This window comes from Scleropages formosus, chromosome 14 (assembly GCF_900964775.1).
Source record: "Scleropages formosus chromosome 14, fSclFor1.1, whole genome shotgun sequence".
Taxonomy (NCBI): Eukaryota; Metazoa; Chordata; class Actinopteri; order Osteoglossiformes; family Osteoglossidae; genus Scleropages; species Scleropages formosus.
Genome location: NC_041819.1, coordinates 28006022 through 28148862, shown reverse-complemented (window position 1 = coordinate 28148862; position 142841 = coordinate 28006022). Strand labels below are relative to the sequence as shown.

General features: G+C 44.9%; 7 protein-coding genes across 16 annotated transcripts in view; 6 read left to right on the top strand and 1 right to left on the bottom strand.

The window, feature by feature from the left end:
• LOC114912211 (myb-like protein X) overlaps positions 1 to 6019 on the top strand; it is a 9877-nt gene extending 3858 nt beyond the window's left edge. Inside the window, exons 6-17 of one of the 5 annotated variants that reach the window (XM_029257986.1) lie at positions 1 to 78; positions 173 to 340; positions 776 to 955; positions 1446 to 1625; positions 2281 to 2463; positions 2794 to 2922; positions 3155 to 3298; positions 3669 to 3806; positions 3922 to 4137; positions 4328 to 4486; positions 5316 to 5417; positions 5733 to 6019. The exon at positions 1 to 78 is cut by the window's left edge and continues 84 nt beyond it. In XM_029257986.1, the coding sequence (XP_029113819.1) occupies positions 1 to 78; positions 173 to 340; positions 776 to 955; positions 1446 to 1625; positions 2281 to 2463; positions 2794 to 2922; positions 3155 to 3298; positions 3669 to 3806; positions 3922 to 4137; positions 4328 to 4486; positions 5316 to 5417; positions 5733 to 5788 (1733 nt within the window). In that variant the 3' untranslated portion in view covers positions 5789 to 6019. Of the gene's footprint in view, positions 79 to 172; positions 341 to 775; positions 956 to 1445; positions 1626 to 2253; positions 2464 to 2793; positions 2923 to 3154; positions 3299 to 3668; positions 3807 to 3921; positions 4138 to 4327; positions 4487 to 5315; positions 5443 to 5732 lie in introns of those variants that run through there. The other 4 variants (XM_029257984.1, XM_029257987.1, XM_029257985.1 and 1 more) reach the window with 4 other exon arrangements.
• Positions 6020 to 11968: 5949 nt separating this feature from the next.
• LOC114912212 (uncharacterized) lies at positions 11969 to 15072 on the top strand. The gene is made up of 5 exons (XM_029257989.1): positions 11969 to 12139; positions 12441 to 12557; positions 13440 to 13502; positions 14027 to 14191; positions 14627 to 15072. The coding sequence occupies exons 1-5, from the start codon at positions 11974 to 11976 to the stop codon at positions 14953 to 14955; spliced, it is 840 nt and encodes a 279-aa protein (XP_029113822.1). The 5' UTR covers positions 11969 to 11973; the 3' UTR covers positions 14956 to 15072.
• A 10066-nt stretch (positions 15073 to 25138) lies between these two features.
• On the top strand, positions 25139 to 42448 carry LOC108926878 (uncharacterized). Of its 2 annotated transcripts, XM_018739849.2 has the most exons (13): positions 25139 to 25229; positions 25834 to 26115; positions 28544 to 28786; positions 29032 to 29148; positions 29472 to 29549; positions 30333 to 30404; positions 34229 to 34405; positions 35451 to 35687; positions 36166 to 36300; positions 36951 to 37106; positions 37335 to 37466; positions 37765 to 37836; positions 39948 to 40303. In XM_018739849.2, the coding sequence occupies exons 1-13, from the start codon at positions 25169 to 25171 to the stop codon at positions 40151 to 40153; spliced, it is 1968 nt and encodes a 655-aa protein (XP_018595365.2). In that variant the 5' UTR covers positions 25139 to 25168; the 3' UTR covers positions 40154 to 40303. The 2 variants fall into 2 exon arrangements, with proteins under 2 accessions (XP_018595365.2, XP_018595366.2); XM_018739850.2 differs by lacking the exons at positions 37335 to 37466; positions 37765 to 37836; positions 39948 to 40303 and adding exons at positions 41210 to 41341; positions 41596 to 42448.
• A 9203-nt stretch (positions 42449 to 51651) lies between these two features.
• LOC114912171 (uncharacterized) lies at positions 51652 to 53957 on the top strand. The gene is made up of 2 exons (XM_029257707.1): positions 51652 to 52363; positions 53785 to 53957. The coding sequence occupies exons 1-2, from the start codon at positions 51707 to 51709 to the stop codon at positions 53899 to 53901; spliced, it is 774 nt and encodes a 257-aa protein (XP_029113540.1). The 5' UTR covers positions 51652 to 51706; the 3' UTR covers positions 53902 to 53957.
• A 7064-nt stretch (positions 53958 to 61021) lies between these two features.
• Positions 61022 to 115632, top strand: LOC108936734 (uncharacterized). 3 transcript variants are annotated; one of them, XM_029258207.1, is made up of 7 exons: positions 61022 to 61263; positions 71024 to 71311; positions 73570 to 73857; positions 75611 to 75904; positions 76628 to 76870; positions 77126 to 77236; positions 77932 to 78418. In XM_029258207.1, the coding sequence occupies exons 1-6, from the start codon at positions 61170 to 61172 to the stop codon at positions 77209 to 77211; spliced, it is 1293 nt and encodes a 430-aa protein (XP_029114040.1). In that variant the 5' UTR covers positions 61022 to 61169; the 3' UTR covers positions 77212 to 77236; positions 77932 to 78418. The 3 variants fall into 3 exon arrangements, 2 of the variants coding, with proteins under 2 accessions (XP_029114040.1, XP_029114041.1); XM_029258208.1 differs by lacking the exon at positions 73570 to 73857; XR_003798164.1 differs by lacking the exons at positions 61022 to 61263; positions 71024 to 71311; positions 73570 to 73857; ... (1 more) ...; positions 77126 to 77236; positions 77932 to 78418 and adding an exon at positions 115602 to 115632 and having other exon boundaries at positions 76787 to 76870.
• LOC108926848 (uncharacterized) lies at positions 94601 to 97964 on the top strand. Its single transcript, XM_029258209.1, has 5 exons — positions 94601 to 94769; positions 95285 to 95505; positions 95807 to 96100; positions 96946 to 97188; positions 97429 to 97964. The coding sequence occupies exons 2-5, from the start codon at positions 95436 to 95438 to the stop codon at positions 97509 to 97511; spliced, it is 690 nt and encodes a 229-aa protein (XP_029114042.1). The 5' UTR covers positions 94601 to 94769; positions 95285 to 95435; the 3' UTR covers positions 97512 to 97964.
• A 5087-nt stretch (positions 115633 to 120719) lies between the features above and the next one.
• LOC108926847 (sterile alpha motif domain-containing protein 9-like) lies at positions 120720 to 129628 on the bottom strand. Of its 3 annotated transcripts, XR_003798139.1 has the most exons (4): positions 129552 to 129628; positions 128072 to 128290; positions 122412 to 127321; positions 120720 to 120780 (listed from the first exon to the last, which is right to left on the bottom strand). XR_003798139.1 is itself a non-coding variant. In XM_029257901.1 (3 exons), exon 3 carries the CDS (start codon positions 127298 to 127300, stop codon positions 122474 to 122476), a length of 4827 nt encoding a protein of 1608 aa, XP_029113734.1. In that variant the 5' UTR covers positions 127301 to 127321; positions 128072 to 128290; positions 129552 to 129628; the 3' UTR covers positions 122384 to 122473. The 3 variants fall into 3 exon arrangements, 1 of the variants encoding a protein (XP_029113734.1); XR_001965498.2 differs by lacking the exon at positions 128072 to 128290; XM_029257901.1 differs by lacking the exon at positions 120720 to 120780 and having other exon boundaries at positions 122384 to 127321.
• Between the last annotated feature and the right edge of the window lie 13213 nt (positions 129629 to 142841).

The window sequence follows — 142841 nt, the reverse complement described above, 5'->3', positions numbered from 1 at the left end:
AGTGTGAAAGTGCAGAGAATGAGAATGAAGGAGAGAAAGAGACTGAAGTGGAAGAAAAGGTGGAGAACAGAGCATCAGGTACTGTGATGATGTCATTGCTCAGGTGTGTACAGGTCAAACATAATAAATAAATAATAAATAAATTTAATTAACATACTGTACTGTTTTTCAGAATTAGACACTGGAGATGGAAGAACGGTTTCAGAAGAGGACAAGAGGAGCTCAAAGACACAGGATGAGAACAAGAGTTTGGAGCAGAATGAGCTGAAAGCAGATTCTCCTGAGAAGGAAGGAGAAAAAGTGACGGAAGTGGAAGGAAAGCAAGAGAACAGAGTGTCAGGTACAGTGATGATGTCATTGTTCAGGTGTGTACAGATCACACAGGTAACGATGTGATTGGTTACAGTGAGTGTCTCTTAGGTCTGTTAACAAGACCTAACAAGACCTGATGGTGGTTGGTAGCGTAACACTTATAGCTGCTGCCTTTGGCCCTGAAGGTTGCAGGTTTGAGTCCCACCTCTAGCTGTAGTACCCTTGACCAAGGTATTTACCCTGAATAGCTCCAGTAAAGTTACCCTGCTATATAAATGGGTAAATTATTGTAAGTAACTTAACACTGTATGTCACTTTGGAGAAAAGTGTGAGATGAATGTAAACCAGAGGCTGGATAAGTGACAACATCCCATGTAAAAAGTTCACAGCCCAATAAAGACTCACAGCAGTGTCCATGTGTTGTGTCACTACAAATTATAACTGAAAAATAATGTGTTTACAGACACAAACACATGTTTGATGGCCCAAACTACACCAATGGATGAGAGTAAGAGACTAGAAGACAGTGAAGCAGCAGCAGCGTCTGAAGAGAAGGAAGGCAAAAAAGGGAAGAACAGTAAGAAGGAGAAGAAGGACAAGAGGTCAAGAAGTACCGAGAAGAAGGAGCCAACGTACAAGACAGGTAAACATGGTCCAGTTACTGTTCTGAGTGCTCAACCTGTTAACAGTGAGCAACACTGGGACACACACTTGTTGATCTGTGATCCTTTAGCAGCTGGTGGCCTCTTTCCACCCGTCTTTCAATTTCATAATAACAGGTTACAGTGGAAAATATAGAAGCACAAGTGACAGCGTTTCCATGACTGAACGCTGAGGGAGGAGACAGCGGGGCAGCAGCACGTCATTGTTCAGTGTCTCCGCTCCACCAGTAGGGGCAGCACTGTTCACATAAACAATAACGCTACTTTTCTGTAGTGCAGAATTTCTGTCACTGACCCTTCATTCACATATTATATCACTCAGAAACCCCCTGTACATCTACAGTCTGAATGAAGAAGTTAGAGACTTGAGTGAATGACAGTCCAACCACATATAACACAGTGACTGAGATGCATCAATTCAACAGTACGGTGATCATCCATAATACTGGCATCTTGCTGTGTGTCCTACAGAACTGGGAATTAAAGAATCGAAAAGGAGCCCCAAAGACCTGGACCTTAGTGTGAGCAGCACAAATAAACAAAAGGAAAACATTGAGATGTTTAGACAGAAAGGCTCAAAAACAACAGCTAATGAGAAGGATGAAGTTAGAAACATGGATGGGGAAGAACAGCAGGAAACCAGAGCAGCAGGTACTGTGATGATGTCACTTTTCAGATGTGCTAGAGCTCAGACAGACGATATTCCTCTCGATCCTTCTGATTCTTTTAGGTCATTTAATAGTGTCAGTACTCAGAGCAACAGTTTTATTATGAGAAAATCACGTTTGATGTGCAACTCTTTGAAACTCCAAAGCACAAATTAATTATGTATATTCCCATAGTAGTAATGATTTTACTGCTGGCTTATTGTTCCTCTGCAATTTCTGACTTTTGTTAAGAGAACAAAGCCCACAGTACAGTGTTAATTCTATACCACAGTGTTAGTGTCAGTTTCATGGTACCAAGTTAGTGTCACTTACAGGTGATTAGTCTGAACAACACAACATACTGTATACATGTTCAGTCTGAACAGAAAAATCGGAGTCCTTATCTTTGTATAGCACCCTGAAAGTATGTAGTTAATTCAATATATACCCATGATGCCATTTTCTTACATTGCATCCTACAAGATTTAAAATCAGAATGTGCATTCACAGAAAGAAACTCCAAAACTGAATCAATCAATCGTAATAAGATACAGGAGCACGGTAATGCAATGCATGTTGTTCAGTAATACCACAAAAACCCATAATGCACTTCTTCCTTTCCATCCTACAAGGCTTAAAAGCAAAAAATGTCTTTCCAGAAACAAACCCGGAGCTGGGGAGTCGAAATCAGCCGGTGGATGGTAATAAGATACAGGAACACGGTAAATCAGGAGCAGATGGAAATGAGGAGGAAGGTGGAAAAGGACAGAAAGAGAAACAGGAAAAGAGAGCAGAAGATCCTACGAAGGACTCAGTGATGGAGAGAAGTGAACCTGCTCCAGGTACCGTTCTTAGTGCTCACAGCGAGTGTCTCTGTGCTCCTCACATACTGTCAGTGTTCAAGTGAACAACAGGTTCGGACAGAAATCACCTGCAGCCTCGATGTGCAACACGGTCTTCTGAGAAAATCACCGGTTGGACACGGAACTCTATGAAACACACAACCGTCTCATAGTTAAATTTTCATAGTGACTGTGATATGTTTTTTTAAAAAAAACATTGTCCAGCCTTAGGAAAACAGTGAGTGTGATGAATCAATCTGAAGGGTACAGTAAAGATCTCTAATACATTTTAAATTCTACAAAATAAAGACTTAAAATGTGTGTTCACAGACACAAACACTGAGATGTGCAGTCAAGATAAATCGATGGTGGGATCCATTAATACAACAACAGGGGCTAAAGAGAATGAAGCCACAAAAATGACGGCTGTGGATAAAACGGAGGGAAAAGGATCAGCAAGTACTGTGATGATGTCATTGCATTATTATTAATGAACAATTGTTGTTACATTGTGTCCCTAAGTGCTATACAAGAAAATGTGAGTACTTGTTTAAATGATGAATATATTAATAAATGAAATTTAGTGTAATAAACTGCTATGAATGGGTGCTCAGCACAGCTCAGGAGATTTAAAAGTCCATGGAAAACTTCACTTGCAAAATTAATACTTAACGTCTGCTTATGTTTGCAGAAATGAACACAGATTCATCCAACCAAAATGATTCACACGTTGGTGGTCAGACAGTGGGACGCAGTGACAAACAGAAAGAGAAACAGGAAAAGGGAGCAGAAGATCCCGAAAAGGAGCCAATGAGGAAGAGAAAAGGATCAGCAGGTACTGTGATGATGTCACTTCTCAGGTGGGATGGAGATCATTCACACAAAGTTCTCTCAGGCCATGTGATGCTGTCAGTGTTCACACTAAGAGTTTCATTCTGAGGGAATCACAGACTGGACCTGCAACTTAAAAACTCAAATGCTTTTATGAATTAAATCATCATACTAGTTACACTGTTGGTTATTTTTGTGTCACTCCTATGGTAAAATCATCACAATGGAGAAATCAGAGACCTCTGAATGAAACATTAACCTTAAATGACCCAGGGAGTGTGATACATGTAGTTAATAGTGCAATGAAAACACATGATGTACTTTTCTTGCTTTGTATCCTACAAAATAAAGACTTAAAATCCATGTTTTTGCAGTAATAAACACAGATTCATGCAGCCAGAACAGATCTGAAGGTGACAGCAATAGAGAGGGAAACATTGTCTCATCGGCAGAGACCAGTGAGAAGAAAGCAGAATCATTAATGGATAAAATACAGGAGAACAGAGTAACAGGTACTGTGATGATGTCATTGCTCAGAGAATAATAGCTCGCGATCTTTGTTCAGGTGGGTTACAGATCAAACAGGTAAATGAATTAATTCAATTAACGTACTGTACTATCATATAGAATTAAATGCTGAAGAGAGAAGAACAGTTTCAGAAGAAAACAAGAGGGGTGGAAATAGGCAGAAGGACGACAGTAAGAGTTTGGAGCAGAATGAGCAAAAACTAATAGATGATGAGACAGAAAGTGAAACAACGATGGATGTGGAAACTGAGCAGAAGAAAAGAGTTTCAAGTACTGTGATGATGTCACTGCTCAGGTGGGGTTCACAGCAAACAGGTAACATTCTGATTGGTCACAGTGAGTGTCTCTTATCCATGTGTGATGAGTCAAGACTAATTCATCTGAAAAAGTCCTGTTGTTGATCAAAACAAAATACACCAAAAGTTGTTTAACATGAAATAAAACAAATATATAAATTAAATATATTTCATTGAAAGCATTTCATTTTGTGCCGTGTGTGTTACAGATTTACAGCGGACCAGAAAAACAGCGAGCAGCGAAGAAAGAAGTGGTGACGTGTTCCACCCTCATGGAGGGAAGGATGAGAACATGGACTGGACACCTACAGCTGATGAGAAGGAAGGTGCCGGAAACAGGGATGTGGAAATGGAGAAGAGAGGATCAGGTACTGTGATGATGTCGTTGTTCAGGTGGGCTGGAGGACGGACAGGTAACGACCTGATTGTCACCGCGAGTCTCCGGACTCCTGTGACGCTGTCAGGGTTCAAATGAAAAGGCGGTTTGCAAGAAATTAACTGCAGACTGGATGCGTCACTGTGACGGGTTGTGTGTTTGTGGACTCCAGTGTAACACACACTGACTCAGTGAGGGTTCCCTCCTGTCTGCATGAAAACAGAGTCCAGTGTTCAAATAAACAACCAACACCAGGGGTGCGCAGTGCAGAATAAATGACGTGAACATAATTTTACTCTGATTTTAATCTCACAGGTATAAACCATGTAGGAATGGAGCAAAGGACATTGCATTATAAATAACAATATGCTGTACTGTGAACATGTGCACACAGTAAACACCAAATAAAGACACTGAAATACACTGTGTTTGTACAGTACTTTTTAACTAAATAATGAATCACTAATTACGTAAATGACTAATGGATACACTGACTTGGCTGAATAAAGGTTTGCAAATTGCATTAAGTTTTATATTTTTTTATACAAAAAATCATGCTAAATTAGTGTAAGCAACTCAGTGTACAAAGTGCGCACTGTGAGTCACCTTGAAGAAAAGTGTCAGATCAATAATGTTTATTAATAATCATCTGAAATAAAAAAAAGTGTGTTGTCAGTGTTTCCAGCTTAGTTACTCAGGCAGATAGGTGTGTGTGTGTGTGTGTGTGTGTGTGTGTGTGTGTGTGTGTGTGTGTGTGTGTAAACAAGGTCAGTGGATAATATATATTTTAATTACTGGTTTCTATTTCTATCCCTCCACAGACTCTCACATAAAAAGAAAGAGATCTGCAGAACCCAGGAGTGACAGGTTCCCCACTCATAAAAAGCACTGTGGCCAGATCCTCACAGCTGATGAGGAGGAAGGTGGAGAACACATGGATGTGGAAATGTATTAAGTGTCTTCATAGAGATCTGTACAAGAAAATATCAGTAGTTTTTCATTCTTTTATTTATTGAAGAATACGCTACTATATATTTATATATTCTGGAGAAATGTCTAATTGTATGTTCGGAGGTTCAGCGTCGTATGAAGGTGCCGGCCTTCTGAAGATACAACTTTTTTTCATTCACTTTTTTAGATACTGAAATATTAAACTTGACAGATCCATAAATAGAGTGATTTGTGAGTCCAGTCCCTCACGTGTACCTGTGTCTCTGTGTGACTCACGGTTCCAACAGCCTGCAGCAAATTGAGAAGAAGTAGGAGAAACGGGAGGAGGAAAGACAACGGATAGAGAGAAAAGAGGACGAGAACAGACCTCTGCAAAGAGGAGGACGAGGAGGAGGAACAGAAGAACGTGGAGAAGCAGACAGATCTTAGATGGAGAAGCAGGAGTAGATTGTAGAAGGACAACAGTGACATGGAGAAGGAGCACCTGGAGACCCCTGAAAGGACATGTGTCACAGAGGACTTTGTCAGTGACCGCAGTACTAACTGGCATCTTGTTCTACCATTAATATCACACACACACACACTGTGCATCTGTGTGTGTGTGTGTGTGTGTGTGTGTGTGTGTGTGTGTGTGTGTGTGTGTGTGTGTGTGTGAGAGACAGCATCTTGACAGAAGATGAGTCAGTCCAAGGTAAGGAGCTCAGGTACCTCAGGTAACTGTATGAGGTCCAGTTAATATCTGTTAGAGCAGCAGGGGAGGAGAAATAAAACTGTGAATTAAAGTCATCAGTGGAATGAAAAACTACTGTATTTAGTTTTTTTGTACACTGGCAATTTTTATGTGTCCATTCTGTTTGTGGTTTGTTTTATTCTGTACTTCTGTAAATATTTCTGTGGAAAGATTTTTATATCTTTTTGTGTCCTTTAAAAATAATCACTGTGCTCATGATGTGCTGTTTTTATAACACCATGAATCTTTTTTTTTTTTTTTTTTTACTGTGGTACAAGAAACATACCACTGTATGTTCACTGCTGTTGAACCTTTTTCAGTTTTTGACATTTCAAAATGTTCTTTCTGAGAAACTTTACAGTCTGTATTGTTGGTGTTACATATTTTATATTATACTGTATTCTTGGTATTATCATTATATAGTATTGTTTTTAATATGGATAATACCTACATTGTCACAATAAATACTTGTCAAAATGAGCTGCATGACTTTGCTGCCCCAAAATACATACAGACAATAACAATGGAGTAGTAATTTTTCTTATAATATATTTCTTTAGTTTTATAAACAGCACAGGGTCACAGTTACATAGAGAGAAATTGTAAATATGTCCCCATTCATAGAGTGAGGGCTCAAGGTGAAAAGGTGACAATTTACCACAGGTATGATAATGTCACACATTTTAATAACTTCCAGAAGGGTCTCCAGATATTCCGGAATCCATTTAGATTAAGTTTCTCGGACTGTGGTGTAAACCCCAGTCCACCGAACTGCTATTTTACCACATTCCCAGAATGAATGTGTGTGAGCGCCTGGAGAGGATGAGTGCTGAAAACACAGCTGAGAAGAAGATCCTGTGAAGGTCACCTGCAGGGAGGGACATTCTGTCAATGAACTTGAAATTTTGCTCCTGATGTCGCAGCCTGCGGTTGGGCCGTAGCACCACGTTTCACACTGACCACCACCAGGAAGAAGCTCCCAAAGTCCTTTAAGTGCAGGGCGGTGGTTTACTTTATGGAGCGTTTATTGAGTGACCCATGAAGGGTCTGTCCAGGGGCCGAGTGTCGCCTTGTGCCCCGTGTTGCTGGGTTGGGCTCCGGTTCGCTGGGACAAGCGGTTGTTTACGATGGATGGATGGATGGATGGATGGATGGATGGAGGGAGTAGCTCAACTATTACAATATTGTGTAAAAAAAAAAGGTTTATTAAAACTGTTATGATTATGATACATGAAAGCCTGAAGAGGTTATAAATATGAGGTATAAATTAAGAGCATAGGAGGATCAATAAGCACTGTAGTAATATTTACCATGCAGATCTAGCAGTTGAAGACATTAAATATATTTGTTGTAGCAATGCTCACCGTTTAAAATATGACAGGTGGTGATCCACTGGCAGAAAGAAGAGGTTTCACAGCAGCCATGGATCCTCATCAGTGACTTGAAAACTGCGAATAACATTTTACAATTTTCATCCACTTTAAAAACTGGAAGAAAACAAATATTTTGGTAACACTGCTATTAAAATCAATATTTAGAGGTACAGAGAATGTTCAAGAGTTTAAAAAATAAAAAAAAAGCCAACCCTGCTGGTGACACTCTTGTGTTGTGTGTGTTTTACTTTTTTTTCTTTTCAACTGTTGTTTTACAGAATAAATGGAGTTAAAAATCCTCACGCACTTGTTTCCTGCCTGGTCACGCAACGGACCTCACCCACCCTAACGCGCCACACAGTTCTTTCGCTGATACACTGGTCAAGATATGTGTACCTTGATGTGCAGAGAGAAATTATAATGATATAATAAATTAAAGTACACACACACACTTTCTGAACTGCCTGTCCCGTACGGGGTCACGGAGAACCAGAGCCTAACCCGGCAACTCAGGGCATAAGGGCCAAGGGGGAGGGGACACACGCAGGACAGGATGCCAGTTCATCGCAGGCACCCCAAGCGGGACTCGAACCCCAGACCCACCGGAGAGCAGGACCCGGTCCAACCCACTGCACCACCGCGCCTCCCTAAATTAAAATATTCTAAGAAATTTAAAAAAAGAACATTGAGGTGTCAGTGATTAGTAGAGGGAGCAGCTGAAGGGACATTAGATGAAATATGCTCAGCATGAGGCCGTTCCTGCGCCGGAACCTGTTGGGAACCTGTATTTACACCTGGGACCTGAGAGAGGAAATACCAGAGTGACACCGATGGGCCCTTTTCCAGGATCCCATAATGCACCGCAGGGCCCACGTACTCTGAGCGGGTAGGAGGGACAACCATGGTACGGCAGGGTACTAACCCTGGTAAAACCGCTGTGTGACACAGCTACTGTACGTTTGTTACCGTCTGTGTAGAATGAGAGGCGCGGAGTTTCGCTTCCTCACACTGACCGAGCTCCAGAGAGGGTCGCCGTGTCCGGTGTCGTCTCAACGTCCCATTTCACAGGCAGTGTTACGCGTTTTACCATGGTTTTCTGCCTTTCTTCTGAAACTGTGAACAGGTTTTGTTTCCTTCAATGTGAATTTAATAGAATATTTTCCACGCGTTAAAAAAATAAAGGGAAATAAATAGAAGTGCAAAGCAGGTTTCTTCGTTATTGTTCGAACACAAATAATTTGCTCCTGGGCTGTAATGCTGACAATCATGTCAAACCGGTTCTTATGAGATAGCATACCACAGCGTACACTACTGAAAAAGCGTCACTTTAAACGTGTCAGTAAATGTGAAGCAACGAAATTCCCAACTCGTTTCACTTTCAGATTCCAACACCCAGAAGACGACCATGGAAGAGCAGCTCTTTAAATACATTCATACCCTCTTTATTCTGACCCCACTGGTGTTTGGTGAGTGTTTCCATCCTTGTATCACTGAGTGTCTGGTGTGTCTTTTCATACAAATACATGAAACTGAAGAGAAAACAGTGAAAACCAGGTTACGCGGAAAAGTCGGTGACAATGTCGGTAATGTCAATAGAAATATTAATTGTTATGACGTGTAACATTAGTGTTTTTATACAGCCCAACTGGCTCTTCAAACAAGTTATTGGAAAATACAGCGTCACCGAGTATCTTCTGACTGACCTGATAAATCACGTTTCGTGCAGGGATGTACAGTGCCGTGTACTGCGGTGTAAACAGGGTGTTTTACTCCTTCCTCTGTGCTCTTACTGACATGTTCACCCTGATCATGTGCTGTAGGCACTGACACTCACATATTCAGTGAAATCAAACAGTGACTCAACACCGGACGCTGTGCACCGCAAAACTGCTTTGCGTGTTTGGGAAAACAAGTGACGCCTGCATTGCAGGTGAGATGTACCGCAGACCAAAGGAAGGGGTCTCGCTGACACCAGCCCTCAAAGGCCCTTTCGAAGAGCTCCTCTGGAAGTACAACGAGAACAAGGTGGCGGAGTATCGAGCAGGAGACGGAATCAACGTGTTCGGTCAGTTCAAGGGGAGGGCGACCCTGAACACGAAAACAGGACAATTAATGGTGAGAGACCTTCGGAAAGCAGATTCCGGACGCTACACGGCGGAGGTGCTCATGTCCGGGACAATGCAGGACTCTTCGTTTGACGTCAAGGTTATTGGTGAGTACGGTAGTGCCTCCTGGCCCCTTCCTCATCCTAAATGACATTTTCGTTCACACTATTGTATTTACTAAACATCTGCTTGTTTTGGGTCCTATTGTTTAGTTGTACCAATTATTATTATGGTTCCACCACCAGTTATTATGCGTTGTATGTGATGGTTTGCGTCTCGCTCTTTTTCTTCGCCCCCTTTGCGTGTGTCTCCAGCACAGGGTGCTACATAACTTTAAATAAATAAATTGCACTGAAATAGTGTGTTCAGCTTCTGGAGCAGGGTGTGTGACACTTGAAACATCGCACTTCTCAACACATAGAGCTGGACTTTGGCTCGGTGAGGTTGAGCGCCTTTCTCGAGGTTATCGAGCTTTTCGGTAGTTGCTCCCGCAGCCCCAAGGATACAAATGAGCTCCATCCAGCAGCGCACAACGCTCCAGGGTGTGTTTTTAATACGGATAATATCTAGTCAGGGTGGAGCTGAAGGTGAATTGTCTTCACTGCGCAACGAGGATGTTGAGAAGATTCATTGACAAGAACTCAGTTCTGTGCCACTGGGGACGGGCTGTTGTGAGAACCAAACCCCCACGTCACGCTCCAGTGGCACCGAACTGAGCCACACCACTGATAGTCCACGTGGAGACATATGACATGAAAATTAATTTTAACACTGAGGTAAAACAATCAGGGGGTGCGGTGGCGCAGTGGGTTGGACCGCAGTCCTCCTCTCCGGTGGGTCTGGGGTTCGAGTCCCACTTGGGGTGCCTTGCGACGGACTGGTGTCCCGTCCCGGGTGTGTCCCCTCCCCCTCTGGCCTTACGCCCTGTGTTACCGGGTAGGCTCCGGTTCCCCGTGACCCCATCTGGGACAAGCGGTTCTGAAAATGTGTGTGTGTGTGTGTAAAACAATCACAGTTGTAAGTCCAGCTGTTCAGGTGAGTCAAGTGAGGCTTCTTGCCCATAGTTGTGTGTGTGTGCTCCAGAAAAGAGCTCTGACAAAACACACTTTGACATGAATTTCCAGTGCAATGTGATGTAACTGAAGGACCGCTGGAACTACAGGTGCATCAGTCACAAAAACTGCACTATAATTATTTCGTGTGTCACCAGTGTCAAAAACAATGGCAGCATGTGGCAAACAGTGACAAAGTGCATCGACAAAGAGGAGCAGTGGTCACAAGTCAAAGGTCACTGACAGGGACAGACAGACACTTCACAGGGTCATTACTAAACGCCCCAAAAGTATAGGCTCAAAAATTACCAGAGTACTGAATCAGTACCTCCGTGACCCAGTGCCGACAAAAACTGAACACAGAGCTGGAATTTAGAGCACCGCGTTCACCTTTTGGACATCACTTGTGTCCAAGGCCAACGCAAAAAAACCGGCTGCTGTTAGAGCACGAATCCTGGACCCCAGAGCAATGGAAAACAGTAATATGATATATTACATATTATATAACAGTAATATAATATAATATTGACGGCTGGACCCAAGTGCAGTAATATGGCCTCATGAGTCGTCTTTCACCCTATTTCCTACACCTGGAGGGCTTATATTCCGAGAAAGCCAGAAGATGCCTTCAGCTCACCATGTCTGTGACCAAATGTTAAGCAAGGATCTGTAGCAGTTTGGAAGCCATCGGCTGGAGGTTGTTAGGTCTCATGACTGGTCTACGTGGACGTGTAACGGCCGAGGGATTTGAGATCATTTTGCAGGACCAGGTGCACCCTATGGTCCAAACACTGTTCCCTCACGATGTTCCCGCATCCCAAGATGATAATGTTACCATGAACAGTTGGATGATTTCAGAACTTTCATAGCCTTCATGAGAAGTTCAGAAACACAGAGTGCACAATCGATCTCCACCTCCTTCACTCTTCAAAGAATTAGAAGCTTTTTTCCTTGGATAATGGTGACAAATCACAATGTACCCAGGTCAGCACTTGTGTGACAGCATTCCAACAAGGACTAAAACCATTCTGCTGACAAAGGTGGGATAATACTTATTAAGTCCTTGAAATCCATACTTTGTTAAGTGTTTTTGTTATTGTGTCCACCCTCTGTACAACAGCAGTTTCGCTCTGTGATTTGAACTGTAACCCCCCCAGTGTCTGACTGTTCACCTGTGCGTATCCTGTTTAGACGCTGTGACCAGACCAACAGTGCAGTGTGAGCAGAGGGATTCTGTAGGGATTCTTCGTTGTCACAGCGAAGGAGAGATGGGACAGTATCGGTGGGAGGGGCCTAATGATTTGTTAAGGAACTGGACCGATCAGCCAATAGAGCTACAGGTCAGCAGCTCTGACTCCGCCTACACCTGTGTGGTGAAGAACCCTGTGAGTGAGGAGAGCAGCGAGACCTTTCCTGCCGAACACTGCTTTAAAGGTGAGCATCTCACCTGTGTGTTGCTACAGAGACCCAGCGGTGCGGGCGGTCGAATCAACGTCCATGATGAGTGTACCTGCCAGGTGTGTGTGCGCACAGGAAAATATTCACACGTGAGGATGTAATCGGAGCAGCGTACGTCCAGCACATGTACAAAACTGGGGTCGCTCTCCATGTGGCAGCATTAGATCCTGTTCAATACTGTACATTATTGTACTTTGTGAGCCCACACCTTGCTGGGCACTTCCAGGTGTTCAGTACCTGCAGGTGGAACAATAACGCTTCATCTTCATATTCTTAGGGCTCTTTGCTCACCATGGTGCTGTTGCTGCCGTTGTCATTCTTGTGTCCGTCGTTCTCTCCGTTTCCGGTTTCCTCATTGGAGCCCATTGCATGCGCCGCAACAGCAGGAGGAACGGTACGTCTCCGGAAATGTACATGTATACCTGTACCTACACTTTTTTTACAGTAACGGGTTCTTCCCATGTTATGGTGGAAGATACGAGCGCTCTGGTCATACCTGTACTTGTCGTAAGACTTACCTGTGACACACCAGGGTGTGCTGAGTTCACGCTGTGAGCTGGAGTGGGATGGCAAGGGGTCGTCTTACAGAGCATTTTATCGGTGTTACAGCCACTAATAGCTGTTAAACAAACAAAATATTTTGAAAAGATAATGAACTGAAGGAAAATGGATTTTCAGCTTCATTACAGTACAAATCAGGGACAATGAAAATCCATCAAACATTAACACAAACAGGAAGTAACTGATGTCAAACTAAACTCACAAAACAATAAAATTGGGTTTTTAATGTAATGTATAAAAATTTAAACTCTGAAACTGGCTCTTAACTCCAACTGTCAGACTGTGGATTTAATTCCCCCCCCCACTCACTCTTTAAAGAGTCTTTATGTGCCTTCACTGACTGTATCTGTGGGGGGAGGGGTGCAAGTAAATCAGAACACACACACACACTTTCTGAACCGCTTGTCCCATTCGGGGTCGCGGGGAGCCAGAGCCAAACCGGCAACATAGGGCATAAGGCTGGAGGAGGAGGGGACACACCCAGGACAGGACGCCAGTCCGTCACAAGGCACTCCAAGCGGGACTCGAACCCCAGACCCACCAGAGAGCAGGACCTGGTCTAACCCACTGTGCCACCACACCCCCTAAATCAGAACATTTTCCCTAAAAATAAATATAAAGCAGTAAAATATAAAAGAACAAAAAGTTAAATTTCATCTCTTTTTTCCCTGCTGAGAAAAAGTAAAGTAAAACAAAGTCCGTCCTGCACACCCAGGTCTGCGATGTGATCATGTAGGAAAGAAGGACGAGGAAACTGGACTGCTGCAGCATTATGAAGGTAATACCGTGGTCTTACTGGTCAGGTGAGGAGCACGTTCTATAGGTAAAGCTCTGGGTAGTCACAGCGAGTGGACGGATGGTGTTGTGGTCAGGCTTTACGGGGGGTGGGGAGGTAAAGATTATTGGTTCAAATCTCATCTACTGCTCTAATCCCCTTGATTGATGCACTTACCCTGCTTTGGTATAGCAAAAATTACTCTACTATAACTAGGTGTATTACTGTTGTTGGATGAGTTTAAATGATACAGATGTTGTGTGAAACATGCTCATTTGTCAACTCAGCTCCTATAGTAACTTTTATTTAATTTCTGTTCATTTTTGTGTCTCTGTTCTTAGTTTACGTTTCCTCTATAAGTCCACATTATTCCCTGAAGTTCTTAATTTTTAATGTTCATAAATGATATTTATAAACCTCTAAGAATGAAAACCCAGTCTAATGTTTCACAGTATATGTTCTACATAAAGTTTAGAACCATAAAAACTCAAATATTTTTTGTTTCCTACAAAATTTATACTTGAAAGAAAAAATAAATGTAGTTACAGAAAAAAACAGAGAGTTGTGCAGTCAAAATCCATCGGAGGACGACGGCAAGACGGTGGGACACATTGACTCACCTGCAGAGACTCAGGAGAAGGAAGGAGAAAAAGTGGCGGAAGTGGAAGAAAAGGTGGAGAACAGAGTATCAGGTACCGTGATGATGTCATTGTTCAGGTGTGTTACACATCAAACAGGTGACATTGTGACTGGTCACAGTCAGTGTCTCTTCGGTCAGTTAACACTTTTGTACCAGTAATACTGCAGTTAGTGCTGTAGTGGTTATAACTGCTGCCTTTGGTCCTGAAGGTTGCAGGTTTGAGTCCCACCTCCAGCTGTAGTACCCTTGACCAAGGTATTTACCCTGAATATCTCCAGTAAAGTCACCCTGCTGTATAAATGGGTAAATTATTGTAAGTAACTTAACACTGTAAGTCACTTTGGAGAAAAGTGTGAGATGAATGTAAACCAGAGGCTGGATAAGTGACAACATCCCGTGTGAAAAGTTCACAGCCCAATAAAGACTCACAGCAGTGTCCATGTGTTGTGTCACTATGAATTATAACTGAAAAATAATGTGTTTACAGACACAAACACATGTTTGATGGCCCAAAATACACCAATGGATGAGAGTAAGGGACTAGAAGACAGTGAAGCAGCAGCAGCAGCAGCGTCTGAAGAGAAGGAAGGTAAAAAAGGGAAGAACAAGAAGTCAAGAGGAATTTTTGCTATAAGGAAGCCGAAGAAGAGAAATGAATCTGCTCCAGGTACAGTGAGTGTCTCTGTGCTCCTCACATACTGTCAGCGTTCAGGGTTTGGACAGAAAACACCTGCAGCCTCGATGTGCAACACCGTGAAACTCACCCGTGTGTGTAAATATATATCTTGGCTCTTATTACTCATCTTCATCGTTTAATTTCTTATTTCACTTCAGCAGGATTTGTGTTGAATCTTTATCCTTGTTTGCACAACACAGTGTTGGATTTGATGGCGTTACTCAATAGGAATGTAAATGAGCGCGAAATTGAGATATTAATGACGGCGTGAAATATTAACATGAGGTAAAGGTGCCACCGATGCATCACAGGAGAACAAAATGCACAGTACGGTAGGGTGTTAGTTCAGCGTCACACTGTGTGTCTCAGGTCTCATGGGACCAAGTAAACCATGGGACCATGGGACCACCAAGACACTTACAGGCAGTCAGAGCAACAAACTGTCTGTGTTTGCAGTAATAAACACGAGTTCATGCGACCAAACCGCATCAGAGGACGACAAAAAGACAGAGGGACACATGGACTCACCAGCAGAGGTCATTAAGAAGGAAGGAGGAAAAGTGGCAGATGAAAAGCAGGAGAACAGAGTACCAGGTACAGCGATGATGTCATTGTTCAGGTGGGGTACAGATCACACAGGTAACGTTCTCATTGGTCACTTAGTGTGATAATGAAAATGTTCAGGCCAAAAAGTGTTTCATTCGGCGGTATGAAAGTGACCTTTAAAATTCTTTGAGACTCAAAAACATTTTCTTAATGTAATTAATATATTAGTTCCTCTGTGATAATTTCCAGATTTTTGTTTTCAATTCATGCTGTTACTTTGGGCAACATGCTATACCTTGGAGCCAAGAACTATTTTTTCTTTTTCCTCACCTCTCTCACCTTTGGTCTTTTTCCCCATAGTCATCTTTACATTTACATTTATTCACACACACACTTTCAGAACCGCTTGTCCCATATGGGGTCACGGGGAACCGGAGCCTAACCCGGCAACTCAGGGCGTAAGGCCGGAGGGGGAAGGGGACACACCCAGGATGGGACGCCAGTCCGCCGCAAGGCACCCCAAGCGGGACTCGAACCCCAGACCCACCGGAGAGCAGGACCCGGTCCAACCCCCTGCGCCACCGCGCTCCCCCTACATTTATTCATTCATGACATTTTTTCCAAAGCAACAAACATTTCATAGAAAATAGTGTGTGTTCATTACATCAGCAGACACATGAGTCTTATGTACAGTTAGTTTCAACTATTTTTTCCATTTATTTAGCTGACACTTTTCACCGAAGTGACTTACAATGGGAGTCCCTCTACAATGATTTATCCATTTGTACAGCTGGGTTATTTCACAGGACCAATTAAGGGTAAGTACCCAGCTGAAGGATGCTATTGCTGGGATTCAAATCTAGAACTTTCAGAGGCAAAGGCAGTTATTCTAACCACTATACTACTAGCTCTCCCCATGACCCATCTTCATCACACAAGTAGCTGCATTACAGTTTATCCGAATATCAACGATTCCTAATCACCTTCCTAGTATTTTTTTTTCTGAGATACATATAAACATTTACGTTACATTAGAGGAGTAGCTGTGTAAAGGTTTATCCAAGCATGAACATAAAGTTACAGTGAATTAGCATTTATACCTTACATGAACTTAAGAGGTAATGGGAGAAGTGATTCTGGAAGAGGAGAGTTTTCAGACCCTTTTTAAATGTGAACAGAGATTCAGCAGTTCCGAGTGACAGAGGGAGGTCGTTCCACCGCGACAGAGCCAGAACCGAGAGCCTCCGTGCTTTACCTTTCGTACGCGGGACACCAAGCGAGCAGAAGTAGAGGAGTGTAGCAGTCTGGTTGGGGTGTAGCGGTTGATCAAGACTTGTAGATAAGATCTGGTTAATACTCAAACAGCTGAACCAAACTGAATTAAACTGAATTAAATGTTAATTCTTTAGTACACGGGAATGGCAGGTCTGTCATGTAATACTGAGATGTTTACCAGTTTGGACGTGAATGTGGAAAGAAAGCCCAGAGTGCAATGTTCCGTATCACACCGCCTGTGTTCACCTCATGGTACCAGGTTAGTGACCATTATGTGCGGTCAGTGTAATGAACATATCCTATACTGTATAATGTGAATGTGGAAAAGGCACAACTGTACAACTAGTGTTGTCACCCAGAGAGCGCAGTGTTCACTGTTAATAACTCCATCGCTAGTCACTGTTTTCTTTTGCTCATGTCTTCTTCAGATTCCACACAGATGTCAGCAGATACAAGCTTTGTTGAGGACAGACCAGCCAACAAGAGCAATGAGGGCAAGGGCATGAAGCAGAATATCCCGGAAGAAAGAGGTGAGATGGAAGGTGTGGAAGTAAAAGCGGAAAAGGGAGGCGCAGGTATGGTGATGGTATCATTGTTCAGGTGGGGTTCAGATCAAAGAGGTGACATTGTGACGGGTCACACCGGGTGTGTTTTGGGTCTGTTAACAACATTTTTGTATGGATAGAACCAGAGGCTGGATAAGTGACAACATCCCGTGTGAAAAGTTCACAGCCCAATAAAGACTCACAGCAGTGTCCATGTGTTGTGTCACTATGAATTATAACTGAAAAATAATGTGTTTACAGACACAAACACATGTTTGATGGCCCAAAATACACCAATGGATGAGAGTAAGGGACTAGAAGACAGTGAAGCAGCAGCAGCAGCAGCGTCTGAAGAGAAGGAAGGTAAAAAAGGGAAGAACAAGAAGTCAAGAGGAATTTTTGCTATAAGGAAGCCGAAGAAGAGAAATGAATCTGCTCCAGGTACAGTGAGTGTCTCTGTGCTCCTCACATACTGTCAGCGTTCAGGGTTTGGACAGAAAACACCTGCAGCCTCGATGTGCAACACCGTGAAACTCACCCGTGTGTGTAAATATATATCTTGGCTCTTATTACTCATCTTCATCGTTTAATTTCTTATTTCACTTCAGCAGGATTTGTGTTGAATCTTTATCCTTGTTTGCACAACACAGTGTTGGATTTGATGGCGTTACTCAATAGGAATGTAAATGAGCGCGAAATTGAGATATTAATGACGGCGTGAAATATTAACATGAGGTAAAGGTGCCACCGATGCATCACAGGAGAACAAAATGCACAGTACGGTAGGGTGTTAGTTCAGCGTCACACTGTGTGTCTCAGGTCTCATGGGACCAAGTTAGTGACACTTACAGGCAGTCAGAGCAACAAACTGTCTGTGTTTGCAGTAATAAACATGAGTTCATGCGGCCAAAACACATCAGAGGACGACAAAAAGACAGAGGGACACATGGACTCACCAGCAGAGGTCATTAAGAAGGAAGGAGGAAAAGTGGCAGATGAAAAGCAGGAGAGCAAAGTTTCAGGTAGAGTGATGATGTCGTTGTTCAGGTGAGGTACAGATCACACAGGTAACGTTCTCATTGGATGCGGAGAGTTTCTCATTTTTCCCTTTTCTTCGCCTGCAAGTTTGTGTTTTTCTCTCCTCAGCTGCCAGTTGACTTAGTTGCTCTTACTGTAGGTGCAAACAATCAATTGTCTTGTTTTTGTTCTTAAATCCCTTTTGTGCCACTTGTGCCCAGCCGTTCAGCGCTCTTCATCAGTTGGCTGGGACAAGTACTCTAGAAAAATGAACCGAGTGGAACCGAGTGGAATTGAATATCGCAGACCTCTGAGTGTCGGTTTAACAGTGAAAACAGAGTCGATAACACCGAAAACCCACAATGTTCTCCTTGCCTTATTCCGTACAGAATTATAATGTAACAATACTGTGTTCACAGAAACAAGCACAGATCGGCTGTCCCATAATAATTCAATGGGTGAGAATAAAAGACCTGAAGACAATGAATCAACAACAGCCCCGAATGAGAAGGAAGGAAAAAAGATGAAGAAAAATAAGAAGAAAGAGAAAAAAAGCAAAAAGTAGAAAGTTAACATGGAGGAAAATGAAAAATCAGCCAGGTAACATTCGGAAATGCTGTTTACACACGGTTTCTCATCTGTAACCCCACAAAAATTCAATAAACAATTACAGAGTTTTAAACAAGCATTAAACAATTCAATGGATAAAACATTAAAATTAGAGTAAATAGTACCTACATTTAGTGTGTGTGTGTGTGTGTGTGTGTGTGCATGAAGGCAGAACCATTTCTTGATTTTTAATTTCCTTTTATTTTACAATTTTATTATTTTCTTATGCTGTTAATGTTAGTAAGACCTGTATGAAGTAAGAATGAAACTCAAGAAGGAAAGAACTGTTTAAAGCAAAATGTGAAATGATGCCACACTCTTTCGGACTGAAGGTGATACAGACCAAGGGGGAGGAGCTCCGGTACCGAAATAGTCTCTAAGATCCAATTAATGCCAGTAGAGACACAAAGTCGATTGTTACATTGTTTTGTAGATCTTCTTTAACGTATTTAATTTTGCACCTGTATGACAAGCATGTGTTTGTCTGTCTGCGGGATTTTGTTCACTATAATAAATATGGACACTTGTCCAGGGGAAAGACGCGTCTCTCGCCGCTGCCTCAAAATATGCACAGAGAGCAAAATGGACCTTTTCCTGCACACACACGGTTCCTGGACATGGATATTAAAATATGTACAATTACACCTGGTGTTACAGAAATCTGACTTACAAGTTTTTGGAGATACAAATATTTAAGTTTATTTATTTTAAAAGCACGTTATTTGTGTCTGTGTTTGTATGGTTGTGTAGTGTTCAGGGTTTTGGTTGATTTAAATAATTCCTATTACTATTATTATTATGAGGGGTGTGGTGGCGCAGTGGGTTGGACCGCAGTCCTGCTCTTCGCTGGGTCTGGGGTTCGTGTCCCACTTGGGGTGCCTTGCGAGGGACTGGCGTCCCGTCCTGGGTGTGTCCCCTCCCCCTCCGGCCTTACGCCCTGAGTTGCCGGGTTCGGCTCCCGTTCACCCCGACCCCGTATGGGACAAGCGGTTCTGGAAATGTGTGTGTGTATTATTATTAGTATTATTATATCGCTTGTATATTTTTTTAATATTTTTCATTTTTCACCAAAACAAAGAAGGTTTATTTGCTAACATCTAAAGCACTTTAAATTTCTTTAAACTTTTTCCAGGTTAAATTAAATTAAAAAACTATCAGCACAAAGTACTTAAACAAAATGAATGAATAAAATGAAAAACAAGGACTTGAGGATAAACCTAATTGTTTAAGACACAAGTCAACTTCAAATAGCTTAAAACACATCATAAAACATGTAACAAATCAAATGAAATTAAACCACGGCTTTTGGATAATGATGATATAACTATTATAAATACACACACACACACATTTTCAGAACCGCTCGTCCCTTACGGGGTCACGGGGAACCGGAGCCTACCCGGTAACACAGGGCGTAAGGCTGGAGGGGGAGGGGGACACACCCAGGACAGGACGCCAGTCTGCCGCAAGGCACCCCAAGCGGGACTTGAACCCCAGACCCACCGAAGAGCAGGACTGCGGTCCAACCCACTGCGCCACCGCACCCCCCTATTATAAATATTATAGACGTTATAACCCTTCATTCACGGACACCAACAGTTTTGCTAGAAGTTCGAGTTACTTTGTCTCACCAAACTCATTGTTCTTGTTTTGGGCCTTGAAGAGAAACACAAGTTTCGCCCCATTTCCTCTTCCACTCCTGGTCCTAAGTTTACACTGGATAAGTGGACAAGTGGACAAGTCCATGTGTGCGAAAGACACACTGTGCGTCCGCACAGGATCCAGTGGCAGAAAGAAGAGGTTTCACAGCAGCCATGGATCCTCATCAGTGACTTGAACACTGTGAATAACTACACATTTTACAATTTTCAACGCGCCACACAGTTCTTTCGCTGATACACTGGTCAAGATATGTGTACCTTGATGTGCAGAGAGAAATTATAATGATATAACAAATTAAAATATTCTAAGAAATTAAAAAATACAACATTGAGGTGTCAGTGATTAGTAGAGGGAGCAGCTGAAGGAACATTAGATGAAATATGTTCAGCATGAGGCCGTTCCTGCGCCGGAACCTGTTGGGAACCTGTATTTACACCTGGGACCTGAGAGAGGAAATACCAGAGTGACACCGATGGGCCCTTTTCCAGGATCCCATAATGCACCGCAGGGCCCACGTACTCTGAGCGGGTAGGAGGGACAACCATGGTACGGCAGGGTACTAACCCTGGTAAAACCGCTGTGTGACACAGCTACTGTACGTTTGTTACCGTCTGTGTAGAATGAGAGGCGCGGAGTTTCGCTTCCTCACACTGACCGAGCTCCAGAGAGGGTCGCCGTGTCCGGTGTCGTCTCAACGTCCCATTTCACAGTGCAGCGTTACACGTCTTACCGTGGTTCTCTGCTCGTGACAAACAGCAGAAAACAAAGCGAGCGAAAGGGGTTCGGAATACGAGCCATGAAGAGGAACGTGTGGCGGGGGGAAAACATGGCAACAGTAACACACACATTTTCAGAACCGCTTGTCCCTTACGGGGTCACGGAGCCTACCCGGCAACACAGGGTGTAAGGGGACACACCCAGGACAGGACACCCGTCTGCCACAAAGCATCCCAAGCGGGACTCGAACCCCAGACCCACTGGAGAGCAGGACTGTGGTCCAACCCACTGCACCACCGCACCCCTTGTAACAGTAACAATGTAGAGTAAAGTGAGTCCACCTCATACTGAGAGCAAAGAGCACATTGTAATAAACAGGAGATACACTGTAGCTCTTTCACAAAAACACAGAGACACTAGAGTGACGTCTCGTGTCGCTCAGTTACCGGTTGGTTACTGGTTCGTTACCAGTCGGTTCGTGCGCTAACGGGCTGTCAGACAGACACTACAGACAACTGGTGTAACTAACTAAAAGCTCCATCTATTTACTAAACGGAAGTCCCCTTTTGTCTGTTTTTTCCACAAAAAAAAGGAGAAAAAGGAAAAATCTGAGAGTTGCGAGGGAAAGGTCCATATGGTGCAGCTCTATTATTATTATTATTATTATTATTTGATGTTTTTGCAAAAAACAGTGCAATGACACTAAAGAAAAATCTGGTCACTTTACCATGAGTTTTAGGCACTTTTTAGACACTTTCACACGCAGAAACTGAAGGAAAAAGTGGAGTTTTAACAGACTGGAGCTGAACTCGAGTTCCTGCTGGAATGTGAACTGAAAGATGAGGAAGGACCAACAGAACAAGTCTGATCATGATCAAATATTTACTTTCACAAACCTGTTGAACTGCGTATCTCATCGTGTGTCTGCTGTTCGGACGACCTTGAACAAGGAGACAGGAGAACTAAGAGCGAGGAACCTGGAGAAGACAGATTCTGGACAGTATAAGGCAGAGGCCCTGGTGGCCAGGAGACTCCAGTACTCTGAGTTTGATGTGAGTAAAATACTGTGCTGAGCTGTGGAAAGAGGGCTGCAGTTCACAGGAGACACTTTACTCTGAAATGAAGGGAAACACCATTAATGCCGCACAATAGTACATATTCTGTACGTGTCCTTATATATTACAGCCTCACAGAAACCCCAGCGGTGCTAAAGGCACTGAACTGAACAACTTCACTTTCAGACCGTGTTCAACTGCAATTTCCCAAGCTAGGATTTTAACTGTTAGGTTGCAAATCGTCCTTCACTACCGCGTCCCCTGGTAGCCAGACCTGTAATAATTCACCTGTGTGTATCCCGTGTAGATGCTGTAACTTCACCAAAAGTGGAGTGTGAGCAGAAGAATCGTGCCGGAATTCTCCACTGTCAAGGGTTAGGGTTAGGGTTAGGGTGACTAAGTGACTAAGAAGAGGGGCAGGACTTGAGCTCAGGAGGGTCTCGTGTAAAACCCCATTGTACTGTCAGCAGCCCTGCAGCGCTCTCATCCACACACACCTGACAGCACACTGTCCAACACACAGGAGACACAGAGAGAGGAGGGGAGGGAGGAGGACGATGGACAGGAGCAGGAGGAAGAAGAGGAGAACAGGAGTCCTGAGAGCAGGGAGGAGGAAAGCAAGGAGGACGAGCAGTGAGTGGAGAACAGGCTGAGAGGAAGGAAGGAAAAGAGACGGAGGACAAAGTCGACACCAGACTGATGACGGACACGTGGAAAAGGAGGATAAAAAGGAGACACCAAGAATGTTGTAGTAACGTGTTGTGTACCAGAGTAAAACAGAGTCAGTTTCCAACATCCTCATTTTGTGACCGCAGTTCCTGCTTTTTCTGTCTTGAGGAGTTTGACCTGTTGCAGATGAACTCGTTCGGCTGCCTCCTCAGTTCTGACTTACTGAGTCGATGGTGTTTTAACATCCTTCTGTATCCAAACGTCTCGAAAGATGTTCATTTTCATCACTTTTCCGAACAGACCGTGATTCATCGCCCAAACTATCGCTCAAATTTAAGTCTTTTTCATGTGTACAGTTTATAGACATCATTTTGTCACGTCTTTATTTTCATATTTTCATTTTTCTATTATGTGCTGTTGTCTAATTACAAAATATAAATTAAATATTAATAATTGCTTTTATTTCTTTTTTGTATTCTTTCTGTTGCATTATTTCCGTTCCAATTTTTCAATTAATACTAGTTGAAATTCTTTGCTCAAAGTAGCTGTTCACTCCAGGTCATGTGCATGTGTGATAGTGGTGATATACTGATTATTTATTTTACTTTCTTTCTTTTTTAAGTTTTATGTTAAAAGCAGTGGATGGTTTTGGGTTCGCTGAGATTACAGCTCGTCCAGTGTCCAGTAGTCAGTACTGCACTCGCTTACAGTCATATTATATTAACAGTAACTTGATGTAATGAGATTTTAAGCGTTAAATATAGCTTAAAAATGTAATGAGACGGTGATGAATGTTTGCAGTGGTCTCCGTGAAGAGAGAGCAGCTGAAGGTAAATTCAATTAAATGTTCAATATGAGGCAGGTACTGCACTGGAAACTGCTGAAATATGACAGGTGAGAACGTGTATTTACACCTGGGGCCAGAGAGTTAAAATACCACAGTGACACAGGTGGGGCTTTTTACTATCCCATAATGCACTGCAGGGCCCATGTACTGTGAGCTGATAAGAGAGGAACCGCGGTACATTGCGGTACTAAACCTGATCAACAGGTTCCCAGAAGCAGTTTTGCGACATGTTTCATAGACGGAGAAAATAAGGTGATCGTTTTGGTTGAAAACCAAGAATGTGGTGTACTGTGGCTGAGCGGAGTGTCGACAGGAGAGAGGAGTGGAGGGACAGACATGGAGTAACAGCATGTCAGCTGTTGGGGGACAAAACATAGTAAAAATCACCATTGTTATTATTAATGTTTTGACTTTTTTATATTTGTTGCACACCACCTTATTAACAATTATTGTCATTGTTGGTGTCAGTGCCGGAGGATGTGGGTTCTATCCCCACTCGGCCTGTGTGGAGTTTGCATGTTCTCCCCTTGTCTGCGTGGGTTTCCTCCGGGTGCTCTGGTTTCCTATCACAGTCCAAAGACATGCTGTTCAGGTTCCCCCACACTGTGTGAGTGACAGAGAGAGTGTGTTCTACTGATGTATAGATGATTGACGCAGTGTAAGTAGTGTATCTAGCAGTGTAAGTCACCACAGTGAATAAGGTGTGTGAGTTCATTGAAGTCGTTTTGGAGAAAAGTGTCTGATAAATGTAAAAATTGTTCACTGTAAGACGTCTTGGAGTGTATTTATAGTTTGAAAAAATAATAATCCCTGTTATAGACCCCATTCCTCGTTCCTTTTTGTAACTGTCCTCACTGCATCCACGCCGCTGCTCTACATGACTGAGCTCCGGTCTGCAGAGTCCCTGGACAGAGAAACACAGAAAGTACTCCTGTTTCTACCTGTACTCCACAGTACTAAGCACAGTATTGTACAAATGTGGTACCGTCGCTAAATTACACTCGAGGACAAAACAGAAGAAAAACTTTCACTTAATAGGACTGTTATTATCACTCATAATACTATTAATACTCACTATTATCACTTATTATCACGTATACTTTTTAAACAGGATTAAACACAGCCACATTGATGGATCTCAAAACTGAGCTGAAAACATGACTTCACTTCTCAGCTGAAACTTCTGATCCAATGTGATAAAAGTATGCAAATAAACATGAAACACAAAGAGGTGAAATAAACACTTGAAATATGACACTTGACTCTGTTATAGAGAATATATGAATTTACTACTTTCTCCCCGATGGGGTCCAGATGGGCTCTTTTCCTTTAAATCTGTGGTTTGAGATAAATATCAACCAAAGTCCAAACTGCTTTCACTTTCATTTGTTTTGGGATTCCGAGAATAAGGATGGAGGGAAAACTCTCCATAAACTTCCATATCCTCCTTATTCTGGCGGATTTAACAACAGGTGAGTCCCGAACTGGGCAAGAAAGTGTTTTTACTCTGCTCTGTGATGTGTTTCCATGTAAATACTTGTGATTTCAGAGGAAAGAGAGTCACCTTGTTTCACTGACAGGTCTCTGGCACTGAGCTGCCATTCACTGTTTTGTTTAGTTCTTACACATGATCTTGATCAAATACAGTGTATTTGTGAAACTACATGAACACAGGAGTTTCTTTAAATGGAATTAAACTGTATTAGTTTGACAGCTGCAATGTGAATGTGAGCTGTGTTCAGTGATCCCTGTTACAGCTCACCTGGACTACATAAAGCACAGAGAGAAAGTATTAAAGTCATAAACACCACATCAAAATGTGTTTATTACTGAAACCAGTGTCCTCGGTACAAGGTTCGAAGTCACTGTGTTCACACAGCAAAGCGACTGCGCTCTGTGTTTCAAAGACATCTTACATTGACATTTATATTTACGTGTATTCATTTATCAGACACTTCTCGAAAGCGACGTTCTTCTCATAGAAAATACAATGCGTGTTTTATCGTACGCATATGAACCTACACGTGTTTTTTTATTATTCATTTATTTATTACACTGTGGACATTTCCATTGCAGGTCTGATCTACAAGGCACAAAATGATGAAGTTACACTGAAGCCAACAGTTACAGGTCTTTTCACTGAGATCCTGTGGAAACATAATGGTGACAAGGCAGTGGAGTTCATCACACCTTATCCAATAAGGGAGTTCGATAAATTCCTGGGACGGACGACCCTGAATACGCAAACAGGAGAATTAATAATCAGAAACCTGGAGAAGACAGATTCTGGACAGTATAAGGCAGAGGCCCTGGTGGCCAGGAGACTCCAGTACTCTGAGTTTGATGTGAAAGTCATCGGTGAGTAAAATACTGTGTTGAGCTGTGGAAAGAGGGTGCAGATCAGGTGAAGCAGCTAGTGAATGGAGTTGTAAATAAACAGCATTGGACTGAGCACCTGTATTAACCAGCAGAGCCAATAGATGTAGGAGTAAAGAACTCCCTAACAGGATGGCAGTGTGGGGCCGCATGAAGTCAACTCATTCCCACAGTGTTTACAGCTCAAGTCTGGTGTTATTGAGTACAGATTTTCATGTTGCTGAACAATGACCCTGATGGGATGCGGTGGTGCGGCGGGTTTGCCCAGTGCCCGCTCTGGGGTGGGTCCGGGCCTCGGCTCCTGCTTGCGGCGCCTTGTGAGAGACTGGCGTCCCATCCAGGGTGTCTCCCCTCCCCCTTCGACCCTTCGTCCTGTGTTGTCGGGTTAGGCTTCGGCTCGCCGCGACCCCACTCGGGACAAGCGCTTTTTTGCCATTGGTTGGTTGGTTGAACAGTGAACCTGTTCATGAGATTAATCAATAAACAACTGGAATTTCCTAAGACTTTGGAGAGATCATATTTTTATTTTCAGGCATTTTAAGTTAAGTTTAATTTCAGTTTGTAAATATACACTGATCAGCCACAACATTAAAACCACTGACAGGTGAAGTGAATAACATTGATTATCTCGTTACAGTGGTACCTGTCAAGGGGTGGAATATATTAGGCGGCAAGTGAACAATCAGTTCTTGAATTTGATGTGTTGGAAGCAGGAAAATGGTCAAGTGTAAGGATCGGGCAACTCTGACAAAGGCCAAATTGTGATGGCAACACAACTGGGTCAGAGCATCTCCAAAACAGCAGGTCTTGTGGGGTGTTCCTGGTATGCAGTGGTTAGTACCTAACAAAAGCGGTCCAAGGAAGGACAACCGGTGAACCGGCGACAAGGTCATGGGTGCCCAAGACTCACTGATGCAAATGGGGAGTGAAGGCTAGTCCATATGGACCGATCCCACAGAAGAGCCACTGTAGCACAAATTGCTGAGAAGCGTAATGCTGGACATGATAGAAAGGTGTCAGAACATACTGAGCACCACAGCTTGCGATGTGAGAGTGAGCTGTCAGAGAGCCCACACTGACCGCTGTCCACTGCCGAAAGCGCCTACAATGGGCACGTGAGTGTCGGAACTGGACCATGGAGCAACGGAAGAAGGTGGCCTGGTCTGATGAATCACGTTTTCTTTTAGATCATGTGGACGGCCGGGTGTGTGTGTGTGTGTGGTTTACCTGAGGAAGAGATGGCAGCAGGATGCACTACGAGAAGAAGGCAGTGTGTTGCGCTGGCCAGTGTTCTGCTGGGAAACCTTGGGTCCTGGCATTCATGTGGATGTTACTTTGTCACCTACGACCTAGCTAAAGATTGTTGCAGAGCACATACGATCCTTCATGGCAGTGGTTTTCCCTGATGGCGGTGGCCCTACCACACTGCAAAAATTGTTCAGGAATGGTTTGAGGAACATGACAAAGAGTTCAAGGTGTTGACTTGGCCTCCAAATTCCCCAGATCTCAATCTGATTGAGCATCTGTGGGATGTGCTGGAAAAACAAGTTTGATTCATGGAGGCCCTACCTCGCAACTTACAGGACCTAAATGATCTGCTGCTAGGCAGGTGGTTTTAATGTTTTAGCTGATCCGTGGATATGGATAATAAAATACGTATATCTGAGAACTTAAGCCGATGGGGGATTAAGTGACATTCCTGTTCATCTTTCATTGACTCTGACTTTTCACTAGAGGTGACTAAGTGTTCCTACAGCGAGTCACTCATTTGTACAACAGTGGAACACACTTTCTCACTCACACACCATGGCCAATTTAGAGTCACCAAGTCACGTGAAACACATGTCTTTGGTCGGTGGGAGGAGACCAGTGGAAAAGTTTTGCTGGAACAAAGTGACAGACCTCCAGTCCCTGTTGTGTTTGGCACTGAGTGTATTACATACTTGCTGTATATTGTACAATTTCACACATGTTGGACTTACTGTGAATGTTTCCTACTCTAGGGGGATGCGGTGGCGCTGTGGGTTGGACCACAGTCCTGCTCTCTGGTGGGTCTGGGGTTTGAGTCCTGCTTGGGGTGCCTTGCGACGGACTGGCGTCCCGTCCTGGGTGTGTCCCCTCCGGCCTTATGCCCTGTGTTGCCAGGTTGGCTCTGGTTCTCCACAACCCTGTATGGAACTAGTGGTTCTGAAAGTGTGTGTGTGTGTGTGTTCCCTACTCTTTACTCCATTATGGACAGCTTCATACTGAATCTTTCTAAGGGTATGTGTGTTTCAAAGAGGAGAGCTCAGCATGTGGCCTTTTACAAATGAGTCTGTGCTTAAAAAGTGCTCTTGTTGCACCAGCTGTTACTGGAACTGCAGCCCTCACTGCTGGTGTGTAACAGCTCACCTGTGTGTATCCTGTGTAGATGCTGTAACACCACCAAGAGTGAAGTGTGAGCAGAATAATCGTACGGGAATTCTCCGCTGTCAAAGTGAAGGTGACGAGGCACAGTATCGGTGGGAGGGGCCTAATGATTTGTTCACTACCTGGACCGATCAGCCAATAGAACTACACGTCAACACCTCTGACTCCACCTACACCTGTGTGGTGAAGAACCCTGTGAGTGAGGAGAGGAGTGAGGCCTTTCCTGCTAAGAACTGCTTTAAAGGTGAGCACCTCACCTGCGTGGGGGTGGAGCTGCGAACGTTCCTCACACCTGCACGGTCACTCAGAAGTGGCGTCACCGTTGCTGCGGAAACATTTGCTCAGGTGTGTTATTGCTCAGGACTCTGCTGATGGCCCTGTCCTTTAGAAGAGCTGTATTCCCACATCTGTGCCAGACAACACTTCCCCGCATTCCCATAAGTACAGTAACAAACTGCTGGATCATTTACTCTTCCTTTCTGTTCTCAGGACATTCCACTTTGACCTGGGCTCTCGTTACAAGTGCTGTGGTTGTTGTCCTCATTGCCGCTCTTTCAGCTTTCCTCATTTGGGTTTACTGTGTGCATTGCAGGGGAAGCTCTGAAGGTAAGAAAGTCCAGACCGTTAGTGACCATGATTAACCACAGCTTTGGGTTTTGGTGGTACCTGCTGTGAAATGTGTTTGTTTGCACGTTTTATTTCATGTGCAACTATTTGTGGCTTTTTTTTCTTTGTGGCATAAGAGCAGGCATATAACAAACATTTTTAATTACATTACGGCAATTCCAGCTATAAAAACCTTCCCTCCTAATTGAATTTAAACCGAGACGAATCCCGTCCTCTCTCTGCCATGCTACCATGACACCGTGTAACTAATTTCCTCTGTTGATCTGAATCAAGGTTATTAATATTACTTATTGCTGCTCCAGCACCTGACGGAGGTCGAGGCTTACAAAGTAATGAAGGAGAGAAGGGTGAAGGACAACCACTACTGCAAAGGAACAAAGGTAATGCAATGTTTCCACAGGTCACATAAGACACAGGTCATTAAGCAAACAGTGTAACTCATTCATCCAGCTGATGCTTTTCTCCAAAGGAACTTACAATGTTAAGTTTATTTACAAGGATAACTTCATACCCATTTATACAGTAATTTTACTGGAGCAATTTTAGTGTAAGTACCTTTCTCAAGGTGGGGATCCAACCTACAGTCTTTGGACCCAACGGTAGTAACATGAACCACTACAATACCAATTGTTCTGCACGTTCCTCTGAGATCATTTGAAACTGAAACTGAGTTGTCTGTTCTCATGTTAGATTTGATTTATCACGTTAATGGTCTTGTTTTCATCTTTTCTGCCTCTGTGTTGTACTTATATGTGGACAGACATCTCCATAACTACTGGTGTTATTAAACGAGTCTGTTAATGGACTTCTGTGAAAGAGACCACTGAGGGTCATGTGCATTATGTACAATGTCACTGCTCAGGTGGGATACATGACAAAGAGGAGACTGTAGGTTTCTCTGTGGCCTTGTGACTTTGCAGGGTTCAGGATGGCTAAACATTGTTAGGAGAGAAACGCAGGTCAGATTCACTCAGTGAGACTCATTTCTGAATGAAGTGAATTCAAGTATTTTCGGGTAAACAATTCTCCCTGGTTCTCTGACTATTTTTACATGGAATTAGAGTAAAATGAACCCCATGTCCTGCTGCTGGTTAAACTCAGCAACTTTCCACTGTTGAGCTGAAACAAGGGGCTCAGTGATATGTGCTACTCTGCTGTTTCAGTGTTAGTCCCAGGTGGAGAAGATGCTGTAGAAGAAAACCGTGGGAAAACAGGAGAACGGCCGAGTGATGAAGGTAACTGTAACACTTCTCTGATTCTTCTCATGGGTTGTTGAACTGAGTAGCAGGTTCTGTCTGAGGGATACAGGACTGGCACAAACGTCCAGGGAAAAGGGCAAATCTGGAGTAGACTCTTCAGAACTCAGGTTTCTCTCTTTCTCTCAGCCTGTCAGTCACCTTCTTACTCTCAACTAGGGGTTTAAATGGGAAGATTGGAAGTTATGGTAACTAGGAGTGTGTTTACTGTAGCTCAGTGTGTGTGTGTGTGTGTGTGTGTGTGTGTGTGTGTGAGGGAGGCATGGAAACAGCAGCTAGGTGCGGTGGTGCTGGTGTGTTGGTGCCACAACAATGCAATGTTTTTGTTGGATTCATAAATCAGAGACTATTAAGGTAACATAATAACTGCTCCTGGTAGGTTTCTCTGAGGTCATGTGACACTGAAACGAGATTGGCTATTGTGTCCATCCTAGATTATGGTGCGTAATCCTTTGCATGAAATGGGACAAACAAAGTTTTAAAAAGGAGTTGAGTACTAGACAACATCCTTCCATTGGTAACAATTTCACTCACTACAGTTAATCATTTGTCCAAATGCATCACCACGGTGGTCAACAGCCCATCGAGAAGCACATGGTACTGCTCTAGGCAGGTACACGTACCCAGGACAGAAAACAGGAAACCAGCAGCCTGTGTGGGACATATTCATAGACCATGTGTCATGGTTTCGTTCCACACGATGACGGACTCAAGTGCAGAGTTCTTCAAATCGATGTTTATTACATCAGACAGACGTAATGCAAGAGAGAAGTCGGGGGCAGGTGAAGGTCGAGCGATCGGCAAACAGGATACACAGGACAAGGCGATAATCGTTGTCAAAGAACAAATAGAGGTCAGGGTCGAAAGGCGTTACAGGTAACACAATCAGGAACACAAGAGAAGTCGCCGAACAAGATTCCGCATCTTCATCTCCTCGGCGTCCCTTTTTATCCCTGTTCCCATTAGGGAAAGCAGGTGTCGCCGATGTGCTGGTTGATGGAGACGTGACACCATGGCAACTTAGACTCACCCAGCTATGGTATCAAATCAGAATTTACAGAATCTGAATTTTCAAAACCCTTGAAGTTTCAAGTTTCACATTTCAAGTGTCAAGTTTATTGTCATAGGGTCAAGTACCGTGTACAAGTATCATGAAATTCTTCTTGAATGCTTCTCCAGAGACTATGGAGAAAAACAAAGAGAATAGAAATACCGCACAAAACAAAACAATGACAGTGAGTAATGCAATAGCAATAACAATAAATAATGGTGACAATAATAACAATAACACCAGTAGACAGCCAGAGAACTCAGAACGTGGGAATGCTTAATGTGACAGTGTAATGTACCAATGTGTTTGGAGGGAACAGTCCAACTCTAGTTACTAGATCTGATATTGCACACACTTCACACCACTCTGGCTCACCTGGACAATGAAAACTGCTATGCAAAGCTATTATTTGTGGACTATAGCTCAGCATTTAACACCGTCATCCCAACCAAGCTGATCCACAAACTACTAGGGCTGGGACTGAGTGGCGCAATCTGCAGTGGGTCCAGAGTGTCTGGGATGGTGTCCTTAATGTGTCGCAGCACCAGCCTCTCAAGGCATTTAATTACAACGGGGGTCAGTGCCACTGGGCGATAGTTATGAAGGCAGCTCACTTTATTTTTCTTAGGAACTCATACTCATATTTTTTTATATATCACATTATATTTTTTTCATATATTTTTTATATTACTCATATTTTTGATGGGGGGGGGGTGCGGTGGTGCAGTGGGTTGGACCGGGCCCTGCTCTCCAGTGGGTCTGGGGTTCGAGTCCTGCTTGGGGTGCCTTGCGACGGACTGGCGTCCCGTCCTGGGTGTGTCCCCTCCCCCTCCGGCCTTACGCCCTGAGCTCCCAGGTTAGACTCTGGTTCCCCGTGACCCTGTATGGGACAGGCGGTTCAGAAAGTGTGTGTGTGTGTGTGTGTGTGTGTGTGTGTGTGTGTGTGTGTATATTTTTGATGGGTACTCAGTGTTTTTTATAAGTGTGCAGAAAGGTTTACTTCGTCATAAACAACCGATTTGTATCTGGAAAACATGTACGTGTGTCATGTGAATTGAAATCTTGATCATTAGTATTTTATGAAGTATTGTTCATGATTATTGCTGATTTAATGTTAGATCAGGGGTGTCCAAACTTTCTTCACTGAGGGCCACATACAGAAAAAAACATGAAGGGCTGGACCACTCACTAGAGGTGAGGTATATCGCCTCACCTCTAGTGTATTAATGTTAGCAAAATCAATCAAATGTAGGTAAAATATGCTTGATGATTGAATGCTTAGAGGAATAAAACAGCCTACATCACAGCTTTCCACTAATGAGTTTTCATTTATTTAGTTACAAGAAGGGTTGGCAGCTCATTCTCAAAACAGCAGCCCCAGATTGCTTCTTACTCAGGATGGTGATCCCCCTTCACAGCCCTGTATAAGGGGGATGGGTATATTTCAAGCTTGTTATGCAAATAAGTTACTGGGCTTGCTAACACATCAACTTACGTTTTTTTAGAAAATGTCAGCAACTTTAACTGACTGAATTTATCAAGTAATTGGACTTTTCTGAACACACACACACATTTTCTGAACCGCTTGCTTTTTCTTTGATTAATCTTGTTTTGTGGAGAAGCTGCCTTGTTCAAGACAGTAGTCAAGTCAAGTCAAGTCAAGCTTTATTGTCATTCCACTACATGTGTGGACATACAGTGGGACGAAATGTTGTGTCTCGCAGGACCACGGTGCTGTGTAAAATAAGCATAAATATAAACATGCAACACTAGACCTAAGGACAGCTTTTAGACCTACATAACTAATTTACTAAGTCGATAATCTGAAATTAGTGCAAATATACATATACTATAAACAGTTAACTATACAATACAAGTACTTACATAATAACTGTGCAGTAGAGGTATTTAAGAAGGAATAGTGCAATATGATTTGTAGTGCATTCACAAGTAAACATTTGTGTTATCTTGTTAAGTCCTTGTAACATTGGAGGTTTTATAAGAAAGTGTCTGGTGCATATAGAGAAAAGAAAAAGCAGTTGGTTTGCATATGGAAAGGAAAAGAGTGTGTTTCCACAGGAGGTATCCAACAGTTTACATGTGGTGCGTGTGATGTGGTGGGTTGGCGGGGGGGGGAGAGTGGATCCTGGTTTCAGGAGCTAAGGTTGTGGATGAGGTTTCAGAGGGTGGCAAGGTGATTGCAATTGAGGGCTCTCACAGCCTGGGGGAAAAAGCTGTTGAGCAGTCTGGCAGAGCGGGCTCTGATGCTCCGATACCATCTTCCTGATGGCAAGAGCTGGAAGAGACTGTGAGAGGGATGAGTGGGGTCTTTCACGATACTGGTGGCCTTTCTGGAGCATCGTGCAAGGAAAATGTCCAGAATGGAGGGGAGAGGGGCACCGATGATCTTTGCAGCTGTGTTCACTGTCCGCTGTAGGGTCTTGCGGTCTGCTGCACTGCAGTTCCCGTACCAGACAGTGATGCAGCTGGTTAGCACACTGGTCCACCTACTGTTAAAAAAAAAACTAAGAAGTACAATGCAGTTAAGCGCAAGCTTCATGTGCGGGTCATATTCCAGTATATTTTTAGAATTTGCTGCGGGCCAATTAAAGATGGACTACGGGCCGCAGTTGGGCCGTGGGGCCGTAGTTTGGACACCCCTGTGTTTGATGTTCACTTCTAACGAAGAGTTTTTTTGTAAGAATTTCCTTTATTGATTGTTCACATAGTGATGTTTCCTGGTGCCCCACAGATGTATTCGGTAAACCTGTAAGTGAAAGAAAGAAGCGGTTTGAACCACCTGCATGTAGCCCAAATAACGTAAAGCATGAGCGCAGAAGTATTCAACGGAAGGACAAGACAAGTGAGACTGAAGCGAAGGTGGACGAGCAGAAGGACAAGGACACAGATCAGGAACCCAGAGCAGCAGGTACTGTGACCTTCCTACCTGTCAGGTGAGGTAGAGGATGGCCAGGTAACACTGACTGCTCAACATACTGTATGTTGCTCTCATGTCTTCATTTATTCTCCATCTTCAGTGGAGAAAAAGGTGAGTTGAGAAGTGCAGGCTGGAAACGAGGACGTGACAATTTATTAGAAGACCTTTCTCTCACTTCTATGGAAGTTTACACATTTATTTTTACAGTTATGCCGGAAACTTACAGGAAGTACCCAGCACGAAAATAAAACTTTGTGTCTTTTACCATTTTTTTTTAGAAAGAATGTCCAGATGCTGACAAACGTGTTTCTGTAAGGAATTGATTGTGAAAAGCTGAAAAAAAATGTACTTTAGTTCACAGAAAGAAGCACAGATTAGGAGAGAAAGGCAGGTCAGATTCACTCAGTGAGACTCATTTCTGAATGAAGTGAATTCAGGTATTTTAGGGTAAACAATTCTCCTTGGTTTTCTGACTATTTTTACATGGAATTAGAGTAAAATGAACCCCATGTCCTGCTGCTGGTTAAACTCGGTAACTTTCCACCGTTGAGCTGAAACAGGGGGCTCAGTGATATGTGCTACTCTACTGTTTCAGTACCAGTTCCTATGTAAAAATTGTTGTTACATTGTGTCCCTACGTGCTCTACAAGAAAAAGTCATTACTTGTTGAAATGATGAACATATTAATAAATTTAAAGCACTCTTATCCAATAGCGTTGAGCATTGTCAGATTGACAGTAATCTGGTCTAACGGCATTGGAGGGACCAGGGGGCCAATCATATTTTGGGGGGGGGGGGTCACCCCATGTCACCCCATGTCACCCCTTGAGACACACCCCTACACTGCACTGTAAGTACAGTTATTCTATTAAATTAAGAACAAAGTTTTATACATTATGTATTTTAATAATAAAACTGAGCTCAAGTCTGAGGGTCAGTATTCAGTTTGTCGGCTGAAAATTAACTAACTTACAAAACTTCAGAAATTGTTGCATTTCTTAAATGACACTTTTCCCTTAAATTAATGTGTTTACAGAAATAAATACAGGTTCATGGAGCAAAAACACATTAGAGGATGACAGTAAGACAGTGGGACACCTTAATTCACCAGCAGAGACTCTTGAAGAGGATGGAGTAAAAGTGACAGAGAAAAAGTCGAAACAGAAGGACAACAGTAAGAATTTGGAGCAGAATGAGCAAAAACGAAGAGATAATGAGAAGGAAAGCGAAGAAGTGATGGATTTGAAAACGGAGCAGGAGAACCGAGTATCAGGTACTGTGATGATGTCATTGTATTATTATTAATGAACAATTGTTCTTACATTGGGGGGTGCAGTGGCGCAGTGGGTTGGACCGCAGTCCTGCTCTCCGGTGGGTCTGGGGTTCAAGTCCCGCTTGGGGTGCCTTGCGACGGACTGGCGTCCCGTCCTGGGTGTGTCCCCTTCCCCCCTCTGGCCTTACGCCCTGTGTTGCCGGGTAGGCTCCGGTTCCCCGTGACCCCGTAAGGGATGAGCGGTTCTGAAAATGTGTGTGTGTGTGTGTGTGTGTGTGTGTGTGTGTGTTCTTACATTGTGTTCCTAAGTAGTGTACAAGAAAACGTGATTACTTGTGTAAATGATGAATAAATTAATAAATGAAATTTAGTGTAATAAACTGCTATGAATGGTAACTCAGCAGAGCTCGAGAGATTTAAAAGCCCATAGAAAACTTCACTGGCGAAATTAATACTTAACATCTAAATGTGTTTGCAGAAATGAACACAGATTCATCCAACCGAAAGGAGACACACCTTGGTGGTCAGACAGTGGGACGCAGTGATTCACCAGCAGAGACCAATGAGAAGGAAGGAGAAAAAGAGATGGATAAAAAGCAGAACAGAGTATCAGGTACAAAGACAGCGTCATTGCTGAAATGAGGTACAGATGAAGCAGGTAATGTTGTGATGGAAATGAGGAAAGATGCCATTTGTACATTACAGATTATCTGAAGTAGAACAAAGCCCACAGTACAACGTTAGTTCTGTATCACTCTTCTGTATGTGTCAGTCTGATTCCTCACAGTAAATGAGCTGCTTGGGCACAAAGTTGGCTCAGTCTGTGTGGATTTTGCATGTTCTCCCCGTGTCTGTGCATATTTCCTCTGGGTGCTCTGGTTTCCTCCCACAGTCCAAAGACATGAAGTTTTGTTGGATTGTGAAGTTAAATTAACCTCTGTGTATATGTGTGTGTGTGTGTGTGTGTGTGTGTGTGTGTGTGTGTGTGTGAAAGAGAGAGAGAGAGTACACTGCAATGATCTGGTGTCCTGTTCAAAGCGTGCCCCCCTCTGCCTCGCACCCAGTGCTTCCAGAATAGACTCCAGATCACTACGACCCAAATCAAGACAAGCGATTACTGAAGATGGACAAAAGACTAAGAAACACATCATGTACAATAAAAACAGAGAAATTTAAATGGAAAATCTCAGCAACTGAAATTATAATAAAACACAATAAGTACAGTGTATGTTCATAAAATTCTTGTGATAATATGTTGTTCAGATTTAAAATCTGACGAAACAACAAAGACGTTACAAGCTGATACAACCATTGCGGAGGGCAGCGAAATGAACAGTGAGAACAATGGGAATGAGACCATGGAGCAGAACATCCCGGAGGTGACGGATGTGGATACAATGGAAGGAAAAGGATCAGCAGGTACTGTGATGATATCACTGCTCAGGTGGGATGGAGATCATTCACACAAAGTTCTCTTAGGCCATGTGATGCTGTCAGTGTTCACACTAAGAGTTTCATTCCGAGAGAATCACAGACTGGACCTGCAATTTAAAACCTCAAATGCTTTTATGAATTAAATTATCATGCTGGTTACATTGTTAAATTAAGAGTTAGTCTTGATAAAGATTTTTTCGTACCCGAACACAGGTGAGTCCAGCACAAATCAAAAGACGGCTGAGACGGAAAATCTGGATCAGAACGACACACAGACAGGGACTGATGTGACACAAAGTGCTGGAGACACAGATGGAGAAACACAGTCAGAACACAGAGATACAGGTACTGTGATGATGTCACTGCTCAGGTGAGATACATGAAAAACAGGAGACTGTAGGTTTCTTTGGGGCCTTGTGACTTTGCAGGATTCGGAGAGAAATGCAGGTCAGATTCACTCAGTGAGACTCATTGCTGAATGAAGTGAATTTTAGGGTAAACAATTCTCCCTGGTTCTCTGACTATTTTTACATGGAATTAGAGTAAAATGAACCCCATGTCCTGCTGCTGGTTAAACTCGGTAACTTTCCACTGTTGAGCTGAAACAAGGGGCTCAGTGATATGTGCTACTCTGCTGTTTCAGTGTCAGTCCCAGGTGGAGAAGATGCTGTAGAAGAAAACCGTGGGAAAACAGGAGAACGGCCGAGTGATGAAGGTAACTGTGACACTTCTCTGATTCTTCTCATGGGTTGTTGAACTGAGTAGCAGGTTCTGTCTGAGGGATACAGGACTGGCACAAATGTCCAGGGAAAAGGGCAAATCTGGAGTAGACTCTTCAGAACTCAGGTTTCTCTCTTTCTCTCAGCCTGTCAGTCATCTTCTTACTCTCAACTGGGGGTTTAAATGGGAAGATTGGAAGTTGTGGTAACTAGGAGTGTGTTTACTGTAGCTCAGTGTGTGTGTGTGTGTGTGTGTGTGTGTGTGTGTGTGAGGGAGGCATGGAAACAGCAGCTAGGTGCGGTGGTGCTGGTGTGTTGGTGCCACAACAATGCAATGTTTTTGTTGGATTCATAAATCAGAGACTATTAAGGTAACATAGTAACTGCTCTTGGTAGGTTTCTCTGAGGTCATGTGACACTGAAACGAGATTGGCTATTGTGCCCATCCTAGATTATGGTGCGTAATCCTTTGCATGAAATGGGACAAACAAAGTTTTAAAAAGGAGTTGAGTACTAGACAACATCCTTCCATTGGTAACAATTTCACTCACACACACATTTTCTGAACCGCTTGTCCCACACGGGGTTGCAGGGAACCGGAGCCTAACCCGGTAACACAGGGCGTAAGGCAGGAGGGGACACACCCAGGACAGGACAGGACAGGACACCAGTCCGCTGCTAGGTACCCCAAGCAGGACTTGAACCCCAGACCCACCGGAGAGCAGGACCTGGTCCAACCCACTGCGTCCCCGCATCCCCCACAATTTCACTCACTACAGCTAATCGATTGTCCAAATGCATCACCACGGTGGTCAGCAGCCCATTGAGAAGCACATGGTACTGCTCTAGGCAGGTACACGTACCCAGGACAGAAAACAGGAAACCAGCAGCCTGTGTGGGACATATTCATAGTGTCATGGCAACTTAGACCCACCCAGCTATGAAATTTGCATTTGAAAATTGGTGCAGTTGCTGTAGTTTCTGGAAATGCTCTACAGAACCACGGTGGAGAGGGAGTTGAGTCCTAGGACCGAGTTTTTCATTGACCTCTGAGTTCAAAACCCATCCTCATCAACGGTTTGTATGGTGACCAAAGGAATAAGAGCACGGGAAAAAGTGGCTAAATGTGGTTCTAGAGCTATATCGTCTCCTATCTTCTGTTTAAAATATCGAAAACTTAAGGCGACAAAATATTCCCAAATGACCGGTGCTGTGGTCGAGCCACTTATGGTCACTGAAGGTGAACATTAGTGGAAAATGTTCTCCAATACGGTGTTTCTTTATCAATATTTATGTTTTGTGCTGAAATTTTTATTGAGATCACGTATTACAAGGTAAAGTACTGACAAACAGAAGAATTTAAATTTGTTTTCTGTATTTGTGATTTTGATGTTCCTGATTATTAGAAAAATCTCAGTTCCACATAGAACTGAAAATATGGCAGAAGTTTGAAACAATAACTTTTGATATCATACAAAAGGAAGGGGGTGGGATGGCGCAGTGGGTTGAACCACAGTCCTGCTTTCTGGTGGGTCTGGGGTTCAAGTCCTACTTGGGGTGCCTTGCAACAGACTGGTATCCTGTCCTGGGTGTGTCCCCTCTCCTTACTCCCTGTGTTACCGGGTAGGCTCTGGTTCCCCGTGACCCTGTATGGGACAAGCGGTTCTGAAAATGTGTGTGTGTGTCATACAAAAGTCCAATTATACTTGCTGTACACCACTTTTTCTCATAATTGACACGACAAAGTTTAATGTCATGTAAATTTATGAAAACAAAAACATTACAATGTGCAAAAACAGTATCAAAGCAATTTTTCAGAAAATTGCCTGTAAAATTCTCCAACCAGTTGTACTCATATTTTTGATGGGTACTCAGTGTTTTTTACAAGTGTGCAGAAAGGTTTATTTTGTCATAAATGACCGATTTGTATCTGGAAAACATCTATGTGTGTCATGTGAACTGAAATTTTTATCGTTAGTATTTTAGAAAGTTTTGTCCATGATTATTGCTGATTTAATGTTTGATGTTCACTTCTAATGAAGAGTTTTTTTTGTAAGAGTTTCCTTTATTGATTGTTCACATAGTGCTGTTTCCTGGTGCCCCACAGATCTATTCGGTGAACCTGTAAGTGAAAGAAAGAAGCGGTTTGAACCACCTGCATGTAGCCCAAATAACGTAAAGCATGAGCGCAGAAGTATTCAATGGAAGGACAAGACAAGTGAGACTGAAGCGAAGGTGGACGAGCAGAAGGACAAGGACACAGATCAGGAACCCAGAGCAGCAGGTACTGTGACCTTCCTACCTGTCAGGTGAGGTAGAGGATGGCCAGGTAACACTGACTGCTCAACATACTGTATGTTGCTCTCATGTCTTCATTCATTCTCCATCTTCAGTGGAGAAAAAGGTGAGTTGAGAAGTGCAGGCTGGAAACGAGGACGTGACAATTTGTTAGAAGACCTTTCTCTCACTTCTATGGAAGTTTACACATTTATTTTTACAGTTATGCCGGAAACTTACAGGAAGTACCCAGTTCGAAAATAAAACTTTGTGTCTATTACCATTTTTTTTAGAAAGAGTGTCCAGATGCCGACAAACGTGTTTCTGTAAGGAATTGATTGTGAAAAGCTGAAAAAAAACATACATTTGTTCACAGAAAGAAACACAAATTTACGCAGCCAAAACACATCAGAGGACGACAAAAAGACAGAGGGACACATTGACTCAGCAGCAGAGATCATGAAGAAGGAAGGAGAAAAAGTGACGGATGAAAAGCAGGAGAGCAGAGTACCAGGTACAGTGATGATGTCGTCGTTCAGGTGGGGTACAGATCACACAGGTAACGTTCTCATTGGTCACTGTGACTTTCACTTGGATCATGTAATATCAATATTTGGGCCAACAGGTGTTAGAGAGAAATAGGTTCCATAGGTGACACTCAGGTGAGGCTGCATTTCCCACTGCTTTCATTTTTTCTTTTTTTTTTTGCACGATTCAACTGTTTATATCAAGTAGCCCTTTACACCGAAACGACTCTCACAGCACTATATTAGTATGAGGCTAAGATGCCATTAGGCCTTCACAGTTTAAGAAAAGGATAAAGAGCCTACAGTACAGTGTTAGTTCTATACCCCATTACAGTATCCGTATCAGCGCAACTTAGTACCATGTACAGGTAGTCAGAGTAATAAATACACTGTATCATGTACATCTAAAGTCTGAGTGGAGAGAAATCTGTGAAAAATAGACTAACCCTGTATAACACAGTAAATATCAGACTACAATGGAAATCCAAAATGCACATTTCATACCTCGATTTCGACTGAATTAAGAGTTACAGTCTTGATAAAGGTTTTTCGTACCCGAACACAGGTGAGTGCAGCACAAATCAACAGACGGCTGAGACGGGAAATCTGGATCAGAACGACACACAAACAGGGACTGATGTGACACGAAGTGCTGGACACACAAGTGGAGGAACACAGTCAGAACACGGAGATACAGGTACTGTGATGATGTCACTGCTCAGGTGAGATACGTGACAAACAAGAGACTGTACGTTTCTCTGTGGTCTTGTGACTTTTCAGGGTTCAGGATGACTAAACATTGTTAGGAGAGAAACAAAACTTGGATGTTCACAGCAACAGTCATTCATAGATGAATGAAGACATGTTTGAGTAAACACCCCTCAGTCAGTTTTTATAACCCCTTTTAACTGAAATTAATGCAAAAACTCTTCCCGGTTTCTGCTATTTCAGGAGGTTCCGCAAATCCAGCAGGACACCCCGACACTAACAGTGACACTGAGCAGCCTGTCAGAGTAACGCCTGATGCTCCGCAAACAGTCAGAGGGGATGGGCGAAAGGAGGAGAAGCAACAGCAGGAGGAGAAAGAAGACAAGAAGGATCCAGACAGCAAAGTGGAGAAGAAGTAAATGGAAATCCAGCAAAGGACAGAACAAGAAGAACACACGGAAAAGAAGGAAATGTAGGAAATGTTGGGAGACTGGCACTTGGATGGGGAAAAAAAAACATTCTGTTTCAGAGAAACGACAGAGTGAACCGGTGGAGAGCTTGGAGGAACCTGGAGAGCCGGACGAACACTGCCAGCTTGTGTCCCGAGCTCAGTGAGAGGAAACGGGACAAGAACGACACAGCTGATGGTTGTACATTTGGGTCAAGTTTCGTTTTTACACTTTGCGAGATACATTGTTTTTACCACATTAACACTATGTGTGAAGGCACTGTGAATTGATCATCGCAATAAATGACAATAAGTAGAAGGAATGTATTAAAACCTGTGCTGAACATGTCACGTTGTAAATGTGCAGTACAGTGTAAATCAGTGGGATCTATTACTATTTTTGAAGAATATAGGATGTGAACCTGCAGGTCCGTTCAACAGCATTGCTCCTCGGCCTAATTCCAACACATTACCAATAAAACTTGCCTTAAAACATGTACACTATAAGTATAGTAAGAGGTAGGGTTCATTTTTTACTGTCCTTCAGCTGCCTTCAGCTGGTTTGTCCTGGTGTGCTGAACATACAGTATTCCGGGGGGGAAAAAAAAACACAGTTTGTTTACATATAGGGGGTGCGGTGGCGCAGTAGGTTGAACCACAGTCCTGCTCTCCGGTGGGTCTGGGGTTCGAGTCCCGCTTGGGGTGCCTTGCGACGGACTGGCGTCCCGTCCTGGGTGTGTCCCCTCCCCCTCCGGCCTTACGCCCTGTGTTACCGGGTAGGCTCCGGTTCCCCGTGACCCCGTAAGGGACAAGCGGTTCTGAAAATGTGTGTGTGTGTGTTTACATATATAAACTTTTAACTCATAACGATCAACTAACTGTCGGCTGTGGTCCTTTGACCACTGGACTGGAGGAGCTATGAGGAGAACCAATGAAAAAGGTGCTTTATTTCAGTGAAATAAAATCTGTAAAACTGTAAACTGCTCATTTGATTTTCCATAAAATTTTGTCATCAAATAAATTAAAATATCTGGAGGATCCTGAAACTGTGTATCCTAGCTGACCATGAAATCTGTGTATTTTTTCAGTGATCTGCCCTCCCTCTAAATGTTACTTTTTCATTCACTTATCTTGAATTATGCATTAAACAGAACAGCCTAATTTTTCACTGGTTCCAAATGGTCTTTTTTCTTCAATCTACTTATTCACTCTTCAATACTGCGTAGTAAAGCGCTTGAACTCCTGCGAATCTTTTTTGCCCCGGCTGAGATCTTAATTTCCGTAGTTGGGTTTAAACGAATGCAGCACCATGCAATGATTAGAGAGACGCACAGATTTTCCAACCTGGACAGACTGAGCCATCTGCACAGAGGGAGGACGTGGGTCTGGCAGTCTGGAGGAGGCAAGTGATTTTCCAGCCTCCTGGATACCTGAGAAAGGTGCATATAAGATTGTTTTGCTGTCTGGAACTGCTTTTCCTAAGGCAGCTTGGAAGTGACTCTGTTGTTACATTTATTTGATTTGTTCACTTATGATGTGGGTTTTTGCTGAAAGCAGCAGTGGTCTCTCCCAAACGTCACACGTTTACACACACTTTCTAAACCACTTGTCCCCTACAGGGTCGTGGGGAACTGGAGCCTAACCCGGCATAATGCTGGATAGGGAGGAAACACACCCAGGAAAGGACACCAGTCTGTCGCAAGGCACCCCAAGCAGGATTCGAACCTCAGACCCACCAGAGAGCAGGACCCGGTCCAATCCACTGCACCACTGCACCGCTGTGCCCTCCCTCACACATTTACACACACACACACACACACACACACACACACACACACACACACACACACACACACACACACACACACACACACACACATTTTCTGAACCGCTTGTCCCATACGGGGTCACGGGTAACCGGAGCCGAACCCGGCAACACAGGGCGTAAGGCCGGAGGGGGAGGGGACACACCCAGGACGGGACACCAGTCCGTCGCAAGGCACCCCAAGCGGGACTCGAACCCCAGACCCACCGGAGAGCAGGACTGTGGTTCAACCCACTGCGCCACCGCACCCCCCTCCCACACATTTACACACACACACACACATGTTCAGAACCGCTTGTCCCTTACGGGGTCACGGGGAACCGGAGCCTACCCGGCAACACAGGGCGTAAGGCCAGACGGGGAGGGGACACACCCAGGACGGGACGCCAGTCCATCGCAAGGCACCCCAAGCAGGACTCGAACCCCAGACCCACCGGAGAGCAGGACCCGGTCCAACCCACTGCGCCACCGCGCTCCCCCCCCACACATTTACATTTAAAGTTAATTCAGGGTTTTTACTTTTTAATTTCAGCACAATGCCGTATCTCAGCCTGTGGTAATAATCTGAAGGGAAATTATAAGAAACTCTTTATTATCACTTATTATCACACTTTTTAAACTGTATTAAACACATTTATACTAATGGATATTTACACAAGTACCATGAAAACTCAACTTAATTTCTCAACTGAAACGCTGAATTCCTGTTGCAGTGGGATATTTACCACAAATATTCAGGTCCGATTCAGAATTCCAGGGGAAAATATGCAGATCTGATAATAAAGAAATATTTCAGAAAGCGGTGACTGTAGCAGCTTGTTGTATGAAATATGAATGTAGTAAGACATGGACTAAATTCAGACTGACTGTGTTGTCAGGACGTTTTACATTTACCTGCTTTTCCTGTAAATCTGTAGTTAAATGTAAACAAATGAGAACGGAGCTGAAATCAAAGTCCGAAGTGGTTTTACTCTTTTACGCTCCAATCTCCACACAGCCAAAATGGAAGGAGATCTCACTGTACATACTTACATCCTCATTATTGTGGCTGATTTCACTTTTGGTGAGTGTGTTATTTTTAACCAAATTACCTTTGGTGAGTATTATGATTATGCGTGTGTTCATGTTTATGGAAGTAAATTTAGAGGGAAAGTGAATCGCTGTAATATGAATGTAACTTGTTCTCTCTCTTAATTCCAAGCACCGCTTTCATCCAGATAATAATTTTTTTAATCATGTTTTATTAGCTACTTTGTACCTCCTACAGAGATTAGTAATGTCAGGAATACACAAATGAGCTATTACATGTTCCATGTGCACCTACTTACTTCCTTGTCAATCTATTAATCAATCACTAAGCTATTACAAGTGTGTGTGTGTGTGTGTGTGTGTGTGTGTGTGTGTGTAATCACTGCAGTTCGATTATTCAGAATATGAGGTTCGTGTGAATAATATATTTTTTATTTTTTTTACGGTGTGGTACATCCTGCAGTCTTGACAAAAAAGTAATTCCCTTGTGTAAATTGTCAGGTGTTCGGCTGAGATCATCCAGCGATGTTCAGTTCAGTTCCCAGTGTGTCAGTGTGTCTCACACTCAGTGCTCTTACACTGAAATGTTCACACTGACCATCTGACCATGAGCAGGGCTGCACTGTGGACAAAACATTCACATGTCAGATACCAAATAAACTGTCATTAAATGCTAAACATTGTGTTTCAAGACCTCTTCTTATCAAAAACCACATATACAATTTTAAATTGGATGTTTTCATTACTCTTCGTGTTATTTGCCTTTTGTGAACATCTCCACTACAGGTGTGACCTACAGCAGACTGAACGGAGACGTCACACTCACACCAGCCATCAGGGACACTTGCGAAGAGATCCTCTGGAAACACAACAACGACAAAGTCATCGAGTTGGTCAGAGGTCAAGGAATCAGGGAGTTCGGTAAATTGAGAGGGAGGACGACGCTGAACCAGGAGACAGGAGAACTCAGAGTGAGGAACCTGGAGAAGAGACACTCTGGACGGTACACAGCCGAGGTGCTGGTGGAAAAGAGGCTCCAGTACTTTACGTTTAACGTGATGGTCATTGGTGAGTGTGCGGCCGCACTGTTACTCTGTGAGGTTGAGCACCTTTCTAATTATGGTTCAACCATTGTAGAGTGTTTACTACTGCGCCCCCTGGTGTGTGACTCTCTTCACCTGTGTGTATCCTGTGTAGACGCTGTGACCCGACCAACTGTGCAGTGTGAGCAGAGGGATTCTGTAGGGATTCTACGCTGTCACAGCGAAGGAGAGATGGGACAGTATCGGTGGGAGGGGCCTAATGATTTTTTAATGAGCTGGACTGAACAGCCAATAGGACTAGAGATCAGCAGGGATCAGAGCTCTGACTCCGCCTACACCTGTGTGGTGAAGAACCCTGTGAGTGAGAAAAGCAGTGAGGCCTTTCTTGCCGAACGCTGCTTTAAAGGTGAGCACCTCACCTGCCCCTTTAACTCCATCATTAGACCCTTTTTAGGGTCCCGTTCCTGTTCCTGTCCTGTCGAGCACCTGGACCAGTGAGACCTTCCTTCTCCCCTTTCCAGGACACTCATCTCATGGTAGTGGTGCAGTTATTGCTGCTGCTGCTGTTGTTACTGCTGCTTTTATTGCCACTGTTTCTGGTTTGATCATTGGAGTTCACTGCGTGCGCCGCAGGGATGCCCTAACAGGTACATTTTTACCGTATTTGAAGGGTAAATTAGCATATTATTTATGCAGTAGGTCTGTAGAGCTGAAAAGTGCTGTTTGTGCTCAAAAACCTGTAACAATTGCTGAACTAAAGCAGTTCTGCACTAAGAAGTGGGTCAAACATTCCTCCACAGTGATGCGAGACCTTGATCAGTGTCTACAGCCATGTTTAGTTGCAGTCATTACAGCTAAAGGTGACAAAACTACTATAACTGACTATGAAGAAGCAATTATTTTTTCACACTTATAATGACATTTCATTATTTTTCACACCAAGGAAACGACATAAAACAACAGTGGTGACATTTTTTTCTCAGGATCCATTTATATTGTCCACAAATTACCAAAAAGATCTGATCAAACTGTCAACAGCTGCAATAATAAAGAAAATTTGAAAGGGAGAGAAAAACTTTGTCTACAACATTGTTTCAAAAACCGTAGGCTTCTGCGGTTATAGTCAACTGACTGGAGGTTTTGTTCTTCTGGATTCCCATACGCGGTGTAATCCAGAAGAACAAAACCTACAACATTGTTTCCACAATTTGAACAGAGATACATATATTTAAGAAAACTAAGGCCTTATATACTGTAGTACAATGAGTCCGTTTTCAGGACCCACTCATCCAGCACAGGATCTGAGTGACCGAGGAAGGGTACTTTGTAAGGGAGGGTACGTCCATCACAGGGCGGCACGACTCACTCGCTCATGTGTGCTGAGGGTGACCGAGATACAGATTAACCTCAGAAACATGTCTTTAAGCTGTGGGTGGAATCCTGCATGAACACGGACAGAACATGTAAACTCCAGACAGGCACAGCCAGCAAGAGACCGAAACCTGCAATCCTGGAACTCTGAGGTCACCATTAAAGCTCAGTGAGTGTATTTCATGCAGTTGATTTTACACCAAAGACATCTCACACTTTATTGTGTCACACAGAATTAAGACTTAATGAAAAAACAAAGATTTTCGAAGAAATGAACACGGTAACGATGAGCCCCAGTAATGTGATAGATGAGAACAAGATGCTGCAACAGAAAAGCCCAAAATCTGCTGCTGATGAGATGGAAGGAGTTGGAGAGGAGGATGAGGAAGCAAAACTGCTGCAGTGTTTCCGAGGTAACGCAGTGTTCGCTCTGGTCAGGTGAGATACATGTTCATCAGGTAAAGTTCTGATGGGTCACAGTCACTTTCTCTTGTGTGACACTGATTGTCTTTGTATCTGTGATCCTTCAGTTTTCTGCTTCTCTGTTATTTTTGGTGCCTTCAGTATTTGGCAGTGTTTGGTAAGCATTATTTATCATAAATGTGCTAAGAGTAAAAAACGCGATCAAGTGCTGTTCGTGTTCAAGTTTGGCTGTGATCATGACTGTGATCAAGGGCAGCGTTTACAAACAAGGAGTTATAATTGCAAGTAATTCTGTGTTCAAGTGTCTTGTCCTTAATCATCTGTAATGTCACAAATTCATTAAAAAAGATGCAGTTAGTAAAAATGTTAGTGTATATTTAAGAATTGCACTTGACATTTGTTAAAAACACAGATTTTTCTTAAATAATGGGATCATAATCCAGAGAGGACAGTGATACATTGATCCACAACCGTTCCCTGCTATTATTACATCATATTCATTCCTCCTGTAGTGCTGGGGTTTATTTTAAATCCTCTGAGATTTATTTCTAGACTTCAACAGCTTTGTGTCAACTTGCATAGATGCACTGCATTAAATAAATTTCAAATAATTGTTGATTTCCTCCGTTGCTGCCTCGTGTCCCACAGAGATAAGTGGTGAAGAGAAAAGAAAGATGTTTGAGAGAAACAGCAAGTACGTCTGCAGCCCTAATAAAGTGATCGATGAGGATATGCGACTGGAACCAAATGGACAGGATACTGTGACAAATGAGAACAAAGATGTAGAAGAAGAGGAGGAAGCTGAAGGACAGCATGTCAAAGGTACTGTGATGATCTCGTCGGTGAGGAAAGGTGGCGGACGATCGGGTAGCAGTCTTACTGGTCATTCGAAGGGTCCCGTGAGGTCATTGATCAGGATGAATAGAATGCGGACAGATGGAATCACAGGATGGACAAGGAACTCTGTGAACCTCCACTTTTACAGAATGAATCAGTACATGTTTGATGGTAACTAAGGACAGACACCTCCAATCTCTTTACAAAGTAAATGTCATGTTTGCTCTCATTATTTTAGTTGCCTTTCACAACTATTGATCATCATCCTCAGTCACAATCATGAACACATTATTATTTGCAATAAATACATTGCATTGATTAATGGGGGGTGCGGTGGCGCAGTGGATTGGACCGGGTCCTGCTCTCCAGTGGGTCTGGGGTTCGAGTCCCGCTTGGGGTGCCCTGCGACGGACCGGCGTCCCGTCCCGGGTGTGTCCCCTCCCCCTCCGGCCTTACGCCCTGTGTTGCCGGGTAGGCTCCGGTTCCCCGCAACCCTGTATGGGACAAGCGGTTCAGAAAGTGTGTGTGTGTGTGTGTGTGTGTGTGTGTTGCTTAATGTATCCATCCACTTTCAGGAACAGCTGGTCCAGCAGAGGACTGTGGTGCTTCAGCATCTCTCCTAGAAGTGCAGGGTGAGAAGCTGGAGATGGCAGGGACACCCTAAGGCATGTGCTGTGTGTGTGTGTGTGTCACAGGTCACACTGACACAGTATAGTGGCCCACAGGGACACACAGAATGGAATGTGCTCCCAAACACATGTGTCTCTGTTGTTCTCTGTAACGGATCATGGTGGACATTTCTGGAACCGCAGACTGTGCAACTTGACAGTAAATATCTGTCCATCCATCACTTTAAATCTTTAGAAAGAAAACCATTAAATCCCTGATTCCTTCACTAAAATATACACAGTAAAATGATTTAATAAAACCACACACACACACACACACACATTTTCTGAACTACTTGTCCCATACGGGGTCGCGGGGAACCGGAGCCTACCCGGTAACACAGGGCGTAAGGCCAGAGGGGGAGGGGACACACCTACCAATAAAAATATGACATGACAGATACTGAAGTAAATACTAAAAAAATTCCTCAAGGCTCAAAACTCAACGGTCCAGTCGCGGTCGAACATGAGGAAAAAATTAAAATGCTGCTTGATTCACCAGCCGACAACGACTGAACAAAGTTTTTTGTTTGTTTTTGTTAATGAACAACAGAACTAAATAAATGTAGGCTACAAATTCACTGCACTGTTTCCAGAGTCCTGTACACAACTGCACATGTATTTTTTTAGTAAACCATGCCGACTTAACAGAAAAATAAAGAAATAAATAAAAATGTACTGGAAAACTGTCACATCTCCAGAGTTTTGTTTTTAACTTAAACTTTATTGGAATCAAGTAATTTAATATTATGCACAATTAAAATCTAAACAAAATGTAAAAACAATTGAATCAGATTTCCAATCAGCAGTGGTCATGAAAAAACTTTCTAAAAGATCTTTACATGAAACACATTGTTACTGGAACTGAGTGTTCCTGCAGGTTCGCCTAGACACTCAGAGGTCAAGAAAATAACAAAGGATACCCATCAACAGGGGGGTGCGGTGGCGCAGTGGGTTGGACCGGGTCCTGCTCTCCAGCGGGTCTGGGGTTCGGGTGCCTTGCGACGGACTGGCGTCCCGTCCTGGGTGTGTCCCCTCCCCCTTCGGCCTTACGCCCTGAGTTGCCGGGTTAGGCGCTGGTTCCCCGCAACCCCGTATGAGACGAGCGGTTCAGAAAGTGTGTGTGTCTGTCAACAAGGTCAAGTCCAAACTTTTCCCCAGTTTTATTGGATGCAACACAAGTGAAATTTATAAGCACTGACTGATGCACGCCACTGCACATGTACAAAATCCACCTACGACAAGCCCCGAGGGAAGAAACTTTCCAAAAACTACCGGAGAAAATGTGACAGTGAGACATTGTGACAGACAGGTGGACAGAGTGAGCCACCAGGGGGCGCTACAGTTAAAGTCAGAGCTGGGAAACTGCTGTGGTCCGTGGGCTGTAGGTGATGGTTCGGTGTGGTGCTGCTGGGGGGGGGGATTAGTTCCCACCACAGACTGTCCCCAGTTTGACACACAGACCTGCCACTGACTCTTTAACTACTTATTAATACCCCACATGAACTCCATCACTTCCTGTTTCAGACCAACTACAGTTACACCTCTTCATTCATCTGGCACCTTTCTCCACAGTAACAGCACTGTCATTTTTGCTGGATCAGCTTAGGGTAAGTCCCTTGATTAAGGGATTCGAACTTTTTGAGCCCACAGGGCAGCAGCTCCAATCTTTGCGCCACCTGCTGGTCACACGCTGTGAAGCTTCCTTTCTCAATGAACATGAGGTGCTGAGGAAGGTGCTGAGCAGGACTTGACCACACTGAGAGGCTGGAGCAGGGAGGACTGATCTCCAGCCACTGGAGGAGTGAACATCAGCAGTGACTTTTGGAAGAGCTCTGAGGGATGCAGAGAGACACAGAGGGACACAGAAAGACGTGTAGCACATTGACTGAGCTCACAGTTCTCCCCAGCGGGTCTCACAGCACTATTTACCCCTGACTTCGGTAAAGTCTGCCGGCTCATTTCTACTCCTCGAACCCGGGGTAAATACCACGCTCAGTGGTCCTGCAGCAGAAGATGGACATTCAGTTCAGTGTATTTTTATAAAGCTCTTTTCACACAGTGACACGAAACGTTGAACAAGGGGTCAGAGACAAGATACAAATAAAAGGTTGGCTGTACACTAAATTACTATGGTAACTATGTTATTATACAGTATAAGTGAGTCTTCTGCCCACGGAGGAAAGGAGACATAAAAGCTCTGACCTGAAAGGCAAGGGAGAAAAAACCCTACGGGGGTCCAAGTGCTAGTGGCTTTCCCCCACCTGCCAATGGAGGTGTGTGTGTGTGTGTGTGTGTGTGTGTGTGTGTGTGTGTGTGTGTCTGTAAATAGCCTGTTTGGTCTCTGTATGGTGTCATGACAGGGACATCAGGGACAGTGTTAGAGTGTTTTGTTTAGCTGCAGTACTAATGAAGGGCCTTTGGCCTGTAAATTCAGGTCCTTCTCTGATCCGGTTGGTTGGTCTCTGGAACTAAAGGGAAATACACACACACACACGGGGAGCCGGAGCCTACCCGGCAACACAGGGCGTAAGGCCGGAGGGGACACACCCAGGACGGGATGCCAGTCCGCCACGAGGCACCCCAAGTGGGACTCAAACCCCAGACCCACCGGAGAGGAGGACTGTGGTCCAACCCACTGTGCCACCGCACCCCCTCTAAAGGGAAATATACATTTTTAATTAAACATTCAAATTTTTTTGGCAACAAAATGGCAGCGCGGTTGCACACAGCAGCCACTTCTGGTCCTCAAATATTGAGCATGTTACATTTACAGGACCAATGGGCACGGTTCCTGCCATGGGCCGAGTATGCCCACAGTTTTCTCTTCCAGGTCTCTCCCCATTCCAGTGTCTCCTCAGGTATCAACCTCAACCTCCCCTGTTCCCATGGCACCTTGGTTCCTCTGATGTCCCTGCTGTTCATTCCTGGTTGCAGAAAAGCGAAGAGGCCTGGCTTGAGGTTCAGGAGCACCTGCCCAAGTATCCACCACTGCAAACAGCAGACCGACAAACATCGCCGCACCCTGACCTTCCAACCAGGACAAAGGTTGTGGCTATCTACCCGTGATATCCACCTTCAAGATTCCCTCCGGAAAACTCAGCCCCTGCTACACTGGCTCATACAAGATCCTTCGACACCTCACCCCCATCACTTACCAGTTGCAGTTGCCCCCACACTTACGTATATGTCCCATTTTTCATGTCTCCCTGCTCAAGCCTTACAGCACCTCCCTGATCCAGGTGTCCTGAGGAGACCCGACACCCCCTCTTGTGGAGGTGGATGGGGCACCAGCCTACGCCGTCTGTGCCCTTCTGAATTCCAAGCACCAACACGGGATCCTGTGCTACCTGGTGAACTGGGAAAGGTATGGGCATGAGAAGTGCAGCTGCATTCCAAAACGCAACATCCTGGATCAGTCCCTCATCGCCGACTTCCATGAGAACCATCCAGTCCGGCCAACACCCAGTCCCAGAGGTCACCCTCCTTCCAGGGGTCACAGGGCAGCAAAAGTCCCCTGTGAGGCAGGGGGGAACTGTCACAACTACACCAGCATCTCAACCAGCTGCACCTGGCCCCGATTAAGCACCTGACCTCAGCTGGAGCATTTGGCTACAAAAACTACCACTGGACCCCAATTGCGGAATCTCTCTTGAGACAACCGTCCCCTCTGCGCCCTCAAACTTACCTTGCCTTACGTACTCCACCCCCTGTTAGTTATCGTTCCCCAATTCCACTCCATGTCCCTCTGGTAAACGACCATTTGCCTTGTTCCTTGACCACGACTTCAGCTCCTCACTTCTGTCCTGTTTGCTGATTGACCGACCATTTGCCCATCCCCAACCATGAGAACAAGTCTGATCATGGGGTGGCATGGTGACACAGTAAGTAGTGCTGCTGTCTGACAGCACCTGGGTGGTGTGAGAAGATGTGAGTTGGATCCCCGCTCAGTCTGTTTGGAGTTTGCATGATCTCCCTGTGTCTGAGTGGGTTTCCTTCAGGTGCTCTGGTTTCCTTCCACAGTCCACAGACATGCTGTTCAGGTTCCCCCACAGTGTGTGAGTGACAGAGAGAGAGTGTGTGTGTTCCACTGATGTATGGATGAGCGACCCATTGTAAGTAGTGTATCTAGCAGTGTAAGTCACTGCGGTGAATAAGGTGTGTGGGCTGATAACACTCCATAGAGTTCATTGGAAGTTGCTTTGGAGAAAAGTGCCTGATAAGTGAATAAATGTAACTGCTGTTCAGTGATCTGCTGAATACAACTTTATTAGCTGTGTGGTGTTGTGTTAATACAATTCCACAACACCAGTAGCACAGCTGACAGTATAATGTCTGTTGTCCTGAGTGTAGTAAACTGGAGTGAAGGGCAAAAGTCAGGTGATAGCTGGAAGTGTAAGGGTTAAAGCTACTGTCTTTGGACCTAAAAGTTACAGGTTTAGTCCTCACCTCTAGCTGTAGTACTCTTGAGCAAGGTACTTACCCTAAATTGCTCCAGTAAAATTACCCAGTGGTATAAATGAGTAAATGATTGTAAGCATGTAAAAAACTGTGACCTTAACATTGTAAGCTGCTTTGGTGAAAAGTGTCAGCTAAATAAATAAATGTAAGTGTCAAAGCAGAAGAGTGGTGAAGATCTGGAAAGACTCAGACTGCTGTTTCCTAGGCATTCAAGAATGAAGGGTGAGAATGTGGAAGTGCTGCTGGGTCAACAAGTGAAAGTCACTGGGGGGGATGGGAGGTTGAGAACATTGAGGAAGTCTAGCTTGTGGTTCTTCTCCATTTTAGATACATGGAATAAAAGCAGGAAGTTGGAGCTCAAACTATGGATTTCGTAGAGACCTCAGCAATGGCAGCACCAGTCTGGGGGTCAAGGGTGGGACTGAGGTGCAGCATCAGACCTGATGTTGCGTTTTCAGGAGGATCTACCCCAATACAGTATGTGCATTTACATCTATTCATCTAAAAGGTGCTTTTCTCCAAAGCTACATACATCTCATAGAAAATACAATGTGTTCATTATATTAGGAGAAAGAGAGCCATAGATACATATGTGTGATACGAAAGTACAGTAAGTTTCCTTCACCATATGCGCCGATGTTCATCACACAAGTAGTTGCATAAAGCTTTACCAGAATAGCTATGATTCCTGATCACCTTCTTAGTAGTTTTTTATTTATTTTTTGGGGAGATACATATGAACATTTACCTTACATTGCAGGAGTGGTTCTGTAAAGGACTGATCCGAGCATCATCATGATCATCATGAGTGAGAGGGGGAGGTCATTCCACCACAACGGAGCCAGAACCGAGAACCTCCGCCCTTTACCTTTCGTGCTCGGGACCACCAAGTGAGCTTAAGTTGATGAGCGAAGGGGTCCGGTTGGGGTGTAGCAGTTGATCCAGTCTTGTAAGTATCTGGGATCAGTTCTTTTGATGTATTTGTAGACAATAACCAGAGTCTTGAATTTGATCCGGGCAGCTATAGGAAACCAGCGCAGAGAAACGAGTAGAGGAGATACATGCGAACGCTTCAGTGAGTCAAACACTACTCATGCAGCAGCAGCAGCATTCAGTATTAGCTGTAGAGGTTTCATGGCAGTAGGAGGAAGGCAAGACAGTTTTTGGTGATCTTTTCATTGCTTCTCCTTCATTGGACAGCTGTAGGGCAGACACTCTTGTGCTGGTGACTCATTGGGAGAGAAAGTTCATGAAGTTTAGAATGAAAATCCAGTAGCTTGGCCCTGTTATTGAAGGCATCACTCACTAATTCTTCCAAGACAGGATGAAGGTGATTCTGTCCCTGCACTGAGACATATGAAAACCTTTCTTTCTTAGGATATCTGGTTACTGCACACTGCAGGTGCTGGACTTCGCTGTTCAGACCAAACCTGTGCTGACATCAGTAGAGCCTCCTGCCCTGACCCATTGCAGTGTTCTGAAGGATCTACTGCATCTTCTGAGCTTCCTAAACAAGCACTGGCTTCTGCTCCGCCTTGCCCTTCCTCATTATTGTAAACACTTCACTCTGCTTTCTCCAGAAACAAGAAGCCTTGCACAAGCAGTGATGACTCAGCAAGTGGCACCATGACCCTGCGGTTTATTACAGCTCTTCTTCAGACCTGATTGTACTTGGACTTCAATCCTGTGTAACAGATATCAGAGCTGCTGAGGTGGCAGTTCAAGCTTCTTCTTCTCTGGTTCTTGGTTTCTCTCTGACTCTCATGGCTCCTCATGCAGTGGAGACTCTTCTCCTGCACTGTGTCTCCCAGAACCTGTCTGCTTCTCACACTACCACCTATGAACTGACCTTATTGTCTGCTTCTCATATGACTAATATTTCTAATATTGTCCACCTGTGAACCCGGATACAGTGCTGCCCCGTCCACATGATGGTGAACCTCACGACCGTAAATCAGGCAACAGACCGCTGCTCAACCCACACTGTTCCCTCTGTGGATGGCTCCTCCTCACACGTTCTGGATGGTTCCTTGGAAGCAAATTGTGCTGTTTGCTCTGATAACGAAATCATAAAAAGTTCTAAACTGCCCTCTCATTGCTCCACCCACAAAGTAGAATTGTTTTGTCCAGAGCCTATTACCCTGGTAAATGAGGTAAATCTGTAACTACTCATATAGACTAAAGGTGTGTCTTTGGTGTGGTACATGACTGTGGTTACCTGTGGAAGCAGCAGGGCTTTTCACACTTAGAGTTTTTCCAGCGATGTGTCTGCTGTTCCATCTCTGAATGATGTGGCTTCGGTAAAACTGGGCACATTGCACCTTTAAGACTCACTAATACCATGTTTTACATTTAGCAAACATTTTTCTCTACAGACATTTCCAGGGAACACTGTGTAGTGTTATCAGCCCACACCTTGTTGACCAAGGTGACTTACACTGCTAGATACACTACTTACAGAGTCACTCATCCATGCATCAGCAGGACACACCTTCTCTCTATCACTTACACACACACACACACACACACACACACACACACACACACACACACACACTATGGGTGATATTTTGAGCAACCAATCCACCTGAACACCATGGACTGGACTGTGGGAGGAAACCAGAGCACCCAGAGGAAACCCACAGAGACACAGGGAGAACATGCAAACTCCACACAGACTGAGTGGGATTTGAACCCACGTCCTCTCGCACCAGCCAGGTGCCGTGAGACAGAAACATTACTCACTGTACTTGTGTTTTCACTGCTCTGGATACATTGTACCTTTTCTCGTGTTTTTTTCTTCTGACTCTTTATTTTTTTCCCTTCAGGCGCTTTTTACCCTGTTGTGGAGAGACAAGTAACTCAGGTTTATGGTTTGATACCCATTTGTGTGTGAGTTCAGTATAAATTCATCAGGAACAGACTTGTCTTTTCAGTTGTGTGTGGAAAGTTCCCTCATGGTTCACTTTACTGTGCTTTGGCTCCCATTGTGGTAACTTTAGGGGTATATTTGCAATGTCTATTTATATACATTATTCAGAACTCAGAGCCATTTACTGTCAGTATAGATCATACTGGAATTAGTTGTGGTTCAGCACCAAACATGAAACATTATAACAATTTGCAGCCAGTGAAAGACAAGATGTTAAAAATATACACAACAATAACAATATATCAAACAGTCATCATGTACTAATAAACAACATCAGGATTGCCAACCCAAGCAGTGGTGCAAATCACAGTTGTACTGAGAACAGTTTGGAGATGATGACTGCAGTGTGCAAAGAGGAGTGCAGTTAAGAGATGCAGTGTAAATATTGACAAGATTTAGGACATGACCAGAAGTGGTAGGGAAGGTGCACATCATTTGATTCAGTAGCTGAATTGTTATATGAAAGAACTTGTGGAGATGACATGAAGTCCAAGTGTGAGGGACTTGTCCCACTTCTGACATGACAGTTTGGGGAAGAGGTAACTGCTGGGAAGAGTGGGATTTATTGATGGTAGCCTGGTCTAGGAGAGTGTGGAGGTGAGGGATAGTAGATGGTGGGCAAAACACTGTTAACGATGGTTGAGTAGAAGTTCATCAGAATGTCGTGTGAGATGCTGAGCTTCCTGAGCTTGTGAAAGAACAGTCTCAGCTGGAGACTGATGATGGTGATGTGCTTGTCCCACTTCAAAGTGTTGGTAAAAGTGGTCCACAGGGATTTAAATGACTCCACTACAGATACAGTTTGGCCATTGATTTCCAAAGGGGGTGTGCAGGAGGTTGTCTATGAAAGTTGACCTGGACCTCCTCTACCTTGATGGTGTTGAGCTCAAGGTTACGGTGAACACACTACAATGCTACATGGTCTCACAACTGTTGGAGATGGGGCCTATTATTGTTGTATTGTCTGCAAACTTTACGATGTTGGTTTATTTATTTGTGGTGGTGCAGTCATTTTTGTAAAATAAGAACAAGAGAGGTGAGACAACACAGCCTTGGGAGATGCCTGTACTGATGGACATTGGATTGGACAGATGAGGGCCCAGTCTCACGTATTGCTTTCTTCCTGTTAGAAAGTTGGCAATCCACTGACAGGTACTGGGGGTTCATACTGCTGGGTTAACTTGTTGTCCAAACAAACGATGCTGACACAGGTGTTGAAGGAGTCCAGATGTTAAGGGATGTGGTGGTCTGCCCAGTAACAGAGGATTATAACAGTCTAACCTAAAACAAAAGCATGAACCAATTTCTCAGCATCCTGTCTATGTAAAAATCACCTTAATTTAGCTATATATATTAAAAGCAAGACCTAGTAAATGTAGCAACATGAGACACAAATGACAAGTTTCCATCCAACAAAACATCCAAATTCTTAACACTTTCTGTATAGCCGATGCTCAGTCCATAAGTGGTAAAGACTGATGTGACTGTGTCAAGAATTTCAGCCCCACCACCCTTACCTCTGTGCTACTGGCATTCAGAGATAAATAAAAGTATCACACACACACACACACACACACACACTTTCTGAAGCGCTTGTCCCATACAGGGTCACAGGGAACCAGAGCCTAACCCGGCAACTCAGGGCATAAGGCTAGAGGGGAAGGGGACACACCCAGGATGGGACGTCAGTCTGCCACAAGGCACCCCAAGTGGGACTCAAACCCCAGACCCAGCGGAGAGCAGGACCTGGTCCAATCCACTGCACCCCGCCATAAATAAAAGTATTATTCATCCATAATTTTAAATAGGTAAAGCAGATTGGTAAACAAATAATTGAGCGTCATCAGCATATCAGTGAAAACTTAAATAATGCTTACAAATAATATCACCCATTGTAACGTTCATATCAGGAGTAATACCTGCACTCCATGTTGATGGAAATTGATGACTGTGTGCTATGGTGGACCTGCATGTGGACAAAACCTGAATATGTGAACTGGAACATGAACTCATCAATTTATTACCATATAATTACTATAGTAATGTTATAAATAGCTGTTTAAGTAATCTGAAAAAGTCCTTTTCTATCTACAATACCCAGGAGGGGTGATCAGCCACTGGTGCTTGGAACACCCCGCCAGTTTTTTTTCTTCTCTTCCCTAATGAGCCCTTGCCTCTAATAATATAACGTAAAGTCAACCTTTTATTATTCTTATGATCACCTATCTTCTGATCTTTAGTTCAGCGCTGTGTGTCACCGTGTGACCAGGGCTCTCTAAGAATACATTTAATTGCGTTGAACTGAACTGAACTGAACTAGAAAGGGGGGTGTGGTGGCGCAGTGGGTTGGACCACGGTCATGCTTTCCGGTGGGTCTGGGGTTCGAGTCCCGCTTGGGGTGCCTTGCAATGGACTGGCGTCCCGTCCTGGGTGTGTTCCCTCCCCCTCCGGCCTTACGCCCTGTGTTGCTGGGTAGGCTCTGGTTCCCCGCAACCCTGTACAGGACAAGCGGTTCTGAAAATGTGTGTGTGTGTGAACTGAACTAAGTGTATAAAGACAAGGTATTTTGTGTTTTAGTAAATCAACTACATTGTTTTTTCAAAGATATATGGTTATTCTGAAATTTATGCCTGCAACAAAAGAGGAGACAACTCTGTCCACAAAGGGAATAGTGGGTATTCTGGGAAAGCTGTACTGTCCTGTTGTTATGGTGAGACAACATGCGGACAGGAATCGTTGGACCCAGAAGCAGGTGTTTATCCCGTATCCAAAAACCAAAGGGGCAGGCAGAAGTGATGTCGGGGACAAGCAGTGGTCATCCGAGGAACAAACGTCATCACCGGGGCAAACCAGAATCCGAAATCCAAAACTGACAAAAGCGAAGGTCAGAAAGCCAAAAGACACGATCCGAGGGAGGCGAGGATGAAACAAGGGACCGGGAACAAAGGGGCTGGCAAAGGAACAAGGAGATATGGCGCACAGCACAACACGCTGCAGGGGGAACCAGCAGCTCTAGTGAAGTTCTGCGAACTGGTGTGGCTGGACCGCCCTTTTATGCTTCGTCTCCTTGATGCGCTGCAATTGTGTTCAACCCATCCAACGTCGGGGGTGTGACACCTGTGATCTGTATTCCAAGAGATGTTGGTTTGTCTTGCAGATGCAGATGTCACTTACAGACAAGCCTACAAGTGGATGATGGAGACAGAAAATAGAGGGGAATGAGGCGGTATAATGTTGGACAGCTGTGGTGGACTGGAGTATTTTAATACTGGTGCAAATAATCAATCATTTCTATCCAGAGAAGCTTCCTTTGTGCCAGGTGTGCCAAGGTCAGGGGCACACAGGTGATGACATGAAAACGGTCTGGAACTGGACAACAAACCTTCCTATTTGGACATCCTGTCAGGAGACAGTGAAGGAGACACAGAGACACAGGGTCTAGCAGAAGGAAGTAGAGAAGAGATGGAGGTGGAATCAGAGGCTGAGACGGCACTGAAGGACAGAAGAAGATTCCGGAGAAGGGGAGGACCTTCCAGTAATGGTCCCGATCCCTGTCCTGGCAGAGGTTCAAAAATGTAGGAAGGAAGGTCCTACACTTCTGTGGAAGAAGAACAGGGGAAGAAGGAGGAGGCTGATCCACCAGAGAATGGACAGGTACCAGCAGGCTGAGCGCAAACAATGTCCTCGAACCTCAGCCTGCGGATCGATAGTTTAAAGATTTTAACATTAAATGTCAGAGGATTAAGAATTTTTTGGAAATATTAAACCAGCTATCATTGTCCCCTTTTTACCTCCTATTTTTAGAGGAAGTTCACCTGTGGGACCAGTGGGATGGGGCCCAACTGGAAGATGGGAAGATCCTGCGGAGTGGAGGAGACAGTATCACCTTTGGGGAGTGTGTGCGCATCTGAAATATGCCCAGATATAATAACACCTCTGTTCTTCAGTCCTGCCTCCTGAGGCCTAATTCCATAACGGGTTCTTACAGTGAATCCGCCTCTCCCCCAAACTCCCACGGTACTGGCGAGGTAACAGAAACGGTTTGGTATGGTACTTATTTGGCTTTTCATCTGGCAGTAAGTTCTATTTTATTAATTAACTGCCCCCCGCTGCACCCTCCTGTCTAATAAACGCTGTACAATGGAATCATGCTGTGTGCATTTTTTAAAGACTTTATTGAATTTTAATTGGGGGGTGCAGCGGTGCAGTAGGTTTGGCCAGGTCCTGCTTTCTGGTGGGTCTGGGGTTCGAGTCCCACGTGGGGTGCCTTACAATGGACTGGTGTCCCATCCTGGATGTGTCCCCCTGCCCCTCCTGCCTTGCGCCCTGTGTTGCCAGGTTAGGCTCCGGTCTGCCACGCCCCTGCTTGGGACAAGCGGTTTCAGTCAGTGTGTGTGTGAGTTTTAATTAACGAATATTTTTTAAAAACACCAAATACAGAACTCCAGAAGAGACATCATGTAAAAAATGATGACCACAGTACAGAGTGTTCAAAGCATATTGATAACACAGAAACGGTCATTATCATCATCCTCCTCATCACTGTGGACAAGAATCAAAGAGATTGCAGTGCTCGTGTTCTGTTATCACACACAAACACACACACACACACACACACGTCCGTCACTCCGTGTTGCGGCGCGAGACTCACTTTTACTTTCGCTTCGACACGGAAAGGCGGCGCTTTCAAGTGACACGCCGCTCCATTTCCCTTCATATTGCAGTACTATATCTGGTGTGTCTGTGTGTGTTTGGTGATGAACGAGACGAGTGTGTGAAGATGGGCTCCGTGCGCCGCTCTCACACACCGCACATCATGATTATCATCATGTGTCTCCTTCTTGTGTTTTGGGCCCAGTTTCCTCTCTCGTTCGGTAAGTTTATCATCCGATGATTCATCGTCCTCTTTTCTCACTCATATCATAATTCATCATTTTATTAACATTCGTTTAGCAGTTGCAACATCATCATGCGGCTTCTGCAACAAAATAGCCCTAATTTTACATTTTAAATCTCTTTCTCTACGCCACTTTATTTATAATTATGTACTGTAAATACTACAGGTTTTCATTAATTTTATTAATGCAAATGAAAATCGACTTCGTTAGGACTGAGACGATGAGTCGCCAGTCAATTTCTCAGAAAAAAATAATATATTGAGATTGTACTGTTAATTTTTTCTTAGTGTAAATTGTTCCTATTTAAATATTATTAAATTGTAAAAATCATTATCGCGTTATAACCGGAAATGGTGTCGCGCGCACCTCGATTTCTGACACAAACGACTCCTTTTCTTTTTCAAATTCTTCTGTATATTTGTGCAATTTTTCTAAACTAATCCATTTATCGAAAGCCAGGTGTGTGGTTTATTGACGTACAAAACCGTTTTATTATCGCCATTACGAACCGGATGTTGAGTCCGCGCGCAGCCTGAATCATTTCTCCACAAACGGCTCTTTTTGAAATTATAGAGTACAGGTTGGCTTTTATCTCTCTGTATTTAGTGGGGTTTTTAATTATTGTGACAACAGAACACCGAGAACCAAGGTTAAGGACCAGGCTGGCAGGTGAACACCTGGAATTTGGTGCTCTTGACGAGCTCCGCGCCGGAGGAGCCGCAGCGGTGGCTCCGTCCGCGCTCTCCTGAAGACACAACCACGTGTTGTGTTTTGTTTTGTCTACGTTCAGACACACGTTGTTGGCTCTGCACCGGTGATCCTTTAGCTGCTGCACCTCCTCTCTCTCTGTAAGATGACTCGTCCTCCTTCCTCGCTGATCGTTAGCGAACCTGTGGGTTGAGCTGTGCGTTGCAACACAGTCGTGAGTCAGCAGAGTGAACAGGCCGTGGTGCGCTGACTCGTTCGTTGCTGGAGATGCTGCTCCGCATCCGGACCGATTGAGGTCGCCAGTCTGAGGGATGATCGATTGTGTCGAACACCGAACTGAAGTTGATGAACAGAATTCGAACGTACGTGTCTTTTTCGTCCAGGTGTGTGAGGGCCGGATGGAGGGTGGTGGCGATGACGTCATCTATTGAGCTCTTGGGACCGTATGCAAACTGCCGGGGGTCCGCTGAGGGGGTTGGGGTTAGGATGAGCTTGAATGATCATCAGTGGTATGAGCTTATTAATGCCATCATACACAGCACCTAAGTGCTTCTAGAACATTCTGTACATCAATAGAAAATATGTTTTAAAAAAGACCATATGAAATGGCGAAGCGCTACAAACTTGCTATGAACGGATAACCGCAAGAATTGTTAATGATCTTCTTGCAGTTATATAAGAGGACCCGAAACCTGAATTACATTAATGACAAGCCACTTTCCCAAACAGCTCATTGTCTTAACATGGAACAACACATTTTTTGTATCAGCCCTCAGTCCAATCACATTAAGGACAACATGTTCCCATTTGTCAGTATGTATTTTTTTGTGTTATTGTCTGAAGTACAATGCAATTTGGGGACATGTTGTCTTTAATGTGATTGGATTGAGATACAAGGAGTGTAGGGCGATACCCCCTTCGGACAAATAATTTACAAAATTTTTATTCTTCTGTTTATTTGTAGTTCATGAACAGTTCTCTGAGTTTTAAAATACTACATTTATTATATAATGACACTGCAATAAGGAAGGCATTATAAGTATTGTAACATACATTAATACTTGCATTATAAACTTACAACTCACTGTTTTACAGCATGAAATTATTTGTACTGTTATATAAAAAAGCATAATAAAAAGAACATCATATCATAACTTCCTGGGAGTAGTGTTCCTAGGCAAGCGCTTGGTGGCCAGGCAGCCTACGTAACCTGGCCAGGCTCAGCCCGAAACGGCAACGTTGGGGGGCCATGTGGACCCACCATCTGCAAGGTCCAACGTGGGGGTTGGCTGCAATGCTTTTAGGAAGCAGGAACAGGCAGGGTGGCACATGGCGTCACAGCCCTTCAGAACAAAAACTGGCTCTTGGCACATGGAATGTAATCTCACTAGGGGGGGAAGGAGATGGAGCTGGTGCAGGACATTGAGAGATACCCATTAGATATAGTTGGGCTCACCTCCACTCACAGTGTTGGTTCTGGAACCAAACTCTATGATAGGGGTGGTCTCTCTCCTACTCAGGAGGTGCACAGGGTGAGAGGTGCCGGGTGGGTGTGGGGATACTCACAAGCCTCTGGTTGGCTGCCATACAGTTGGGGTTTATCCCGCTGGACGAGAGAGTCACCTCAGTGCAATTTAAAGTTGCAAAGAGGAAAACTTTGACTTTTCTGTGTACTTATGCACCAAACAGCAGTTCAGAGTATTCAACCTTCTTGGAGAAGGTGGGTGGGGTTCCGGACAGGGCCCTACCTACAGACTCCATAGTCCTGTTGGGGGACTTCAATGCTCACGTTGACAGTGACTGGGAAATCTGGCAGGGGGTGATTGGGAAGAACGGCTTGCCCAGTCTGAACCCGAATGGTGAAATGTTATTGGACTTCTGTACTAGTCATGGTCTGTCCATAAGAAACACCATGTTCGAACACAAGAAGGGAGTGTGAGATCGGCCACAGACTGGGAGCAGCAGCAGCAGTAATGCGGTCGCTGTACCGGACTGTAGTGGTGAAGGGGGAGCTGAGCCATAAGGCGAAGCTCTCCATTTACCGGTCGATCTACGTCCCTGCCCTCACCTATGGTCATCAACTCTGGGTGTTGACCGAAAGAATAAGATCGTGGATACAAGCGACCGAAATGAGTTTCCTCCGCAGGGTGTTGGGACTCACTCTTCGTGACAGGGTGAGGAGTTTGGACATCCAGGAAGAACTCAGAGTAGAGCCGCTACTCCTTCACATTGAGAGGAGCAAGTTGAGGTGGTTCAGGCATCTGATAAGGATGCCTCCTGGGCACTTCCCTTTGGAGGTATACCGGGCACGGCCAACTGGGATGAGGCCCCGAGGTCGGCCCAGGACCCGCTGGAGGGATTATATCTCACAGTTGGCCTGGGAACGGCTGAGGATGCCACTGGAGGAAGTTGTGGGGGACAGGGGCGGCTGGGCCTCTCTGCTCTCCCTGTTGCCACCGCAACCCTTGTAGGGCAAGCAGTCAAGAAAATGGATGGATGGATCATAACTTTGAAAAATAAAAAAAGCAATATTAAAAACATCATTGAGTGTTAAGGTTTATTTAACTTTCATTTACTACCACCTGATTGCCACGCCCACACCTCCGAGCCGACACGGAACACCTGGGACGCAGCACAGACTGGGGCATAAAAGGCTGCGTCAGACCAGCAGCTGATGCAGAACCTTGTTCAGCCTTCTTGTTTGCGACCTCCTAGCTAATTCCTCTTCCCGATCCCGTCCCTTGTTCCCACGATCCAGTACCTCTTTATGATCATCGACCTCTTGCCTGTGTACCAACCTCGCCTTTTGGATGCTCCGTGTAACGACGTTCGCACCTCAAAGACCAATCGTCTGTTCTCTGGCCTCCTCTCTTGGATTTCCCCAAATACACCACGTATACCGCTCTGCACTTGGGTTCGCCACTTCCTTCTGGAACCGGACATGACACTGATGACTGTGTCCTACGCCATTCAGAAACTAACCAACACAGAGAAAGACTAATATTTTCTAGGATTACATCATTATTAAATTACTTAATTAATATTTTTCTTCCAATTATAATGGTATTATATGACATTAAAGTGAAGAAACAGGGAAAAAAATAGGGGCTTTTGTCTTTTTTTTTTTTTTTTATTTAACTAAGAAAGTTTTATCCTACTGGGGGCACGGGGGGCACAGTAGGTTGGACCAGGTCCTCCTCTCTGGTGGGTCTGGGGTTCGAGTCCCGCTTGGGGTGCCTTGCGGCGGACTGGTGTCCCATCCTGGGTGTGTCCCCTCCCCCTCCAGCCTTATGCCCCGGGTTGCCGGGTAGGCTCCAGTTCCCTGCAACCCCGTATGGGACAAGCGGTTCAGAAAGTGTGTGTGTTTTATCCTACCTTGTGTTACAGGTAAGGGCATTTTATCCAAGGGGTTTTTGTCTGCACCGCAGGAACTCATAGACCCCCCCCAGACAGTTTCACAGACAAGTATCCACCCAGTACAAACACACAGACTCCCCTCAGCAGTTATACACTTATGTCAAGTGCACTTCCTGCCCTTTCTTCTTGAGTACCATCCCACACAGATCGCAGATGGACTGAAAGCTAGTGAATATCTCTTTCACACACACGCACACACACATTTTCAGAACCACTTGTCCCATACGGGGTCACGGGGAACCGGAGCCTAACCCGGTAACACAGGGCGTAAGGCCGGAGGGGGAGGGGACACACCCAGGACGGGACGCCAGTCCGTCACAAGGCACCCCAAGCGGGACTCTAACCGCAGACCCACTGAAGAGCAGGACCCGGTCCAACCCACTGCGCCCCCCTAGTGAATATCATTCATTTTCATTTTACAGTGAATGGGTTAAAGCCAGAAGAAAGGGTCATTTATATTTTTCCGTTTTTCATTCAAATTGCTTATTGTGTTTATCTCTGAATTTATTTAATGTAAGTAAACTATATTCAGGTAACACTTTACTTGAATTAAGACAAGATGAAATGAACTGGAACAGAATATGCAGTAGCCTTTGTATTTTAAAAAAAGTTCTATAAATGACTAAAGTGTCATGATGTTCCCCCGGCGCGGTTGCGTCGGACCCAAGCGCGGAGCACAGGAAGCTTGGTCATGGGGCGGTTTGGTAGACATTGTCAAAAAATAGGCAAAGGGTAACCGATGTGCAAACAGAATCCAAAGGGGCAAATCCAAGAACCGTAATCCAAGAAACAGGCAAGTGATCAGGCAAACCAGTGAGTCGGAGACGAGGAGCAGGGTGAGGAGCGAGGATCGAGGACCAAGACAAGGAGCGCGTGTGATCAATACGGCTGAACAAGGTTCCGCACCATGCTGTGTTTCACATTCCCTTCTTATATCTACATTTAACAAGTCGTGGCAGGTGTTTCCTGTTGCGCCACCATGGGGGGCGTAACATAAAGACTTGCTGTATATTATTACATTTACTTTTATTCATTTAGCAGAAGTGATGTACATCTCAGAGAATAAAATTTGTGCATTACATTATATAATAATGTATTTTATGTCTATCACACTTTGAATATAGTGCACAAGGTCCAAACACTTTGGGTGTTTTGGTGACAGAGTGTATCTGCAGTTCTGCTCTGGAAGATGAGAGAATTGAGAGTACTCAGGTTTCCTCTCACAGTTCAAACACATATTTTAGAGTGAACTGGTCACTCTACAGTATCTTATTTGTGAAGAGAGGGTGTGTTCCACTGGTGTATTGATGAGTGACTCACTCTGTGTTGTGTATCTGGTACTGCAGGCCACCTTGGGTGAGAAGGTGTGGGGTAAATACTACAGTGTTCACTGTGCATCACTGTGGAGAGAAGTGTCTGCTAGATGAATAAATATAAATGTAGCGAAGACTCTGAGACCCTCGATCAGCCATAACAGCAGTTGTGTGACAGAATCCAGCTCGTCCAGCATGTGATTCTTGAATATGAACAATTTGTCTCATACCACAGTATAAACCAGTGTACATTACATGAGTAGCTGGGTTTTTTAATTATTAAACAAAAATGTTACATGTTTATTGAGCACTTAGGTGCATGACATCAACAGAGATATTTGGATGCAGACATGATTTTAGAGTACTACACTTTACAGTTCTGTCTTCACTTTGGTTTCATTTAATAATGTAAAACAAGTGATGATGTGGAGTTTTACATACTCACTGCAGATTTATCTGTTTCTGAGGGGGTTTTTTTTTTTGACTTTTGCTAAGTTTTAATTCCTGTTCCTGACAGATATTTAACAGTTTTTTTCAGTCATTTAACACAGAAAATGCAGAAAACAAAACTGCACATTTAAAACTTAAATATCAACCATCCATCTTCCTCCGCTTATCCGGGCCCGGGACGCGGGGGCAGCAGTCCAAGCAGAGTCCTCCAGACTTCCCTCTCCCCGCACACCTCCTCCAGTTCCTCTGGGGGAACCCCAAGGCGTTCCCAGGCCAGCCGGGAGACGTAGTCTCTCCAACGTGTCTTGGGTCTGCCCCGAGGCCTCCTCCCAGTGGGACAAGCCCGGAACACCTCCCCAGGGAGGCGTCCAGGAGGCATCCGGAACAGATGCCCGAGCCACCTCAACTGGCTCCTCTCGATGCGGAGGAGCAGCGGCTCTACTCCGAGCTCCTCCCGGGTGACTGAGCTCCTCACCCTGTCCCTAAGGGTGCGCCCAGCCACTCTGCGGAGGAAACTCATTTCTGCCGCTTGTATCCGCAATCTCATTCTTTCGGTCATGATCCAGAGTTCATGACCATAGGTGAGGGTCGGAACGTAGATCGACCGGTAAATTGAGAGCTTCACCTTACGACTCAGCTCCTTCTTCACCACAACAGACCGGTACAATAACCGCATTACTGCGGACACCGCACCGATCCGTCCCTCAACCTGCCGCTCCATTTTTCCCTCACTCGTGAACAAGACCCCGAGATACTCAAACTCCTCCACTTGAGGGAGCAACTCCCCCCTAACCCGGAGGGGGCAATCCACCTTTTTCCGACTGAGGACCATGGTCTCGGATTTGGAGGTGCTGATTCTCATCCCCGCCGCTTCGCACTCGACTGCAAACCTCCCCAGTGCACGCTGCAAGTCTTGACTTGATGAAGCCAGCAGGACCACATCGTCCGCAAAAAGCAGAGACGAGATCTCGCGGCCACCAAAACAGACACCCTCCGTTCCCTGGCTGCGCCTACAAATTCTGTCCATAAAAATAATGAACAGAATCGGTGACAAAGGGCAGCCCTGGCGGAGTCCAACATGCACCAGGAACAGGTCTGACTTACTGCCGGCAATGCGAACCAAGCTCCTGCTCCGGTCATACAGGGAACGAACAGCCCGTAGCAGCGAGCCCTGAACCCCATAATCCCGAAGTACCCCCCACAGGATGCCACGAGGGACACAGTCGAATGCCTTCTCCAGGTTCACAAAGCACATATGAAATGGTTGGGCAAACTCCTATGAACCCTCCAACATCCTAGTGAGGGTATAGAGCTGGTCCAGTGTTCCACGGCCAGGGCGAAAACCGCATTGCTCCTCCTAGATCCGAGGTTCGACTGTCGGTCGGATTCTCCTCTCCAGTACCCCGGCATAGACTTTCCCAGGGAGGCTAAGGAGTGTGATCCCCTATAGTTGGAACACAATCTCCGGTCCCCCTTCTTAAAAAGAGACCAAAATAACAACCTTAGATCTAAAATAACTGTTCTAATCAGTTCATTACTTTTAACATTTATTCATCATTTGGACGTACATGTACATGTATTGCCTTGCAACGGACTGGCGTCCCGTCCTGGGTGTGTCCCCTCCCCCTCCGGCCTTACGCCCTGTGTTACCGGGTAGGCTCCGGTTCCCCGTGACCCCGTATGGGACAAGCGGTTCTGAAAATGTGTGTGTGTGTGTACATGTATTCATTTATCAGATGCCCCAAAGTGACATACATTTCACAGAAAATACAATGTGTTCGTTACATTAGGGTAAAGAGACACTTAGATACAGACACATGACTCTGAAGTACAGTTTGTTTCTTTCCACCATACAATGATCAGCCACAACATTAAAACCACTGACAGGTGAAATTAATAACATTGATTATCTCGTTACAGTGGCCCCTGTCAAGGGGTGGAATATATTAGGCAGCAAGTGAACAATCACTTCTTGAATTTGATGTGTTGGAAGCAGGAAAAATGGGCAAACATTAAGATCTGAGCAACTGCGACAAAGGCCAAATTGTGATGGCAACACAACTGGGTCAGAGCATCTCCAAAACAGCAGGTCTTTGTGGGGTGTTCCTGGTATGCAGTGGTTAGTACCTAACAAAAGTGGTCCAAGGAAGGACAACCGGTGAACCGGCGACAAGGTCATGGGTGCCCAAGACTCGTTGATGCAAATGGGGAGTGAAGGCTAGTCCATATGGACCGATCCCACAGAAGAGCCACTGTAGCACAAATTGCTGAGAAGCGTAATGCTGGACATGATAGAAAGGTGTCAGAACATACTGAGCATCACAGCTTGCGATGTGAGAGTGAGCTGTCAGAGAGCCCACACTGACCGCTGTCCACTGCCGAAAGCGCCTACAATGGGCACGTGAGTGTCGGAACTGGACCATGGAGCAATGGAAGAAGGTGGCCTGGTCTGATGAATCACGTTTTCTTTTAGATCATGTGGACGGCCGGGTGTGTGCGTGTGGTTTACCTGGGGAAGAGATGGCAGCAGGATGCCCTATGAGAAGAAGGCAAGCTGGCGGAGGCAGTGTAATGCTCTGGGAAATTTTCTGCTAGGAAACCTTGGGTCCTGGCATTCATGTGGATGTTACTCTGACATGTACCACCTACCTAAAGATTGTTGCAGACCATGTACACCCCTTCATGGCAACAGTATTCCCTGATATCAGTGGCCCTGCTACACTGCAAAAATTGTTCAGGAATGGTTTGAGGACGGGGGTGCGGTGGCGCAGTGGGTTGGACCGCAGTCCTGCTGTCCGGTGGGTCTGGGGTTTGAGTCCTGCTTGGGGTACCTTGCGACGGACTGGCGTCCCGTCCTGGGTGTGTCCTCTTCCCCCTCCGGCCTTACGCCCTGTGTTGCCGGGTAGGCTCCGGTTCCCCGTGACCCCGTACGGGACAAGCGGTTCTGAAAATGTGTGTGTGTGTGTGTGTGGTTTGAGGACCATGACAAAGAGTTCAAGGTGTTGACTTGGCCTCCAAATTCCCCAGATCTCAATCCGATCAAGCATCTGTGGAATGTACTGGAAAAACAAGTTTGATTCATGGAGGCCCCACCTCGCAACATACAGGACTTCAAGGATCTGCTGCTAACGTCTTGGTGCCAGATACCACAGGACACCCTCATAGCTCTTGTGGAGTCCATGACTCAACAAGACAAAGCTGTTTGGTGGCACAAGGGGGACCCACACAATATTAGGCATGTGGTTTCAATGTTTTGGATGATTGGGGTACGAACTGATGTACATCATGAGAGTAGTTGCATAACACTATCCGAATATCGACGATGCCTAATCACCTTCATAGTAATAATATTTTAATTGTTTTTAATAAATAAACATTTATGTTACATTACAGGAGTAGCTGCATGAAGGTTTATCCTTTGTTTAACAGGCATGATCTCAAAGTTATAGTGCATGAACATTTACACATTAAATAATAATGCCATTGTAAAAAAGAATTCCATGAAATTGTATGAAACATGTTACTTAGGTGCAAAGTAATAAACCTGTTAAGAACTTTTCTGTTTGAAAATAGAAAGGGGGAGAGGATGAAGGTTAGAGGAAGTACTAATATCCAGAAAGGTTTAAAATCATGGTTGATATACAATCCAAACCAACAATAAAACACACATATAAAATCAAGAGCAAGACTAGTGTCACAAAAAGTACAAAATCAGAGAAACACAGTTCAGTAAGATGTTGATTCCTTTGTCCACACACATTCTACAGACTGCTGTAGATGTTTACTCTTTTTCAACTTAACATTGACTCAGCTGTCTGTAACTCTCTCCTCTTGTCTCCGTCCCACAGCCCAGCAGTGTGATGTGACCACTAGGGTCGGAGACCCTGTGACCATTGACCTGCAGTATCCTGGGTTCACAGAAAACAATGAGTTGATCTGGAAACATGAAGACAAAACAGTTTTTGAGAAGAGCAAAGGAACAATTATAACAGGCAGTAAAGAAGATGTAAACAGTGGTGGATCCCTTATCCTGCGCCGTGTACAGATGTACCAGAAAGGACCGTATTCTGTAGAAGTGTATGACAGTACAACAGGGATAAATCTGTATAAAACAGAGAAGAACTTGTGTGTGACAGGTGAGTGGAGCACAATACAGTGACACTGATGGACTGTGACAGTAAAACAGTAAATAAATAAAGATTTTCAGTGTTTACAGGTTTTTTAACTGTCAGAATTGTTTTGCACCCCTTTACATACTGAGTTTTTGAAACAGGTAATGAAATTTTTTAAACATACTGTCATTATCATCCCCAGATAAACCTTTACTCCTGTATTGTATGTGAATGTCTGTGTACCTCATAAAAAAATAAAAAAATGTAGGAAGGCTATCAGGAATTGTGTATCCTGCATTTTATGCACCTACTCGAGCGATGAACATCGGTGCATCAATTGGAAAGAAACAAACTAGGTTTACTTAAGAATCACATGTCTATAACTATGTTTCTTTCTCCTAATATAATGAACACATTGTATTTTCACCGAGATATACGTTGCTTTAGAGAAAAGTGTCTGCTAAATGAATAAATGTAAATGAAAATAAAGCCGATTTAGGGCTATCAAATATCTCCAAATATGTCATACAGCAGTCATAATTGTTTATTTACTTAGTCTCATTTCCAAATTGTGTTGCCTTTGTATAAACTTACACGCACAAAACAGAAAAGTAAAATAAACCAATTGGATCAATAAATTCATGTGATGTTCAGCAGTATTTCGATGAGTTCAGTGACTCATGTTCATAAATCACAGCCCTGTGAGTCTCAGAAATGAGTCTTTATGACCAACATGTTCAGTGTTTAGTGATCAGTACAATATGATGAAAGAACACACTGTACTCTATGTTATTACACAAGGCAGCAGTGAGAGGATGAATGGAACTCCAGTTAGTGAGAAGTGACACCTCCAGACCCACACACACACACACAGTATAAATGTACAAATCCTTTTCCTGACAGTAATTAAAACCATTAATCCTTAAACACATGTGAATCTGTGGACATGTAACTCCGCCCCGCGGGCCGTCAGTGACCCCCCCACATATATGTAACTCTCACTGCGGTACAAATTACCCTGATGCTGTAAATCTGAGAGGACATTTTATTGAGCTCTTGTTCACTGTGTTTGACTCCTTTGAGCTCTCAGTGTCCACACTGTTAGTGTTTTCAGTCCCACATGCAGGACATCTCTGTCACTGAGACTCAAGGACATGTCCACGTCTGTCCCCAAATAGAAATTCTTTTTACAGGAAAGTAATTAGAGCAAAAATCATTTTTAGCACTTTTACCATATTCTTATTGGTAAATAGTTGAGGTAAACAGTTTGAGGAAGAGCAGGCTGGTGGGACCTCACTGGGAAAAGTGGATGAGCTGGGGGGGAGAGAATGAGGTCTAGGGTCTGAGTGAACAGAAGTACATGTGTAAAATATACATTTTCAATGGAGAAAAACAGCAGTAGATGATACAATAATTCATATTTTGTTTCTAAATTCACTACATGAGATTCACTGAAAATACCGTTTTTACTGTGCTCCAGGGTGAACAGCGTAACAGTGTTGATGGTGTTGAGAACATGTTCAGTTTCTCTACTCAAATACAGACTTATAGACACTTATAAAGGCCTTTGGGTAAAAAGGTTAAAAACAGCGCAATATGAATAATAAAGAGAGCACTGTGCTCTATTACAGTGTGACACCAGTAAAACAGCACCGTTAACAGCTCTGTCTGCACTATTATATTATATTATATTATATTATATTATATTATAGTAATAAACAGGTGATGATGTTCAGTGTACAGAGAGACTCCAGATTTATCTGTTTTTGAATTTTTGTCCCATTTTTTTGTCACTTTCAGTAAGTTTATAATTCCTGTTTCTGACAGACATGAACATTTAACACATTTAACAACACGAACACCGCGGTAAAACTTATTATTTACTGTCACACTGTCATTTTATTACCGTATTATTGTAAAAGTACTTTTATGTAAATTGGGAGTTGAAGTTGAAGGTTTGAGATCCATTTTCTCACTAAAGATAAAGGTGGAAACAGGTGATTGTAGTCCGTAAGATGTGTTTAACTGTTCTTGTTCTTATGCAAAGGGGGATGTGGTGGCGCAGTGGGTTGGACCGGGTCCTGCTCTCTGGGGGGTCTGGGGTTTGAGTCCTGCTTGGGGTGCCTTGTGATGGACTGGTGTCCCGTCCTGGGTGTGTCCCCTCTCCCTCCAGCCTTACTGTCCTGTGTTGCTGGGTTAGGCTCTGCCTCCCTGTGACCCTTTATGGGATGAGTGGTTCAGACAGTGTGTGTTTCATTTGTTTGTGTCTCCTACCTGTACAGGTGAACTGGTCTATGGATTCATAGGAAAAAAGGTTCAACTGGAGCCTAAAGTGACTGAAACCATCAACAGCATCACATGGAAGAAAGGCAATAACACCAGAATAGCCACTTGGGACAGGAATTCAGGACTGTATTATTATGACAGATGTGAGACTAAAGACCAGTGTGAACTGAATCCCACTGCTGGGGTGTTAGTAATGAAAGGGTTAAAACAAGAAGATGAAGGACGATACTCTGCTGAAATAAATGGGAAATTATCTGAAAAGGACTTTCAACTGTTTGTACTCGGTAAGTTGTGTTTCAATTTGTTATTAAACACATGTGAATTTGAGGACATGTAGCTCCGCCCCTCGAGCTGTCAGTGACCCCCCCCCACACTTTTGTAACTCTCACTGAGGTATGAATTACCCTGATGCTGTAAATCTGAGAGGATATTTTATTGAGCTCTTGTTCACTGTGTGTTTGACTCCTTTGAGCCCTCAGTGTCCACACTATTAGTGTTTTCAGTCCCACATGCAGGACGTCTCTGTCACTGAGACACAAGGACACGCCCATGTCCCTCCCTCCTCCCCCCCACTGTCATCCTCTTTGTGTGAGCAGTGTGACAAGGTGTGGTCCTGCTGGAGGACGACCAGCTCATGAACACACCAGTCCATTCATTCCTGCTGCTCTAGCAGGTTGTCTCCTCCCTTGGAGCTCAGACTGGTCCTCCTGGAGAAGGTGCTTCACTGCCTTCATCATTGTGGCTGCTGTCATGGTCATCGCAGGAGATCTCAGTGTCCTGCTCACTTCGGATCTCTGAAGTATCTGGTGCATCATCACTGTCCGCAAACACGTGATGATCATCTTCATCATCATCATCATAACCATCATGCGTCCCTTCACTGTCAGTCTCTACTTCATTCTCAGGTCCATGAAGCTGCTCTGCTGTTTTGTCACGCAGTGCTGTGTGGAGAATCACTGACATGTTGTTCATGTGTGTAAACACACAGCTACACACACTGTCAACTGACACAGTAATAAACACAACAGTAGATATTATGTAATAATAATAAGCAGAAATGAGAACATCATGAAAATATTTTGGAAGTTTAAATATGCATTAGTGCACTATTACATATCTCCTGTTTATAGTAACCCTATAACTTTTTATGATGAAATAAGTTAGAATAGAACCATTTTTAACAGTTTTGGCTTTTCATTGTAGGAAAAATGTTGAAAATGAAAAGATTAAGGAATACTGGGTTGGTGGAGCTGAACTGGAGAAAATAGATGATCAGGAGGGGAGAAAATGAGTTCCTGGGGCAAAAGTGCACCAAAGTATATGTTTAAGGGCTAATATTTCATTGCATAGAAATGGTAAATGGTACAATATTTTTGGAATAAAATTTTCAATTCAGGACTTGTGGTTTAGTAAAAATCACCTATTTTTAGTTCTCATGAACAGTGTAAAAGTGTTGATGGTGTTGAGAACGTGTTCAGTTTCTCTGCTCAAGCACAGACTGTTCTAGACACTTATGAAGGCCTTTGGATAAAGAAATTAAAAATGGCGCAATATGAATAATAAAGAGAGCGCTGTGCTGTATTAGTGTGACACCAGTGAAACAGCACCGTTAACAGCTCTGTCTGCACTATTATACAGTATTATATTATATTATATTATAGTGATGAACAGGTGATGATGTGCAGCGTACAGACAGAGACTCCAGATTTATCTGTTTTTGAGATTTTACCGCAATTTTGTGTCGCTTTCAGTAAGTTTATAATTCCTGTTTGTGACAAACATGAACATTTAACACTTTAACTATTAAACACAAACACCACAGTAAAACTTTACTGTCACACTGTGTGACTTTATTATTCTATTAATGTAAAAGTACTTTTACTGTGTTTATGTAAACTGGGAGTTGAAGCTGAAGGTTCGAGATCTGTTTTCTCACTAAAGATAGAGGTGGAAACAGGTGATTGTAGTCTGTAATATGTATTTAACTGTTATTGTTCTTATGTCTTTTTCATTTCTCTGTGTTTCTTACTTGTGTAGCTGAAGGAACTGAACTGGTCTATGGATTAATAGGAAAAGAGGTTCAACTGGATCCTAAAGTGACTGAAACCATCAACAACATCACATGGAAGAAAGAGAACAATGGAATAGCCAAGTGGGACAGCAGCTCAGGACTGTATTATGATGACAGATGTAGGACTGGCAACCAGTGTGACCTGAATCCCACTACTGGGGTGTTCGTAATGAAAGGGTTAAAAGGAGAAGATGAAGGACGATACTCTGCTGAAATAAACAATAAAGGACCTGTAAAGAAATGTCTGCTCATTCTACTCAGTAAGTTTCAGTATTTATGTTATTAATGCAGTAAACAGGATTGAACACAGTGAGATACACACAAGTATAAATACTGATACTGTACAGTGAACTTCGAGCTGCACACACACCATCGTGTCACATTAACTGTGGAACTCAGATGAATGAAAGCAGCTCTGGGTTTGTTAGAACTTCCACTGTTTCCCCAGCGCTCTTTAAACACTCAGGTGTCTCCAATTTTACTGTGATCAGTGACCTATATTTATAATATTTTGGTTAATAACAGTTGAGCTCCTCCTTAGTACACATTTCTGTGGGAAACACACACTTGGACTGGAGACTCCACTGTGTTGCTGCTGCTGCAGGTAGTGTGTGTTGACCAGCAGGAGGTGCCGTTCACTGTAGAGCCAATGAAAGAGCAAAGTGGCAGAGTAGTGAAGGAGACACTGTACTCTAGAGAGTGTTGTTACTGTCCTCATAGTGACCATTAAATAGTCAGTGTTCTTACTGAAAGGACAGGACTGTTCACTGCTCATCACACTGATGCTCCGACACACACATCATCTTTATCATCATCACCTTTGACAATAGTCAAAGTGGTCAGTCCATCAGCACTCTGGTGTCCAGTAGAGGACAAAATACAACAATATAAGCATCAGTGTGACATTAAGTGTCTTTAGAGCCACAGATTTGCTCACATCCATATTTTACCTTGTTTACCTGAGCAGTTCTTTTCCTCTACAGATCCTGTGTCCAAACCCAGTGTGACCACATTCTGCAGTGAGACCCAGTGCATCCTGACCTGTGTGGTAGAGGAGACTAAACACACGAAATACTCCTGGAAAGAGAACAATGAAACTGTAAAGGAGGGAAACACCTTGATGGTGGAGAAGAGTGGAGAGCAGAGTAAAAGTTACACCTGTGTGTTCAGTAACCCTAAGAGTGAGGAGCACAGTGACCCCCTCACTCAGATGGACTTATTTCCAGGTCAGTTGTTCAATAAAGTGTTTTTACTCTTTTATTGTTATAGTATCTTCATACCACAGTGTGGATGGTGGTACAGCTGTGGGTAAAACTCCTGAATGGTAAAGGAGGGTAAAAGGTGGTATCTGTGTTTGATGAGCTCCATCCTGCTGAAAGTTGTTCAGAGAATCAGGACATTTAATATTATAATGTGATAGATGTGCAGTGATTTGTCAGGATTTACTCACCATGTTAATCATGTTTTAAACTCTATTTCAGCCAAAGGTTCTTCAGGTGGTTCCATCGTTGCTGGTGTCTTTATACCACTGTTCCTCATAGTGGTAGTGGCAGGAGCTCTGATTTAGTGGCGTGAAAAAAAACATTCAAGAGGTATGAAAAACTAGGTATGTAAAACACTTTACTGTGTTGAGAATTTCTGTTCCTCCAACATGACAGGAGCTGAACTTTGACTCAAGTGTGTTGATTGTACCTTTATTGAACTTTTACCACATTCTGGTCCCTCTAAACTCCAGTAGAGACCTCAGTGTCCCTCACAGCTCTCTGTGAGAATCTGCGCTTTCCTCATTTCTTGTGAGTGAAGTAAAAAGCCACTCATCCTGTGACATTTACACCTTTACTGACTCCAGGTGTTTGTAGGTTCTTTGGTGCCGGACAGAAACCTGTTTGGGTTCAGGTGTCAGTGCTCCAGCTGCACAAGGACACACTGACCAACTACAGTCTGAATCCCCTGTTTCTCATAGTACCACAGAACACGGTACATACCCTGAATTATATTTTCCTGAATCGGTGCTTATGATTGGTCCAGAGTGTTAGTGTGATTTGAAGTAAATACAGTATTTGGTTTCATACATCATACATCCCTGTCCAAGAACATCCATTACAGTGAAACACTGTACTCAGTCCTGTATGGATACAGATACATTTATCAATTCACATTTACCGTATGAGGCTGGATTTTTAGCTCAAGTAAAGGAACGAGGCAGCAGTTTGGATCGTGGTCTGAGCAGAAGGATTCGTGTGGAGTCTGACATGGGAATTTACTCTGTTTTGCCCCTTTCCTACAGATAAGTGTAAAGCACAGCAGAACACCACGGGAAGGGAAGAGCAGAGTCTGAAGGACAACAACTAAAGACTGAAGATGGAGCCACTGCTTAAGTCCATTGATCTTAGTGGACATTCGCTTTCACACAGCAGGCAGTTCAGGGCGGAAAACATGGTAAAAAGGTGAACTGGTCACAGTTCAAATCAGTTCAGTGGAATATGAGTCCGACGTTTCACCTCCACTGTGACACACAACCCGACTCGTCACCTCCTCGCTGAACACTTCACCTTCTTACCATAGTAAACATCGTGTGTAACTCTGATTTGTAACATTTACAGGGCAGAATCAGTTCTTTGGCATTAATAATAATCATACTTATGATTTTCATTGTCATAATTACACAAGGACTTGTGTGTTTAAAGTGACTTGTCTTCAGGAGCAGTTTGTACTGTGCTCTACTGTACTGTGTTGTTGCAAGAAGAACATCCTGGGTTCGAATCCCCTCTCCTGCTGTATTATACTGAATCAAAGTATTTACCCTGAATTACTGCAGTAAAAATACTCTGCTGTATAAATGGACATGATGTATTCCAGCAACACTTTATAAAATTTCTTGTCTTCAATTAATGGGAAAAGGTTGTCTGATGGACCACTTTTGTGGACCAGATTGTCTCTTTGGAGGAAGTCAAGTGTAAAAATCTTTGAAAGACAAGTTTATATTGTTGTTATTTAGCTTAAAAGCACATTAAGTGCTGCTTGTTTTTCCACACTGAATGTTCACCTTGTGTGTCGCTTTAAATCTCTTTAATTAATGTGTATTAAAGTAAGATCAACTAAACTCTTCTATGTGTTCAGTCCTTTGTTAAAAAGAAGAAATAGTGAAGATCAGAAAACAATGAAACATTCAATTGAACAGGTGGTTTGGGTTTTAAACAAAACTTCACGATTGTTTATTATGTATGAAAAATACATTTGTTTTCACACAATCCATTCTGTGTTTATTTATAACACTGTTTAAAACATCCTTCAGTTGAAGGCAAACTGGTAAATCAGTGTAAGGACTGAAGTGAGAGCTGCACTTGTACAACATTTACCTGGTTTACTTTGAAATCACTGTGAAATGAGTGACTCGCAGCATTTAGTGTGAATATGTGTGTTTTTTTACTGCGGTGCCAGAAGAACCAGAGAGAGGTCCCAAAGTGCGGAGCCCCGTACTCCTCACCTCATGCTTGGTGGTGTGTGAAACGAGATCCTCCTACTCATGCTGCTCGCTGGTGTCCTCTTGAGGTGTCGTGTTGGACACACTTGTGTGGTGTGGAGCAGGATCCTCAGTTCCTCTACTTTTTACTTCCATATACTCTACATACATGGCAAATAATGCTTGCAGTGTTGTATCTTTGCCGCACGTTGGTTGGGAGAGTTGTCCTCACTGGAGGGTAAGAAGGTGGGCTTCCGGGATCCCTTGTTGTAATTCATGGTAAAACACTGTCAGTCTCAGACATGTAGCCCAATACATCCTGATACATCCTAAGTGCTGCTATTCAGTTTGACTGCTTACAGTTTATGGTAAATTTGTGTCAACATGACCACATTCTTTACTGTATTGCATTGTGGAACAGTAGTGTCTCATGTTTTCACTTACTGCATTTACCATATTTACACCTCAGCAGGCTCATTGGGCTCCAGCTCATTTCTAGTTTATTTGATGAGAAGGGTGATGCAACACTTGTATCTCCTTCATCCCCCCACTTTTCTGTTTATCGCACTGTCACTTATACTGGTCTCATCATCCCACATGTCTTCATCAGTGGACATTAGTTTAACAAGAAACAAAAATGGGCTTCAATCTCTCTGTATACTGGTTGCAGAGTGTAAACATTTCCAAGTGGAAATTCCTGCTAAGTTTAGCAAAGTCGTTTAATTTACTTACAACTTTTTCAAATGGCAAATATTCACATAAAAAGCCTCAACTGGGGTCATGGAGCCGTTCTGTGGGCTCCACTCCTACATTCTGAGTGAGACAGAGAGAGAAGAAGTTGCCACCTGTGCGGTGTGTCGTGTCCTTGTGTCACTTTTACAGCGTTCTGCTGGACAGGAACAGAGAATATTGCGGTAAAAAGGCGGAGGAGGGACAAGGTTTTTTACCAAGAGGGAGGACAGTATAGTACAGTATGGTACAGTACAGGAAAAGATATTTTATTAATCCCTGCAGGGAAATTCACACACAGCAGCTCATCATGACACATCAAAGTGTAAAAACTGTGTTTTACTCTGTCCTGTGGGGATGTGACCCGGAAGTTCATCTTCTCAGGTGGACGGTCTTTTACCTGCTTTTGTTAAGTTATTCACCTTAGAGGGAGCGTTTGAGGAACCCCAGCAGCTGTGTGAACATTTACAGTCAGTGATGAGTAGAGGCCAGTCGAACCCCTGACCCACTGGGTGAGGAACACTGAAGCTTGGGGTAAAAGACAGTAAAAGTAGCAGTGAGCAGGTGCATGTGGGGAGCTCTGGTCCTGACTCATGTCCCGCACAGAGTCACAGACCCTGAAGCCCGAAGCTCTCGCTGTCCTCTGCCTGCTGTAGCGCCACCCAGTGGTTCCCTGCAGCACCAGCAGGAATAGGAAGGCCCACACTGGAGAAGCACTGAGCTTCTACCTCCTCTTTGTGAGCCCTGCTGCAGAAGGGTGTAAACAAGGTGAACCATGAACCACCCCCACCTCCGACCCCCCAGGGCTATTCCTGAGTGTGGAGCAGCACAAACTGTCCATCAGAAGAGCCTTTAAAAGCCCCTTGATTGGTGTCACTGTGTCTGAGGGGCATCATGTGGCCCTGGTGTCACTGTCACCTGTGTTCACCCTGTAGCGCCACCCTCCATTTCGCTTAATTATGAGGGTGGTGCCCTAGGTTCAATTCCAACTGAATGTCCCAACTCAGGTATTTCACAACAACAAATTTAAAATTCTCCAAACCCCATAAAACCCAAAAAAATATTCAAAGTTATTAACCCCAAATTAAAATCCCATCACAAAACGAATGCAACAACCAAACATAAGAAAACACACGTAGTACACTCAGTCAATATCTTACAAGCAAACGAATAACCTCGGTGCTACACACTTCGACGCACAACAGACTAGAAGTTTCTTACAGAACCTTCTTTGTTTGCACCCAATTAATAATAATGCCTCGAATACTCCGGAGTATTCTAACACACGTCGTAAAAACACCCTCGTTCGTTGCAGCTCTGGACGCAGCAGCTTGTGTGCATTGAGACCAAAATTATCATATGGATCGCTTCACTCTTGCGAGAAAAAGCTAGGAAAAAAAAACCACAGTTTACCTCATCCACCATCCACTCGCACGGTGGCGCAGTGGTTGGTCCTTGTCCCACTCTTCGGTGGGTTTGGGGTTTGAGTCCCGCTTGGGATGCCTTGCGACGGACTGGCGTCCTGTCCTGGGTGTGTCCCCTCCCTCTCCGGCCTTATGCCCTGTGTGCTGGGTTAGGCTCCCGTGCCCCATATGGGGTGAATGGTTTGGATGGACGGACCATCCACTCGCGTTTGGGGCGGGTGAAAACTCCAGCGATGCCCGAGTAACTTCGCACGTTACCAATAACACAAAGCACTATCGGGTTCTCCTCAGTCCTCTGGTGTAGCAGTTTGCAGAGATGGGCTGAAAACTCGTTGTTTTAACTGGACGTCTCGTCGGACCACGAGGATACCACGGAAACTAAAACTCACCTACACAATCCCCACAAAATTATATTTTCTCTTTGGTTACTTTTCCAGCAACCAAAAAAATATCACCTCTTCACACTCTGGAGCACTCTTTCAAACAGCTCCTTCTCACACTCTCTTTGGCACCTTCTCTCTCCCCTTCTAGAAAAGTCTAGAAACTTTTCCCATTCGTTCCATCCCTCTCTTCTTTCATTGGTTCGGCGCCAAACCGAACCCCAATCAATTCACAATACGTGCAGAACTGGCATAACGTGTAAGCTGCACCTGTTCCAAAAAGTGTGATATGGCTTCAACCAAACTATATCAATTTTAAGAAGCTTTATTTAAACCTTCAAAATTAAACACGCAAACCAGTAGCACTACAGGGTTACAATCCGCTCACCTGGATCAGCACCTCCATATCATACGGGTTCAAGAAGGAAGGGTGAGAATGTGGAAGTGCTGCTCAGATTGAGAACTTTGGTATGTTTTGGACAGCTGGCACTATACTGGTTAGAGCTGCTCCCTTTGGACCAAAGATCACAGATCTCCAGGTGTAGTACCCTTGAGCAAGGTACTTACCCTAAATTGTTCCAGTAAAAAATTACCCAGCTATATACATGGGTAAATAACTGTTACCTTAATACTATAAGTGGTTTTGGAAAAAAGTGTCAGGTAAATGTGTGGTGGGTCTGGTGTTTGAGTCTCATTTGTGATGGACAGGTTTCTTTCCTTTCCCACACTTGCACAGCATCAGCACTTCAATAAACCCTTGGACCTCAACAAAGCACTCATGATCTTCAGTATCTGCCATCAATTTCATATATTAAAATCTTCTTCTTCTTCTTCTTCCGCTTATCTGGGGCCGGGTCACAGGGGCAGTAGTCCAAGCAGAGTCCTCCAGACTTCCCTCTCCCCGCACACCTCCTCCAGTTCCTCTGGGGGAACCCCAAGGCGTTTCCAGGCCAGCCGGGAGACATAGTCTCTCCAACGTGTCCTGGGTCTGCCCCGAGGCCTCCTCCCAGTGGGACGTGCCCGGAACACCTCACCAGGGAGGTGTCCAGGAGGCATCCGGAACAGATGCCCGAGCCACCTCAACTGGCTCCTCTCGATGCGGAGGAGCAGCGGCTCTACTCCGAGCTCCTCCCGGGTGACTGAGCTCCTCATCCTATCTCTAAGGGTGCGCCCAGCCACCCTGCGAAGGAAACTCATTTCCGCCGCTTGTATCCGCAATCTCATTCTTTCGGTCATGATCCAGAGTTCATGACCATAGGTGAGGGTCGGAACGTAGATCGACCGGTAAATTGAGAGCTTCACCTTACGACTCAGCTCCTTCTTCACCACAACAGACCGGTACAATGACCGCATTACTGCGGACGCCGCACCGATCCGTCCGTCAACCTGCCGCTCCATTTTTCCCTCACTCGTGAACAAGACCCCGAGATACTTAAAGTCCTCCACTTGAGGGAGCAACTCCCCTCTAACCCGGAGGGGGCAATCCACCTTTTTCCGACTGAGAACCATGGTCTCGGATTTGGAGGTGCTGATTCTCATCCCCGCCGCTGCGCACTCGGCTGCAAACCTCTCCAGTGCAAGCTGTAAGTCTTGATTCGATGAAGCCAACAGGACCACATCGTCCGCAAAAAGCAGAGACGAGATCCTGCGGCCACCAAAACAGACACTCTCCGTTCCCTGGCTGCGCCTACAAATTCTGTCCATGAAAATAATGAACAGAATCGGTGACAAAGGGCAGCCCTGGCGGAGTCCAACATGCACCGGGAACAGGTCTGACTTACTGCCGGCAATGCGAATCAAGCTCCTGCTCCGGTCATACAGGCAACGAACAGCCTGTAGCAGTGAGCCCCGAACCCCATAATCCCGAAGTACCTCCCACAGGATGCCACGAGGGACACAGTCGAATGCCTTCTCCAGGTCCACAAAACACATATGGACTGGTTGGGCAAACTCCCATGAACCCTCCAACACCCTAGTGAGGGTGTAGAGCTGGTTCAGTGTTCCACAGCCAGGGCGAAAACCGCATTGCTCCTCCTGAATCCACGGTTCGACTATCGGTCGGATTCTCCTCTCCAGTACCCCGGCTTAGACTTTCCCAGGGAGACTGAGGAGTGTGATCCCCCTATAGTTGGAACACACTTTCCGGTCCCCCTTCTTAAAAAGAGGGACCACCACCCCGGTCTGCCAGTCCAGAGGCACCGTTCCCGAACTCAACACAATGCTGCGGAGGCGTGTCAGCCAAGACAGCCCCACAACATCCAGAGACCTGAGAAACTGGGAGCGGATCTCATCCACCCCTGGAGCCTTGTCACCAAAGAGTTTTTTGACTACCTCAGCAACTTCAGCCAGGGTAATGGACGAGTCCCCCTCCAAGTCCCCAGCCTCTACGGAAGGCGTGTCGAAAGGATTGAGGAGATCCTCAAAGTACTCCTTCCACCGCCCGAGGACATCCTCAGTTGATGTCAGCAGTGCACCATTTCCACTGTAAACAGTGTTGGCGGAACACTGCTTTCCCTCTGAGTCGCCGGACGGTTTGCCAGAATCTCTTTGAGGCCGACCGAAAGTCTTCCTCCATGGCCTCACTGAACTCTTCCCAGGCCCGAGTTTTTGCCGCGGCAACTGCCAGAGCTGCGCTCCGTCTGGCCTGCCGGTACCCGTCAGCTGCTTCAGGAATCCCATGAGCCAGCCAGGCCCAATAGAACTCCTTCTTCAGCTTGATGGCATCCCTCACCTCCGGTGTCCACTACCGTGTTCGGGGATTGCCGCCGCGACAGGCGCCGGAGACTTTATGGCCGCAGCTCCGAACCGCCGCCCCAACAATGGAGGTCTGGAACATAGTCCATTTGGACTCAATGTCCCCAGTCTCCCTCGGGACCTGGTTGAAGCTCTGCCGTAGGTGGGAGTTGAAGACCTCTCTGACAGGGGCCTCCGCCAAACGTTCCCAACAGACCCTCACTATGCGTTTGGGCCTGCCAGGTCTGTCCAGCTTTCTCCCCCGCCATCGAATCCAACTCACCACCAGGTGGTGATCAGTTGACAGCTCAGCCCCTCTCTTCAACCGAGTGTCCAAGACATATGGCCGAAGATCAGAAGAAACGACTACAAAGTCGATCATCGACCTCCGACCTAGGGTGTCCTGGTGCCACGTGCACTGATGGACACCCTTATGCATGAACATGGTATTTGTTATGGACAAACCGTGACTAGCACAGAAATCCAATAACAACTCACCACTCGGGTTCAGATCAGGGAGGCCGTTCCTCCCAATCACGCCCCCCCAGGTGTCACTGTCGCTGCCCACGTGGGCGTTAAAGTCCCCCAGTAGAACGACAGAGTCCCCAGTGGGAGCGCTTTCCAGCACGCCCTCCAGGGACTCCAAAAAGGCTGGGTACTCTACACTGCTGCTAGGCGCATAAGCACAAACGACAGTGAGAGACCATTCCCTGACCCGAAGGCGCAGGAGGATGACCCTATCATTCACTGGGGTAGACTCCAACACATGGCGGCTGAACTGGGGGGCTATTAACAAGCCCACACCCGCCCGCCGCCTCTCACCCTGGGCAACGCCAGAATAGTGGAGAGTCCATCCCTGGTCGAGAAGAGTGGTTCCAGAACCCAAGCTGTGAGTGGAAGTGAGCCCGACTATATCTAGACGGTATCTCTCAACCTCCTGCACCAGCTCAGGCTCCTTCCCCGCCAGTGAGGCGACATTCCAAGTCCCAAAAACCAGAGTTGGCGCCTGAGGTTTGGGTCGGCCGGGCACTCGGCCCCGACCACCGCCCAAATCACAACGCACCGGCCCCTTACAGTCTCTCCGGCAGGTGGTGAGCCCACCGAAGAGCGGCTCCACGTCATGGCTTCGGGCTGAGCCCGGCCAGGCCCCGTGGGCATAGACCTGGCCACCAGGCGCTCGCATGAGAGCCCCCCCCCCCCAGGCCTGGCTCCAGGGTGGGGCCCCGGTGACTCCATACCGGGCAGGATAAACGAAAGCCGTGGTTTAATTGTCATCATAAGGGGCTTTTGAACCGCACTTTGTCTCGTCTGTCATTCAGGACCTGTTTGCCATGGGTGACCCTACCAGGGGCATATAGCCCCAGGCAACATAGCTCCTGAAGTCATTCAGGCACTCAAACCCCCCCACCACGGTAAGGTGGCGGTTCAAGGAGGGGTATATTAAAATCAAACTATAAATAGAGAAAACTAAATTAAATACAATAATAATACATTATTAATAAGCAACAACACTCTAACAAGGTATTGAACATCAACAAATACTAAAATTCAATAAAATCCAACTAAAATCACATATTAAACACACACACTGTCTGAACTGCTTGTCCCCATTTGGGATTGCGGGGAGCTGGAGCCTAACCTGGCAACACAGGGCATAAGGCTGGAGAGGGAGGGGATACACCCAGGACGGGACAGCAGTCCATCACAAGGCCCCCCAAGCAGGACTTGAACCCCAGACCCACAGGAGAGCAAGACCCGGTCCAACCCACTGCACCACCACGCCCCCTACATATTAAACAGTCTTTCCAAACAATGATCCCCGCCCCCCAGCTCCTAGGTGGGACCCCTCACTGGAGCCTGAAAAATTGAACCTAGGAGGGAACCCAACCAGGGGCAAATCAATAACCAAAACACCTGAATGATCTGGTCCTTAGCCTTTTTGTTGGGTGCCCATCTGAACAGGTGTCATCGGTGTAGTACCGGCAACATGTCCAGCCTCCCTCCTTCGTCTCCTCTTCTTCCTGGTCACCCATGAAAACTCAAGGTGGTGTCCTCCTGACCAGGATAGCGAAAATCCTCTTCGGCTGGAGGTCCTACTGATTGGGACCCACCAACAGTAGCCGCTGCAAAAACATCTCTTACCTTAGTCTCCACCACCGCTCACATCTCACCTCCAGTGCTTGTTGATGATGGCACTGCCTTTGGGCCATCCTACGCCGATGCCACACTGCCCGGCACCTCACCACCGCAGGGCGGCCTATGGTGGGGCAACTGCGGAAGAGATGTCCTTCTCCTCCATACTGGGAACAGTGGCAGGGACCTGCGCAGTCCCTGGCCAGGTGGCCGGACTACAAACATCGCCGGCACCTCATGTCCTTACAGTTCTTCTGTGTGTGCCCCCAGCCCAAACACAGATGACAGGAGGGAGGCTGTCCTTGATTAAACAGGTAGCCTGTGCTGCTGCAAATGTTAAAATATGCAGGAGGGTGGACAAATCCCTCCATCCCCACAGGGTCAGGGTGAAGACATACCTGAAATTGTCTTCACTCGTTCCAAAAGCCCAGCTCATCCCCCACATCCTTCTGTCCTACTGTGATGTCAACAAACTCCTTCAGAAAAGTTTCCATCATGATCTTCCAGTCGTTCCTCCGAAGTGGCTCCACAAAGTAGGGGCGTAAGATGGCATGGTCAGCGCTCTCCCTACACGTCCTCAAAGTCATCCAGTACTCCCCCTCAGTCTGCAGCGTGAGGTTGAAGAACGACGATGGTCCAATGTGTTGGATGCAGACCACAACCTCAGTGGCCAGGAGTCCTAAGATAACCTCCCGAATGAAAGCAACTCACTCAGGAAATTTGCTGTCGTCCTCCCGGTTCCTCCACCAGAAGCAAAGAGTGTTCTTCAAGGTGGTCTGCATCTCCGGAACCGTCGTCTTCGCCATGGACGTCATCGTTTCAATGGATCCTCGGAGCTGTCAACTTTGGCAGGAGAGCTGGACTAATTCCGTATCACCCTACAGGAATGGCACACAAACCACCCAAAACCCTGCACGTTATGCTCCCCAGGCTACCCAAAATAAAAAAAAACCCCTACGAGGGAGCAGAGCTTCACCCCAGGAAAGCTGTGGTCATGCCACACACAGTCCTGAACATGACTCCACTCAGCCCCCGCTAAAATCTCCGGTACTGCACTTCGACCTTAACCTAAAGGCCGAGACGTCCCTTCCTGGGTGTGTCCCCTCCCCCTCCAGCCTTGCACCCTTTGTCAGCGGGTTAGGCTCTGGTTCGCCGCGACCCCACTTGGGATAAAGCGGTTTCAGACAGTATGTGTGTGGTGTGTGTGTGCGTCCAAACACTCTGATTACTGTAATTTACTACACTAAGTCATCAGACTATAAACCCCATTACTGGAAAAGTTGGGATATTTTCTAAAATACAATAAAAACAAAAGTCTGCAATTTGTAAATTCTCTTGAACCTTTATTTCACTGACAAAAGTACAAAGAAAAGATTTTCACTGTTTTCACTGATCAACTTGATTGTGTTTTGTAAATATAAACAGATTTAGAATTTGATGCCTGCAACACACTGAAAAAAGTGGGACAGAGGCCTGTTTACCACCGTGTTACATCACCATTCCTTTGAATGACACTTTTGAATCGTTTGGGAACTGAGGATTCTAAGTGTTGCAGTTTTGCCCGTTGGAATTTTTGCCCATTCTTGCTCAATAAGAGACTTGAGCCACTCAACAGTCCATGGTCGCCGTGGTGTGGTTCTCCTCTTCTTCTCTTGATGCACCAGACATTTTCAATAGAAGCCACATGCGGACCAGATGAGGCCTGGCGTTGTCTTGCTGAACCATAACCGTGGACTTCCGGGGTAAAGACGTTGCCTTGATGACATCATGTGTCTCTGTAAAACCCCAATATATGTCTCCATGTCAACAGTACCTTCACACATATGGTACAAGTCACTGATGCAGCGTTTATTGAAACCCAGGTGGTTTTGAGTTCGTCTCACCGCAGATCCCCCAGCACCAGGGCGCTTTCTGTAAGCGGTGTGAGTTCACTCTCAGCGCGCTCGGTGCACGGCCTCCTCCTCCTTCCTGTCTGAGCGCAGCAGCGGCAGAGACAATCGCGCCTGGAGATGCGGTCGAGAGTCACGGCAGCGAACAACAAGGGCCCGTGGGCGGAGCTGTGAAACTCGGCAGGGGGTCACATCCAGCACGGGCCTCCGGCGCTCGCGCTCGGCCTCCTCCTCTTCCGCGGCCTCGGTGCCGTTACCGGTCTCTCGTAGGGTCGCGACCCCTCGGCGGACACATTGCATTGCTGGATAGCTGCAGATCCACAGATACAACAACTCACTGGTTCTGAGGGGTGTGTGGGAATGAGCGGAATGTGTGACCGTGTGTGTGTGTGCGTGCGTATGTGTGTGCAGTCAGATTGATTCTGTATCCCCAGGTGTCGCGGGAACCATATTCATATTTGCCGTCGGACTCAAATCAACGATCAACGTGGACATAATGTACTGGAGTATTTTTGAAACATGAACATGATGCCAAAAATGTAGGGAAATTGCAAACATTTTACCTGAAGGTTCTTTAACACACATGACCATGAGGCGCAGTGTGTGACATGGACAGAGACAGCGAGTGTCGCTCACCTGGACACGCAGGGAACACAGCATTTCAGTGTTTCCTTGCGTCACTGTGAGTCACAGGAGCAGGACGGTGTCAGAGCTGCTCTTGCGCATTAATATTTCATTGTCTTATTTTCTCCTCATGTCATCGGCCTCAAGTGTCACTGTTTCGCCGCAGTAAATCTGGGAGGAAGAGTTTGACTTTAAAAAGAGAATCGAAGGCAGAACGCGGTCACATCACTGCATCGTGAAAAGCAGCGGTGGGGGCCAAACGCACACACACATTTTCAGAACCGCTTGTCCCATACGAGGTCACGGGGAACCGGAGCCTACCCGGTAACACAGGGCGTAAGGCCAGAGGGGGAGGGGACACACCCAGTCCATCGCAAGGCACCCCAAGCAGGACTCGAACCCCAGACCCACCAGAGAACAGGACGGTGGTCCAATTCACTGCACCCCCACACACACACACACCCTTAAATACACATGCATACTTACCCTAAATACATACACACACACACACACACACACACACACTACACACACACACTTTCAGAACCACTTGTCCCATACAGGGTCGCGGGGAGCCGGAGCCTACCCAGCAACACAGGACGCAAGGCCGCAGGAGGAGGGGACACACCCAGGATGAGACACCAGTCCATCACAAGGCACCCCAAGCAGGACTCAAACCCCCAACCCACCGGAAAGCAGGACAGCGGTCCAACCCACTGCGCCACCCCACCCCATCCCACCCTAAATAGCTCCAGTAAAAATTACTCTGCTGTATAAATGGATCAATAACTGTGAGCTGCTTTGTAGAAGGGGGGTGCAGTGGTGCAGTGGGTTGGTCTCAGGTCCTACTCTCCAGTGGGTCTGGGGTTCGAGTCCCGCTTGGGGTGCCTTGTGGCGGACTGGCGTCCCGTCCTGGGTGTGTCCCCTCCCCCTCCGGCCTTATGCCCTGTGTTGCCGGGTTAGGTTCCGGTTCCCCGTGACCCCGTATGGGACAAGCGGTTCTGAAAATGTGCGTGTGTGTGCTTTGTAGAAAAGTGTCAGGTCAATGAAAAGAATTTATAATAACTAAATATTTTAAATTAACTTGGGGACTTTTACTTTCATGATGACTGCGCCCAGGAAGGAAGGGAAACGGTCGAGGCTCCAGGACACACTTTCTATCTCACTACCCTCTTCAGAGCCTCCAGCCTGGTGTGGCGAGATGCACCTTCTGTTGTCGGGGGGGGGGTAATTATGTCATCGGGGTTCTTTACACACACACCTCTGTCCAGCGAGTGGCTCCACAAGGTCTCTGTGTGTGTTCAATGTGTGCAAGTGTGTGTTCAGTGTGTGAATTCAGTGCCTGTGAGTGTGTGTGCGCATTCAGCGTGTGAGTGTGTGTTTGCAGAAACAGGTCCAGGTCTCTGTGCAGAAGGAGCTGTGTGACAAGTCCTTCCGTACTGTTATGAGAGTAGTTTACAGTGATTTTATCCAGTGAGGAATAAACAGTTTAACAACGTTCCTCCGTTTATTCCCTGGTTGGTTCTGTTAAAATCTCATCACTTTAACTTTTCTTGTTTGAACATTGAATGACTTTGAAAGTGAACTTGAGCGAAAGCAAAACATGATCTCTGCAAACTCATATCCAGCGCTGACTGTCGACTGATGGCTTCATCCCCTGAACATGAGCATCGCTCCTCATGTGGACACTGCACAGCAGACAGGAACTGTAAACACCGTGGAAGTGAGTTGAGTTGAGGTGGAGACCAGGCTGGGAACAGCGGAGGCAGGATTTCTAACACCTTCACTTCTTCCCTCACACACTTCACAAGGACAAGTAACACAAATCCAGTACAGGGGGGCAGAGTGACACACCATCGTCCGTATGAAAACCTCCCTCCTCTCCCCCATCTCACCATCTCACACTTTTAACACAGTTCTTGACGAACTCATTGGCCACACCTGGTGCTTTTTATCACCTTTACCTGCTGTTTCGCGGCCTGTGATCAGCTGTCTGATTTTCTCACCCAGAGCCATCTCCTCGATGGATATCAGTCTGGTTTCAAAGTTGGTCACTCCACTGAGACGGCCCCTCTGGTGGTGTTTGATGCTCTGCAAGCCGCTAGAGCTGCCTCTCTCTCCTCGGTCCTCATCCTCCTCGATCTGTCTGGAGCATTCGACACTGTAAATCTCTGGATTCTACTCTGCTCTCTTAACCAGCTTGGGATCAAAGGTATGGCACTCAGATGGTTTGAGTCCTACCTCTCTGACAGATCGTCTCAATTGGTCTGGGGGAGCTCTCATTCTTCTCCTCTGCCTCTCTCAACCGGTGTTCCACAGGGCTCGGTATTGGATCCTCTTCTTTTCTCCATCTACACCTCCTCCCTCGGTTCGGTCATAGCCTCGCATGGTTTCAAATACCACTGCTATGCTGATGACACCCAGCTCTTCCTCTCCGTTCCACCTGGAGTGTCAGACATTTCCACACACATCATTGCCTGCCTGTCGGACATCTCTTCATGGATGTATGATCACCACCTCCAACTCAACCTCCCCAAAACAAAGATTCTTTACCTCCCAGCTGGCTTGTCCTCCTGTCACAACCTATCGATCAAACTGGACAACGCACTCATTTTTCTACCTCCTCGGCTAAGAGTCTGGGAGTGACGATTGACTCAGAAGGTTATCAGGATTCATGTATCCTGAGTTTTATGCACCTGCTCGAGCGATGAACATCGTTGCATCAAGTGGAAAGAAACAAACTAGGTTTACTTAAGAGTTACATGTCTGTAGTTACTGTATATGTCTTTCTCCTAATGTAATGTGCAAATTGTATTTTTGCTGAGCTGTATGTTGCTTTGGAGAAAAGCGTCTGCTAAATGAATAAATGTAAATGTAAATATTGCACCTGCTACCCCTCACAGAGCATGAAAACTCACCTTATGCACACACACACAACCCACGGTGTGATCAGACGATCTGGCTGTTAATGGTTTGTGGTTTGAGGATTTTTACCCTTACCCTACCCTCAGGACCCACCCCTCTAACACACACACACACACACACGCACGCACGCACGCACGCACACACACACACACAAGAGATTAACGGTAATGAAAGAGTCTCCACCTGTAGTTGTATATTCATGATTTCATGTTCTTGTCTGTTTAGAGTGCCACCCTTAACATGTAGTAATATGAATTATTAATAGTGAGTTATTTTTTAACCTGCATAATTTTTGTAGTTCTGAAGATTATGCTTAATGATTATGAATTTTAATATACGATATATATAATAATTATTATTCTTATATATTATGCAAAAAGTACAAAATGTATGCAGGTACGAAATCTGACAGCCTGGTCAACAATCTCACTCTTGACACCAGGAAGACAAAGGAGACTGTGCTGGACTTCAGGAAGAAACGGATGACTGACCTCAGTGCTGCGCTCATTAATGGCGAGGCTGTGGAGAGAGTCCCCAGTGAGACTGAACATCACGCAACTCTTCTCTTGGCCACACGCACCTCCGCTGTGATCGGAAAGGTGCAACAACGCCTCTATTTCTTGAGAAGACCGAGGAGAGCGACCCTGCCCCAGGACCTTCTTGTCAGTTTCTGCCCATGTACAGTGGAGAGAGTGCTGACGTACTGCATTACAGCATGGTACATATCTGTCTGCTGTGTCAGGAGTCCCCAGAGCCAACCAGGCCCTAAGGGCCTCCTTCTTCAGCTTGATGGCTTCCCTCGCCACCGGTGTCCACCAGCGGGTTCTCGGGTTGCCGCCCTGGCTGGCACCAACAAGCTTTTAGCCACAGCTGTGCCTGGCTGCTTCCACAACAGAGGTTTTGAACAAAGTCCATTCAGACACCATATCTCCTCCCTCCTCTGCGACATGGGAGAAGCGCTCCCGGAGGTGTGAGTTAAAATCATTCCGGACAAGGTCCTCTGACAGTCGTTCCCAGCACACCCTCATTAAATGCCTGGGCCTACCGGGCCTGTCCATCAGTTTTCCCTGCCGTCTGATCCAACTCACCACCAGATGGTGATCAGTTGACAGCTCAGCACCTCTCTTCACCCGAGTGTTCAAAACATGTGGCCTCAAGGCTGAAGAAACGACTACAAAGTCGATCATTGACCTTTGGCCCAAGGAGCTCTGGTACCAAGTACACTTATGAGCGTCCTTGTGTTCGAACATGGTGTTTGTTATGGACAAACCATGACTAGCACAGAAGTCCAATAACATTTCACCATTCGGGTTTAGATCGGACAAGCCGTTCTTAACATATCACCCCCCCACCAGATTTCCCAGTCATTGCCAACGTGAGCATTGAAGTCCCCCCTCTTCCTGAGTAGGAGAGGGACCATCTCCATCAAGGAGTTTGGGTCCAGAACCAACACTGTGAGTGGAGGTGAGCCCAACTATATCTAGTTGGTATTTCTCAACCTCCTGCACCAATTCTGGCTCCTTCCCCCCCAGTGAGGTTACATTCCACGTGCCAAGAGCAAGTTTCTGTTGTGAGGGGCCATGACGCCATGCGCCACCCTGCCCTCTCCTGCCACTTGGAATACATCACACCCAACCCCCATGTTTGACTTTGCGGGTGGAGGACCCACATGGACCCCCAACGTTGCCTTTTTGGGCTGAGCCCGGCCAGGCTACGTGGGCTGGCCGGCCACCAGGCGCTCACATAGGAACACTACCACCAGTCCTGGCTCCAGAGGTAGATCCCAGTGACCCTGTTCTGGGCAGGATAAATGTACTCTTGTTTACTTTTTCCATGGAGGTTTTTGGATCGTGCTAATCTGCATCTTCACTCCAGACCTGTTCTCCTTGGGAGACCCTACCAGGAGCATACTGCTCCTGACGATATAGTTCTGGAGATCCCTAGATCACGCAAGCCCTTCTGCCATAAGAAGACCCTAATCCAGGAAGGGGAAAAAAAAAAAAAAGCAAATTCAGTTATGAATTTTTGAAACCTTCCAGCACAACATCAGCAGCAATGTTTTGTCCCAGAAACACCAGACACAGAAAATTCACAAAACACACAACACGAGTGAACTGTACAGCTCACATGCGATGTACTTTGTCGAAACACATGGTGCTAAAAAATGGCTCAAAAAAGAGTGGTGAGAGACCTTGAGAAGTGAAACAGGAATTGTACTTGTGGACGACTCATATCCTAGTTTTTACATCACGTTGCAGAAAACCTTTGCTCATCAAAGTAAAGGTAACAGTGTAAAGTTACAGTAAAGGGAAAAAAACAGAGAAAACAAAGTGACAGTTGTTTTGTGCGTCCAGGAGGAAGTGGACATGATGGGCTGGAGCTCCAGTAGAAGTGCAGAGATGTTTTCCCAAAATGGTCCTCATTGCATCGCTGCCGTATCACCTGAGGATGGAACTGCTCACTGGGAGCCTCATAAAAAACAGCCGAGTGTCTCTGCGGAACTAGTGGGACCAGCAGAACTGGTGGTAGCAGTGGAAGCAGTAGAACCAGAGGAAGCACTAGAACAAGCTGAACCAGTGGAAGCAGTGAAACTAGTGGAACCAGTCGAAACAGTGGGACCAGTGGAAGCAGTTACACATGTGCCTGTGCACCACACCGTCACCCTGCTGCTTCACACACCCATCTACAGCATGTCGAAGGAACAGGGTGAGTTCCAGGTTACTCCACGGGGGTCTGATCACTGGAAGTGATGACTGCAGGACTCTAAGCGTCACATCGAATGTTCATCGGCGGCTGGACAAGGAGCCGACATGTTCGTACTGCGGGTAAGAAATGAACTCGCTGTTGTTTCTGTGTTTGACACACTGGACATTGAGGAACCCTGGTGCTCAGATGTAGAGAAACTCATCAAGATGCTCTGATGTTCTTCTAAGGCTCCTCTCTTGTTTTACTGTGGTACAGGAAGTAAACTGATCTGTGGTCAAGAAATAACGACACTCATATTTTGAAAAAGAAGTATCGCTCAAAACACACATAGCCTGCAGGACCTTAATGTCAAATAACACACACACACACACACACACACAAACACACAAAGAGTCAAGGAAGTGGGTAAAAATAGGGATGTGAAACATTAGAAGTGATGACATTTTTTAGAATTTGAAACTATATCTTTCTGTATTTATGACACAAAGTTCAAATACTGAAAACTTGTTTTATTTCTGATCCAATTTCTTCAAATCATTTTAAAACTGAAAACATTTCAATTTGTGTAGAAGCTCTTTGCCGTGTTGCTGTGAGCTATGACTTTTCACACACACTCTACTCACTGTGTTCACAGGGTGTGTATCTTCAGGAAGATCTTCTGCTTTGTGTGTGTCACAATGCTTCTGGTTTTCAGTCTGTACACCGCGGTACCGTACTGGTACACAGAGTAAGAGCTCTAACAGCTCTCTCTTCACTTCATTATCGTATTTCTTACAAATGTGGAAATGAGTGTGTTACGTACCGAGAGCCTCCAGGTCGTCTTTGTGATGTTCGCAGCACTTTGTGTCAAATCCGGTAAGTTTATAATTCCTTGAAGGTCTCAAGTCATGAAATGACGAAGTTCTGGAGACAGAGGTTCTGTTCGTGTTCACTGCTCACTGGTTCTGATACACACGTTATACTGTGTGTTCACTGTTACTCTGAACATCATCACCGAAACTGTTGATACAAACAGGAAGGTGGAATAAGAGTAAATATCACTTGCTTTGCTTTTCTCTCTTTATTGAGCAATTTGTTTTATTTTGGGTTCTTAAATGCAGATAATGGTGTGTGAACATGATGTGTGTGTGTGTGTGTGTATTTTCTACCTGTGCAGGTAGAACAGCTGAACAAGTGTATGGATTAATAGGAAAAGAGGCTCAACTGGATCCGAAAGAGACTGAAACCATCAATAGGATCACATGGAAGAAAGAGAACAACAAAATAGTCGAGTGGATCGAGAATCCAAAACCACACAGGTATTCCAGATGTTTGACTGAAGACCAGTGTAACCTGAATAAGTCAACTGGGGTGCTGATATTGAAAGGGTTAAAACGAGAAGATAAAGGACGATACTTTTCCGAAATAAACAGTAAAGGACCCGCAAAGGAATTTGAGCTCATTGTACTCGGTAAGTGGGTTTCAAGTCCAGTGTCTTAATGACCTGTTTAAGAGATGAACAAATAGAGAAACACAGTTTGCACAATGTGAACTTTTACTTTGTGGTTTGGGAATAATGAGACTCCATTGTGAAAATTCATGATTTAGTGTTTAAGTTTCACTGACTGGATTACAGTGAAATATTTGTACCAAAGAGACAAGAGAGTAAAGAATTGCTCTGGTGTCCCAGTGGAGATAATAAAAGAGAGAAGATCGGAAGAATACATCTTATAGTGTGTATTTCCATTGGAGAAACATCTCAGTGTTACAGACAAAGTGTCTAATAACTGACTCTATGTTCCAAAACCAAAACACCAAACAGGACATGTGACCTCCCCCCAATCTATAATTTAGGTGCTGACTTGAAAACACCCTCAGAAATGAAGACCTCATGTCGCAGTGTCACCATGTGACCATTATTTGACCACTCCGGTAGGACCAGTTTTGGGGGGGGCATTCCTCACACTCCTAAATTCGTAATGAGGGCCTGGCTGCACGGTTAACTTTTGTGTGAGCAAGCGCTGCACTCAGAATTACGTTTGTATATGTGGTACAGAGACCAAATGTGAAAACCAGCAAATCTCAGTTTCTCACTTCGGCTGTTTTTAGTAGCCGGTGACTGACAGTCTGTTCTGTCAAAACGTCACTAACCCACTGAGAAAAGTGCCAAACTCCCCGACGGTCACTGCAGCACTGTCCAAGTTATCAGTTGAACAGCCCTCTGGTATCCAGTGGAGGACAAGAGGGAATAACATCATTTAGGCGTCACTGACATGAACAGCTGACAGATGCCTGAGCAGCTCTTTTCCTCTACAGAACCTGTGCCCAAACCTCGAGTCGCCAGAGACTGCAGTTGGACCCAGTGCATCCTGGCCTGTGTGGGAGAGGAGAGTAATCACACCAAATACTCCTGGAAAGAGAACGACATAACTGTAAAGGAGGGAAACATCTTGATGGTGGAGAAGAGTGGAGAGCAGAGTAAAAGTTACACCTGTGTGTTCAGTAATCCTAAGAGTGAGGAGCACAGTGACCCGGTCAGTGTGATGGACGTATCTCCAGGTCAGTCGTTGAACATTTTTAAAAAATACTCTGTATTACAGTATTTCTTACACGATATTCTAGATTTCAGTAAAGTTGGTGTCAAGACTCCAGAGCAATACTTTCTGCCAGTGGAAGTTCATGACCTTCTGTAACATTTGTTGAAAATTATGGATTTTTTGGAACTGTAATTTTATACATATATGGATGATTTATCAAGTTTATCAGGTTAATTCCTCTGATAAACTGTTTCTTTTTAAGGTTCTTCCGTTGGACTGATAGTCTTTTTCATCGTTGGAGCAGCTGAGTTCCTGATCCTCAGTCTAGTGGCCGTCATTATTTGATGTTTAAAACAAAATAATTCCTAGGTCATTAAAGCCCATTATTCCAAAAAAATACTGATATCTGAGCAGAATTAATACACAGGTACCATGACATGAAAGTTCAGGACCTGTTATCTGTCACAGAGGTCTGTTGCTTGTACCTTCAGTCAAAGTGTCCCTCAGCAGAAGGTCATGTGTGTCAGTGATGTTGGACCGGAGCGACTGCTGAGAGCAGAAGCACAAAGAGTCCAGTTCCTCCAACAGTGTTTCATAGCTACACGTCACATCATTGTGTCCATTTCAATGCTTCTTCAGGGTTACGAGTGAATTCCTAGTTGATGGTCCTGCCTGTGAAGTTCTGCTCTCTGCTTCACGTCACACTTTCAGTGCCTGCTGTTGAACTTCTCTCATTGTCTCCAGGATAATATATTTGGCCTCAAGAATCCTGAGCAATAAAGAAAAAAGCTGTTTGTGTCCATGGGCTTCCATCTCTCTCTCTACTTCTTCTTCACAGGTGTAACATGATCACAAGTCGTGAACCTGGAACACGTGACCATATTTAGACGCATAGAGATCGACTACAGAAAGTTCCAGAATCTTTGAGACCACAGACCTTCACTTTATTTATTGCTCATAATTCCCTGCTTTTCAGATTCAGACCCTCACTCTTCGAACCACAATGTTTTGGATCAAGCCCCTCACCTTTAAGGCACAGGCTCTTATTCCCCGAACCACCGTAACATCCTTGTGGATCACAACCACCAGACCTTCGGAACTCTACCCTTGCATTTCGGACCACGATCCAGATCACAATTTGGTCCCAAACCCTACTTTCTCTTTGTCCTCCTCTGTCACTGATGCTCTCAAATCAGTGTTCATCTTCTCTTGCCTTTGACTGCATGTCTGTGTAATATTGCCAACGTAGCTCTGCACATCTCTTTTCAGCACTGCACCGGAAATCATGACTAATGTAATATGTAAAACAAACAAACAAACAAACAAACACACACTTTCAGAACCACTTGTCCCATACGGGGTCGCGGAGCCTACCCGGTAACACAAGGCGTAAGGCCAGAGGGGGAGGGGACACACCCAGGACAGGACACCAGTCCATCGCAAGGCACCCCAAGAAGGACTCGAACCCCAGACCCACCGGAGAGCAGGACTGTGGTCCAACCCACTGCGCCACCGCACCCCCTGTCATATGTAAAACATCCTTCCCTAAATCAATCATCTCAGTAACAGAAGAAAATAAAAACAGATCATTTCCATGAACTTCAGCACCTCCTGTCCTACTGCCGCTCTGTAGGCCACACATCCCTGGATCAGGTCCCCAGAACAATGAGATGCACATCAGCTTCCACAGGTGGTGCAGTGGTCAGGGCTCATAGTTTCTGATGTTCAGGGTCCTGTCCTACTGTGGTGCCCTGGATCATGGTGCTTACCCTACACTGACACAATAAGAATTACCCAGTCTTTGTGATAGTTTATCTTAAGAATAAATTATTTTGTACAATCTTATTAGTACAAGTGGGTGAAACACTGTAAAGTGGACAATGTTAGCCCATTGACACTTCACTGTACAATAAATAAAAGTGAGCAGTGACAAGTACAGTATTACACTGCAGTGATGTGGGCAAATGATGTACTTTCCCCTGGAGGAGCCACAGCCACTGTTGGAATGGATTGCTGGGACATAACGGGGGGTTCAATTTACAGAAAGCGTGAAGATTAATGACAGCTGATATTTCTCATGTGTGATTGGGCTGGAAAAGGATTCGGTCTAATACTTCCCTCTAAACCTGCCAGCACAGATACAGTATATTCAGCACTGATGTGTGCCCTCCCCACTGCTCTTCTCCCGTTACACTAATGACTGAACCTGCAAAGACCCCCCCCCCTCTGTGAAGCTTCTGAAGTTTGCAGACGACACCACGGTTACTGGCCTCATCCAGGACGGTGACTCGTCTGCATAGAGGAGGGAGGTTGAACAGCTGGCTGGAAAACAGCACATGTGTTGTGTACAGGACTCTGGAAACATTGCAGTGCATTTTTACATGTTTCCAGTTCTGCTATTCATAAAAAAACTCAAAGTTTACTGTACAGTGTTGTTTTTTTCACTCGTTGTGTCGACCTGATGAATCAGTTCTGTTCATTGAACCGCAGCGGTTGTTCCGTCGTGTTCGACCACAACATGGACCGGTGAGTGAAGTGGGAGGGACAGGATCAGGTAAAAGGCAGCAGTATAACGGACCGCAAGTCATAATGTACAAGTTCTCAATATCGCCACAAATACCGTGTCATATAGTCACTACTATCTGAAATACTGCAACGACGTCACGTGTAGCATATACCTTTATATTTAAAAAGTAACAAAGGTAGAACCGCGGTTCAAACGGCACAAATCGGCACAAATGTAGCACAAATGAAAAAGCCCGAATTCGAGCGTCTGCAGCGTTGTAGGGGGGCTGGAGTGACGTCACTTCCAAAATAAGTAGATGTCAATATCTCAAAAACTGCAACGGCGCAAATTCTAATTTTTACAACACAAATGTAGCACTAACGAATCATAAGGTCTTTTTCATTAGTGCTGTTTGTAGGGGGGCAGCTGCACTGAGCTTTCAGCACCAGACTCCAGCACGAGAAGAAGGGAAGAAAAGCTGAAAAAGTGGCAGGGTATTAATGGCGTGAAAAGGCCAGGTGAACAAATGGATCGCACAGCAAAAAACCAGACGATAGTAGATGAAGATCAAGATGAGGCGAAGAAAATTCGGATTTTCAGTGTAAAGTGGAGATTGGGTGGCAAGTGGCTACAGTATCTGATCCCAACAAAAACATAATTTATTGTGTGGGCTCTGTCTGTGTGTGTGTGTGTCTGTGTGTGCCTGTGTGTGTGTGGGGCGGCATTTTGGCCAGTGAAAATGCTGAGTGGCTAGTGACTTTGGAAAATCACTAGCCACAGTGGCCAGTGAGTCAAAAAGTTAATGTCAAGCCGTGGTTGTGTCCCGTTGTGAGTCCAACACAGACGAAAAGTAGAATGAGCCCACGTGCAGAGTGTGTGTATGAGTGTACAGTGAAAACAGTGTAAAGTACAGTGTGGAGATGAAACGATGAACACGGGACAAAGAGCACACAGTAAATTCTCACAAAGGTGAAAAGTAAAACAGATCTGTTACACCTATGGGACAAAACTTATGAAATGAATGAATAACTAAATTCAATTTATTTTTATATATTTTTGTATGTAACTGAAGTTCAGCAGTAAAACACAGTAGAACACTGATCAATAATCTGCAATCCTGTCACAGTTTTTTGTTGCTTTTATATGTGACTGACAAACAAGTAGGGGGTGCGGTGGTGCAGCAGGTTCAGCTGGGTCCTGCTCTCTGTGGGTCTGGGGTTCGAGTCCCGCTTCGGTTGCCTGGCAATAGGCTGGCATCCCATCCTGGGTGTGTTCCCTCGCCCTCCAGCCTTTCGCCGTGTTAGGCCGGGCCAGGATCTGGCTCACCGTGCCTGCAGCTCAGGACAATTGGTTTTAGAGAGTGAGTGTGAGTGTATGAACAGGTGTTTGGGTGTGGATCAGTGGTACTGAGTGGTGCCCCCTCTGGTCACTAGTGGTATTTTCACAGTGAGTCATGACACACTGTACTACAGGTGCTGTGAGGTGCCACAAACCTGTTTTCTGCTGGACTACTTCCACTAGATAACAGAATGAAGGTTTTTTAATGATTCTGTATCAATATTTATGTTATTTAAACCTAACTCCATATGATCATAACGTGTGTGGTCACAGAAGCCCAAAGGGAGGACAGAGGAGGGAGTTGGGTCAATGCCCCCGTCTCCCTTTATCGAACCCTCCCCTGCAGCAGGACGGACCCCCGACACAGAATCCACCCCCCAGCCTCCTATCCCTCAGTGGTCACCGTTTCTGTGAAGACCACAAACTAACACAGCAGTGACGCATTTCCTGCTTCTTCAACGCTGGTGTTTCACAAGCTGCGGGTGGATTGTTCTTCGAATGGAGCTTTTTTCAAATGTTCCAGTGCAAAATGTACAGCAGAGCTTTATAACATAATCACTATGCACTGGAAGTGTGAAAAATACCGGATGTCATAATTTGGGCTCCGAACTGTGCTGTTCACATGCAAAAAACTGTATTAGAGCACATTGTGGTGCAGATATGGCAGAAGTAATAGTGACAGATGTGGAAATTTGCTCAGAAACAGTAGACAGATGCAGTCGGTTGTGTGTTTGTGTAGCTGTTGGTGGTATTTTTATTAATTTGTTTCTTAAACAGTATTTTGTGGTTTGTTAGGGCGCATGTACAGCTAAACAATTCTGTGTCCCTTAGTGTGGAGTGGGGGTGACTCTGTCGATCCATTAATTCCGTCTGTTTTTTTGTTTTTTTTAGTTGCCGTTGTTGGTGTTTCGGTTTCAATGAGGAATTAGCTTGATTTAAATAGCAGCTGGTGACCCAAAGTGGCAGCAGTGCGGCCGCCTCTTGGTGCGAAATCTCGGGGTGCAAAGACAAGGAAGTCAACCTGTGGGAGTCATTCCACTGAGGAAGGCCACTGGTACCATGTCCCTCAAGAGATGTTTTGTCAAACATGTCGACCATCAAAGTCTTCTGCGGCAACTGAGCCGTATGATGTCACCACCACCGGAGACCTGGACGCTCTCGTTGCTACAGTAACCTAGTTTACCCTTGCCTGTCAAACCCTTCTTCCTGCTTCAGTTTTTCCATGGGACTCTGGAACTGCCAGCCTGCAGTGAGAAAGGCTGACTTCATACCAGCCTACTCCTCCTATCTCTCACTGGACCTCCTGGCCCAAACTGATCCCTGGATCATCCCAGACAGCACAGCCACACCTGCAGCTCTCTCCACTAACTACTCCTTCTCTCACACCCCTCATGAGGTGGAGGCACAGGCTGCTCATCTCTCCACGGTGGGAATTCTTTGCTCCCTCTTCACCTGCATCATCTGTCCTCCTTTGAATGGCATATTGTCTCCACCACTGCCCCAATCACTCTTGTTGTGGTTTATCGCTCTCCTGACCCTCTCAGCTGCTTCTTGAATGACCTCGACATCTCGTTGAGCTCTCTGCCAGGGGACAACGCTCTGTTGATTCTCCTGGATGACTTCAACCTGCATGTCGATGACATTCATGCAAGCGGCCTTCTGTTGCGCCTACAGTCCTTCGATCTCTCCCTGTCCCTGTCCCCTGATACTCACAAATCACCTTGACCTTGTCTTCTCCCATAACTGTGGCTATCCTGTCCTCTCTGTTACTTTGCTGCATGTCTCTGATCACTTTTGCATTTCCTTTCAACCTGGCCTCACTACTATTCCCTCGTCTTTCTTCCCTCTCTTAACCAGCTTGGGATCAAAGGTGTGGCCCTAAGATGGTTTGAGTCCTACCTTTCTGACAGATTCTATCAAGTGGTCTGGTGGAGCTTCTGTTCTTCTCCTCTGCCTCTCTCAACCAGTGTCCTGCAGGGCTCAGTACTGGGTCCTCTTCTTTTCTCAGTCTACACCTCCTCCCTCAGTCCGGTCATAGCCTCCCATGGATTCAAATACCACTGCTATGCTGATGATACCCATCTCTTCCTCTCCTTTCCACCTTGTGCATCAGACATTTCCACGCACATCGCTGCCTGCCTGTTGGACATCTCTGCATGGATATCTAATCACCACCTCCAACTCAGCCTTTCCAAAACAGAGATTCGTTACCTCCCAGCTGTCCTGTCCTCCTGTCATGATCTATCGATCAAACTGGAAAACTGGGACATGAATTCAATCCCTGCTCGTTCCATTGGAGTTCACATGTTCTCCCCGTGTCTGTGTGGGTTTACTCCGGGTGCTCTGGTTTCCTCCCACAGTCCAAAGACATGCTGTTCAGGTTCACCCATAGTGTGTGAGCGACAGAGAGTGTCTTCCACGGATGTATGGATGAGTGACCCAATGTAAATAGTGTATTCAGCAGTGTAAGTCACTGCAGTGAATAAGGTGTGTGGGTTGCTAACACTACATAGAGTTCATCAGGAGTTGCTTTGGAGAAAAGCGTGAGCTAAATGTAGTAACGTCAACAATGGTCTGTTGTATGTTGTTATCGTTACATTACCTTGCAGAAAAGCATGTGTCCATCAAAGTAAATGTAACAGTGTAAAGTTACAGTAAAGGGAAAAGGACGTAGGAAACAAAGTGATAGTTGTGTTGTGCGTCCAGGATGAAGTGGACATGATGGGCTGGAGCTCCAGTAGAAGCGCAGAGATGTTTTGCCAAAACGGTCCTCATTGCATCGCTGCCGTATCACTTGACATCACTTGGAACTGAAAGGGTAGAACTGCTCACTGGGAGCCTCATAAAGAACAGCTGAGTGTCTCTGTGGAAGCAGTGAAACCAGTGGGACCAGTGGAAGCAGCTACACATGTGCCTGTGCACCACACCGTCACCCTGCTGCTTCACACACCCATCTACAGCATGTCGAAGGAACAGGGTGAGTTCCAGGTTACTCCACGGGGGTCTGATCACTGGAAGTGATGACTGCAGGACTCAAAGCGTCACATCGAATGTTCATCGGCGGCTGGACAAGGAGCCGACATGTTCGTACTGCGGGTAAGAAATGAACTCGCTGTTGTTTCTGTGTTTGACACACTGGACATTGAGGAACCCTGGTGCTCAGATGTAGAGAAACTCATCAAGATGCTCTGATGTTCTTCTAAGGCTCCTCTCTTGTTTTACTGTGGTACAGGAAGTAAACTGATCTGTGGTCAAGAAATAACGACACTCATATTTTCACAAAGAAGTATCACTCAGAACACACATAGCCTGCAGGACCTTAATGTCAAATAACACACACACACACACACACACACACACACACACACACACACACACACACACACACACACACACACAAAGAGTCAAGGAAGTGGGTAAAAATAGGGATGTGAAACATTAGAAGTGATGACATTTTTTAGAATTTGAAATTGTATCTTTCTGTATTTATGACACACAAAGTTTAAATACTAAAAAAGTGTTTTATTTCTGATCCCATTTCTTCACATCATTTTAAAACATTTACATTTACGTATATTTATTTATCAGCCACTTTTCTCCGAAGTGACAAACATCTCATACAAAATACAATGTGTTCATTAGGAGAACACTTAGATACAGTTGTGTTATTTTTAAGTGCAGTTAGTTTCTTTACACCATATGAACCAACGTTCATCACACAAAAACATATATATATATACATATCTATACATATATTTTTCTATATATGTTAAGTACGTGAAAAGTATTTGAATGCATTTAAAAACCTGTTTGTATTATTTTATTATTTTTTGTGAAATTATTCAATTTTTCAGTTTGAGGACCAGATGGGAAAAAGTCCCGTTCAGCACCAACAAATGGACAGGACCACTGTACTATATCTGAACAGGGTCGCTCGGGATACCAGAAACACAACTGCATTTCGTATTTGTATTATTCCTTCCTTTTGGAGAAGAAGATCATCTTCATTTTTGGATCATCTCTGTGACAGGCTTGTCTTAGTTAAAGAGTCGGTTGTAAGAGACGAGGCAGGAAACAGGAGGAGATGCAGTTGCCCGTTGCTGTGGGCTTTTATTTGCCTTAGTCAGCGGAGAAGGAAGGAGATGGGAAAGGGGGAGCAGGGAACAGGTAAGGAGAGGCTTCGTGCAGGTCAGGGGGACTGGGAGAGTCGGGTCGGTCGGGACGCAGGCTTCGTCTCAGGGTTCGGGTCTGCAGTCGCCTCTGTCTGGTTCTCCTCCTCGGTCTCTTCCCCACTACCGCTGGGCACCGGGGAAGAAATAGGGGATGATATCAGCCCCAGCTGTGGCTGCTTTGCCCCTGTCTCCGCCCCCTCCCCGGGCGGCCTCGGCGTGCTACACCTGTCCTGGAGCTCCGGCTCTCACACTGCAGGATCTTCTCTGCAGTTGAACAAATAACCCAAAGAGGGGTTTCGATCTCACTCTGCTGACATGTAGGACTGAGGAGACCCTGAAGTCCTACTGTGGAGAAGAGCTCAGTTTGTCCACAAAACAGGTAGTATTTTGTTACAACTACTTTTTCAAAGGTTAAAAGGAAGCTATTAAAGGCCATTATTAGAAACTCTTTTTGAAAATTAGGGAACGTGAGTAGCTGTAGGATTATTATTATGATTATTATGATTATTGTTCAAAACTCTCCTCTTTCATACTCACTTCTCCTCTGGTCTATTAAGTGCTCCACAAAAGTCAATGTTTAATTTTTTTACAAGGAATTGTTTAATAACGTGTAAACCTTCATGGAGCTACTCGTCTACTGTACCCTGGTTTGTACCCTGGTACATTGCATTGAACTGTGTGCACAGTGGCGCAGCGGGTAGCACTGCCATTTCCCAGCGTCCAGGCTATTTGGGTGTAGGATTCATTCTGGCTCATTGCATGTGGAATTTACATGTTCTCCCCATCTTCTCATCAGTTACTTCCCACAGTCAAAATACATGTATTTCATGTGGACTGGTGACCCTAGATTGCCCACACAGTGTGAGGGAGTGTGTTCAAGTGCTACCCTGTGATGGACTGACATCCTGTCCGACCCTCCTAGCCTCACACCCAATACCTCCAGGAAGAGTTCTGAACCGCCGCAACCCTGACAAGCACAAGCAAGAAATAAAAGTGAAGAGTGTGATCCTGGGAGTTACAGCAGTGGGACTCAGATTACTGTGTTCAGTTTGGGGTTGTGTGTGTTTGATTACTTGCAACGGAAAATATAGCAAGAACATAACAGCTGCCAAGTTACATAATACCTCATTTTCTGGGTGAACTCAAAGAAACCACAAAGCCCTGCTACCTGAAACCACAAACCAGGAGAAGGTGCTGTTGAGCAGCAGGAGGCGCCGTTCACTGTAGAGCCGATGAAAGAGCAAAGTGACAGAGTAGTGAAGGGGACACTGTACTCTAGAGAGTGTTGTTGCTGTCCTCATAGTGACCACTGAACAGTCACAGTGTTCGTTCTCATATCTGTGAACAGCAGAAGAGCACTTGACAGGGTTGTATCTAACGAGTTCTGAGCCTCCTGGAAAAATATTGACGTGGCCCCCACCGCCCTCCACCCATATCATAGAGAGTATGGAGGCCCACATACGGTGCCACTGGGACCCTCTAACTCATCTTTGGAATGGGGTTGTGGGTCGGACGAGGCCACAGTGAAATCTGTTGCCGCAGGACATATTATTTTAAAAGTTTCATATCAAATCACTTTGACACAATTTATTTACCTGTAACAGAACATGGTCATGTTAACACTTTTATTTCAAAAGTTAAATGTTTGTATAAATATTAGAGCAAAACAATAGCATTAAGCCATTAATAACTTCTTATGAAACATTGTTTAAAGTCCTCAAGCAATCCTTCAAGACAAACTAATAAAATAACAAAAGACAAGAAATTAATAAAATATAAATAGAAACACACACACAGAGTCTGAAACCGCTTGTCCTACAGGGTAATGGGGAGCCGAACCCAGCAACACAGGGTATAAGCTTGGAGGGGGAGGGGACACACCCAGGAAAGGACACCAGTCCGCCACAAGGCACCCCAAGCAGGATTCGAACCCCAGACCCACCGGAGAGCAGGACCCGGTCTAACCCACTTCACCACTGCGCCACCACATCCCCTATTAATAAAATAGTAAAATAAAACAAAATGGTTCCCACATTTATGTTTTTTTTCTTCCCGACATTTTCAATCACTCGGTCTCCAGTTCTTCCACTGTAACTTCACTTCTAAGTTCAGCTGTTCTCAGATCAGCCTCAACTCTGATTGGTGATGTTCTGTAGCTGGGGTGGGACTTACTGTTTTATTGGGTCCCTCTGCTGTTTGTCATTGACTGAGCTGAACTAATTAATAACCATTGGACTAAACCATTTTTTCCAAACCATGTTTGGAAAAGAATAGCAGAGTCAAGTGTCCCTTCCTCTCATGAACCCCTCCAGTCAACCGGGTCACCACACCAGTATGCTCTTAGCACCCTGACACCCTTGACATCCCACCCTTCTGCACTGACATGTCAATATCTACATTCCTGAGGAGGAGGAAACACTGAGCAGAAATGCTGAAGAAGAATAACTTGCCTTCTACACTGAGCAGAGACCTGAACCGGTTGAGTTTTCTACCTTCGGGATCCTCCAGAGCCGAGCAGAACACTTGTCGACGGCCTTTGTCCACTGAGACCTGGAGCTCCAGTAGCTCTTGCTTTCCTCACAGCCTCCGGTACCTCCTTCCAAGTAGCTTCTCCTGTGTCCTGCGTGTCCACTGGACTGTGTGGTTCCATTAAGTCCCTGCACTGCTCCAGTTCCTGGTCTCTGGACGAGTCACCGCATGCAGTTTGGAGGTTGTTGTCAATCTCCTTGGAGCAGATCAGCTGCCCGCTGCACTTCTTCTCCAGTCGACCACCAGTGATGTCAAAGAGATCTGCTGGAAACGTGCAAAAAGAGTGAGAAAAAGTCAGAAAAGCACAAGAAGACAAGTATTGATCCCTGTTGCTGCTTCTGAGTCTCGAACCTGATACCTGCTGTAAGAGATTTTCCTCAGTCTCTCTCTTGTTGTGTTACCACTTCATTTTGCATTTCAGTGCAATTTTTCATCATTATTGTTTGAACCTCCCTCTGTTTAATACTCTTCAAGTTCAAGTTGTTTTTATTGTCATTCCCGTCAGCAAACTTCACAGCACCATTGATTTATGTCCTCAAAATTGCTTCATGTTTTACCTCTTAACATGTAATAAGACAGTTGCTTTCATATTGTAAGTGATAATATTAATGTAAATGTTTATTAATCAGTAATATAGAGAGGCACTTCCTCTGCTAAGAGGTGACATTAAGCTGTAAGATGGTTTGTACAACTGGTCACTGGTGTAAATTTAAGTGGTTCCTCACCCACATGAAGTTAATGCAGAAAGGCACGCATGGGGGATATATGGGACGGTTTTGGCTGGTCAAACACAACTTGTACCGCGGTATTCTATATCAGTTTGATGGGCATAGCAGGAAGGCCACACAGGAGAGAGATGCAATATCCAGACGGGACGTCACCATGGCCTGGACAAGTAGTTGGGCAAACTCATTTGTGAGGTAAGGACGGATCCTGCAGATGTTATGCAGGATGTATCTGCAGGACCGGGTTGTGGGTTCGATGTACTGAGAGAAAGACAGACTTGAGTCAGTCGTTACTCCCAGACTCTTAGCCGAGGAGGTAGGTGAGATGACTGAGTCGTCCAGTTTGGTCGAGAGTCTCCACAGGAGGGTGGACCAGCTGGAAGGTGAAAGATCTCTGTTTTGGAGACGTGTACAGCGGTATTTTCAAAAAGCTGAAGTTAATTTGTGCTAAAAAAGAGTGTGAAAGGGCTGCACACTTCCTGTCATAGGAAAGCGTAAATAAAAAGTTAGTGGTTTTTAGCAGAGAGAGAAGTGCAGCGGTGTGGAGCTGCGCTGATTTACACAACTGATTAGACTTGTTTCTTCATGTTCAGACATTAGTCAATGGTATCACTGTTCTTTTAGTTATTAATAAGTGTGAGATGTTTCTGAAGACTTTGACTTATTTGGCCCTTCATGGGGGGTAGAACGGACGTGGCGGTGCACTGGATAGTACCAGTGCTCCACAGTTCCTCGTTTCTGAGTGGGTATGGATGTGTGGAGTCAGCACGTTTCTTCTTCGGTCTGTAGCCCACAGACAGACATGGAAGAAGACCCTGGGAAACCACTTCAGTTCCTTTTTCCGCCTAGAAAATCACGCATGTGGTTGCGATGAGTCAGCTTCACATCGATAGAACATCGATCAACAGCGGAACATTTAAAACTAACAAGTTACCAGAATGTAATAGTCTGGCGCACAGCGCCGTGGGTTTGGATGAGACAAAGAAGGACAAAGAGGCAGCGTTCATGACAAACAGTTTATTTGAACACCAGCAGCAGGGAAATAATGCTTTTGGTCCAAAGACCTCATTTTCTGCAGAACCTGCACCTACAGCCAGCTTTCTTTCTTTCTCTCTCTCTCTCTCTCTCTCTCAACACACTCGTAGACACAACCACCCCATTATTTTCTCCCTAAGTTACACGCACATTTAACATTATCTCCCAAAATGCAACTATTTACATCACACACGTTTCCCTGCTAAATACAAGTAACAGGGGTCATTACAATAGCTTAACGATGTCAACTGGTTATGACTGTGCTGAGCTCCTATTTTATTTTATTAAAAGCATTAAACCACAGAGTCACAGCAACACAGAGACAGAAGGACACTGAGAAAATGCAGATATTCTACCTTGTGAGATTTAACAGGTGTCACTATATAGTTCTGTACCAGAATTCCCAGGAAGCAGCTGCTGGACTCCAGAGTTTCTTCAAGGTAGTGAATCCTGGGTAGTGAATAGTGGCACTTGGAGACTTGGGCTCAAGAGCTTCATTGTACTTCATCCCACGTGTTTCCCTCCGCTCTGAATGACACGAGTTCCGCACACTGTCGATATGATTGTTTCTCACAAGGGGTCCTGGTGAGATGAGCTCTTACACACACAGCAACTCGAACCTTCAGCACTTCCAGAATGTTCTGCAAAAGTGCCCTGTACACTTTCACACAAAGTCCTGTCCCTGTGACACACAGTGTCCCTCACAGCTGGAGTACATTCCAAGTACAACGATAATATATTAAATTTAAATATACATTAATTTTTTTTTCACCACTACCTGTCTATACAATGACAAGGATAATTTATTATATTATTTATTTATATAAATGAGACAATTTTGAACTACCAACCAAAACAAAAAATGCTTCTCCTGATTTTGCCACATTAGGCAAATAATTTTTCTTTTTCTCTTTTGCATTTTCCCTCGGTTGTAAATTGAGAACGTTTGTTTTAATGTATTTTAGTTTTCTGGTGCAAGCGCTCCTTTCACTAAATCTAGTTAAACGTCGTGGCCTTATAATAGTTTGTATGTTTTGGCTGCACTTAATGCTTTTATTGAAAGTTTCGAGGCCCACGCTGGACACGGTACAAGAAACCCCATCATGTGAGAAATGACCACTGATATCAGAAGAGTAACAGACCCATCAATACACACATCTACTAAAGGAGATGACCCATGGAATCCATGATGGATGAATCAGTCCTGCAGCTTGCAGGCCAAGTTCTGGGACGGAACAAACGAATCCCTTGTGGAATGAAATTCTGTTTTACTTATTCTGTTCTGTAACATTAAGTTGTTGTGCAGTAATCATGTGAACTTTGTACACGTTCTTGAGCCGTTGTTTGTATGAAGACTGTTCCTCTAAGATAAGGAAGCATGTGCTTGCATGAGAAAGCCCTAGAATGAGACCAGAAATCGCAACGCTTTCGGTTAAGGGCATGTGTGCTTAGAATAGGGTTAGAGTGTCCAAAAATGAGGACCTGCGTAGGTGACTAAACGTGACTGGTATGTTGTGATAAAAGGATGTCTTTTGCACCTACACCTACAGACAAGCTTGGAGTCGAAGTAACAACCCTGCCCATCTGTATAAACATCTGCCTGCTTCCCTGCCTAAACATTTACCATGGTATATTCTTACATGCCTCGTTGTATGTCTGGTGTTGTATGGAAGTGTCTCTGTGTCTTCATGTACTTTTGTAGCAGTGAGCAAAGAAGGTGTAGAAAGCAGGTAAAGGACCTTGGAGCCAAAGCCATGTTTACCATGAACTGGTGACACGTTGAAGACGCATGAAGGTCCTTACAAATCGTACGAGTTGTTGTTGTTCGGAGAGACTCCCTGATCTCTGCTGCGACAGCGACTCTCCTTTCGGCCCGAGCGAAGGAGAGCACAGCGAACCTCTCCTCTCTTGTGTTCCGTCAACTTTTCTTACACAGATTCCTTTGCAAACATAATAAACAGTGACAACATGTATCACATGGTTTTCTCCAAGGCAGCTTACAAAGTTAACTTATGTATCCCACCTACTCAATTCAGATTTTTTTTTTTTTCCCAGGATGGTCAAGGTAAACCTCTTAAGACCTGAGGACCCTTTGCATGGGAGATGAACTACTGGGGTTAGGTTACGTACAGAAAAGTAATACTGGGATGTATCTACAGTAACTTACACACTGTGACCAGAGTATAAAGAGTTATCTTAATGATGTGGTGCAAAGTGCCATAAGTTTAGACACAACAAAGAGCAACAGAGAAGCAGTATTTACTTGAAGCAGTTTATTTGAACAGCAGCACCAGGGAAACAACACTCTCCATCCATGAACTGTGTTTTTTTTTAGGACCTCTACCTACAACCAGCCTTCTCAGATGACTTAGCACCACCAAGCTCTTGGCCAACAGACTCCTAGACACAGACACCCAATAATTTTCCCCAGAAGCGCCCCCAGCAGTTTCAAACCTACACTTCGCATTTTTCCCACAATGCAACTATTTATATTACGCAGGTTTCCCTCCTAAACAGTAACGCGGGTTGTTACAATAATAAGGTAACAAATAGTGACCTTATTGTACAGCTGTACTGTTATTGCAAGATTAGATAGAGTTTTTATTCATTATTTATTAAGTTGCATCACTAAAATTCGGGCCGGACTCCATTATTTCCACGGATAGTCGCCGAGACCCCCCGCTGAGTGCTGACTTTGTGTTTTTATCTGATGTTTTTGTTTCTGTATAAAAATACACTGAGTTCAATTGAGTTGAAGTGTGAAACTGTGGACGTGGATGTCAGAGTACGCTATGGCACCAGTGTCCAGTTCCATCTCCGGGATTCCCAGGCGATTCAGCACATGGGTCCATTAGGACACAGCGGTGAAGCAGGAAGATGAATAAGGGCAGAAGGGGGGGTGATGAGTCCAGCTGTTAATGATGAAAGACGACATTGGAAAGGAGACATTAAGGAAAGAGGGACATCGTGTTACAGCTGACAGTACAGAACTGAGAAATAATTCTCCTATTCGGACATCCAGTACTGTACTGTATATAGAGTGTAAATAGAAAACTGTTGATTGTTCCTGTTTGGCAATAAATGAACATGTAGGAGACAGGCAGGGAAAATGGTGACGGACCCTTCTCACCAGGGACACAATTTGTTCAACTCGTCCCACCCGGCAGGTGCTACAGATCACTGTGCGTCAAAACCACCAGACAGAAGAACAGTTTCTTTCCCCACGATGTTACATCCATGAACAGCTTACTGTTGTTAGTATTTAAATGTTCTGTGCAATACTCTCTCCCTCATTATTTATTCACTCCCTCATTATTTATTCCCTCCCTTATATTTATTCCCTCCCTCATTACTTATTCCCTCGCTCATAATTTATTCCCTCCCTCCTTATTTATTCCCTCCCTCTTTCTGATTCCCTCCCTCATTATTTATTCCCTCCCTTATATTTATTCCCTCACTCATAATTTATTCCCTCTCTCATTATTTAGTCCCTCCCATGTTACTTATTCCGTCCCTCATTATTTTTTCCATCCTCAGTAATTCATTCCCCCCAAATGAATCCCTGTTCGTATGTTGACATATGTGTGTAAATGTGTATGTTTTTTTTTTGTCTACTCTACAGTATGAGCCATTGGGAACTGAAGTAAAATCCCTTGTATGTGGTGCATACTTGGCCAAATACATCAAATTCTGATTTTCATGTAGTTCTGAGCTTTTTTAATGTACGTGTTATGTGGTGAAACACCACGGTATGGAGGCCTCATGGTGTCTTCAGCAGAGACAGTGAGAGCAGTTTGGTCGGTGTGTGAGAAACGAGAAGAGAAGAGAAGAGAAGAGAAGAGAAGAGAAGAGAAGAGAAGAGAAGAGGAAGAAAAGCACAGTGTGGTCACTGCCCGCATACTTGTACTTTCACTGCGTCTTTCTCTGTCCTCCGCGCTCTTTCACTGCATTTCAACGAAGACACACATGATGATGCGTCCCCTCTCTGGACACCTGCTACGAGTAGCTACATACATGAGTGTCCTGGCAACACTGTCTCATGGTGAGTTTCTACTTTTATTCTTTTCACTATAGATGAGAGGGAGCGGCCCGCTGTTCTGAGCTCTCACTCTTCCTCTTATTTCATCTGTTTCAGCTGAACCGTCGACACACTGCTGCATTTAAAACGTGTCTTATTGTACTTATAGTTTATTATTATAAGAGCTGTAAACACAGCGGGTTTTGTTAAGTACAACATTTGCCGATACACAACAACAGCAAGTTTGTTGCCAAACATTGATGGGTCTCACCTCCTGGATTCCAGCAAAATTCAACAGTTCATTCGAGTGTAATGTTGGAATAAAGAGCATTAAATGAAAAACGTTGTGTAAATGAAGTAAATGAAGTAGAGGACACCTTCCCTCCCGTAAACGGTTCCTGTCCAGTGAAGAACAGCTGATGAAATGGTTTATCATTTTCCATAATATAGGCTGATCTGTACAATGGTAACTTTAAAATCACAATCACTTTATTAGCCCAGAAGAGTAAAAGCTCCAGGAATTTACCCTGGTGATGAAGTGACGCCGAGTGGCAGGACGGTAAAACGAGGTTGTGTTCATGATACAATATTGAATGCACGCAAAATGCATCATATACAGTTACAATCTGTTTTAACTGCTCCATTTGTTTTACTGAAGATGTTCGAAAGAACAGAGTAAAAGATTAAACTCTATGGAGAAAGGAGGGGAAATGCAGACAACATGTAGAAAAGTTTAATTAGCGTGTCGTCTGTTACTATTTTCGATCTGTCATTGGCCAACACGCTGGCTGGAGCTCTGGCACGTCATTTGAGTTGGTGTGTGTGCGTGTGTGTGTGTGTTTGTGTGTGTGTGTATCTGTGTGTGAGTGTCTGCGTGTGTGTGTTTGTGTGTGTGTGTGTGTGTGTGTTTGTGCGTGAAGAAATTTATTAGCAATTTGTTAAAGTCCGATAAAATATGAAGTGGTTGTAATTTCTGCAAAGTTTTAGTGATCAGCAAAGTGCCCTAAATAGAATACTTTTGTGTAAGATATAATCTTTTTTTTCTTAAATTTATTCAGCATTTTGGTTAATAAAATCCTTTTGCACAAAGTAAAAGCATAAAAACTGCAAAAGTACAAGATTATAACTACAATTGGTATTTAACATTAAATGATTATAATTTACACTTCACCTTACCATGGTATTTTCCATTTCTTTACAATGACACTGTGTGTCCTGGACACTCAGTGAGCATGATGTGTGTGTGTGTGTGTGTGTATGTGTGTGTGTGTGTGTGTGTATGTGTGTGTGTGTGTGTGTGTGTGTGTGTGTGTGTGTGTGTGTGTGTGTGTGTGTGAGATACCTGTGCAGGTGAAACAGCTGAACCCGTCTATGGATTAATAGGAAAAGAGGTTCAACTGGATCCTAAAGTGACTGAAACCCTCAGCAGCATCACATGGAAGAAAGAGAAGGACAGAACAGCCGTGTGGGACAGTGGTCGCAAAGTGGATTTTTATGGCAGATGTTTGACTAAAGACCAGTGTGACCTGAATCCCACTACTGGAGTGTTAGTGATGAAAGGGTTAAAATGAGAAGATGAAGGACAATACTTTGCTGAAATAAACAAGAAAGGACCTGCAAAGGAATTTGAGCTCATTGTATTCGGTAAGTTTCAGTATTTTTGTTATTACTGCAGTAAACAGGATTGAACACAGTGAGACACACAGAAGTATAAATATCGATATCATACAGAGAACTTCGAGCTGCACACACACCATCGGGTCACATTTACTGTGGAATGAAAGCAGCTCTGGGTCCCTGACTGACAAACCTAATTGGTAGAGAGTTTGTTCACAACTTGAAAAGTTTGTAAGTCAAATGTGACACTGAGTGGACAAGAGGCTCCTCATCACTTCTATATGCAGCTACTGACACGTGTGTGAAATGTCCTGTGTACCTGTAGAAACTGTGGTATTGGACTAGGTGGCTGCTCTCCAGCAATCACGCCTGTGTGTGTGTGTGTGTGTGTGTGTGTGTGTGTGTGTGTGTGTGTGTTCTGGATACATCCTTCCCTGGTGTGGCCAAAGTTTTCCATTTTATTTCTGGTCACTACAGTATATTTGTTTCTCACAGATCCTGTGTCCAAACCCAGTGTGACCACATCCTGCAATGAGACCCAGTGCCTGTTGGTCTGTGTGGGAGAGGAGACTAAACACACCAAATACTCCTGGAAAGAGAACGATGAAACTGTAAAGGAGGGAAACACCTTGATGGTGGAGAAGAGTGGAGAGCAGAGTAAAAGTTACACCTGTGTGTTCAGTAACCCTAAGAGTGAGGAGCACAGTGACCCTCTCACTGAGATGGACTTATTTCCAGGTGAGCTGAACTTTAATTTTTTGCATTACAGTATTTTCATAACATAATACAGACATCAGTACAGTTGAGGTCAAGACCGCAGAGCAGTAAGAAAAAAGCTCCTTTGTGGTCATTGGACTTTATGACCAAGTTTTGATGACAGTTTCTAATCACCAGTTTGATGTATATGATCAACTTTTTTAAAGGTTTGTTCTCTCCTGATCATCTGATCATCGTTTTCGTCGTTGGAGCAGCTGAGCTACTGATCCTCGGTGTAGTGGCCGTCGCTGCCATTTGCTGTTATGAAACCAAAGGTCACTGAAGCCCATTATTGTGAATGAAACTGGGATCTGAGCAGAACTGTGATACAAGTAACAGGTCCTGAACTTTCATGTCATGCATTTGTGACACATCTGTTGGTTGCTCCTTCAATCGGTAAAATGTCTTCAGCATCATCAGTGTTACGCTGGACCGAGTACCGAGAGCAGAAGCACGAACTCCAGTTCCTCCACAGTGTTTCACAGGTTACTGTGGTACACAGAGGGCAGAGTGAGTGTCCAAACCTCAGCTCTTCTCAGTGTCTCCATCCATGACCGTCCACTGAAGCCACATCTCATCTGATTGTGTTCGTTCGCAAGACAAGCCTGTCCGTCCACTGCACACCTCATATTTCACCTGTGGTCCCTGGAGGGGTCGGGGGTGGGGTGGGGGGGTGAATTAAGGCACAACAGAGCAAAGAAAAGAGGTATTTGGCCAAGAGAATGACAGGCAGCTGCAGACACTTTCGTTGCCCAGTGGAAAAGCAATAAAGACAACTAACCTGGAGGGACAACTGGAAACCAGGGTGAGGGATTGTCTTTTGGGCTCTTCTTTGACAGGGACCAGAGGACAGACCCTGTTGAGTTATTTGTTCATTTAGCTGAGACTTCTTAGGTTAAGAGCACTGAAGCTGGAAGTGGGATTCAAACCTATGATATGAGGTTTCAAATGCAGCAGCTCTAACCCCTAGAGTAGCAACAGAGCCACTTCCTCCCACCTTCCGGAAGGGTCTCCATACACACGCTGCACTGTACAAAGTACCTGTCCTCAGTGCCACTGTACAGTTTCACCTGAAAGATGTTTTACACTGTTTACCCTGACTATTAAAAGTACTGACCCCTCCCTGGACTGTTTTGTGTCTTATTGATCTTCAGCATTGAATCACAGTTAATTTAACGAGGCTTTTTGACACCAAACGGCAGAAAAATATTCTTTATTATCAAAGTGAAAACACATTTCAACAAATCATTGATACTTGTGTGTATTTTGTTATTGTTTCAATGTGGTTGTTGTGATGGGGGTGTGGTGGCGCAGTGGGTTGGACTGGGTCCTGCTTTCTGGTGGGTCTGGGGTTCGAATCCCGCTTGGGGTGCCTTGCGATGGACTGGCATCCCATCCTGGGTGTGTCCCCTCGCCCTACGCCCTGTGTTGCCCGATTAGGCTCCGGTTCACCGCAACCCCGCTTGAGACAAGCAGTTTCTGTGTGTGTGTGTGTGTGTGTGAGAGAGAGAGAGAGAGACTGTATTGTCACTGTATTAATGTGCAATACAACAAAATTATACTGGCACTTCCTGCGTTCTTTAGAGATCAATATAAAACACAACACTAAGTAAAAAATAGAAGATCAAACACATAATACAGTAAATAAATAGAAAAATTGATAAGACTATATAATACAATAAAAATCATGCAGTGTTGAACTCTTCTACAGCTCTGGGGAAGAAGCTGTTTGTCACGCTTGTGGTGTGTGAGCGAACGGCCCTCTATCGCCTTGCGGAGGGGAGCAGTTTAAAGAGGTGGTCTGCAGGGTGAGTGGAGTCCCTCATCGTGGCGGAGGTTCTGCTCTGACATCTGGACGGACGAACGTCCTCGACGGCCGGTTGCCGCGTGCCGATGATGTTCCGAGCCGTCCCGATGACCCGTTGCAGAGCCTTGCGGTCTTCTCTTGCGCAGCTGGCGTACCGTGCTGTAACGCGGTACGTCAGCACTCTCTCCGCTGTACGTGGGCAGAAAGTGACGAGAAGGTCCTGGGGCAGGGTCGCTCTCCTCGGTCTTCTCAAGAAATAGAGGCGTTGTTGCGCCTTTCCAATCACAGCGGAGGTGCGTGTGGCCAAGAGAAGAGTTGCGTGATGTTCACTCTCACTGGGGACTCTCTCCACAGCCTCGCCATTAATGAGCGCAGCACTGAGGTCAGTCATCCGTTTCTTCCTGAAGTCCAGCACAGTCTCCTTTGTCTTCCTGGTGTCAAGAGCGAGATTGTTGGCGGAGTGCCGGGCTGTCAGGTTTCGTACCTCGTCCCTGTATGCGGTCTCATCGTTTTTTGTAATGAAACCAATGACTGTCGTAGTATCTGCGAACTTCACGATGGTGTTTGTTGGTAGAGAGTCATGGGTGAAGAGGGCATACAGCAAAGGACTCTACACACATCCCTGGAAAACACCAGTGTTCAGGGTGAGAGTGGAGGATGTGTGCTCTCCTAACCTAACGTTCTGGGGACACTTGGTTAGGAAGTCCGGAGTCCAGCTACAGACGGCTGAGCTCAGGCTGAGGTTGCGCAGTTTGGATACCATTCTGACATATGTGTTCGGCCCATCCGGGTGCTCCAGGGCAGTGTGGAGAATGAGGCTCATTGCATCCTCCGTTGATCTGCTTGCCCGATAGGCAACTGATGCTGTCCCAGAGGGGCAGGGACGATGTTTTTAATATGTGCCAGAATCAGCTTCTCGAAACACTTGGATATCAAGGGTTAAGTGCAACAGGGCGATACTCATTCAGGCAGCTCACATTTTGCTCTTGGGGAATGGGCACAATCGTTGTAGTTTTGAGGTAAGTCGGGACAACGGCGCTGGTCAAGGAGAGGTTAAAAATGGTGGTGAAAACCTCTGTCAGCTGGTCGGCTATCGCGAGAAGTACACGGCCTGGGACACCATGAGGACCGGCCGCTTTCCTCGCATTGACGATGCGCGGAACCCTTCTGTCCTCAATAGTGTCCGGTATCGGCGGTTCATGTTGATCAGGTGGCAGTGCAGGCTGAACTGTTTCCCCACTATTGCTGTCTTTGTCAAAGTGGGCAAAGTGCGAGTTGAGTTCCTCCGCTACGGATCAATTACTGTCTGTGGGCAAATTATTGTTCTTTCTGTAGCAGCTTATATACTTTGCCACATACGTCGGGGGCATTACCAACATTTGTGTAAATGTGGGTTTGTACCCCTGGTTGAGCATTTAACATTCTGACACACACACACACACACACACACACACACACACACACACACACACACACACACACACACTCTGTGAACCCCGCTGGTCCCATACAGGACCGCGGGGAACCGGAGCCTACCCAGCAACACAGGGCGTAAGGCCGGAGGGGGAGGGGACACACCCAGGACAGGACACCAGTCCATCACAACGCACCCCAAGCGGGACTCAAACCCCAGGCCTACCAGAGAGGAGGACCCGGCCCAACCCACTGCGCCACTGCACCCCCCGTTCTGATGCATTTACATTTATTCATTTAGCTGATGCTTTTGTCCAAAGCGACGTACATCTCAGCGAAAGTACAATTTATGCCTTACATTGAAAGAAAGAGACATAACTGCAGATATGTGACTCAAGCAAACCTGGTTTGTTACCTACCACTTGCTGCACCGAGGTTCATCGATCGAGTAGGTGCATAAAATTCAGGATAGACAAATCCTGATACCCTCCTACCAATTTTTTTTGTTTGTTTTTTGAATATTACAAGATACACAAACAAGCAAATACAATGCCGGAGTAGTGGTTGAATAAAGGCTGTATCTGGGGATGCTTCTGGAGTTACGATACATTAACAGTTACACCATAAATGAGTTGGAGAGATCTTGGGTGAAATGGATCTGGAAAAGATGAGTTTTAAGACACTTCTTGACTGTAGACAGAGTTTCAGCAGTTCTGAGTGAGAGGGGGAGGTCGTTCCACCACAATGCACCCAGAACAGAGAACCTCCGTGCTTTGCCTTTCATGCACGGGACCACCAAGTGAGCAGAAGTAGATGAGCGAAGGCGTCTGGCTGGGGTGTAGCGGTTGATCAAGTCCTGTAAATATCTGGGATCAGTTCTATTGATGTATTTGTAGACAATAACCAGGGTCTTGAATTTGATTCGGGCAGCTATGGGAAGCCAGTGCAGAGAAAGCAATTACAAGTTGATACAATTTTGGGAAAACTCACCTGAGGTTTGCATGATTAAAATCCCCAGCTACAAAGAAGACTCCTTCCGGATGCGAGTTCTGCTGTTTGCTAATAGCTGAGTGGAGGAGCTCTAGTATGGGGGTCACGGTGGCGCAGCGGGTTGGACCAGGTCCTGCTTTCTGGTGGGTCTGGGGTTTGAGCCCTGCTTGGGGTGCCTTGTGACGGACTGGCGTCCTGTCCTGGGTGTGTCCCCTCCCCCTCCAGCCTTGGGCCCTGTGTTGCCAGGTTAGGCTCTGGCTCCCTGCAACCCCATATGGGACGAGTGGTTTCAGACAGTGTGTATGTGTGTGTGGTTACCATATTTCAGCCCATCAGTGACTTGAGTCTGTTTTTAACTCTTCTCTACATCCCACCGCGCGGCAGGGTGATCTCACCACTCTGGTTGGAAACGCTGTGTTCTCTGGCCGAGGAGGAGGGAGACGCACCTGGTCACACGGACAGCAGACGGGACTTCGGGAGTGACCAGGAAGAAGAAGAGGCACGGGAGGGAGGCTGGGTTCATCTCCGGTACTGTATTACGTGGGATGCCAGTTTTCACTGCTACCCCCAAAAGCACCACGAAGATCGTTCCTCCTCCACAGTGACACCCGATCATTCGGGTTTATTGGTGACCGATCTGTCCGGAGGGGGGGGGGGTCTCCCCCAGGTGCACTTTATCAGGCCCTGGAGAAAAGTCCCACCTGGCAGCTGAGGGGGAAGGAGGATTTTTGTTTGGGTAAATTGCTTGTTGGTTTTACTCTGTTTTAGTGGAAGTTGATATTTAATAATGCTGGAAGAATTTGGGAGTTAATAGTGTTGTATCAAAGTCTGTGTGTTTTAATGTAATTTACAGCTTATGACAGTAACATTTGAATGTTAAACGTATTTTAGAATATGACTTGTGGTACTTTTCTTCTGGTTTTGTTCTCATCAGTTTTTATCAATTTCTTTGGATACTTTTTAATTTTTAGGGTTTTAAAGTCCCAAGTTTGCATTCTTAAAGTTTTCATTTGCAATTTCTGTTTTTAGGATCTAATTTACTGTCTGTATTCCTAAAATTGAGCTTGTATTTATTGCACAGATTACTGCAAAAGAAAAATATGGGAACGCTTTTACGCAGCTACTCATGTAATGTACTCTGGTTTATACCGTGGTATCTGACAAACTGACTGTAGTCTCGAATCAGCGTCTATATCCAAATCTCTCCTTCTCTTGATGCAATGAACTCTTTGTATTTTCTTTGAAATGTACATCACTTTGAAGGAAAGTCTCTGATAAATTAATTATTTGTATAATTCATGCTCAGAAAACCATGTTGAAATATATCAGCATGTCAACATAGACAAAACTGGTGATTCCCAGCGCAGCTGAAGGCCTCACCAGGTGTTTTGTTCTCAATTCCATGAGCATCCATAGAGTAGAGGAGCATCTTTGGAGTGATGTTCTGGGTAAACGCGGACCCAGGCAGAGGTACAGAAGTGGTTGAGAGAGGAGCGCGAGTGTGGTGGCGCTCTGTCCACAAATATGTGTCACGCTCAGCTTTCCTCATTCGTGTGGCCGCATCTCAATTCTAATCAATTTGGAAATATTTGCTCCCTTTTTTGCTACTTAGTTGGTGCTTTGGTACTTTTTTCGTACTTACCGCTCCTGCTAAATAACGTAACATTTGTTGTATTAGTGTTATCCGTGTGCAGTTTTGTTTCCTTGAAATACCGATTTGGTCTCTTGTGTTGCTCCGAATGCTTCTGTTCTGTGGTTCATAATAAAAAAAACCAGCCGAGAGCTGTGGCACATTGGACACAGACTGAGGACAGCATGGAACAGCACAGTTCTTTTGAACAATTAAATGATTCTTTATTTAACCCTTTTGGTCTAAATTGCATATTAATGTACACAAAGTGAGGAACCACCACTGCTGTACACATATTGTCGGAGATGGACAGAGTGGAAGACACGCACAGCTGCCGCAGTAGCCGTCCTCTCTTTCTGTGCACTACATTTGTCATCTCCGCACTAAGTTGCAGAACATCCCTAAGACCAGACTGTGTCAAGACATCTTGAGCCTTCTTTGAACTGAAAGTCATATTTCCGCCTCCAGCAGTAGTGCCCTTGAGCAAAGTACTTACCCTGAATTGCTCCGGTAAAATTACCCAGCTCTATAAATGGGTAAATAATGGTAAGCGTATTAACATTTTAAGTCGCTTTGGAGAAAAACTTCAGATAAATGAATAAATGTAAATGTCAATGAAAATGTACTTTAAAGTATTATAATGCTTTTTTTAAAAAATATTTCATCTTTAATGCTGTTGATGCTTTCATTGGTAAATCGACTAATTTACCTGCGGAACACTGGGCAGGTTCAGCCATCTGTCTTCGGCTCTGCGACACTTCGGATGTAATTTCAGTACTTTATGTCGTAGGCCACCGGTCCCTCCATGGAGAATCCGAGGTAAAAAGACACCGTTTCTACGCTGCCTCCGCTCCGGATGCCGCCAAGATAAACTGGACGTACTGGGATTTTCAGATTTCCAGGGCAGGTCACGTGAAGTTCTCCGTTTTCTGTCTTGCCCTTCACTCGATGGAGCAGTTTTTCCACCTCTGGTTTTTTCCATATTTCTCCACTCCACCAAAGTCTGGTGTTTTCGTCTTTGTCCAAAGTTTGGTCGAGCTTTCTCCTGTGAACAATTCTCCTCAGTCCTTTGTTCTTGCCCAGGTAGAAGTGCGATGTGGCATTTTTGGCATAACACATGTGGGAGAAGCGGCGGCCGAATGATTTCTTGATTGACGAAACATAGGTGCATATGTTTTTGTATGTGGTTGTGTTCTCATTAATGTTCTCACTTGGCCACAAGAGCAGCATTGATAAGTAGTAGAGCTCCGTGCAACTGGAATGTGTCCCTCTTTCCTGCAGAGCTACGTTCAGAAGAGAGAGCAGCTCTTCATATGTTTTAAAACGTTTAGACTTTGGTTTAAGGCAGTGCAGGACAATGTTTGCTAAGATGAAATTAGTCTGTTCACTCAGGATTTTCCTTTTTGAGTTCTCAACTATGAATTTCCATTTCTCTACGATGGTTTCTACTTGAGGCCCGTTCTCATTCAGACACTGGAGTAGCCCAGAGAAAGTGTCGGCTCGTTCTCTCTCCAGATACCTGCGGGCATCCTCGATCTGCTGCTGCAAATTCAGGATTGGTTTGCTGCTTCTCTCTGACTTTCTCTGCTCTCCAGAGGGACAGAAAATCTGAATGTATGTTTGAAAGTGGTCTGAGATTTTCTTTTTATTTCTGTCCTCTGCAGTTTCTCTCTCTATAGACCTTGGCCTCAAATATGTGAAATAGTTTTCGAAGAACTCAAAGCCCTCTTTGACTTGTGGCTTGAGAGAAACGAGAAATTGCTCATGGTTCTTCACTACTGCAACGAATTCTTTGTTTTCCTGATTGTCGTTTGCACGAAAATCACTCGCAGGAAACACGTTATTCAGAAACTGCAGCAGCAAGCGTTGCTTGTGTTCATCCTTTTGATCAAATAAGGGTGTTTCTCGAAGGACACCAAAGATGATCATTGCCACATCTATTGCGCCAATGTACCCCGAGGTGTTGTACGTTCTCAGCCGCCTTTTGTTGCGCTGGTCAAAATTTTCATCATACTCATCTTTCCTTGCAAGCTCCTGTGATTCCTTAAATGCTTCTATGGCGTCTGCTGCAAGCTTAATGTACTTTTCTAAATCTTCTGGCCTGATGGATTCCCCCTTATCTTGAGCTAATTCGATTTCATATTTCAGATGACTTTTGTGGACTTGCCCCAACGTGTCTGCGATGTAGGAGTTGTTCATTTTCCTTTGTGCGTCCTTAGCCCACTCCAGTGCAGACTCAAAGTCCTTCTCCTTCAAGTAGCAGTGTCTCGCTAGAGCTTGAGGAACGGTTGCATTTTTGTCAAATCTCTTTGTAGCATCAATTAGAACTGCTTTTACGGAATCGTTCCCTTCGCTTTTCTGTATTTGTTCAACTAAAGGAGAGAACAGAGTGTTCTTGTCATCTCCAAGCTCCTTCCGATGACGTGTGATCAACATACTCATAATATTTTGCGTGAGCACATCTTTTCCCATGCCAGATTTGTACAGAAGATCACAATGTAACAAATTGGTTAAGATTTCCCTTGGATTCAAGCCATGTTCAGTGATAACATCAAGGCAGTGTTTGGCAAATTCGTGGTGCAGAAATCGAACGGACTGGTATTTGCCATAGTCTTCAGTATCGAAGCAGGTGAGGAGTTCAAAGTATTGGCTCATTCTATCTTCCAGTGTTTCTCGTTGGCAGAGAGCGTTCTTTATCCCAACAAATTCTTCACACAATGACAGTGACATTGAGGATCCAACCACGTATGTGTTCAACAGAGCCAGAAAAGAAAGAAGCTGTCCTACTTTACTGGAGACATCCAGGCCCTTCAGAACATTTTTGGAAACTTTTTCTGCATACTCTTCACTGAAATCATTTTTCATGATCATGAATGCATAGAATGATTCAGGTTTCTTATGTTCACCTTCAATCTCTTTAAGTTTCTCCTGAAAGAACCTTTTTTCCTTTTCAGAGAGCTTGTTGGTAATATAGACATTGTCTATTCTACTTTTGCAGGAGCTGTCTTTTGGAAACTGCGTTCTAATGCAGTTTAGTATGATCACACTCAAACAATCATGCTTTCTTGTCTCACGTATGACATTCAGTATGCATCTCTGCAAATCCTCAACGTCATCCCAGTCATCCACCAAGAGCAGAACCGGGATATAATTTGATTGCTCCTCTTTTCCACAACTCTGTAAATGTGAAACCTGCACAGCAATTTCAGTGCTCAGCGCTACACTATTTTTTACAACTGCACACCTGAATTTGCGCCTCATTGTCCATAGGATATGCATGGCTAAGGTTGTTCCACCACAGCCAGGGTAATGGAACAAGTTGATGATGACGCATGGGGTTCTGTAGCTTTCCTGTGGTACAATCAGATTGTACAAGTCATCAAATTTGTCTCGTTTGATGAAAGGGACACAGCCAGGTCCCTCAGACAAGTAGAAGTTCCACCACGTCACTTTTCCTCCTCTGTAAAACTTCTCTTCGGTTTTTTTTTTGAAAGACTTAAAAGAGTCGCTGTTCTCAATTTCTGTGTCTTCACACTCGTTTTCACTCAAGATGTCCAGCACTGTCATGAATTCCTCATCCTTTTCTGTTAGGAGGACAGAACTGGATCCAACGGAAGGTAAGTATCGTCTACAAGACTGCCTTTGGGGTTCTTTCATTCTCATAATTGTCCAGTTGACTTCTTGCAAACTTAACTCATGAATGCATTTATCAGTGATGTCTGTTTCAAGACGATTCTCCACCAGATCTTTCCACACTGAGAAGACAGAACTGTCTTTACAGATGCACACAATGTTTTCTGCCCCCTGTAGAGCTTCATAGAATGTGCAGAAGGTCTTAAGCAGAGGACTGGACATGTCTGTTACTGCTGAATGCAGTAAGAATATAATAAGTAGCTTTGAAGTTTTTAAAATGCCAGATCTGCCAAGAAAGTTAACCATGTCATTGACCTCACCAGCACGTGTTTTCAGCCATTCACTTGATTGAAGAGGTTGGTCACTTTCGTTCTCTTCGCTTGTTTGACCGTTACAGAAAACCCAGCTTGTCTGACGGAATAAATTCAGTTTTTCAATGATTATGGGGATATTGTCATTGGTGTTGAACATTCGTGGGTAGTGAAGATTGGCTATGTGATCTTCACGAAAGAAACTGCAGGAACCACTGAGATTAGACTCAGGGTCAAAGTCCATCACAGCAAAGGGTCGAAGTTCTTTCAAAAATTGCAAGTTCTTGAGTAGGTCTTGGTGACATTTATTTATTACGACAATGTAGTGAAATGAATTGTCCAGGGTGTTTCTCCCTGGTGCAATTAGTTGCTTCAGTCTGTGTCCTTGATGGTTTTGTTTAGGTTCATGGGAGACACAAGAAGCTCTATCTTTTCTTGCTGTCTCCCATGCATCTATGTGGTCTCTTAGACTTTTCAACTTCTCATCCCGTTGTCGAAAATTTTTAGTTGCCAAGACATTGATGCTACTGGCACCTTCTCGAACAAACAGACATTCTTGTCTGCAGGGTTTTCCTTTTTCATCTACGGCATCATTGCAGGTATAAAAATGCTGCCCTCGAGTGAACAGCCTGTCTGGAACAACGTCAATTTCTATGACAAATTTGTCTGAAGTTGTGTCATTGCGGTGTAGAACCCGGATGAACTGAGGTGGTCTAATGCAGCCTCTGGCGTCTTCTGCTTCTTTCTGAAAGTGCTTTTCCAGCTGTTGATAAAACCTGTCGACAAACTTCTGTGGCTCAGGCACTCTTAGGCCTACAATCTGCCCATGTTCATACTGTGGTTTGTCTCCTACCCCAAAGTGAACAGTGCCGTTCGTACGGGAGTTCATACACGCAGCTCCAAAGCGAAAGGCTTCATCAGTGAACTTTTTCAAGATTTCAGTTTCACCCGCATTCTTTGTATTTTCCAACAGCTTGTACTCATGCACCGGGTCCAGTAGATTACTTGGACCTGTTTCTGGAGGAAGGATATCGTTCTCTCTGTATGTCAGCAATCTCCCATCTTTGTCAAAGGACCGAGGAACACATATCCTGATTTCTGCCTTAGTCACCTCATCATTTCTTTTCTTGGTGTTATTGAAAGATAGGAGACTCTTATTTTCATCATGGACATTGTCTTCTGACATTAACTTCTCAGTGTTTCCTGGAACCTGCAAGGTGTCTTCATGTTTATCTCGGTGCTTTGTTGGAACAGTGTTCAGTTCCAGAGGTGTGTTGCTTTCTTCAGATATCGGTACAACGTGTTCCTTTTGAATGTTTGTGTGCAAGGTGCCAACTCCTTTGTTTACCTCGGCTGAGGAATTCAGTTTGACCCGTTGAGGTGTTTTTTCTTTTTTCGGCTGTGACTTGGGTCTTTCAGAGGAACCCGTGAGCTTCCGGACGTTTTGTATAATTTGAATAGCTGGGCCATGCTTCACACCGATGTCCAGCAGGTCCTGCTTCTCGAAGCAGACCAGGCTAGCTCCCGAAGTGTCCTCGTCATACAGTCTGTCAGCATGTTCCTTAGGGACCTTGAGGACATCAAGCAGCCACTGGCGAACATCCTCTTTAGTCCATGCTTCAATATCTGCTGGCAAATTAGTCATGCTGCTCATTTCCTTTGCAAGAAGAGCATTCTGAAAGCAGAGATAGATAGAAATATTTAGCTTGTGTTGTACACCCTGCATTAATGTTCATTTCTTAATGTCATTGAATCAAAGAATTAAACTGGGCAATTAATAAAACAGCAAAATGGCATTGCCTTCATGGGTCTTAGATCCAGTGCACGTGTATTGACCATGACACTGAAGATGGCCAAGAAAGCACTACTTGCAAAGAAACATGTTACTGTTAGTCACCTGAGTGCTAGAAAAATTAGGAACGTTTTCATCTGAACTTGTAGCTCTAATTCTCGATTGTTGTCTCTCCGAAAGATCTGCTTTGGCATATTAGGACAGTACAGATCATCCCAAAGAAAGCAATTAGTTAACATGTTTGTATCATGTCCCAGGATGACAAAGACACGGCCGTGTATTAGTGTAACATCTAACCACAGACGTAAAGGGTGATGATTTCGAGTGCAGAGCACAAATCAGCAATGAGGCGCGGATGTGGAACAAGGAGAAGCACAGCGTGTTCTTACAAGGACCGTAAGTGGAACCGAAGTAACGCACAAAAAAGTGACTTAGACAGGGCTGGGCCACAGGATTGGAACAGGGGAACAGAGGACAGACGTAGAGAGAACCGGAGCTGGGGACCAGAACAGACACACACAGTGAATATGGAATTAGGAAACTGGCACGTGAACAAGGAACAAGAAATCCCGTGGGAAGCAGAGCGATGTAGACTGCAACAGAGGAGGCGGAACAGGTCAGGCGCTCGCCTACCGGTGATGTTTATTTAGGGAAGTGCGGGGGAGGAGGCAAGGGGAGGAAAAGGAGGAACCGGGAACGGGTAGACCGGGGCGGTGTTTCGGGGTCGGCCGTGTCGTCCACGGGCTCGGGAGCGAGGGCGGGGTCGTGGTCGGGATCGGGTTTGCGGTCGTGGCTGTCTCGGGTCGCTCTCTGTCTCTCTCTCTGCTCCTCCGTCTGTCTCTCTCTCCCTCACTGGCAGGTTCGGGGCAAGAAATAGAGGCTGCAATTAGTCCCAGCTGCGGCTGGCTCACCCCAGACTCCGCCCCCCTTCCTGGCCACCTCGGCGTGTTACATAGACATTTGTCCTTCGTGCCATTTATAGCGCTGGGATGCGCCGCTCCAGGAATTCAGGTGCTGTCGAGTGGATCCAGGGCGGCGCCCCTGTGTTTCTCCTGACTATTGCTGTGAGGGATTGTGCCTTTAGGGATTTTCGGCCCACAACCCTCACATTACCTGAGCAATGAACATATGCTACTGTAGCCAAACTTTTATGTGTTTAAACTTTTGTTGTATTTTGTATCATTGACCCTCCCAGGTAAAAGTAGAACCTCTACTCTAAAACGGAAAGTCTGGTTGCTGAATTTTTTCTTTTTCCCACATGTCTACCGTTCCAAAAAAAGATATTTTATATATACTTTTTACATACAGTCGTGTCGTATGAGCTGTACAAGTACAACATGCCAGTGCAGTGGGTGGCGATGCATCCGGCATCTTCAAGTGTGGCTTTCAATTCAGTTTATTCTCTGAGTTTCCAGGTTCTCCTCGTCTCTGTTTCCTCCCAGAAACCAATGGTGTGTTTCAGTTAAACCATGGTGACATCAAACGGTCCTTCATGTGTGCGTGCTTGTGTGTGTCTGTGTGTGTGTGTGTGTGTGTGTGTGTGTGTGTGTGTGTGCGTGCTACATTTTTCAGGTGTATGGATAAATGACTGACTAGGTACTCTAGTGTATTCAACACTGTCAGCCACCTTGGAAACAAAGTGTCTGAGAACTTAATCAATAGACAAATGAAAAACAGAAACTCAAGTTGGAGTTTGTGTAAACACACACACACACACACACACACACACACTGTCTGAAACATTATTTGTTAGACCTGCACTCGTGACGCTGACAGATCAGAACACAAGGATATCTTGGTTTCATCAGTTGCCGATACTTATTAAGAAAATACATGAATACGCTTCACATATCATGGATTTCCTTTTGTATTCCAAAGAAAATTATGAAACTGATTCTGTAGAACATGTTTCCAAACAGTTTAACATTTTCTTTCTTAAATTTTCACTTTAACATATTTTCCCTTTAGTATATTTACCTTGTCCATACAAGGATTTGATAACATTTATTAAGAAAGTTTTTGGTAGGTATCAATAACACTTCAAACCACTGCAAATATTTTCTGAGCACAACTGCACATATTCTTTTTGAGCTTAAATAACTTAAATCCTCACCCATCAGCATCTGTCGTATGAGCTGTGGGAGAAAATGCAGGCAATAAAGTCGTGGTCCTCAGGTTGACTGACTGGTACCTGTGTGAGAAAACTGAAACTTAGAGCTGAGTGCTGTGATTTCCTGGACACACCCATCTGCAAGATCACGTGGCAAAAATGGGCTTGTCCAGGCAGTGTCTCGGTGAAGTGATGCAGCCACCACTTCCTGATTCCTGTTGTAGGAAGGTGATCAGGAATCGTCTGTTCTGAGTTTTATGCACCTACTCGTGTGATGAACATCGGTGCATAAAGTGGAAAGAAACTAACTTTACAAGAATCACATGTCTGCAACTATGTCTCTCTTTCTCCTAATGTCTCCTAGACACATAGTATTTTCTATGAGATGTTTGTCACTTTGGAGAAAAGCGTCTGATAAATGAATACATGTAAATGATTGATGTAAGAGTTTCCAAATACTTTTTTATGCATTGCTATGACTTTACTTCTAACTTTTTTTTTAATCTTCACTGAATGCACTGGTCACCTTTGGGATCAGTGCCGGAACGGTTACTGGGAGAGTCGGCACTTTTCCCACTGGGCCAGTTAGGTTTGGGCCTGAACAACCAGACTGACCAGATTTCATTCTCTCTACAAGATGCACAACACGGAAATAAATGTCAGCTTACAGTACATTATTGTAGAGCCAGCCAGGTCTATATTTATAGTGAGTTGGGGAGTGACATTTCACATTCGGTGACTACGTGGATAGGCAGTAGCAGCATGAAGAGGACAGACAAAGATGGTGGTGAAGAGCCATGACTGCAAAGAAAAAATCATTAGAAAAGCAGTGGTGAAGACAAGTCAAAGTGGTCCAAAACAGCAGATATAGTCCAGGTTAAAGAGGAGAGACGTAGCTGGTGTGCAGTGGGAAATATTGAAAATACCAGGTACCTGGGATTCCCTCTCTTCCAACTGGAGTCTCTTTGAGGGACAGAGCTGAACAGTGAGACACTTGTGGAACTCGGTCCTCTGGGGGAGGTAGCAGCAGGGACATTGTAGGGGTAATGGGGCACTTATGGGGTAGTGTGCTGGTTGGAGCTGCTGCTGCCTTTGGACCCACAAGTTTGAAGCCCACCTCCAGCTGTAGCACCCTTGAGCCAGGTACAAACCCTAAGAAGCTACGGTAAAATACCATGCTGTATAAGTGGGTAAGTCAGTGTAAGTCACTTTGGAGAAAAGTGTTAGAGAAATGAATAAATGTAATATATTCCCTTCCCTTGGCAGGGGGCAATAAAGGGTCCCCTGGTACTTCAGGGGTGTCTTGTTTGGGGCACTAAACTGTAAATATCTGTGTAATTTCCATGGTTTTGCACACACTTTGGGAACTGTGCGTGACGCCACTGGGATGAACACTGTTCCTCCAGGTACCAAATCTTACCTGAGGGTGTTGGATCCCAGTAGAATAGTGAGGTTCCCTGGACCCATAATGACTGTGTTGGTCACACTGGATGAGGGGGGTGGAGCGCCGTCACAGCTGGATGTTGTGGATCACACGCACGCTCCTGTTTACTGTGCTCCCAACATCTGGATTCCATCACACCGCACCACGCCCACATTTACTCTGCTTTACTCTATACTCAGGTCTCTTTTGCAGTAAACTAGGGAAAGGAGATGATGTGTTCGGTGCCGCCAGTTCTGTGTCTCTTCGTGCTCCTCTTCACTGCTCTTCCTCTCAGTAAGTTTTTAATTCTGTGCACAATTCGAGTGACAGTAAAGCCTCTGTGTGTTCGTACTCAAATGAGGATGTAACAGCTGTGGTCGCTCTCCTCCCTCTGTTCTACATTCTCGGGTTTCTTCTTTTACAAACAATTCACTTAGAAATGAGCAGAGATAGAAAAACCTGAGAGATAAACGGTAATTGTATCACTTGTTCTCATATTAATTTGTTCATCTTCCAGTAATGAACTGAACAGCAGAGTGAGAGCAAGACGATCAATAAATCGAGGCTCTGGAACCTGTGAGGTTTATTGGCTGCGTCACAAACGTTTTACTGGACAACAAAACACCAAAGTAGTTGAAACTGATATTTACACCCTGTATAAAGCGGTCCTACATGTTTCATGGTGTTACTGTAGGGTACTTTACTGTGGTTTCTCCTGTCTGTAATGATGGTGTGTGTGTGTGTGTGTGTGTGTGTGTGTATGTGTGTGTGTGTGTGTGTGTTTGATACCTGTGCAGGTGAAACAGCTGAACCCATCTATGGATTAATAGGAAAAGAGGTTCAACTGGATCCTAAAGTGCCTGAAACCCTCAGCAGCATCACATGGAAGAAAGAGAAGGACAAAAGAGCTGTGTGGGACAGTGGTCACAAAGTGGATTTTTATGGTAGATGTAGGACTAAAGACCAGTGTGACCTGAATCCCACTATTGGAGTGTTAGTAATGAAAGGGTTAAAATGAGAAGATGAAGGACGATACTCTGCTGAAATAAACAATAAAAGACCTGCAAAGGAATCTGAGCTCATTGTACTTGGTAAGTTTCAGTATTTTTGTTATTAATTCAGTAAATAATGTAAGGAACCGGGTTACTAGGAGTTTGAGTGGGAAATGGGTTTATTGTAAATAGTTGTATTTCGGGTAAAATGGAATTAAGTGTTTCACCACTGGGGGGACTTATGGGGAATATCAGGGCGTGACTGTGTTTCACAGTGGAAAAAGAGAGTATTTTATGTATGAGGGAAGTATGAGGGGTATTAAGCAGGCTGCAAGTCATAATGTACAAGTTCAATATCACCAGAAATAAAATGTCATATAATCATTAAAACTTGAAATGTGAGATAACACAGTGATGTCACATGTAATATATACCTTAATTTTTAAAAAGTAAAAGAGACAGGACAGTGGTTCGAACGGCACCAATGTAGCACAAATGAAAGAGCCCAAATTCGACTTCCTGGGCCGTTGTAGGGGGGCTGGAGTGACGTCACTTCTGAAATAAATACATATTAATATCTCAAAAACTGTAACGGCACAAATGCTAAGTTTTACGGCACAAAACGACAAAAATTTAGCACTAACGAATCATGAGGTTTATTTAATTTTTGCTGTGTGTAGGGAGGCAACTTCACGGAGCTCTTCAAGAGTCTTTAGAGCCACAGATTTGCTCACATCCACATTTTACCTTGTTAACCTGAGCAGCTCTATTCCTCTACAGATCCTGTGTCTAAACCCAGTGTGACGAGATCCTGCAACGAGACCCAGTGCATCCTGACCTGTGTGGGAGAGGAGACTAAACACACCAAATACTCCTGGAAAGAGAACGGAAAAACTACACCTGGAAACACCTTGACAGTTCAGAAGAGTGGAGAGCAGAGTAAAAGTTACACCTGTGTGTTCAGTAACCCTAAGAGTGAGGAGCACAGTGACCCTCTCACTCATATGGACTTATTTCCAGGTCAGTGATCAATATAATCATGTAACTTTAAACATTACAATATTTTCCTTATATATTGCAGAAGACAGCACAGTTGGGGTCAAAGCTCCAGTGCAGAAAAAGATCTAATGAGCTTCTGTTTGACTTTGTTACTGCTGTGACTCTACAGTGGGCTCTAAAATTATAGGTACATATGATAAAGCTCAAAGAAAAAACATTATAAAGTAAACAGTGCAGAATAACAGCTACATGTCGACCCCCTCAGGAAAACAGGAAAGAAAATGCTTCTTTCTAAACAAATATTCATATATGAGCAGTAGTGTTTTCTACACAAATATAGGTCACAAAATGATTCGATCCCTTGTGTTGTTTCTCTGAGCTCAATGTGTCATTATCGATAACCACTTATCCCAATGCAGGGGACCACTGTGAACTTTCCTTATAATACATGGTTTTAGGGTGGGAATGAGGTCTATTTCTGAAGAAAACACGCGACTGCTCGTCTATGAATATTTGTGTAACGAAGCCCGGAAGCCCAGACCTCCCCTCCTCCACCCAGCGACTGTCCGCATCTAACACCTCTGGTGACTTGTTATAAAAATAGACTGTTTTTCTCGCTTACTTTGAGGATTCTTCTCATCACAACTCATCATGGGGGAAGTCGCTCATTTAATTATTGTATTTTAAAAGACGGTCGGGCCGAATCTCCAATGGGGTCGTGGAGCCGTTCCGTTGCTTCCGCTCTCACACAATGCACATGTGTCTCCTTTTTGTGTTTTGGGCCCAGTTTCCTCTCTCATCGGTAAGTTTATCATTCCTCTTTCTGACACAAATTACACATTTAACATTTATTTTAATTTATGCTTTTATTGATTAAATGTCCCAGTAGAAGAATGGTCCAGTCTATGAATTAGCAGGACAAAAGGTTCAAGAGCATCCTGAAGTGACTGAGACCATCAGTTGAGTGGAACAACTGTGATTATTATTATTATTATTATTATTATTATTATTATTATTATTAACTGTACTCCAGTGTTTATAATGAAAGGGTTAAAACAAGATGAAGAGCAATACTGATATAAACTGGAAACTTCTCAAAAGTCCTTTCTGGTGTTTGTACTTGATAAGTTGAGGTTTAGGTTTTTGATTAAGTAGCTGGTTTTATTTTATAAATAAATATTATATATCACAGTTGAGCTCCTCCTTAGTACACATTTCTGTGGGAAACACCCACTTGGTCTGGAGACTCTTGTGTGTTAATGCTGCTGCTGCTGCAGGTGGTGTGTGTTGACCAGCAGGAGGCGCTGTTCACTGTAGAGCCCATGAACTCTGTTTTACTGTGCTCATTAACAAGTTATACTGTATTTTCTGAAAGTCTAAGAATGCTCAACTCTTCAGACTCTAATAGAAACGCAGGTCCTGGAATCTCAGTGCTGACGACTGGAGCAGGGAGAGCCGAAGGGCCTGGGGTCCGAGGCGGCCATTCTCATCCCTTGACCGCTCGGCCTCAATCCCAACGGAGCTCGTTCACACACACACACGCACGCACGGACGCACACACACACACCAAACCCTGGTGGTCCTGACGTGCTTTTCGTCGACCACCTTTTGCTCCTCACAGCTGACCGGATTTTGCAGGAATGCCTGGTCGTCTCACTGCAGACACTCCACACTGTCCCAGTTCGGTCGTCGGTGGCGAACTCCCCTCCTGCGCATTCGGTCGCTTCATCCCACCTCCTATCACTCAGTCCCCTTTTAGCGGAGGACCCGGGCAGGCTGATCTGCTCGCCAATGACGCCCCCTCCACCTCGCCGCATGTTGATTCCGCCACGATACTTGTGGGACCGGGTACTTCTGGTGGCGTAGCACTCCTGTGTTTGCGTTGTTGTCACTTACTCACTTGCCCTTGCAACGCAGTGGAGTAAGTGACAACACCGCAAACACAGAAATCTCGACGGGGCTTCGGCTGAACAAGGGGCATTATTCACAATGGTGTACGGGTACAGGGGCGTGTCCCAGACAAACACCCGCTGCCTCCTTTTGCAACTTTTCCCCCGGACGCAGGGAGACCGCACTCGACCCGCTCACCCACCTTCGGCGGCATCTCATAGCTCTTGTCCGCTGTCTTCGCTACACTGCGCTCTTTCCCGGGGCCCCTGGACACCCGTGAATCACAGCAGCTCCTCCACCTCGACCCCAACCGCTAAAGGCTCTTCTTCTCTTTTTTTCACACTCACCAGTAACCAGTGACGCTCGGAAGAGAAGCGCCGTTGGTCAGTTGTTCTGCGATGCGGCAGAGAGGGGAGAAGGACGAGAACAGAAGCTGAAAGAGAAGCAGTGAACACAGAGGTTCAGCTCTGGTGACTCTGTAGGCTTCAGTCCTAAGATAATTTTCCAGCACCTTCCCACCCAGAGATCTAGAAATACTTACTGAATGTTTCCACAGCAAGGATGGAGTAAACCTCCAGTGGTGGACAGTGTGAAAACAGTGTAAAAACAGTGTGAATGAGTTCAGTCCCTGCGCTGCGTGACAAAACGGAGCACAGAGACACTGCAGAGGTGATACCTGTGGTGTGTTGGGTGGGAAACATGGTGAAAGTAAGTAAGGAAAGGGGTGGGGGGGCACAGTAAGGACAACACACCCAGAAGACATGAGCTGCTGCTCTATCTGCCCCTGTATGAACCGTTTGTTCTTCCATGGAGCCACTGGTGTCTCTCACTGTTGACCGTGTCCCCCTGCCGTTTCTGGCTCTACTTTATCGTCTCGCTGACGCTGCCCTCTCTGGTGAGCTTGTTAAGGCTGTTGGTGTGTCTGGGATGCCTGTTCTGGGCCCTTGCGCCGTACCCCTCTCTGTGCAGCTTGGCCCTTTGTCCGAGAAGCACTCCTTCCCGTCGACAGAAGAAATCGCCCCCCTCGACCCCCCCATTGACTTTCTAGGGCGAGACCTGCTCTAAAAGCTCGGCGCTACTGTCACCTGCTCACAAGGTTTCCCTTTGAAATACCTGCCTTGTTCAACTCTCTCGTTGCTACAGTTCCCCAGTCGCGACCCTGGACTGCGAACATCCCGTTCACCTTGTTACACTCTACACTGTACTTTGTTCCTGGTGGCTCTGATGACCAGGAGTGTGACCAGGAGACTGTCCCATCGTACTCAGACGCACATAGTGTACGAGCTGCGAGGTGTTGCAGCCGCTGAGAACCTCGCGCAGACACAGCACCGTGTTTATTACCATGTTTCAGATAGTTCCCCTCACACCTCGCCGAGTGCTGTACAAGGGTTTTGACCACAGGACTCGGGCCATATGACAAAAGCCCTTTTCCAGCAGTGTTTGCTACCTAACAATAATCTTCCCAAGTAACCATAGCAACCAGTACCAACACTGACTGTATGGTGTTTCCCTCGGAACTGACACCGGCTGGATGTTCAAGGGTCAATCTAACATAGATATACAGCAGAAGGGGGGGGTGTATATATTTACCCTGTGTCATCAGCTCATACTGTGTTCATACTGCTCTCTATAAACACCAGCAGTGCAGCTGGTAGTACACCGTCCAAAGTCCTGAGTGCAGTGCCATGCAGTGAGGGCCAAGTGTGTAAACATCCTGCAGAAGATCTGGAGATGTTCAGACTGGTGTTTTCAAGAAATTCAGGAACAAAGGGTTAGAACGTGGAAGTGCTGCTGGGTCAACAAATGAAAGTCACTGTGTGGGATTGAGAACATTGAGGAAGTGTTGTATGTGCTCTGGAAGGAACAGTGACCAAACACTCTGATTACTGTAATTTACCTTTATTCATTTAGCTGACAATTTTCTCCAAAGCAACATACAATGTTAAGGCTACAATTATTTGCCCATTAATACAGCTGGGTAATTTTTCCTGGAGCAATTTAGGATAAGTACCTTGCTCAGGGGTACAGCAGCCAGAGGTGGGGATCGAACCTGCAGCCTCCGGATCCAAACGAGCAGCTCTAACTAGTACGCTACTAATTTACTACACTGAGTCATCAGACTATATATACAGTATGTTGTGGACAGTAGAACTTGACACCAGCAGGGTTCCTCAAAGAAATGACCCAATAACCCCGACAAACTCTTCACCAGTTTCTCTTCCCTCCTCCTTCTTCTCTCTCACTGCTCACCATTTTACTTTCTTCTTCAAAGTCAATTCTGTGACCTGCACATTCTCAGCATTCACCTGCCCCACCCATCCCAGGATTTCCTGTAAAGCCTCACTCTCTGCATTTCCACCTCAGTCAGAAGGTGAAATCTCTGACCTACTGCTCTCACACAGAGTCGATTGGTGGAAAGAGCTCCTTCTGTCCTTCATAAATGTTGAGGATTCAGCAGTTAAGAACAATCTCGAAACACATCATCCAGTTTATGATTATCCATCTCCTTAACTATCATAGGCAGGCAGTAGGACATGTTCCTGAGCCACCCGTTATAATTTCATGAGGGGACAGTCCTGTCCATCTAGATGGAGAGGATCTCATGGACATTGGGTCTAGCGTCAATGTAGGAGTGAGCTGTGACACTTTCCAAAGCTCTTGATTTACGGGTCAACTGTATCGCCTGATCATTGGAGCTTGGATTCCAAATCTTGGGCTCAAAGTCCTTCAATAGAACTGATCAACTGTAAAAGTGTGTTTCAGTCCATCCTGGAAACTAACACACCAAACACTATTTACAGCCCCGTTTACATCTAAGAGTCTCCTCCTGTTACTGTAATGAACACATTGTATTTTCTATGAGATGTTCGTCGCTTTGAAGAAAAGTGTCTGATTAATAAATACCTGGAAATTCTGAGAATCATAGAGAATACCGGTGATCATCGTAGCTACGAAAATACGAAGACCACCAATATTCTCTATGATCCTCAACTCATTCAGGCGTTTAACGCTCAAGATAGCTCGTCGTTGGGAGACTTTTGCTTGTCGACAAGTCTCTGTTGCCGAACAATTGTTCTTTTTGCACGAATGCCTTAGAAGAAACATCCTACCACCAAGTGTCAATCACAAACCACCTGTTGACCACCCACAGGCCTGAGCAATTGCCAGACAAAATGGAAGATGGATGGTACACGTGATGATCACTGATACGCACATCCACCTACAAATTCCTTAAGCTATACCTTCCATAAACAAATATATCGAATTGGACCCCATCTACAAGCCAATACGATGCAAGGACCAACAAGGACCTAACCAGTATCAAACCGATTCCGGTTTGAAATCAGCAACTGACCAATCAGAAATCAGAAGATCTGCTCATGCTCAAGGTCACATAAAACCAACCAATCACATCCAAGTTTCAGGCAATCCCACCCATCAAACCATATATAAAGCATCCAACTCAAATCACACAACTTGTGCACTGATGATGTCACCTAGACTGCTGACAAAACCTTTGCAACCTAAATGCCAAGCTTGGCAAACAACCGAACACCTCAACATGCAAATGTAAATGTTTGAATATAGTCAATCCAGCTCCTTAAAGGATCACTAGGTGGCGGTACTGCAGGAAGAGTTTTCTGTGCCTTAACTACATTGTTCCTGACTAATACGCCAGGTGCTGCACAACTCCGAGAGTGCAGTGTGTGACAGGGGCAAGGAAAGGAACAGGAGGAGAAGGCACTGGAAGACAGGTGTCACCTGAGCACCACAACCTGGGGTCAAAAACACATCCAGCAGCTGCTGACATGACACTGACACTGTGACAGTAACACCAACACTGACAGTAGCACTGACACTGACAGTAATACTCACACTGACACTTTCTAATAAAATACACTCCCACACCCAACTACACCTCAAAGCTGGGGCCCTAAACCTCATACAAACACTAACATCATTCTTAAACTTGACCTCTGGCCTCTTTCCTAACTCTTCCCCTAACCCAAACCCCATCCCTAGCTGTTACCCTTGACTACAACCCCTGAACAGAACCGTCATCCAGAACCCAGGCTCCGAACCCAAACCCCAACCCCTAGGTCTAACTCTTACCTCAAATCATAACCCAAACTGTAACCCTCATCTACATTCGAACCCTTACAAACATAGGGGTAGCTGGGGGGTACAGGGGTGACAGCTAGTGCCCGATTCTGTATGTTGTAGGTTTGAATCCTCCCTCTGGCAGCAATACTCCTGAATAAGGTACTCACCGTGAAAGTGGTGTAAAAGACATCACATAAAGGGGTAAATTATTATAACAGCAGGGGAACAAACTTACATTTAAATGTATTAATTAATCAGGCACTTTTCTCAAAAGTGACAAACATTTCAGAGGAAAAACAGAGTTCATCAACTGAAGGACCAAAAGAACACCTCTCACCCCCTGAACCCCCAATTCCCCGACCCTAACTAATTCCAGTATGATCTATACTGACAGTAAAGGGCTCTGAGTTCTGAAAGATAAAAAAGAATAATGTATAGAAATATACATTGCAAAGTTACCACAATGGGAGCCAAAGCACAGTAAAGTGAACCATGAGGGAACTTTCCACACACAACTGAAAAGACAAGTCTGTTCCTGATGAATTTATACTGAACTCACACACAAATGGGTATCAAACCATAAACCTGCGTTACTTGTCTCTCCACAACAGGGTAAAAAGCGCCTGAAGGGAAAAGAATAAAGAGTCAGAAGAAAAAAACAGGAGAAAAGGTACAATGTATCCAGAGCAGTGAAAACACAGGTACAGTGAGCAGTGTTTTTGTCTCACGGCGCCTGGGTGGTGCGAGAGGACGTGGGTTCAAATCCCACTCAGTCTGTGTGGAGTTTGCATGTTCTCCCTGTGTCTCTGTGGGTTTCCTCTGGGTGCTCTGGTTTCCTCCCACAGTCCAGTCCATGGTGTTCAGGTGGATTGGTTGCTCAAAATATCACCCATAGTGTGTGTGTGTGTGTGTGTGTGTGTGTGTGTGTGTGTGTGTGTGTGTGTGTAAGTGATAGAGAGAAGGTGTGTCCTGCTGATGCATGGATGAGTGACTCTGTAAGTAGTGTATCTAGCAGTGTAAGTCACCTTGGTCAACAAGGTGTGGGCTGATAACACTACACAGTGTTCCCTGGAAGTCTCTTTAGAGAAAAGTGTTTGCTAAATGCAAAACATGGTATTAGTGAGTATTAAAGGCGCAATGTGCCCAATTTTACCGAAGCCACATCATTCAGAGATGGAAGAGCAGACACATCGCTGGAGAAACTCTAACCCAGCAGCATCTGCCCCAGAATGTCCACAGGAGACATCATCAGGAGGGTCAGTGTGAACTTCACTTTTCACACCAGCAGCCTGAGAAAATTTACGTACAACACACTGATCATGAGAGATACTGAAGCTCAGGAGGAGAAACGGAAGAAGTGTGAAAAGCCCTGCTGCTTCCACAGGTAACCACAGTCATGTACCACACCAAAGACACACCTTTAGTCTATATGAGTAGTTACAGATTTACCTCATTTACCAGGGTAATAGGCTCTGGACAAAACAATTCTACTTTGTGGGTGGAGCAATGAGAGGGCAGTTTAGAACTTTTTATGATTTCGTTATCAGAGCAAACAGCACAATTTGCTTCCAAGGAACCATCCAGAACGTGTGAGGAGGAGCCATCCACAGAGGGAACAGTGTGGGTTGAGCAGCGGTCTGTTGCCTGATTTACGGTCGTGAGGTTCACCATCATGTGGACGGGGCAGCACTGTATCCGGGTTCACAGGCGGGCAATATTAGAAATATTAGTCATATGAGAAGCAGACAATAAGGTCAGTTCATAGGTGGTAGTGTGAGAAGCAGACAGGTTCTGGGAGACACAGTGCAGGAGAAGAGTCTCCACTGCATGAGGAGCCATGAGAGTCAGAGAGAAACCAAGAACCAGAGAAGAAGAAGCTTGAACTGCCACCTCAGCAGCTCTGATATCTCTTACACAGGATTGAAGTCCAAGTACAATCAGGTCTGAAGAAGAGCTGTAATAAACTGCAGGGTCATGGTGCCACTTGCTAAGTTATCACTGTTTGTGCAAAGCTTCTCATTTCTGGAGAAAGCAGAGCGAAGTGTTTACAGTAATGAGGAAGGGCAAGACGGGGCAGAAGCCAGTGCTTGTTTAGGCAGCTCAGAAGATGCAGTAGATCCTTCAGAACACTGCAGTGGGTCAGAGCAGGAGGATCTGACAATAATAATAATAATAATAATAATAATAATAATAATAATAATAATAATAATAATAATAAAGGAGAGAGGTCACTCACTCTTATAGATGGCTTAGTCACTCCTGCTGGCCATGAACTTTAAAGACTTCTGTGGGTTCAGAAGAAGGAGGGTCAGTGAACATAACTGTTCTGAAGAGGGAAACTCTGGGCTTCCAAATGGCAGTTATGGCTAAAGATATTGTGTGAAGTAACTGGAGTCCATGGATTCATCTGTGGGGGTGTGGGGACACTGTCTTCTCCAATAACCCCTTTCACGATGACGGAAATGCACTTGATCACCTCCTAGATGTTCTCCAGTTTATTGCACTTGGCACAGCAGACACTATACTGTACACAGCTTACTGTACACAGCCTGAAACCCTTGACAAGTATCACGTTCTTCAGCAGGACCCCCATCTTCTCGTTTCAGTGTATTCAGTAACTCTTCAGGAAGTGAAAGATCTAACTGCTGAATTCTGTCAGGATAGGTGGGTTTATGGCATGAGATGAAAACACACAACTGCTTCTGACAAAGTAGTAGATGTGTTCTTGTGCTCCCCAGTGAGCTTACAGTTCCTCACAGTTCAGCTGGTGTCCATGGTACTTTATTCTACTCAGAAGCGAGTTCTTACTCGTGCCATTACAGGACATGTTTACTTCTCATGCCAAATAAAACACACTGTTATTCTGGACACCCTGGAGGAAAAATACCTCAAAATGGAATAAAAATATGACGTGTGAGTCTGGATGGTGCGAGAAGGAGGGTGGACAACCTGGAGACAGATTTATTACTGCTCTCCTCTGGTACGTGTGAATATGGTGCATTAGAAGGTGAACTAATGAGGACAAAATCACGGTGGACATAATGGACAAGAGCACATGTGGGACTGAAATGTGGCACTAAATGACACCACTGAGACACACGGAGCAGCAGAACTAACTGATAAAAGACTGAGGTCCAGGCAACAGAAGGACAGCGAGTGGGCAGTGTCAGTGCTGCACTCAGACCAGTTGACAAGGTGGACGGCCCTTTACAGCCTGTGGAGTGCTGTGTCCTCACATGGCGGCACTGTGGTTCCCACCACCCCAGAGGGGGACAACATCGTTGCACCAGGAGGAACGAGGACTTCCTGTTTGTGGCACCAAGAAGCATTTTGAAAAGCAGCAGAACACAAAGCAGTTGGACAGAAGGGTTCTCAGTGCTGACAGTGCAGATCCTGACATGAGCACTGAGCAGGACAGGAAGCTTTTCCCCAGTGAATACACTAGTCCACTGAGAGACAGGGGACAGAGACAGTTTGTCAGAATCAGCACTAACAACAAGGCCCTGCAGGGACACTAGACTCTGGGGTCACCTGGCATAGGAGCTTTAAGGTCAAGAGTCCAGCTCCTCAAATTGGAAACTGGAACTGCATTCTGGGTGAATCATCACTTCGCTAAGACACCTTGCACATTGTCCACAGCAGGAGACACACATTAGAAGGTGAGATGGTGGACACTGATCGGTGGAATTTACTGTTTAATAAAACATTCATTAAACCTGAATCACTGACCAGCATCTGCTAACACTCATGGAGAAACTGACAAAGGCTGTGAGCTATAAGAGGTGAACACTGTGGTCCTGTGTGGGGGACATGAGCACAAAGAGGAGACAAGGTCTGTCCACAAGGAGAATAGTGGATATTCTGGGATAGCATCACTCTCTGTAT

Bases quoted from the DNA above. Each gene is read 5' to 3' on its own strand.
- LOC114912212 (XM_029257989.1), top strand. From the start codon at position 11,974: ATGGGACAGTATCGGTGGGAGGGGCCTAATGATTTGTTAAGGAACTGG. The intron at 13,503-14,026 runs GTAATACCGTGG...TATACTTGAAAG, and splicing joins ACTGCTGCAGCATTATGAAG to AAAAAATAAATGTAGTTACA. The intron at 14,192-14,626 runs GTACCGTGATGA...ATGTGTTTACAG, and splicing joins GGTGGAGAACAGAGTATCAG to ACACAAACACATGTTTGATG.
- LOC108926878 (XM_018739849.2), top strand. From the start codon at position 25,169: ATGGAGGGAAAACTCTCCATAAACTTCCATATCCTCCTTATTCTGGCG. The intron at 26,116-28,543 runs GTGAGTAAAATA...TATCCTGTGTAG, and splicing joins GTTTGATGTGAAAGTCATCG to ATGCTGTAACACCACCAAGA. The intron at 30,405-34,228 runs GTAACTGTAACA...GGTGCCCCACAG, and splicing joins AGAACGGCCGAGTGATGAAG to ATGTATTCGGTAAACCTGTA.
- LOC114912171 (XM_029257707.1), top strand. From the start codon at position 51,707: ATGGCAGCGCGGTTGCACACAGCAGCCACTTCTGGTCCTCAAATATTG. The intron at 52,364-53,784 runs GTATGGGCATGA...TCTCCATTTTAG, and splicing joins TACCTGGTGAACTGGGAAAG to ATACATGGAATAAAAGCAGG.
- LOC108936734 (XM_029258207.1), top strand. From the start codon at position 61,170: ATGGGCTCCGTGCGCCGCTCTCACACACCGCACATCATGATTATCATC. The intron at 71,312-73,569 runs GTGAGTGGAGCA...CTACCTGTACAG, and splicing joins GAAGAACTTGTGTGTGACAG to GTGAACTGGTCTATGGATTC. The intron at 76,871-77,125 runs GTCAGTTGTTCA...ACTCTATTTCAG, and splicing joins TCAGATGGACTTATTTCCAG to CCAAAGGTTCTTCAGGTGGT.
- LOC108926848 (XM_029258209.1), top strand. From the start codon at position 95,436: ATGAGTGTGTTACGTACCGAGAGCCTCCAGGTCGTCTTTGTGATGTTC. The intron at 96,101-96,945 runs GTAAGTGGGTTT...TTTCCTCTACAG, and splicing joins ATTTGAGCTCATTGTACTCG to AACCTGTGCCCAAACCTCGA. The intron at 97,189-97,428 runs GTCAGTCGTTGA...TTTCTTTTTAAG, and splicing joins TGTGATGGACGTATCTCCAG to GTTCTTCCGTTGGACTGATA.
- LOC108926847 (XM_029257901.1), bottom strand. From the start codon at position 127,300: ATGAGCAGCATGACTAATTTGCCAGCAGATATTGAAGCATGGACTAAA.